The sequence below is a fragment of the Etheostoma spectabile genome, unplaced genomic scaffold, assembly GCF_008692095.1.
Source record: "Etheostoma spectabile isolate EspeVRDwgs_2016 unplaced genomic scaffold, UIUC_Espe_1.0 scaffold00003701, whole genome shotgun sequence".
NCBI classification, from domain to species: Eukaryota; Metazoa; Chordata; class Actinopteri; order Perciformes; family Percidae; genus Etheostoma; species Etheostoma spectabile.
This window is the reverse complement of record NW_022603060.1, coordinates 43,035-184,645: the sequence shown is the minus strand read 5'-3', so window position 1 is coordinate 184,645 and position 141,611 is coordinate 43,035. Positions and strand designations below refer to the sequence as shown.

Below are 141,611 nucleotides of genomic sequence, written 5' to 3'. Positions count from 1 at the left end.
TACGTTTTGAAAGAAGTGTATTAATTATTATGTAAATTTTACTTCATTTCCTTATTCAAACAAATAGCCAGCAGTCTTTCTTTCTTCTGAAAGTTAGAGGAAATACTGGAGAAAAGAAAAATGCCATTAAATGTTATCAGAGCAGACATGAATCACAGGGCAGAGACACAAACTCTATTTCAGTATCCAAAACGTCCGTGGGACAGACTGAGAGCTGGATGGAGGCAACCTGATGAGGAGAGGTTTTTTGAGGACGGCTGTGTTGTTCATTAAGGACCTCCCATCAGGACATGAGGAGAACATTTTTTTAACATTAATATGAGTTCCCCCAGCCTGCCGATGGGCCCCCAGGGGCTAGAAATGGTGATAGGTGTGTCCTGCTCTGCCTTTGAGAAAGTGAAAGCTAATAAACAACAACATTGGCGAGGAAAAAAACTTTCTTTGAACAGACAGAAACCTACTATGGACCTCTTATTTCTTAAACACCAAATTTACTGACAATAAAAACATTCACATGTTTCGTCTTATATCTGTGCGTGTCTTACAATGAATCACTTCTAAAAGATGAAACCTTTAGCATTACAACTATTAAGATAGAAACTAACTACTCTAAATTCCCATGTTGGAGCAGCCTGGGTAATTAATTGCTGTGTGCAAATGATGCACCTGCCACCTTGTTTACATTGATGTATAAAAAACTCAATGTTTAAATCTGATTTATTTTTTTAAATTTGTTGTCAGATTAATTTAGGTTGGACAAATATTCCAGCTAAGTCATCATGTGGGTGCAACAGTCATTCAGACTCAGGGTTGAGTGTTTTAACCTTCCAACAATGAGCCAATTACCTCAGTATCAACCGGTGATGAACAAGGTGGGAATCCTCAGGGAGGCCAGAGAGCCATTTTGGCCTCATGTCTCTCAGCCAGAGGTCAAAATGATCTTTTTCCTCTACCAGCCAAAATGGCTAGTGAATATTTAAAGTTTAGCTGCATTACACATTAGCTGGAAAATGATGCCAATTTTGAACCCTGTTCACATCAGATATGCGTCGTCATAGTAGAAAGATTATAGGTGTTACTAATAACACTAACAACTGCTCTGATCTATTCCAGTGTTCACGTGAACCTGCTTGCAGGATACCACATACCTGCAATGGAATATAATCAGAGCAGACATGAATCACAGGGCAGAGACACAAACTCTATTTCGGTATCAAAAACGTCCGTGGGACAGACTGAGAGCTGGATGGAGACAACCTGAAGGGGAGAGGTTTTTTTGTGGACGGCTGTGTTGTTCATTAAGGGCCTCCCATCAGGACTAGAGGAGAACAGTTTTTAACTTTAATATGAGTTCCTCTAGCCTGCCGATGGGCCCCCAGGGGCTAGAAATGGTGATAGGCGTGTCCTGCTCTGCCTTTGAGAAATGAAAGCTCAGCTGGGCCGATCTGGAATATTGCCCCTTATGAGGGCATAAGGGGAAAGGTTACCTCCCCTTTCTCTGCTTTACCCGCCCAGAGAATTTGGCCCCCCCATGAGCAAAGTGGCAGTTGGTCAAGGCCACAACCCCAGCCTCCACTTTGCCCCCCCCCCCTTTCAATAGTTACAGACTCAGAAATGGTACATACCAATGAAAGCTCATTCTGGGACTGGCTCTAGTGGATGTAATTCTGCACAAAGGCTGAATTATGAGATGACACGCAGCACAGGGCAACAGGTCGGATTTGAACCCAGGCCGCTGCAGGACTCCGCCAACATATTTTCATTTTTTAATACCTTCATTTTTAAGGACTTAAGAGTTTGTGTAAAGGATACAGTATCTGACAGATAGATTACACAAAGCGTGCAGCATTATGAAAACATTTAACCACATGTCAGGCAGGTTAAGTGTCACGCCCTCGCTGCTAATGTGTTTCATGTTGCTCTGCTTCTGTGTCAGCTTTCCCTGCACACTTTATACAACTTTCTGATTGGCTTTTACAAAGTGTTGAATTTTAAAAATGAACCTTGATTCCATTTGTCCTGACAGACCCGGAGGAAGTCTCACGCTGCATGATTGAGACACATTTGTGATTTTGTGGGCTGTACAAATAATATGGACTTGACTTGAAAATGCATTTAAAATAAGAATTCAGGAATAAATGGGCTTAGCCACTGTAGTTAAAAAGAGGTTTGTACATCCAGGTGATCATTTGACTACAAAGAAACTCAATGATTTATACACACACACACACACACACACACACACACACACACACACACACACACAGATATATATATATATATATATATATATATATATATAGATATATAAATATATATATATATACAGTATATGTAAGCATAACATGATGAAAGATGACATCTGATTGTGACAGTAATAGAAAACAGGGACTATAGAAGATAGCGTAATAGTTGGCCATTCTCCAATTAATAATAAAACATAGCCTTCTTCCCCCCAGGACCAAAAGAACGGCAACAAAAATAAGACATAAATCCGTAAGATAACAGAAGAAGTTCTGGCAGCTCGTTACCTGGACTTTGTCCCGTAAATAAAAAATGAAATTTTGTGTGTAGCTACACTTAAAACACAGAACGTGTACTCTTGGGACTGTTACATAAAAAAAAAAAACCCATTTCCAAGAGTTCATGACATGAAAGCACTCTAGAAATGGTAGGTTTATTTTTGTCTTCCTACAAATTCTCTCATACAAAGCTGTTCAGTTAATTAACGTCTGAAAACAAGTGTACAACCACACAATCACGTTCTGTGGACAATTTCTGTCACACATCTGTCAATACACGGGTATATTTTAGCGTGCAAAACCTGATCAATGGGGGGGGGGGTGTTTACAATTTTTTTTAGTTGATGTGATTGCAGTGTTCAGACCATTTTCTCCATTTATCTTCAGTCACGTGTCTTTGGTGTATGTAATCTTATCCACCTGCCTTCATTCCTGTTTAGGACTTGCGTGGTTCACACCAATTAGGCCTAATTGCCAAGTATTTGTCTTGTTCTACTATAATAAGGTCAAAGATACAGATACATGATGTACTTGTACATGACGCGTACTTCCAATATCATCGGAATGTCACGTAGTGATTTTAACACTGCAACACTAGCAACAGGTGATTAACAAGGTGGTAATCCTCAGAGTTGCCAGAAAGGCAGTTAAGCCTCATTTTAAGTCAAGTCAAGTTTATTTCATCTATAAAAATGGAAATTACAGTACTCATACCCGCCGTAATACCCATAAAAACTAGAGCATAAATAGAATACAATAAATACACTAAAGTGCTTGTTTTGCGGTCTTAGCCTACCACTTCGCTCCATAGCCCTGCCAGTCAGATTACCATGAAGAGGGTGACCCGGGTTCCTTTTTACCAGACGATCGTCATATACCTGATCCACTTTATTTAACTCTCCCACCATTTCCCCAGCCCTTTTAGTCACTCTATCTATCCTGGCCTTCTCAGTTACCCCAAATTTAACAACCTGACAGTTTGCCTGCTGTGGACGGTAGTCTGTAAATGGTAAAAGAAAAGGTAATTAAACAGTTCCCTGAGGGTGAACCTGTGTTTGACGTGAGACTGTCTGACTCAATTTTTGAGTTCAGCTTAACAAATTGAGACATGTTTTCTAAAAAGAAAAAACTTAGAACAAAGAGATAAAACACCTGGAACCTTCATCATTGGAAGCTTATTTATAAGGACGTGTGGTTGTATCGTATCGAACGCTGAGCTAAATTCATAGTACAGAATTCTCACACACCGTCGCCCTACATCCAGATGAGCAAAGACACTGTCCAATTTACAGGCAACAGCATCCGGGCCCCCCCTTCCTGTCTGTTAAGCAAATTGGCGGGGGTCAAGATACTGCTCCACATGAGGCTTCAGACACGATTTTCTCCCATACCTTCACAGCTGTGGAGGTTAGAGCCACTGGTCTTGGATTTGGGTTCTGGTATACTTGGATTTTTAGGTACTGGTATGATGCAAGAGTGTTTCCATTAGTCAGACAACACTTTATGAGAGAAACAATGATTAAAAATACTTGCCAACTGAAAAGCACAGCCTTTTAATACTTTTGGAGACAGTCCATCTAGACCTGCTGCTGTGGTAGCTTTCAGCCTCATAAACAGACCATACACCTCCTGACTGTTTGTTTGTAGGGTACAGTCATCATCATCTGTGCTCCCAATCATTTCCTTAAGTCTTTGTCTTTCATCAGAAAAGTCTATTTTGTCAAATCTATTATAAAAAATATTTAGGTCATTAGCATATTCTCTGTGCCATTTAACTGTAAACTATTCACCTTCCCTTTCCCTGCAGATCCACTCATCAACCGCACTCCTTCCCAGACTTTCTTCATATCATTCACTTTAAAATCATTTTCTATTTCGCATTTATACCAATATTTCTCATTATCTGTATCTCCCCTAGCAAAGGATTTCCTTTTGTCATTAATTAACCTTTTAATTTCAGCATTCATCTAGGGTTTACAATTTATACCTTAACCCTCTTTTCCTATACAACCACATCATTGCAAAAATTGATATACCCACATGCGGACTCAGTAAGTTAATTCATGTCCTTGGCACTATTTTCAAAGACTGCCCAGTCCGTATTTTTGAACGCATCTTTTTCTCAATTGCGTCTTTTGTCACCTTTTTCACCGTGATCGTTTCCTGTTTGTCCCTCCTTATAAGTGGGACATATTTGGGACAGAACAGGATCCGATCATGGTCCGCCTTGCCCAAACTTGGTAGACTTATGGACACATACGCATCCTTGAATTATTAAGATTGAAACTAGCCACTCTAAATTCACATGTTGGAGCAGCCTAGGTAATTAAATACTGTGTGCAAATGATGCAGCTACCACCTTGTTTACATTGATGTAAAAAGATCAATGTTTAAATAACTCAATGTTTAAATCTGATTTCTGAAGTCATCGTGTGGGTGCAACAGTCATTCAGACTCAGGGTTGAGTGTTTTAACCTTCCAACAATGAGCCATTACCTAAGTAACAACAGGTGATGAACAAGGTGGAATCCTCAGAGAGGCCAGGCTAGTGGATGTTTGAAGTTTAGCAGCATTACACATGGCTGTAAATTATGCTAATTTTGAAACCTGCTCACATTAGACATGCGTCATAATAGGAAAAGCCTAGGTGTTACTAATAACACTAACCACCGCTCTGATCTATTCCAGTGTTCACGTAAATCTGCCTGCAGGATACCACATACCTGAAATGGAATTTTATACGAGAGCGGATATGAATCACAGGGCAGAGGCACAAACTCTATTTCAGTATCACTACGTTTACATGCATAATATTCCAGTTTTTGGCCTCAGTACTAAAAGAAAATATTCTGACTAAGCTGTTTACATGGCTAATGAAAATAAATATTTCTCTAATATTACCATTTACATGTTGCTGGTCAAAATGTGTTTTTTTTCAAAGATTTCCAGCGGTGGTGGACTTAAATACATTTTTTTGCAACTTTTCTATAGTTAAGATGCAGTAAATATTAACTTGCTGTGCAAAGTACTATCACATTCAGTAAAAGCTTTTACACACGCAGGCACGCACGCACACAAGCAAAGCCATGACAACGACACTGGTATTGTTTGTGTGTGTGTGTGTGTGTGTGTTGTGTGTGTGTGTGTGTGTGTGTGTGTGTGTGGTGTGTGTGTGTGTGTGTGTGTGTGTGTCATCATGGCAAAATATGGTACTGGAAACACCACTGCAGCAGGAATGAAGAGGCTGTTGGGAGTACTTTGGCGTCAATCTGCGGCCAGTTTACGCCACAATAGTGTCCCAGTCGTGCAAACTGCAGTCACAAATATTTACAGGTGTGGAGATCCACATAAAGCTTGAGTTTGAATAGGCTGCAACCCAGTCTCACGGCAGTAATGGTCACGTTATTTTGATCTATTGATTCGTCAGCAGGGACACGATTTTCTCGTGGTGGTGACCATTTGACGAACGGCCATGAGACTAGGCTGCAGCAGCCTGCTCTGGGGGACAACTACGGCCGCCGGGACATGATCTGCGGGCTCTGGAGGACGCGACGATGAGGAAATGAAATGCCACATGCTTGCGACAACTGCCATAACACTGGGCTGCTCTGGGGGACGCAACAATTGGGAAATGAAAGGCCACACACGGTAAACGGTGACAACAACGGCTACCGGGACACTATCCGCAGTCTCTGGGGGACGCAACAATTGGGAAATGAAAGGCTACATGCGCTAGACGGGGACAACAATGGCGATGCCCGTCTATGGGGTGCAAGTCCTCTGTTGTTTGACACATCCACCACCCCAACTACCCTCCTTATGCAGATTTTCTGCAGGCCTTTCAGTACTGTTCGGTACCGTAATGGTGCTGTTATCACAAAAGATGCTTACCATTAACATACATTAGTATAACATTCATTGCTCACCACCACAAAAAAAACCTGAAAATTGTGTCCCTGTACACAAATCAATAGATTATATAACGTCACCATTTTACAAACTGCCGTGAAACTGGGCTGGAATATAGGTGTGATCCAAGCAAGGGTGCTGGAACTAGGGGGGTGGGAGGTAAGGACGGGGCCCATTTTGGTGTCAGCTGGTGTGATCCCATCACAAAATGGTGTCTAATTTGAGTTTAATTTGAATGTTGCTATCTGGTTTGAGGCCGAAGCTGAACTCCAAAAATAAAACAATACATCAACAAGGTTTAAAAATAAATTGTGGTTCAGTCACAAACTCATGTTTGTGCGTGTTTTCAATGATGTACGTCTTTGTTTCTACTCGTTTACATCCATACAAAAAACCTGCAATTAGGACAATCGGACAAAGGAGGAGTCACTTATGTGTTATAATTGTACTTAATTACCATAAAGTTAATTGCAAGCCATCAATGGTGCTTATATTCTCTGTGACTTGTTTTCTTATCAACAGCTCATCATACCTGAACATGTAATGCATGTTACTAACTCGAATGCATGTTACTAACTCGACTTCTTCCCTTTCCCGGAGTCTTGTGCTCACTCGCCCCTCTCCTCTCTCCTCCTATCGCTTCCTGCAGGTGTTTCTGGCTCTGGATCTGTGGTTGGAGTCACCTGCTGCCTCCATGTTCCTGCTCGACACCCTCTGCTACAATTCTCCATGTCTCTCTCTGTCTGTCTGTCTGTCTGTGTCTCTCTCTCTCTCTCTCTCTCTCTCTCTCTGTCTTTTTCTCTCACCCCCAACCGGTCAAGGCAGATGACCTCAGATGGTTCTGCTCGAGCTTTCTGCCTCTTAAAGGAAGTTTTTCCTTGCCTCTGTTGCCTAGTGCAGGCTCTTGGTGGGAACTGTTGGGTTTCTGTAAATAACATCAGAGTACGGTCTAGACCTGCTCTTTTATGAAAAGCGCAATGAGATAACTGTTGTTGTGATTTAGCGCTTTCTAAATAAAATTGAATTGAATTGAACCTGAACTACAAAATATGCCCTTTATTGAATACGGTGTTTAGCAGTTACAAGAATTTTTAGATCTTTATGGTTTTGTTGAGTTTAAACAGCTACTGTGAAATTACTTGGTTGAGGCCCAGGACAAATCATGGAAAACGTTCAGTGGTTCTGTGAAAAGGACAGAGATGTTAAATCCCAAAAGTCAACTAAAACATTTACGGAAGCCTGACTGTAAATTGAGACAGGTAGCTAGAGTATCTGTCCAATCTGAGATTTTTGTTGCACGACTAACCTCTCTGTGGAAAAGACACATGTTCCGCCAAAACAAGTGTTTTGCAGCGGCACAGTAATTGTGATTGGTTTAAAGAAATGCCAATAAACCAAAGCACGCTTTCCCTCCCATCCCAGAATGCTGTGAGGACTAGCCAGAGCAATGCGAAACTATCTACACATCTGTAACAACAGCCAGTAGTCCATTTACTTCGTAATGTACACTACATGCAGGTAAAAACTGTTAAAATGAATAAAAGAAAGTTTGCCAACTTTCATTTTTTATGGAAAGTGTAAATGCAAGTTCACAAATAGTGTGGACTTGTAAGTTTGAGATATACAGTAGATGTTTGGTATACATATTGGAAAATACATGAAAACCTGAGAAAAAAAGTGTAATTAATTCATGCAGTAACTGAAAGCAACCAATCAGACATTAAAAGCTGCAGGTGCATGGAGCGATTAAGCAGTTTGTTGCAGTTTGTCTTCCTTGTATCGCTGAGGCATGGTTACAGATTCTTTGCATGCCGTACAAATAATTTAGTGTGTCAGAGGTAAAAAAAAAACAAAGGACTCAATAATGAGACAGAACTTGAAATACATCTTGAAATGATGGGTGCATAACGTGTTAGTCATCTTTAACAATGAGAATGTACAACGCAAAAATTCTTTGTTCAATTAAGTGAATCATTGAGTTATGTGTGCACACACACCAAAATTGATCCGGCAAGTTAAAGCAGGGTTGTGGCCCATTTGTGGGACTCCCTATTGCGTTCTTTAACCCCCCCACCACCCTTAGACCTGGTCAAATCACACCAACACGTCTGATCTCTGGTTACATGATTGGCCACCGTACCGTGATGTGGTGTTGTGTTTTTCCAAAAGTTGAGTCGGTCTTAACCTTTTGCCGCTAGCCCGCAGCATTTTTTTTGCTTGTCCCCTCTGCGGCGCCCCCTGCCTCAGCCTAAACGCAATACACCCATTCAAAATGTATGGAAAGATCGGCGTTTTTGCAGAAATGTCCCACGGACAACTCAAGATTTCTGAACGCAGCCTACTAGTGTCAGCAATTGAGTGTCCTACCACATGCCTCCCCTTCTGTTCCTCAGTTATGGCGTCAATGGCCAGAAAAGTGTTTTTGCAGAACAATATGATGTCACAGTAAAGTTAACCTTTGACCTTTAGGATATAAAATACAATCACCCTATCAAATGGGCCAGTATTCAGTATTCTGATACTTCCAATGTTTTATTTATCCTTGCCGGTTATTGTATACCGCCACCTCTTAACACTGAGAAAATGTCCTTGTTAATTTGTGATGTCTCCCACGTTCCCCCTGTGTCCGCCACGCCTTTGCCTGTGGCCTTTGCTACAAACCACTTCCAATTAAATTCACACGCCCCTGCACCCCTCATGCATACAGAATCCTACGCCTACTCTTTCTGTCTGTGTCTTAATCATTGTGCAGGAGAATATGTAAATATGGTTCACTAGGCGTGGAAACGAACCACTTCAGGGTGTTGGGTCTTTACATTATTTCAAAGTTCATCTGAGAGTGTGAGAGAAGAGAGATGCAGTGTCCTGGGGCCTCATGTGTAGAAGATTGCGCAGCTTTCATACCAGAAGATGGCGTACGGCCAAAACTTGAAAAGTACCTAGGCACAGAAATAGTCCCATGTATGAAACCGGGCTTACGCCTGGTCCTGCACACCTTTCCTTCAACGTGATGTTGAGCGCACATGAATGAGCACCGACCCCGCCTTGACTCCTCCCATAAATTAATATGGAAATGACTATAAATTCGCCCCCGACGTCATTCTTTGTCCAATCACAAAAAGTTATCCCGCTGCAGATGGAAAAAATAATTCTTGTGACGTTGGAGGTGCTAATCGCAGAGGTTGAGGCGAGAAAAAAAAAATTCTGTTTGAAGGTTTACCATCTCGGATAAGCAATAAAAGAAAATGCCCAGAGTGTCAAATGGTGACCGGGCAGTGAATGCATAGAACCATGGCAGAAATAAAAAATAAAGTCTAGTTTAAGTCAAAGTGGAACTCAAACCAATAGTGGCAGCGCCACACCAGATACAGAACAACATGCGTCTCAGTGTCAGTCCAAATTACGCACAATAAGCAGTTTGATCTCACTGATGTAATGCCATTTTTTTTCATAAATTAGTCGGCTCAGTGGAACTGAGTCCATCGCGAGGGAGACCCGACTCAGAGGAGGAGAGGTCAGTGAGGCCGGCATCTCCACGGCATGTGACAATGCGCACGGATCCGCTGCGCCACGCATGGATGAAATAATGAAATATAACAGATGTGTGCAGAATCAAGACAGTCAAGACGGCCCGGTGTTTGGTGGACCGGGTATACTTTTACTCTCATAGCCTGCAAATCATCCATGGGATCAATTACACATCCAGTTAGTTTGCCCACCCGAAACAGGGTTTGTTCTAGGGGAGAGGGATCCGTGCGTCCCGCCTTCTGCAACTACAGAATCACAGATTGCATTGGTCTGTGCCGATCTTTTTGTTGCACAGTGAGTAAGATATTTCATCCATGGGAAATACAGAGAATGACTGAAAATATTTTCCAATTGGATTTTTCATTCATTTCCCTAACTCACAGAGGTTAAGTAGCGTGCGAATTAAACAGTTATTGATGTGAAAGATGTAAAAAAAATTATCCACATAAATGATCACACTTTAATGGAATACCAGCAGATATAATGAGCTTTTCATGCGCACGCAACTTTTATACAAGAGGCCCCAGGGCTGCGGTTTAGAAGGTGTATGTAAAGAAACAGGCTTGTGTATCTGTGTGTGTGGTTCTGCAACAACAAAGCAAAGCAATGCAGACGGTTTCGAAAGGAAACAGACCAATAGCAAAGGCAAACCTCAGCTAAACATAGCCATCTAAAAATAGCATGCATAGATCAATATTGATGGCTAACAATAATAACTAAAATACAATGAGCTCTCAATGACTCAATTTCAAACACTATGCACACCTACAGTTTTAAATGCAAGTTTTCAATTAAAGATACATAACACATACATATGTGAGCACTCCTGTCCACATACAGTATGTTTGTGTAGTTCAGGTTGGGTCTGTTTTTCACCCAACTAAAATGGTAGAAGTCTCTGTCTGGATTCTGTCCCGCAATTTTCAACAACTGTTTTGCGATCCTGATTTTGTGGTCGGATGAATAACAGGTACATGTGTATCTTTGTGATTACATTGCTATGACAAACAGCAGTTTGTAGTTTTTTGACATTTGATGCGACAGAAGCAGTTTCCCCAGGGCACATCTCAAGGAAACTTTGGCATCAAATCACCCGTTACATCTAAAAGTCTACGGCAACGGAGCACCTAGGTGGCACACCTGCTTCAACATGTGTACTGTGTAGCTCTCTCTCCCACATTCATGTCTTAAGCCGTCCTATCTTACAAAGGCCAACAATACCTGTTCAAATGACACATTACTGTATGTACCTGAGTAAAACAAGTTTCATTTTGACAACATTCATTTTTTAGTCATGTTGATTTTTCTCAACAGATACTCTGTATTCTGCAAGTGGGCGTAGCATTTCTGTACCGTATATCAACCAGTTTCTTGCAAATGTTATACAATCATAATGCAGCAACACGCCATTTCCACGTTTGCAAAAGGAGTTGAATTGTTGAATATGTTGTTGTCTGGTAATGTAAGATGTTCTTATATATTATATATATGTGGCAGTTAATTAACTGATTTCCTCTTGGAAAGGCAGTAAGTGGAATTATTGGAATTGCTCTGTATTTGTAAATTATAGAGTCTGGTCTAGACCTACTCTACCTGTAAAGTGTCTTGCGATACATGACTCTTGTTAGGATTTAATACTATAAATAAAATTGATTGAATCTCTTACTGCTAAAGGAAACTAAAGGAAACAACTGAGTTTCTTTTCACTCCGTAATACAACTTATCTGTTAAAATGTAAAAAAAAGTTTTACATTCTTAGATCTGTTATCAATCATTCATTGAAAAATAAAATACTAAAAATGTTTATAAAGACGTTGTTTTTGTTTTTGAGGATATATATATGGAATCCTCATTCCAGACAGATGATTAGTGCTTTTTATTATTTCTTTTAACTCAAATTCATTTGTCTTGGCTCATTTTCTATAAAGAACATTAAAATAACTTATTTTCAATAACTGCACATGGTACCCCCCCCCCCCCCCCATGACACTATGTTGCATTTCTTCACCCGCTATTCCCACACACGTTTACATTTCAAGCACTTTCACCGGTCCTGATTCAGTTCTGAGAACTAAGCACCAATAATGACCAAAAGTCTTTTTCCTTTTTCCATAATTAAATTTCCTTGTTTTCTCACAAAAATGAAAATGAATATAGGATCATAAATGTGATCTCACAGGGGTAAATGGAAAATATGAACCATAAATGATGTATATATCGTTGGTAATTGAGCTACAGTAAACATCTGTTTAGTGTTTTGACAAAAATTCTTATGTCTGAACTGATTTAAAAGCCTAATAATGTTGTGGGTCCACCAGACCCGGGATCATTGGCTGTGTAACAAAACTATGAACACCACACTAGGGTTAATGAACGACGTTACATTCATTCCGTTGCCAAACGAGTTGCTACAAAGCTAATTAAGACAATCAGCTCCACGTAACTCTCTCTGGATTTCTCGGTATGGCTGCGTTCAGAAGATCGTGGCGTCCGATGACTTTCGCACCCAGAAGCACGAGTAAAGATAATGACCTCTTCTGAAGAGTCCATCATGTTTTTCTTAATCCTCCGTGTCCTCCTTGGCTACTAGCAACTGTGTGGCGGAGGGGTGGGGGTTGGGGGGCACGCACAATCATGTAAGGCTTGTATCAAGTGGACGTGCTGACAGTTTTGTCATTATTACTTGGATTCCAATTTAAATGATTTCTAGAAAATTGGCAAAAAAAACTACTACTCCTACTACTACTACTACTACTACTACTACTAATACTAATAATACATTTTGTTTGTATTGCACTTTAAACAAATCTCAAAGTGCTACAAATTAAATACAAAGTAGATCTGGGGAGAAAAAATGTAGAAAGAAATGAAACAACAATAGGACAAGGTGAGGGGTTAATAATTAGCCAGAGCTCTACTACAAAGCTATACTTTTGCGCTGGTGTGTGCGTCGAGCCAGCTTGTGTGTATGTGTGTGTGTGAGTGTGTGTGGGTTGGAGCCCCTGGGGCAAGGGGAGGGGTTAGACGGAGTCCCAAGGAGATGCTTCTTTCAAATCTTGCTAATGTTTTAACATGACCATCCCTGTCTTTAAGGAAAACAAACTTTCCACAACTGTGTTATTGCTACTTTTACTTGCGTACTAGATCTGTGTACTTCTCCCGTCAGTGCTCCCAACACACAGCAGATACAGAAACATTGGTATCGCACAACAGCAATTGACCTGCAGTCAGTACAATTTGTTTTATTGTAGTCTTTGTGACTAAGGCTCAAATACAAACTGTCCTTCCATTTTGATTGAGGTATTTGTGTTCTGGATTAGGAACAAACAAAAATGGGCTGGCCTGATGACAATGCAACCAAACCCTTTTTGTCATGAGTATATAACTCACCCATTCTACCTTCACAGCATCAGTCACAATACCAATCCCGAAGAAAGGATGGAGAAAGACAGAGGCAACATAAAGTAAGTACTCTGCCGGTCTAAATGTTAACTTTTTATTTACTTCCAGTTTATTGAATTTGTGTCATTCAAAATAATCTAAAAAAGGTTGTTTGAATTGAATTGAAAATAATGACATAACAGCAAGCCATTAACTCAGATTTGATATTTGCTGTAATATTGTCAAGTAAATTTAACAAGGGAAATTATCTATGCACTTTTTTAAACCAGAAAAAGTGAATTGATTTACATCATCAGATTTTTTCTATTTACCAAGCAGTACATATGTTAATAATGCATTACTTATAACACATTATTATGTAAGTATAAAATGAAAGTAGTTCATTATTATTAACTTCTTCTCTGAAGAATTATTTAACAACATTTGAATTATTATTTTTTACCTTACATTGCATTGCATTAGGAGCTGTTTATAAATTATACAAATGTATCAGTCATTTATTTATAATGTACGCTTTTTTATCTACCTACCTACCTACCTACCTACCTATCCATCTATCTAACACCACGTCTTGACGAAAAGGGTTAGGGTTAGGGGTTAGGGTTAGGGGTTAGGGGTTAGGGGTTAGGGTTAGGGGTTAGGGTTAGGGTTAGGGGTTAGGGTTAGGATAGTGGGTAAACACCACGTCTTGACGAAAAAAATTTAATAGACAAAAAACGAAAGGAGATAGAGGGATGAAACCAAGCTCCGCCTCCCCATTTTGGGGGTCTCTGGACACGCTTGAAGTGTCCCCATGTCTCTACGACTTACGGTTCTCGAGATATGCAAAAATGGTCAAAATTTGACAAAAAGAAAGTTCATAAGTCCTCGTAGGAAGGTCGCAGCCAGCTCAAACTTGGTTCTTTGTAATCCTCTCCTCTCCTTTTTTTCATTTTGTCTTACTTTGACTAGGACGATTGTATTGCGTTGGGAGTGTGTTCCCGGTGCTCAGGGCGTCCCCCTGAGTGTTTAGACATGTAATTTGTCATGGTTAGGGTTAGGGTTAGGGTTAGGGTAGGGGGTAAACACCACGTCTTGACGAAAAAAGTTTATGCTGCACTGTAACTTTTATTCTTGTGTTTTATGTATCTATTTTTTAACTGTCTATTCATGTGTTTTATCTGTTTAACTGATTTTGTGTAAAGCACTTTGAATTGCCCTGTTGCTGAAATGTGCTCTACAAATAAAGCTGCCTTGCCTTGCCTATCTATATTGTATCTATTTCAAAAATTGTTCGTACTGTATATTTATTGCATTTCTACTTCCTATTGTATTAGTTTTCCGCGGACCTTCCTACTGCCTGCCTTTAACATTTTGCTGTGTTAATTCAGGAAGCCGTGGGATACCTGCAGGGAGACTCCCATCATTAAGGATGAACAGACGCCATGGAAGATCATCAAACTGCTAAAGATCGCCTCTCTGGCTATCGTCGCAGTGTTTGTCTTTGGATTGGCGCTATGTAGCAAGGTTTGCTATTATTTATACATTTTTTAGAAATGAAGGAATTTATGATTTGCATAAGGTGTCTACTCCAAAGACAGGTCAACTTACTTAGTTGACCCATGGAATATCTGAGTTAATTCTGGCACCCAAATACATGCTGGTTCATTCCACAACTAGGAAATTATAGATTTGTTTCTGTCTAACTCAGAAGGATTACATTAAGTGAGAAACCCAGGCATTGGAACATCTTATATAAGAGTAACAACTGTAATTAAATGCTAATTTTGTTTTGGCTCTGTTCCAGACGACGTTCCTACTGCTCATTACCTTGTCCCACAAAGGCACAAAAGTCCTCCCAGATAACATGAAACCCGTTGCTCTGCTGTGTATCGGCTGCGCCCTCATCATTTCCAGTGTTTTTCTATTGCTCAAAAGCTTTTGGAAGTCATGCTATAAAACGTCAAAGCTGCCAAGAAAATCAACTGTAGCACTGGTAAGACAAAATAATATTTCCAAGCTTTCTTTCACTGGATGCCAAAAAACAGAACCTCACAGGCATCCTGACTCTTTTTTTGTTACTGCATTGTAACCTATTATGATCTTCTGCTTCTTCTTCAGGTCCTTTTCTTTGAGTTCCTAGTGGCTACAGGTGTAGCGATTCTCACCATAGTGGCGATGCCACACTTAGACATCGTGACCAACGTGGCAATTCTGAATGGTGTAGCCGTTCTCTCTGCGCTCCTCCAGGTGATAGCTCAATGCTCCGCCAAAGAAAGAAACCGCTTCCTGCTGCCGTCCATCTTTGCCTTCATCCTCATTTTGCTGGGTTACGCCCTGTTCCTCTATCTATACATCACAAAGAATCCTACTGATGTCAAGATGATCATTTGGGTGGGTCTGGCTGTTGGTGCGTCCTTCTTGGTGTCTTTGAACTGGTGGGAGAGCTATTTGAGACTTATCAGCAAGAACAGCAACTCCGTATTCCTCAACAATTTCTGTAAAGACTTGACAAAGTGCCAGAATGTAGTGCGCATCCTAACCAGCCTGCTGAGGATTGCCGTGACCGCCTGTGTGCTCGGAGCCTACGTCCACTTGGACAACATGGACTGGAAAATCGTGACCCTGATTCCAAGCCGTGAGACAAAAATTATAGCCATCATCATCGGGGTCCAGCTGATCTCATCTGCACTCTGCCACTGGTTTTCTTTGGTAGCCTGCAAGATGCACGCCCTGCGGCGATGCTTCATCATGCCTTTGTACCTGGCCTCTCTGGCCGTCATGGTTCTGTTTGTTGTCCCCGTTATCGTTTACTATCAAAACTACAGAACCAGTTTGAACGGGACTTCAATCAACTTCATAGGCTACTGCAGTCAAGTTGTGGATGGAAGAAACCAAAGCCTAAATGACAATGTGTTCCGAGAGCTGGTTTTGGATGTCACACACACTCTGTGCTTCCTGGACATGTCCAAGATGGCTGACATTGGATTATTGACAGGTATTAATGTAAAGCCTTGTATGAGTAACAATGCATTTTGTCACACATTAAAAAGGAACAGTCCGTCCTCGGGACACCACACCCTTTATGCCTTCATACCTTCATGTCATCCTTCGTATCTACCTTAATACCATATCTTTATACCGGTCAGCCCCAGTGCCGAGGTGTGTGCAAGAGCCATTTCTTTAAAGAAAGAAATTTCCCCATCAAAAAATTTGGATCATGATTTATTTGGATTTAAAAGTACAACCAGTTTACTTTGCTGTTTTGTTGTTTCATGCAGAATTCTTCTGGATACTCAAAAAGCTTCATCATACGATATACATTAAAGTACTTTCCAAAGTTTTCATCTAATGTGTTTGTTAATCCTCCTTCAGGGTCGGCAGTATCCTGGTGGCTCGGCCTTTTGCTGGCCACTCTCCATCTGTGGTACCTAAACGTGGATCGTATCCAGAGGACCCAAGACCTGTTCACCAGGAGGCTGTATGAAGGAGCATTTATTGAACAGTCCCTGCTCCTCAACACCCGATTCGACATCCTGTCCAAAGACAGGAAAAAGAAGTAAGTGTGTAATCTGTTTTTATTGATCCCCAATGGGGAAATTACAGTATATGGGCACTACTCCATTAGACTTACATTATCTCCTTAAAAATATGGTATTTCTCAAATGTGCAAATCTTGTCATCAGGGTATACGAAACGTTGATGGTGTATCTGTGTGCGACAATGTGGCACGAAACCTACAGCGAGATGATGAACATCATTATCTCAATATTCAGGTGAGTTTTTTGTTGCATTGATCATCTTTCCAATTCTCTAACTCTTTCTCTGTTAATTTCCATGGGTAAATTGTTATTACACAGGAATGGTCAAAAAAGCATGGTTACTTTATGTGCTGCTGTCACAGGTTTGTAGTTAAGCTTAGTTTGTGTTCTTGGCCTAGACGGTTTTAGATGTGTACTTTTAACAACTGCAACATTTACTGCATCACAGTGGATTTACTCACATTTTCTCTTTATGTCTCTTTTAACACTGCAGACTGGATAAGTACAGACCAAAGACAGAAGATGAAAAGAACACTGATTTCAAGTTTGAAACCCATATCTACTTTGATGATGCGTTCACTGATGATAAAGATAGTCGGGGGCGTCACCTCAACAAATATGCACTAAACCTTGTGGAGATCTTCACAGAAGTTTATGGGTAAGAACCATGTTTACAGATGGTCTACTACAGTTACCGTGTATTTTAATGTTAGTTTTTTAAGAAATCAGCCTTGTACAAATTACTATAAATGTTTTACTCATTCTCTGTCGTCAGAATCTTCACAAACATCAACAACGAGTTCTTCAATAAGAAGCAGCAAATCCCTGAACAGAATATAATAAGGACGCCGTATGGAGGACGCCTGGAGGTCGCCATGCCTCATGGGAACATCATCACCGTTCACTTTAAGGATAAAGATCTCATCCGCCACAAGAAGAGATGGTCCCAGGTAGGGAAGAAAAAAAGATTTCGACCCCAGAAAAGTCAGTCCCATGGACCTTTTACAGTTCACATTGGGTCACATTGTTACTGTAGTTTCGTTAATTCTTATTTCTTTTTTCCAGGTCATGTATCTTTACTATCTTCTGGGCTGGAAACTCATGACCAAGTATTATGCACGCTATCAGAAGGGAGAGGACGGGCCTGAGTTTAGAGCAGAAGTTGAGGTGAGATAAGAGAAACATCCACAACTTTTGTGAATTAGTTGTGTGAGCTCCAACATGTTTCCACAGTATAATTGAATACAACCTAAATGTAAAGGCAAACAAATTGTGCATGTTCTTCCAGAAAGAAAAGCAAAACACCTACATCCTGGCTTTAGATGGAGACACAGACTTCCAACCGGCTGCTTTGATGCTGCTCATCGATCGTCTGAAAATGTACCCAAGTGTCGGAGCAGCGTGTGGCAGGATTCACCCCACTGGCTCAGGTAAGCACATTGCACAATTAAGACAAAGAAGACAAAGAAGACAAAGTATAATTTATGTGTGTTGTTCAGCTCTATAATCCACCACTGAAGCTGAAAGCCAACAGTGACTAGCACTGGACAAACATTTGTGTTGAGATCTAAAATCCCTCTGCTTTTTCTTTGCAGGTCCCGCAGTGTGGTTCCAGAAGTTTGAGTACGCTATTAGTCATTGGCTGCAAAAGACAGCGGAGCATGTCATTGGCTGTGTGCTTTGCAGCCCCGGCTGCTTCAGTCTATTCAGAGCAAAGGCGCTGATGGACGACAACGTGATGAAGAAATACTCCAGCAAGTCCATGGAGGCGAGCCACTACATCCAGTACGATCAAGGTAACATGTTGTTTGATTTGGACTTCCTGCTTTCAATAAGTCTTGGGGATATCTTTCACAATCAGTCTCCCCTCCTGAATACATTTTCTGTTTCCTGCAGGTGAGGACCGCTGGCTGTGTACTCTGCTGCTGAAACAAGGATGGAGAGTGGAGTACAATGCAGCAGCTGATGCTTTCACCAATGCACCGGAGAACTTCAACGAACTCTACAACCAGGTGAGTGCTGCAGCTGATCAGAACCTTTACACACATATTATAAGGGCCAATAAATACCCACAATGATTGGGCAATTCCTCCAGAATATGAATCTCTTGTCATACAAGTTGTCATGAAGCAAAAAAAAAAAAGAAAATCACACCACATGCTGCTGATTCTATCTTCAGCGTCGGCGTTGGGGGCCGTCCACAATGGCCAATGTGATGGATCTCTTGGGCGCAACCAGCACAGTTTCCAAGAAAAACCGAAGCATATCCAAACTTTTCATGTTCTACCAGCTCTTTGCCATCGCCTCAGCCATCCTGGCCCCTGCCACAATCTGCCTTATGGTTGCAGGTTGGTGTTTTGTGTTTTAGGACATAATCTCTGTACACTTTTGAGATTGGACTATATTTAATTGGTTGTGTGATCATTTCAACAATGTCATAATTAAATTTATGGAAATGCATTTATAAATGTGTATGTGCTTCTTTTTGGCCTTCAGGTAGTTTTACCTTCATCTTTAACATGAATGCCAGCGCTTCCCTGGTCCTGGCTATCATACCGCCTGTCATCTACCTTATTCTTTGCTTTTATCTGAAGTCCGAAACTCAGATTACAATTGCAGGAGTCCTAAGTGTCTTGTACGCATTCCTCATGTTGGTGGTGACGTTATCCATTATCGGTAAGTTCCAGTGACATAGGTATAACTTTATGCAGACGTATGTGCAGTAACTGTATTTGTACTTTGTAAAATACCTTTTAGAAGAACTGCTTTAAGATGATTAAATGCTATAACTATCTGTACCCTTATCTTTCTTCAGGCTCAATGGTGAAAGAAAAGACTATCCTGACACCCAGCGGCATGTTCGTCATTGCCATTTCTGCCATTTACATCATCACAGCGATAATGCATCCTCAGGAAATCCAACTGATCTTCTACGGCGTACTCTACATCCTCTGCATCCAAGCGCCTACCTCCTTCTCTCCATCTACTCCATGGTCAACATGAACAACGTTTCCTGGGGCACCCGGGAGACAAAACCTGTTGCTGGAGATGCCCCACCACAGCCTTCCACCCCACAAACAAGAACCCAGAAAGGTAGATACCATGTTGGCACTAAAAAAGTTTATTGTAATGCAATTCCAAGTGAAATACAAGATCTGTACTATTGTTTTGCTGACTAAACTGAAGTTGATCTTCACCTTTACAGCCAAAAGTGCATGCCAACGGTTCTTCTCGTGGGCCAGATGTTGTAAAAACTCCAACCAGAGTTCTGGAGACGGGCATCACGGTGACGGCCAGCCAGTCCTGATCCCACAGTCCGCACAGCCAGAACTCCGGCCCCAAAACACACGTGTTGATAGCCCAATGTTTACAGTGAATGCTAATTTATCATCTGATTTATCTGTTTGTGCTACAAGGCAACCGAAACCTGATTTTCAAGGTAAGTCCAAACTTTTTAGCATAAATCTAAATGTCTACAAGTTTCTTTGCAAGACAATTCCGGCTCACTTCAAATGTGATGTTATCTAATACCTTCTGTCTTGCTCTTCTCTCTAGATTGGGTCACACAAATGAAGGATGTGTTCAGTGACATGCAGCTGCAGGAGGCCTCACTCAAAAAGGTGTGTAGGTCTCATTTTAGCATGACCAACTGCGTCTGAATCACGTTTTCAAGTTGATGCTCAGTATATTCAGTTTCCCAATGCTTTCAACATGACATTGAAGCATTTGCAGTTATGTGCTGTGTCTAAACATGCACAAATTACAGAATAATTAATTGCAAAGGGGTTGTGTGTTTTTCTGCAGGAGGAGGAGCAGTTCTGGATGGATCTTCAGAAGAAGTACTTGGAGCCTTTGCAGGTTGATAAAGAGAGACAGCAAAAGATTGTGAATGACCTGCGACAGCTGAGAAACAAAGTAGGTGTGGGGAGCTAAACTACAGTACATGTCTAACAGGAAACAAATGTAATTTATCTAAGATTTATCCTATCTTTCTTAATAAACACAGATAAACTTTGCCTACTTCATGATGAATGCCCTGTGGCTGGTGGCGACATTTACCCTCCAGCTCTTCGAGGCCACCGTCGCTATCCCGATCACCTTAGTCGACTTGGACCTCAAGCCCACCGGAACAGTACTACGTGTCGACCCCATTGGCTTTATGTTCATTCTGGGATTTGCGTCAATGGTTGGAATCCAGTTCCTTACAATGTTCTACCACAGGTGAGCACCTACATCAAATTATTTTGTTTCTCATCCACAGGGTTTGGATTTTAATGTAGTTCATAATGTCCATTCATCTTTTTTCAATATAAAATCTAACTTGTTCTGTTTTTGTTCAGAATCTACACTCTGATCCATTATGTGGCCTTTTTGGACACAGAGCCCAAAGAGAAAAACAATGAACCAAAAGAACTATACCTTCCCGGCAAAAAGGTATTACTAACTAACTACTATTGTTGTACATCTACTGTAACTACTAATACTACAGCAGCTACTCACACTGCTAGTTTTGCCTCTTTTAATACACCTGCTGCTGCTGCTGCAAACTTGCAATAATACTACAATTATCCATATTCAATCAATATTTCTTTATTCTTTGTTTATTGGAAATGTACAAAGTAGCCTATTACATGAGACACAACTTTGTTGAGAACACTTGAGGAAACTTTGTGGGGTTGTGCACAGCAACAAATACCGCAAACAGCACTTTAATTATCATGACATGTCCAAATGGCATTGATGAGCAGGATTGCTACGTACAGTATGCTAACAGGAAAGAACACTTATTGCCCCACAATTACATTGCTTTAATTGATGATGCTACTAGATGCTGTTTGTATTGAGACACTAACCACACCCTTCTGCTACTGTTGTTAAGAATAGAATAAATAGTTAATTAACCTGTCAGGAGTGTCCCAGGTGTGGTGGCATTTCAGTTGACTGATGTTCCTATTATCTCCTCCCAGGACGTATCTATCTCCAACAACGACTCCGTCATTGAAACCAACTCCCTGGAGGACTCTGACCTTGATGACAGTGATGAATATGAGGATGATTCTTTCTAAAACAGACGTCATGATGGATGGAGTACAACGTATACATAGTCTCTGTGAACAACACTTTTTAGCACTTTGAAATTTCCAATGTAAGTGAGCTTTTACCGAAAATGCCTTTATAATGTATTTTATTCATGTTTGCATCTAAGTATGCACAATTTATTTATAAAAAGCTGTCACACAGTGCTCTGCTGAAACCAACTATTGCATATTCTAGTTGAAATAGTGTGTGTGAGTATGTGTGATGTGTGCAAATGAAAACACCAGAGAGCATCAGGTCAATTGATGCTATTAATGAAGGAGCCAAAGTAATGTTATACTGTAAATATCTCTTTTTAGTGTGTGTAACCTCAGCATTTAATACACGCTAATGTGAAGAGTAATAATTTGCCGGGAAGTTACACTATGTCTGTTAGAGATGGCCCATTTGCCATTAAAAACTGTAACAATGATAAGGATGTTTATTTATATTTATTAACCAAAGGAAATTGCTGTGTTAAAGCTGTCTTTTTGTGTCTGTTTTTGTTCCTGTTTCTCAATAAAGCACTTTGTAATATACCTTTTGTATGACTGTTGACATGTTTCATGGGCTAGAGTTGGTATTTTTTCACATTGTACTCAGAGTGTGTACACTCTCTAATTCTAACTTTATCTGGCTGTGAAACTTGTAAGACTAAAGTTAATTTTAGTTCATTAGATACAAATGTGTGATGTCACTTCCTCTAGTCTAGCCACTTCCAGGTGCCTATTATCTTTTGCCACTCCATTAAAAAAAACCTGCAAAACCTCTACGAATACAGGTGTAGCTTGTCTATAACTGTGTATGACTACGCCTAGATGTATTTATAATTCAAAAGAACACAAAGTACATAGAATTATAATGTGATTTAGTTTTGTCTCACACACACCCATTTGTACTTGTTTGAACATGTTTGGCCCAACGAACTGTGAATTAAAAAATGATACATTCAAAGCTATTGTGTATAGTTTCTGTTGCACTTGCACCCATGAGGAATTCTAAGTAATGACAACAAAACTGTTGGTGCGTGCAGATGATACAAGTCTACCATGATTGCAAAAAATTGTGTACCAAAATCCCCAAACAACACAATCTTCTGAACATGGCCATACTGAGAAATGCAGAGATAGTTGTGTCGAGCTGATAATCTTAACTAGCTTTGTGGCAACTCACTTGGCGATGGCTTGAATGTAACGGATGTTCATTAATATCCAAAATGTATGCACTAACGCAAGATTGCTGGATTTGTCAGAGATATTTGTTCATATTGACATGAAAAACTGCTGCAAATTTGTCGGCTGCACATCCATGATACAAATCTCCCGTTCCACCACATCCAAAGGTGGATGTATTTTATGCCCAGTAAATGTTCTTTGTAATGTGTTGTATTTTGTCCCTAATGGAGGCATGAAGCATTGTTGGTCTCACAATAAAGTTAAAAGGGCTGGGATAAAAAGGGATAAAAAGTTGTAACTAAAGGCTTTAGTGAAAACTAATAAAAGCACTTCTGATTCTGCTTTTAGATCAGATTCAAGCCTTTAATGAGAATTTTTGGGTAACCAGGTTTGGGCGCTGTGTATCCTCCCCAGAATAACTTGCCTTTAATTCACCACCCATTTATAAAGAAACAAGGCATTTTCAACTTTATGTTGATGTGTTTAGTTGGACTGTTGGTGTGGAGGAACGCTTAATAAATGACCTTTATATCTACGTTCATAAGCAGATGGGCTATTATTAGGAAGATAGAGTAACCAGTGACATTTGGGATTTGGTTGGATAATCAAATACCAGTTTGGTCTGTTTGAGTTTGTGATAAAAGATCAAATCACTAGAAATTAAACTAAAGCAGGGAATGTTTTGGTTAAGAATAATTAGCTGGGGCACTTGGGTTGGTCACCCGGTAGAGCGTGCGCCCTTAAATAGATGTTTACTCCTCAACACAGCGCTCGCGGGTTCAACTCCGACCTGTGGCCCTTTGCTGCATGTCATTCCCCCCCCCCCCCCCCCTCATGTCTTCAGCTATCCTGTGCAATTAAAGGCCTCAAAAACACACAGAAAAAATGAATAGATTTTCATTTAAAGGACTGACCAACACAAAAGATTACCAACAGTTGAAAGATTATATACGGTAAAACTGTCAGACCCGGCTGGCAGAATAACCCAAACGCAGACAAGGAGAAGTTCAATGAGAGTTTATTGATACTAATCCGTGCACCAGATGACCAACCAAGGTGAAACAGAGGGAAATGCTGTGACGGCAGGTGAGTGAAGACAATCCGGGGGTGAAGAGTGTTGACGGTCCGTAGCAGGATAACTGGAGGTGAAGACAGAGAGACAGACGTTACCAAACACGAAGACAGACACGGAACAAAACGACGACAGGCAAAAGTCAGATGAGGCGCCAAACACATACTGAGAAGACTAACGATCCGACAGGGACTGGATGTCAGGTCATGGTATAAGAGCTGGTGGTGATGATGATGAGACACAGGTGGGTGCTGGTGATTAGGCTGAGCAGGAACAGGTGATGGTGATTAGGCTGAACAGGAACAGGTGATGAGTGAAGGAGGCCACACCTCCCCAGGTTGCATAGCAACAGGAACAATGATGCACAGACAGACAACAAACAGGATCAGAGCGGGGGATGCCTGACAGTACCCCCCTCCGACGACCGCCTCCAGGCGGACCACCCGGAGCACCGGGCTGGCGACGGTAAAAGTCCCGTAGCAGACCATCATCCAGAATCTGGCGACGAGGTATCCAGCTCCGCTCCTCCGGTCCGTACCCCTCCCAATCCACCAGGTACTGAAACCCACGACCCCGCCGACGGGAGTCCATGATGCGATTGACGGTGTAAACGGGACCCCCATCGATCACACGCGGAGGTGGAGGACGAGCTGGAGGGGGCAACAGGGGGCTAAGCAGAACAGGTTTCAGCCGAGAAACATGGAAAGCAGGATGTACCTTGAGTGAGCGAGGCAGTGTCAACCTGACCACCGCAGGATTAATCAGGCGTTCCACAGTGAACGGCCCAATGAACCGGGGTGACAACTTCCGAGATTCAGTCCGCAGGGGCAAGTCCCGAGTTGACAGCCACACCCGGTCCCCAACAGAGTACCGTGGGGCCGGAATGCGGTGGCGATTGGCCTGGGTTTGGTATTGACCAGAAACCCTCAGCAACGCAGTCCGAGCACGGTGCCATGTCCTGTGGCAGCGGCGGATATGAGCCTGAACAGACGGCACCGCCAGATCCTTCTCCTGAGACGGAAACAAAGGGGGTTGATAACCATATACGCATTGAAAAGGAGACATACCAGTAGCGGACGTAGGGAGCGTGTTGTGAGCATATTCCACCCAAGGAAGCTGAGATGCCCAGGAGCTGTGGTTCGCGGACACCAGGCAACGCAGTGTGGTCTCCATCTTCTGGTTAGCCCTTTCTGCTTGGCCATTGGTTTGAGGATGAAACCCAGATGACAGGCTGACGGTGGCGCCGATGGCAGAGCAAAATGCCTTCCAGACCGCCGAAGTGAATTGGGGACCACGGTCCGAGACAATGTCGCAAGGCAGACCATGAACACGGAAAACCTCCCTCACCAGAATCATGGCCGTCTCCTTGGCAGAGGGAAGTTTAGGCAGAGGCAGGTAATGGGTGAATTTACTGAATCTGTCAACAACAGTGAGAATCACAGTGTTACCTTCAGAAGGAGGCAAACCGGTAACAAAGTCCAGCGCCAGGTGCGACCAAGGGCGACGAGGAATGGGCAGTGGCCGCAGAAGACCCGCAGCAGGGCGATTGGATCCCTTGTTCTGAGCACAAACAGGACATGCAGAAACAAAAACACGAGCATCCTCACCCATGGCAGGCCACCAGAAACGCCGCCGAAGCATGGCCATAGTGCGCGCCACGCCAGGATGACATGAGGTCTTTGCGGAATGCGCCCACAGAAGTACATTAGAGCGGACATTCTCAGGGACGAAAAGTCGCCCCGGAGGTCCGTTACCTGGGTCTGGTTGGTTGTGCAGAGCGGCCAATACTTCCTCCTCGACCCTCCAAAGGACAGCGCCGATGACCTTGTCCCGAGGCAAGATGACTTCATGCTCCACTCCCTTCTCCTCCAGCACGGAATACATGCGGGACAAGGCATCAGGCTTGCCATTCCGAGAACCGGGCCTGAAAGTGAGGGAAAAGTTAAAACGTCCAAAAAACAGTGCCCATCGGGCCTGCCGGGGATTGAGTCGTCTGGCCGACCTGACATATTCCAGGTTCTTGTGGTCGGTCCAGACCACAAATGGTTGAGAGGCACCCTCCAACCAATGTCGCCACTCCTCCAATGCGAGCTTCACGGCCAGTAACTCGCGATTTCCCACGTCGTAGTTCCTCTCCGCAGGGGACAGACGACGAGACAGAAAGGCGCAGGGATGGAGCTTCCCGTCCTTAGCCAAACGTTGGGACAAGATAGCACCAACCCCGACGTCCGAAGCATCCACCTCGACCACGAACTGACGGGACACGTCCGGTTGAGTGAGAATCGGTGCCGAGGTGAAACGACCCTTCAACTCCAGAAAGGCGTCCTCAGCAGCAATACTCCAGCAGAAGTCCTTGAGACTTGAGGTCAAGGCGGTCAGGGGGGCGGCCACCCGACTGTAATCCCGTATGAAACGTCGGTAGAAGTTAGCAAATCCGAGGAAACGTTGAAGCTGCTTCCTGGTCTCCGGCGTAGGCCACTCCAACACTCCACGTACCTTCTCCGGATCCATCTGGACTTGACCCTCAGACACGATGTACCCCAGGAAGGAGGTGGTGCGAGCGTTGAAGGCACATTTCTCCGCCTTAACAAAGAGTCGATTCTCCAACAGTCTCTGGAGCACCTGGAGAACATGTTGTTTGTGCTCCAAAACATCCTTGGAATAGATAAGGATATCGTCCAAGTAGACAAACACAAACTGCCCCACCATGTCCCTGAGGACATCGTTGATAAGGCACTGAAACACAGCAGGCGCGTTAGTTAGTCCAAACGGCATGACCAGGTATTCAAAGTGACCCATAGGAGTGTTGAATGCAGTCAGCCACTCATCACCCTCCCTGATCCGTACCAGATGATACGCGTTCCGAAGGTCAAGCTTAGTAAAAATCACAGAGCCTTGCAGAGAATCAAAAGCAGAATCCATTAAGGGCAGAGGATACTTATTTTTAACGGTTATGTCATTAAGCCCACGATAGTCAATGCAGGGTCTCAGAGATCCATCCTTCTTACCCACAAAGAAGAATCCGGCTCCCAGAGGCGAGGAAGATGGACGGATTATTCCAGCATCCAAGGAGTCCTTAATGTAGGTTTCCATAGCCTCCCGTTCAGGTCTCGAGATGTTGTACAGTCGTCCCTTTGGGTAAGAGATGTTCTTCAGCAGTTCAATGGCCATATCATAAGGTCGGTGTGGAGGCAAGGATAATGCTCGTTCCTTACTGAAGACATCTCCCACGACATGATATTCCTGTGGTACTTGTGATAGATCAGGCGGCTCAGGCTGCAACCTCTGGGGAGAAACAGACTGAGAAACAGCAGATTTCAGACAATTAGCATGACACCACGTGCTCCAACTAACTATCTTGCTATTACCCCAGTCAATAGCGGGATTATGCTTTATCAGCCACGGAAAACCCAGGACTAAAGGTATGAGAGGAGATGGCATAACGTAGAAGGAGATCTCCTCCGAGTGATTACCAGACAGTAACATCTGAACAGGTTCGGTCCTGGCAGTGATGCGGTTAATCAGTCTTCCATCCAAAGTGGTAGCTTCCATGACTTTGGGTAATGCTACCTTAGAAAGTCCCAGCTGATCCACTAAACCGGAATCCATAAAACAATCATCCGCTCCAGAGTCAATAAGCGCCTGTACCTCAATAGGTTGTCCTTTAAAATCATCGTGGCGTGAAAAGGTGCTCGAAGGTGAGGGTGGGGAGAACTAGAAGTGTGACTCGCCAGAATACTCCCCACATCTAGCGAGCCTGATAGTTTCCCGACCGCAGAGGACAGGATGCCAGGTAATGGTTCGGTTGTCCGCAGTACAGACAGCTATCAGACTCCTTTCTCCGACGCCGCTCCTGCTCAGACAACCGCTGACGACCCATCTGCATAGGTTCGGATTCCGAGAAAACCTCCTCTCTCCTTCGGCGAGGTGTAGGTGACAGATTGGGTATCCTCTGTCGCCTCTCTCTCCCACGCTCCAGACGACGATTATCCACCCGAACAGATAAGGAAATCAAGTCCTCCAATCCTGCTGATTCAGGGTAAGAAAGGAGTTCGTCCTTCATCTGCTCACACAGTCCTTTGTAGTAAGCCGCCTCCAACGATTCATCATTCCAGCGGCTCTCCACTGCCAGCGTACGGAACTCAACAACGTACTCCGCGACACTGCGCGCTCCCTGTTGCAGCGAAGAGAGGCGTCTCGCGGCATCCTTGCCACGAACCGGCAGGTCAAATAATGTCCTTAATGCAGCCGTAAAGTCTGAATAAGAAAATGCCATCCCTTCGCCGCTCTCCCACACAGCTGTAGCCCATTCCAGAGCCTTGCCTCCTAATAATCCCGTCACAAACGCTATCTTAGCTCGGTCGGTAGCGTAGGATCGGGGCTGTTGCTCAAACACAAGTCCACATTGCATTAAAAATGAACGACACTTCCCAAAACTGCCTTCATATCTCTCCGGTGTGGGGACCCACGGCTCACGAACAGAGTCAATAGCAGGTCTTACCGTAACCGGCTCCGGTAGAGACACGGGTGCAGGCGAAGCGGACAAACTGGCGAGCTGGTTCTGGAGACCAGAAATGTTTGTAGTCAGTGACTGGAGCGTGTTCATGATCTCCTGGAGCGCGGCGCCGTGTTGTCCCAACAAAGCGCCCTGGTCTGAAACTGCCAGCTTCACCGTCTCCAAGTCTGCTGGGTTCATTGTATGGTCGGATCGTTCTGTCAGACCCGGCTGGCAGAATAACCCAAACGCAGACAAGGAGAAGTTCAATGAGAGTTTATTGATACTAATCCGTGCACCAGATGACCAACCAAGGTGAAACAGAGGGAAATGCTGTGACGGCAGGTGAGTGAAGACAATCCGGGGGTGAAGAGTGTTGACGGTCCGTAGCAGGATAACTGGAGGTGAAGACAGAGAGACAGACGTTACCAAACACGAAGACAGACACGGAACAAAACGACGACAGGCAAAAGTCAGATGAGGCGCCAAACACATACTGAGAAGACTAACGATCCGACAGGGACTGGATGTCAGGTCATGGTATAAGAGCTGGTGGTGATGATGATGAGACACAGGTGGGTGCTGGTGATTAGGCTGAGCAGGAACAGGTGATGGTGATTAGGCTGAACAGGAACAGGTGATGAGTGAAGGAGGCCACACCTCCCCAGGTTGCATAGCAACAGGAACAATGATGCACAGACAGACAACAAACAGGATCAGAGCGGGGGATGCCTGACAAAAACGCTACATAGAACACTTTAAGATGACGGATGAAAGATGACGTTTGTGTGAAACAGCTAAATTTAAGAGGACATGGACCCTGTTTGGGAGGGCAGGGTGGTTCACTCAGGCTGACCTGTGTTTATGTCCCGTGCATGAAAGTCAGCTTTTTCCACTTTTTTACATTGATTAGTTTCCTTACAGTACGTTTGTAAGTTAATTTACATAAAAAACTTATTTTAACCCAAACCACAATCTTTTCCTGAACTTAACCATGTTGTTTTGTTTAAATTCATAATGCAAACCAAGTAGCAACTCCTGTTCTGATGTACAGTTACAATTTTTGAGAACATTGGTGGTTATATGTAGAGTTAAGGCTATACAAATCCTAATCTGAAATAGGACATAAACAAGACTGTCTGTAATTCTCAAAGTGTGTTTGTTAGTTGGTGCAGAGGGGTCGCACTCTGGATACAAAGGGATACATTTTAAAGCTCAATATAATTTACATTTATCTTATTATGTGGCAGTATAGGTGGTAACCGCTTTCCTGACCTGGTCTCAGTAGTATAGCTGTTTGTTTTTCTATATTTCATAGAGTTTGAAGCTGCATACTACTTCTTAAGATGCCAGATGAAAGATGAGGTTTGGTGACATAAGGTTGAGACTAATGGTGGGAAACACTGCTTGCTATAAACTGTTGTCGGACAAGATAACGCAGATTGATTTTGGATAGGTGACAATGTCTTTACAAACCACACAAAGCTGGCAAACCACACCATGTAAGGACACACTGATGCCTTGTAATCTATTATCTTCGGGAGATACTTTAGCTAATACTTTAGCTTTTGTGTGAGTGAACTTTAAATAATACATCAACAGCGTATCACACAAAGGGAAGATGTATAATGTATGCCCAATGAGCATTTCTAAAAAAGTGGGCTACGTTGCAAATTCCTTAATATGTGTCAAAGTCATTCAAGCGCGTGCCTCTGCAGAGTCCCCCAACCTTATATAGCACGTCTTCTAATCTTAACTAAGACTCTTACATGCACAGGCAATAACTTGATATTTTGGGTGGGCGGCATTCTTAAACTTTATATAACAAATAATTGGCAAATCACTCAACTGAGGGTGTTGTCATGCGTGCATCAAGCTGAGTGTACAGTATACTGAAAACAAATGGAGACGAGTAAAGATGCCACGGTGCCACTAGAGAGCAGCAACAGCACACATGAGAAAGGATGTGTTTCACATTTCTAGAAACACTTTCATTACAGCTCCATGCACAAGACTGACACACACACACACACACACACACACACACACACACACACACACGTCGGTGTCTTAGAGAAACCGACAAGACATTTCTGCTTTTATGCGCTGATACATTAACATACAATCAAACGGAAGGTGCCTCGGATTGTAAGTTTTTCGTCACTATGCCACAACAAATCAAAATGGTGCATTCATACGGACACTGTGTGCCATCAAAAACACTAGAACATCAGCTTTAACCTAATCTGCCTCTCTGCAAAACCTCAGAACAGCTCAGGTCATCTGGGTTAGCGCGCTTATAGAGAACAAGATTCCATTTTCCACGCACCCAAAATCTGAATCAAACTTTGTAAGGGAGTCTACTCTGTAAATCACAGCTAATATCTTTTTATGGATTTTTATATCTGCACGTGACCCCCAATAATGTATGAATCACGCTATCTGATTGGAATAAATGTGCATCTTTTTTATTTTAAACTGATGTGATGTTTCTAACGCTAACACAACATTATGCCCAAATATAACATTCGCAGCAAGCATTTTGTTACCAAGTCAAATATCAAAATGTCAGTTTTAGACTAAAAATATTTCTGTGAGTCAAGCTAAGGCATTTTTTACACAGTATGCAACATGGGTTTTGATGGAATTTAGATAAATCAGAAAGCTATGGATGTAGTAGTATGTAGTAGTATGTTTAGTATGCTGGGGTAATTGAGAAGGCCAGGATTGTTAGAGTGACTAAAAGGGCTGGGAAAATGGTGGGAGAGTTAAATACAGTGGATCAGGTATATGATGATGGTCTGGTAAAAACACAGAAAATAACGAGGGACCCGGGTCAGCCTCTTCATGGTAGTCTGACTGGCAGGGCTATGGAGCGTAGTGGTAGGCTAAGACCTCCTGTAGCATGAACTAAGCAATATGCTCTCTCTTTTATCCCTCAGACTATCAGACAGCACAACAAGCACTTTAAACGTACATTTTTATAAGTTTTTACTTTACTTTACGTATAGTATTGTACTGTATAGTGTATTTATTTCATTGTATTTATGCTCTAGTTTTTATGGGTATTACGGCGGGTATAAGCACTGTAATTTCCATTTCTATGGATGAAATAAACTTGACTGGACTTGATGCGACTGAAACATTCCTTCACACATAACCAACTCTAACCCATGGATCCTGTCAAATCTTGTTACGCCTCTGATGTACTTCAGTTGAATTTTCCTTTTCATGCTCATAAAGGCCTACCACTCAACCATGTCCAGAATATGAACAATGGCCATTTTTGACACAGCTGCTTGTCTAAGTGACGCATTGGCAAAGGACAACCCCCAACCTCACCATATTCAATGTTACTAGAACTAGTTGTCTTGTATTTTTTTACCTGTATTTTGTGGTCTTTTCTTTTATTGTTTTATTCTTTTTTTGTTTGTATGATTTCTTCATCATTTTAGAAATGAAAAGCAACTTAGAGACTGGTCTATTGTTTGTTGAGGATAATGGGTTGAGCTGTCCATGATGCTGAAAGTGCACATAATGTATTTAAAGTTTCTTTTAATGACAATGAGGATGATTGTGACTTAACAGCACAGCAAAAACAACAAGCATGCTTATTGTCTTATATTCTTGTTAACTCTTGTTTTGCCAGAGTATTCATTGTAAAGCAAATTACATAACTAACTCGTGGCTAATTGTCGTTAAGTAAAATTCTATTAAAGAGACATGTCAATTGTTATTTTGCAGGAAAATTACAGGATTAGCAAGGTTACCGCCCTTAAATGTCCTTAACGTGTCAGTCTGGACTCATTTGATCCTGCAGCAACACATACACACTTTTGGGTGTGGCCATTTAATTGTATCCCTGATTGTGATTCCATCATGTTGATGACATCTGGAATGGTGTAGATTGGCATTATGTTCAGTGGATTGTTATGTAGATATTTTGTCATGTGAAGTGCTCATAGTAGTCAGAAACATGGACGAAGACAGGAGCTTGCCTAAGTGAGTACAGACTTTAACTGAAAAAAATCTTATATCTCACATTTATATTATTTGTTATTTAATGGTCATGGTAGGAATCATTTATTTAGTCAAAGCATTCTAACCACCATTTTGTTTCTAATGAAGCATCATGTCTTGATATTTCATTAAATGAACATTTTAACCTCTTAAATTCAACCTTTTGACTTCTTCAAGTTGAAACTTAGAAGACATTTTTGAAGTTGTTGTTCCATTGTGTCGATTAAGTTAAATGCTTCTAAAAAAAAACTGAGAGTATGGAAGAAAAACTATATGAAACAACTGATTTTATTATCTCTTTATCAATTGTTTTTTTCTTTTGAAAGAAAACATATCTTCCAACAGATATATTCATACTCACATTTGTGCATGAAAGATTTTTAGAAAACAATTGCAAACAGAGCTGCTTCAAATGAAAATTACAAAAAAAGTTTACATAAACTTTTTGCTATTAATCCCCTCGTAATGCTGTAATTAATGCTTTAATTAACACTTTGATTTCTTTTAGTATAGTTCTTCTTTTTAACTTCTACTCTCATAATAGTTGTATATAAACCTTTTCTATTTATTCTTATTTTTTATTTTGTGTCTACTTCTCTACCTGTACGTATCTCCGTCTTTGTGCAGCCGCAACATCTGCATTTACCCTTTTTGGATCAACAAGGGCTTATCTTTATATGTGGAAGAAATAATATATGAGCTAGGTAAAAAATTTAAAAAACTAATGTGACTTATTTCGTGTTTAAGCTTCCTTTTTCATTTTGTATCTCTTTTGTCTTGACTCCTAAAATTGGGTTATACATTCTTTAACTCAATCAACATGCAATTACCATACCCACGTTTCTTACCTTCTTACTTATTCAACAAGTTATCCTCCAACAAACATGTGGAAGATTACTTGCTAAAAATAAATTCTACCTACAGTCATCCCAGAGTTTGACATTTGGTGTCTATATTTAGGAGGCCGTGGGATACCTGCCGTGAGGTTCCCATCATTGAAGATGAGCAGACGCCATGGAAGATGATCAAACTGTTGAAGATCTTCACTCTCTGCGTGGTCGCCTTGATTGTTTTTGGCTTGGCCGTTTGTAGCAAGGTTTGTTCTTTATAAATATGTGTATATTGCAGAAACACACATTGTTTTCACTTATTTACCTTTGGTCTTGTATGGGAGGTTATGATCTAAATTTAATCTCAATATTTTTATAGGATTGCGGCCAGCACATTTAAGTAGGACAACTTGGTCCAGGGGTCTTAGTATCTATACTTCCCTAAACAAAGTCTTTCAAATCTAGATTTTTATAATGGAATTCAATATGTATGTAAAACTGAAGTCCATGTGACAACTATTCCCAAAACTATTGATCTACCATTCTCATGAATGAACAGGTGTAAAGTACTGGTAAATGTTAACTGATTATTTTAAATAAAAGTAAGTTATTTCACTTTTCAAATCTTGAAGGAAATGTAAAGCACTATTAACTCACTTCTATTTCTATGAAGCGTTTATACATTTTTGCCTTGCCTCGACTTTCTTCTGCTTCCAGACGTCTTTCCTCCTCCTCATCACCTTGTCCAATGAAGGCACCAAGACCCTCTCAGCTGAGCAGAAACCCGTGGCTCTGCTGTGTATCGGCTGCGCTCTCATCGCCTCCAGTGTGCTCCTCTTACAAAAGAGCCTCTGGAAGGCGTGTTACAAATCCTCTAAGCTGCCGGACAAAAAAACTGTAGCTTTGGTAGGAAACAGTCCCTCCTCTTTAACGTAACATCCAACCTGACAAGCAATCCTTACTTTGATTACACAGCTTATGAATGTCATATCAAATGTCTTCATTGCCTCCTCTCATCTACTGCTCAATGACAAACATGCCAAACTTATCAAACTAACCCTAACCTCCATACTAAAAAGATACTGATGCATTTATACCAATACCGTCCATCAGACTTTGTAACTTGTAGAAACCCTCCTAACTCTTTTAACTGTGAAGCTGAACTGATGCTTAAAGAAAAAAGAATTGCAACTTGAAAATCACCAACAAAACATTCTTCTTAAATGTGTCAATGTTCTACTTCTTCTCTCCAGGTCATGTTCTTTGAGTTCCTGGTGGCTATGGGTGCAGCGATTCTAACCATAGTGGCAATGCCACACTTAGACATCGTGACCAACGTGACAATTCTGAATGGTGTAGCCGTTCTCTCTGCGCTCCTCCAGGTGATCACGCAGTACTCCGCCAAAGAAAGAAACCGCTTCCTGCTGCCATCCATCATCGCCTTCATCCTCATTTTGCTGGGTTACGCCCTGTTCCTCTGTCTATACATCATGAAGGATCCTACTGATAGCAAGATGATCATTTGGGTGGGTCTGGCTGTTGGTGCGTCCTTCTTGGTGTCGTTGAACTGGTGGGAGGGCTACTTGAGACTTATCAGCGTGAACAGCACCTCTGTCTTCATGAGAGAGCTATGTAGAGACACAAGAAGGTGCCAGAACATGCTTAATATCCTCACCAGCCTGCTGAGGATTGCCGTGACCGCCTGTGTGCTCGGAGCCTACGTCCCTCTGGCCAAAATGGACTGGGAAATCGTGACATTGATTCCAAGCCGTGAGACAAAAATTATAGTCATCATCATCGGGGTCCAGCTGATCTCATCTGCACTCTGCCACTGGTTTTCTTTGGTAGCCTGCAAGATGCACGCCCTGCGGCGATGCTTCATCATGCCTTTGTACCTGGCCTCTCTGGCCGTCATGGTTCTGTTTGTTGTCCCCGTTATCATTTACTATGAAGACTACAGAACTAGTTTGAACGGGACTTCAATCAACTTCATAGGCTACTGCAGTCAAGTTGTGGATGGAAGAACCCCAAACCTGAATGGCAGTGTCTTCCCACAGCTGGTTCTGGATGTCACACACACTCTGTGCTTCCTGGACATGTCCAAGATGGCTGACATCGGACTACTGACAGGTAATAAACTGGAGCTACTGTTAGACACCAAACGTGTATTATCAGATATAAAAATTGTGAAGTTTTAATACACTTAAATTGCATGTATGATACCTTGTGGGGGGTTTGATACAGGCCATAACCATTTAGCTCTTTAGCTCACCGGTTCTCTTGTGGCTTTAGTGTAAATTTATGAAAGAAACTAAGGTAAATAGAAGCTGGTGTGGCAAGTTCAAAGAAAAAGGAAATTAAAAAAAAAGTGTCAGCATCTAATTTAGACTGTCACAGATTAAGGATTGCAGTTCAGTTAGAGCATTTCTTTTCCTTTAATCCTTTCAATGATTTTTCCTCAGGCTCGGCAGTGTCCTGGTGGCTCGGTCTTGTGTTGGCTACTGTCCACCTCTGGTACCTCAGTCTGTATCGCATCCAGAGGACTCAGGACCTGTTCATCAGAAGGCTATATGAAGGAGGATTTTTAGAGCAATCACTGCTTCTAAACACTCGATTTGACATCCAGACGACTGCAAAGCGGAAGCAGTGAGTGTGTGTGTGTTTCTGTGTGTTGTGTGATCAGTAATACCTTACAAAGTGAGGTTTGTAAACTTGAATTCTGAGATTGTACGTTTAGTTTAGGTTTCTGTTTCTGGCTTGTTTAAGACAATAAATGGGGTAGAGATGACTGGAATAAAACTTATTTCAAATGTTTAGCAAAATTCCATTAAGCATGATTCTATCTTTCTAATTTTAACTTTAAGAGATTTGTTATACACCTGTGTTGCTCTGAGTCATGCTAACATATTGCGTAACACTTACTGACAACCACTAATTTCACCTAAGTATAGCCTTGGCCTTTAGACAGAACAATGCTGCAAAACTGAACTACATGGCAGCGTGTGTGTATGTGGGACTGTTGCCAGTTTTTCAATGTAAAACGCATTTGTCAAAATTGTGAATCTTGTCTTTTCCAGATTCACATCACTCAACCCAGTGAAGGTGTTCCTATGTGCGACCATGTGGCATGAAACTTACAATGAAATGATGAAGATCCTTATTTCAATATTTCGGTAAGTTTCACAAATGGTTGCCTTCATGGGAAACAGAAACAATCGAGAGACAGGTCATGTGTAGATGGCAACCCACCATTTGCAAAAGTCTTGCAAGATGGGTTGAATGGTAATGGTTAGGATAGGTCCTCGGACGGGCTTATCCTGGATTTCCACCAACTGCAGCACAGCTGCGGATCAGCTCCGCTGCGCTTTGGCCACCAGGTCCGGATATTATGCGGAACAGCCTGACAGCTGTAGTCACGAGAACCCACGAGATCTCGCGAAATTATGTAGAATAGAACTACAAAACCAACAACAGTTTGTTTTTGTCCAGAGGAGTAGAGGGGAAACAACTCTGTGTTTTCAAGGTGAAGTGCAATGAAATATGATCCGCCGAGGACACAGTCTTTTTTGGGGGGAAAATTAACTGGATGCTTTATTTTGTTTCTGTGTTCGACTTCCTGTCCTGCACTATCCGTTGTGTGCTGAATTGCTGCGAAGCTCTCCGGCGTCCGAGTTAGAGAGGACACAGTTTTGCAAGTTTTGTAAGTTTTTGTAAATCTAAGGTTACCATCTAGGCATGGCGGTAATTTACCTGTTTGTATTTTGTTTCCTTTATTTCCCACCTTCTTACTTGCATGTTGGTAGGCAAGGTTTTTAGTCTGAAACCAGCTGACACATAGCATTAGAAGAAGAAGAAGAGTCTAAAATGTCACTGGCAGTCTTTGGCTTTATTGTTATCCCAATGATTTTGATTGTTATGGTCACCTATAGAGCAACAATATAGAGGAAGTATAAATTTGGTTTTATGCACAAGGACACTTAAAAGTGCTGTCTTGGGAGCGCAAAACTTAATACACAGTAGATACAAAAGTTTTATTGCCTCATAACCATATTGTTAAGTTTCATCACTTGAGTCCTCTAAATTCCTGAGATTTGAAATTCTGAAAATTCATGGTAAACAACTTTTTAGCATAATCTCTCTATTGCAGTGTTACAACCTCCAATTTTAATCGTGGTACATTGTACATGTCCATCCCTTTTGATTCTCCTGAATTAAACATCAACATCATTGTCACAGAAGCTTGATGTGATTCTTGTAACTCCCCAGACTGGACAAGTACAGGCCGAAGAAGGAAGGGGAAACAAGTGATGTGAACTTTGAAGCCCATATCTACTTCGACGACGCCTTCAGAGAAGTTCCTGGTAGTCGGGGGCGCCACGTCAACGAATATGCAGAGATGCTCGTGGAAATCATTAGAGAGGTTTATGGGTAAGAACTGTGAACTCAATCTTTATTTATAGTAAAATAAAGGAATGATACATCACAGTTCATACTCACAATGCCAAGGGATCTAGAAAATGATCACTTCAAATGAAGCTGAAGTATCTTTCATCCTCTGTCATCAGCACCTTCATGAACATCGATAAAACCCTCTTCAAAAATCAGGAACAGATCCCTGATCAGAAAATCGTGACCACGCCATACGGAGGACGTCTGGTGGTCACCATGCCCCATGGAAACAGTATCATGGTTCACTTCAAGGACAAAGAACTCATCCGCCACAAGAAAAGATGGTCTCAGGTAATAAAGAATCATGCAACAGAGTTTGATAAGTTTCCAGTTTGAAACCTTTCGTAGCTTTAAAATGTCACGTCACCTACGGTCATTGCCTTTCCTTTACTGCCAGTGAGATGTAGTAGTGTGACATGTAACTTTAAGGAAATAGGGTTGCTAAAATGTTTATGTGACTGTGTCGGAGTGTGTTTGCTGAATAGCTTTTGAATATTTTACAGGTAATGTACTTGTACTATCTGCTGGGCTGGAAAGTTTCAACCAAGTATTTTGAAAGGTGGGGGAAAGGAGGCAGCGAGGGCATGGGTGAGCGGAATAAAGAGTTTGAGGTGAGATTTAAAAAAAAAAAACACATGCTCACACATGATATGACCAAGTGCATACATTACAATATAATGCAAAACTGTGTCTGCTCCTCCAGAAAGAGAAGCACAACACCTACATCCTGGCTTTAGATGGGGACACAGACTTCCAGCCGGCCGCTGTGATGCTGCTCATTGATCGTCTGAAAACGTACCCAAATGTTGGGGCGGCGTGTGGCAGGATTCACCCCACCGGATCAGGTCGGTCAAATGCGATGAAAGGACAGGGACAGGAGGACAACCGGATTAAATGAGTTTGATTGTTGATTAAAGACAAGGCAGAAGTATATTAGACCAATCAGCAAACATCTAAGAAGATAAAATACATAAAAAATGTTGTGAATAGTTTAGTAGATTTTGTAGAAAGTTGCCTCTCAAGACAATCATCACTTTACAAATTGAAGAGCTGTTGCAGACAAATACTACAGTAGCAGATAGTAACAGTGCATTTTGCTGACAGGTCCCATGGTTTGGTACCAGAAGTTTGAATACGCTGTGGGCCACTGGCTTCAGAAGACAGCTGAGCATGTGTTCGGTTGCGTGCTTTGCAGCCCCGGCTGCTTCAGTCTGTTCAGAGCAGCGGCGCTGATGGACAACAATGTGATGAAAAAATACACCATTAAGTCCTCAAAGGCTCAACACTACATCCAATACGACCAAGGTACGTGAAAAATCTGAAAAGTATTTAGCCCATTTAGTTGACTACTACTGCTAAATAAATATAAAAGTCTGACCAAAAAAAACAAAGCTACTTTACCTGACAGAAACTGTAGTAATGTGGATTTTCAAGACAAACTCATTAAAAAAAAGTTAATGGTGTCATGATTAAGGTAGATTTGACACTGACATCTCTAATGGTCCCTGCAGGCGAGGACCGCTGGCTGTGTACTCTGCTGCTGAAGCAGGGATGGAGAGTGGAGTACAGCGCGGCTGCTGACGCCTACACCAATGCCCCAGAGGAGTTTAAAGAGTTTTACAACCAGGTTATTAGAAATGCCACTCAGAACTGTATGTTATTGAGATTTGTGGTGCGCTCAGCCTGCTACTGATCATCCAATACATTCTCACTCCTGACTCGTCTTTAACGGCTGCTTGGTCAGGATCCCTCGGTGTCACTTTTTAAGACACTAGGTACCTCAATAGTGTCACTTTTCAACATGAAGGGTAGTTTGATTAACTTTAACATGTGGTTAAGGTTGTGTAATCACACATTTCTTTAGTTTGGTTTAGAAAAAGATTGTGGTTTGGGTTAAAGTAAATACATTTGTTACATCAAGTTAGGTATGTAATTTAAAATGCATCAGCATTGACTTTTGGTTTCACACAGGACACAAACAGCGGTCTTCTGGGTGAAAGTCCTGTGTTTGTTTACCCGATGCCCCGAAAGCTAGCGTTAGCAAGCTAACTACCGTTTGCGGTAGCTTGTTTAAAGCTAGAGACACATTCGATTAGCATGCCGACATGTCCCAGAGAACGTTCGACTCTGTACACATACCGTATGTTCTTAACCCCTAGGGTCATTTTGTGCCGGAACTGTCCTTTAAGAGGATTCTGCCACGTGTTTGCTCTTTAAGTGAAAATTACAGAAATTTCAATATATCCCATCCATAATTATTACATATATACTTTAAATTAAGAGAAACAATATCAAAGTTTCCATGCTACATTCATTTTCAGGTTCATATTTGTATTTTGAATTTCTACTAGAACATGCTTGCACGCTTAGTTCAAAAAACAATTTTTTCTTATACTGTCTGAAATGCTTTGTTTCTTTTCTTCTCAAAAAAAGCCCAGTCGGCTCTGTTTGTAGGGCCTGTTTCTCTCTGGATTGAGCACTTTGACGCTTTTCCAGTATTTACATAGCACCTCAACCTGCTGTATCAAAAAAGGAGTGGAAACCTCACTTTTACAATAGTGGACCCTGTAATGGTTTGATTAGTATGTAAAATGTAAGAACAGTTAAGAAATTTATTTTGCTAAAATATTGGTTCTCCAAAATGTGATAGTTTAGTGGCTCGAGTCTACTTTTACTTCACCAGAAACATGCTGGTTTAACCAAAACTACAGCAAGCTGCAGAAATACAGAAACAACCATGACTAACATTTTACTGTATAATGTTTACTTGCTATTTTCAGCGTCGGCGATGGGTGCCGTCCACCATGGCCAACATTGTGGACTTGCTGGGCTCTGCCACCCTGATTTCCCAGAAGAACCCGTCCATGTCTAGACCCTACATGGTCTACCAGCTTTTCAACTTGGTCTCGTTCATACTGGTACCTTCCACCGTCATCCTTATGATTGCAGGTCAGGCTTGTTCTTGGTTTTTGTTATTTTTCTGCCAAATACACAAGCTTAGCAGTCGTAATGGAATTAAGATTTTACTGTTTTATCATGTGTCAAATGTCATGCAATTCGCAACTTGATGCAAAAAAATGTTTTATTGTAAAAAAAAAAGCCAGTAGCTTTTCTGTAATCCTGCTGGCCGACAGACACACAGACAAACCGAGAAAACTGAGTTGGACTGATAGCTATCTTGGAATGGATCGCAGTTACAAATATGATTAAGCGAAAAACCAGCACGTATTGAGCAGGTACTTAGAGGTCAATGTTAATGATTGAGGATGTGGCTTGGTAAATGAGTTCATAGTTTCTTACATGGTTACCATGTTTTTATAAAACCATTTTTTTTAAATTTGCTTCCTGTCAATCATTCAGGTAGTTTGACTGTGCTGCTTGACGTTCAACCCAACGGTGCTCTGATCATGGCTTTGATACCTCCTGCTATCTTCCTTGGCATCAGCTTCAAGATCAAGCCAGACACTCAGATTCTTATCGCAGGAATCATGAGCATCCTGTACGCCTTCCTCATGATGACAACAACCATTGTCATAATAGGTACGCAAGCCTGACAACCAATAAAGCCTGTGGAAAACCAAAAGGTCTTTTGCTTTTTAGTCTCATTTTCCATCTGTTTCTCCTTCATCAGGCACCATGGTGAAAGACAAAAGCATCCTGACTCCCTCCAGCTTGTTCCTCATCGCCCTTACCTGCTTTTACATTGTTACGGCACTCATGCATCCTCAGGAGATTGGCCTTGTGTGCTTCAGCTTTCTTTACATCCTCTGCATCCCCAGCTCCTACCTGCTGTTGTCGATTTACGCCATGGTCAACATGAACAACGTGTCCTGGGGCACCAGGGAGAGGGCGCCTGCAGCCGGAGCAGCCACCACCCCACAAACCACAGCCCAGAATGGTAGATAGTAGCTGTAGTAGTGTAGAAACTAGATTAGATTATTATGCATGCAGGCGATAAAACCCCTAAATATTAAAGCCAGTTTTTAAGTGTTGAGTACTGGACCGAATGGGTAATATAGCAACTTTTTATTTATTTCTGGATAAACTATCATGCATCTGTAATACAATTATTCTTGTCATTATCAAATTTACTCACCTCAATTTCAGTGAAAACATCCACGTTCAAATTGACTTCATTTGTTTTGTTTTATTCTGTTTTCTCACATAGTTGATTGCTAGGTTTATATTGAGTATGCATGTACATTTGTGAATGTACTTTATTGCAGATACATTTATTTGTAATCTGACTTTATATAATTTTGTGTAAATACCCCCCAAAAATTGAACGGTTCTTATGAACAAGTTACGTTGTTGTGGGATTGATTAAAGAGCAAAACAATAACCATTACATTTTTTAAATTACACAGTCAGTACTGTTCAACTCAATTAAATTTTATTAATAAGCGCTAAATCACAACAACAGTTATCTCATTGCGCTTTTCATAAAAGTGCAGGTCTAGACCGTACTCTGTCATGTTATTTACAGAAACCCAACAATTCCCACAACTAAAGGTCTTTACTAAGGCCGTTGTTTTTTTAACATGTTGATGCAAACATAGGACCCTTTCGTATTACTGTTTATTACTTCCTCATTTGAACTACTACTAGGCTCACATTGCCAGACCCTCCTCCACAGCACTGCGAAGGAGGGTCTGGCCAGTCCACACAGCATTCCAGGCTGGGACAGAAACGTGCTCTGGTTTATTCACATTTGTTTAAACCATCACAATTGTCAAAGCCCCAGTGCCTCTGCAAAATAGTCTCAGGAAGGAACTTGTTTTGAACGTGTGTACGTTCAAAAGTTGTTTTAGTCGTGCAACAGAAAACTCAGATTAGACCCATGGTCTGGCTAGCTGTCTGGATTTACCCTGCAGAGATCTGAGGAGCAGTTAACCATAGTCCTCAGAAATTGACCAAATTGATTTAACACAAAGAAAGAGGAAGGAAACGGACATCCGGCCGAAAAGAGTGAAATCCGGTGCAATTTCTGGAAGCAACGGAACATCCTGGAAATGTAACGCCGTGGATATGGACAAAACTACTACAAATACCGTTACAATATGCTGTTCCATTGTTTGTTTGAGTGTAATTGAAAACAATGATTTCCTCTTGCAGCCAAAAGCACCTTCACACGGTTCTTCTCGCCGGCAAAATGCTGTGGAAAACTCTGTAGGAGAGGCAGTGCCGAAGAGCTCATCGTCAGCCTAGACATGCAGAATATGGAGGCAACCGAGTCTAACGCTCAACCCCAAAACTCTATTGTGGAGGAAGTGAGGGTGCCTAAGGAGGAGCGGAGGTAAGATCAGATGGTGGTCCTAATTTATTTGCACAATTAAAACCGATTGTATAGTAAAATACCTACTAAAGGCCGTTTTATGCTTCTGCGGAGACTCCATGCAGAGCTTTTGCCGTAGCCTACGTAAGTGGCCTGGTGTTTATACATGTGTGCTGGTGTGTGCATTGAGCCTGCATGTCTATGTGTGGGGGGAGTAGAGGGAGAAGTGAGAGAGTGACGGTGATTAGCTTCGGAGTGAGGACTGACTCTAGAGTCATAGTGAGAGAACCAAAGTGTCTCCTCTGTGTTTTCTGACCACAGTGGGAAATCTGTAGCAGGAAAATGTATCCCTCGCTTTGATTTTATGTTGTTCATGGAGAAGAAGAAGCAGGAAATGAGTCGGGGGAAATGCAACGCTACCAAGCCACGGCTGGGAGACGTGCCTCGCCGTGATGTGTAGTTACATTTTTTGAGAGGTACACGTCAGGCTACGGCGTCGGGTCCAGTATATAGGGGTCTGCGGGGGTGTGCTGTTGATTCAACACAGAAGCATAAAACGGCCTTTATAGAGCATGGATATGCATATGTATATAATGGATATGTGCAAGGGAGAAAAGGAAGAAAAGAAGCCTAAGGGCCCAAAACAATTCAATTAAATCAAGTATAATTATAAACAGTGCACAAGACAAAGCAAAAGTAAAAGAGGGAACATGAGAAAAGAAAAATACAAAAAAAGAACATAATCATTAACTTAATTATGTAAAAATTACAATATAAATACATTCTGTGCAGCATGTTTTAGATGAATTCAAACTGCCAAATAGCAGTGTGAAATATGTATTTCAGAATTAACATTACCATCAAATGGACTGGCAATGGCTCATATATTATGAGTGACTAATCTTGTGAAATGTTTTGTATAATGACTTTTCAATTCTACATTGTTTGCACTGCTTTGTTTCTGACTGTCATTTCTTAATTAGATCCAGGCAAAAGGAGTCTGCTTCCACCTGCCCTAACCACAGTAAGTCCTCATGTGAGGAAATTTAGAAAGAAGAAATCAATTACAAGAAATTATGACTCACACTTGTTCATGTTGTTTAATATTTTGTAATCTTTTGTCCAGGTTGGATCACACAACTGCAGAGTTTGTCTGATGACATACGCCTGCGGGAGGATACGCTCGACGAGGTACGAATTTATCTTTTCATCGCTTGCCATAATTGTCTAATTTTAACTGTCCTCTGTCTCTGTATTACCACTGCCAAATATTATGTGTGATCGTTTCTGTCCGTCCCTTTGCAATATTGCCAGACAACTAACAGCGGCACTTCAAAGGGGGGCAAAGGGTGCCCCCTTAATATTATAATATATCCTTTTTTAGTCCCACAAGGGGAAATTACAATTTACACTGTGTTGTAATTACACACATTACACACAGGCCTGAATTACACACACATGCTCAGTACCTTTGTAGTATTTAATGACTCATCCATTTGAACCAGGTTCTGGTATGCAGCATTGTCATGCACTAATGCAGTAGGTCAATGGTTTACATCTTAGTGGAGTGGTCTTTGAAAGGGATGCGCTGTGTGGAGAGCTGTGATTGGTGGCTGTGTGGAGAGCTGTGATTGGTGGCGCTTTGTGGAGAGCTGTGATTGGTGGCTGTGTGGAGAGCTGTGATTGGTGGCTGTGTGTGTTCAAGGAATTTTTTGTTAACTTTGGGGCCCCCTTCTATCAACTCTGACTTTTTCCCCCCATAACTTTCTAGGTTACCTAACTTGTCATCTAAACATGCTACCCTATAAAGACAATGCTTGGTGTATGAGGACAGTGTTCATTGGGTTAAGTCGCTCTCCCAGCTTCTGCAGAGCTTGTAAATTGATGCGGAAAATTCTTTGATATAATAAACCTTTAAAATCAAAGACAGTGTCAAGTGGATTCCTCATCAACACACCATCCAGCATACCACATCTATACATGCACTAAATGGAGAGATGTCAGAGTGAGGCATTTGTCAATGCCTCACTCCAAGCAGTTGGGGGTTTGGTGCCTTGCTCAAAAGCACCTTGGCAGTGGCCAGGATGTGAACTGGTATCTCCAGTCCTCCTCCATACTTTGGTCCGTATAGGAACCCTCCGGTTCCCAACCAACTCCCCACAGACTGAGCTAATGCCACAACACATACATTTTTAACCCCACCTTCATCCCAAAGAGGGAATATTACTTATGTGCAGTGATTACTAAAACGTAATGATAAACACTTAACACTATGAAAATACTTTATTATTAGGTAGTTTTTTTTCTTCAAAAACCGTGAATGTCACGTTAACATTTGTACAGCTATTGTCCTTTTTTTAACTTTGGCAAACACCATAAAATACAACAAGGGTATACGATACAATGGAATATATTTTTCCAAACCTACTTTGAAACACATGGAACACTTTATTGAAAGATGTTCTATATTTTTCTGCAGGATGAGGAGCAGTTCTTCAGAGAGCTGACAGCCAAATACCTACAGCCTCTTCCTGAGAACAAAAAGGAACAGAAACAAATGGCTAACAATCTCAATGAGTTGAGAAACAAGGTAACTATGTGTGTGTTTAAGTGGAGAATTGAAGTACATGTTGGCAAAACGCTTTGATGATGCTGTGTTTGAATGTAAATTACACCATAAAATAAAATGAATCCTTTTTTTTTTACAGATTAACTTTATCTACTTCATATTGAATGCCTTCTGGCTCATATCAACGTTCACTCTCCAGCTCTTGAATTCGACTCCCTTCATCCAGGTGCCAAAGCTTGACATCAACCTGAACTACACTGGAGAGTACGTCGCCATCGAGCCTTTGGGCTTCATGTTCATCCTGACCTTTATCTTCCTGGTTTTCATCCAGTTCTTAGCCATGCTGTACCACAGGTAACCAATCACCTTGTGTCAGCTCAAAGCACAGAAGTATATTTTAAATAACAGCGTTTGATTTTCACAGATTTAAAAAGATCAGTCATTAGTGTTCCTGTTGTGTTCTTTTCTTTTCAGAATACAAACCCTGATCCATTATGTGGCCTTCCTGGATACAGAGTCCATGTCTAAAAACCAAAAAGAGCAACAGCCACTCAAAGAGGTATATACCACTGCTTTAATACTGTTAATACTAGGGTTGGGAATCACCAGAGGCCCCGCAATGCAATGTTATCCCAATACTTATGTCACAATGCGATCTTATTATGGTTTTAAACATTATGCGATTTTCTGCCATATGTTGCAATTGATTACCGTTTTCAAACTTTAAAAATGATGTCCCCAAAGGAAAACTTTGTCAACATTTTTCATCATTTCACTTCAGTGTTCCATTGAGTGGACTGAAAAGCAATTGATTTATTATACTAGTAGCAAAGAGAGAATTCTTATGTGCAATTTAGATCGCTACTTGGCGTCCGTGTATCAATACAGTATTGCCATGGAAAATATCTTGATACCAAGCTAGATTAATTTTCAATTTTTCCCCCCACCCTCTGTTACTACCACAGTTACTAGTGCTACTACTAGTGCAACTACTTGGCCGTGGTTAAAATTGTGAAATGCAGTAAAATTGCACTATTGAACCAAACCATTATCTTTTCCTAAAAAGACAATGGTTTGGTTCAAATAGTGCCTTTGTTACTACCTAATTGAAGTTGCATTCATAAGTTAAGTACATTTTGTACTGAATGTGACATCGGTGAAGTATATTATGTATCCTAACTTAGGAACGTAAGTTAAAATAACTCAACGTTGACCATTGGTTTTACACGGGACACAAGCAGGGGTCTCCGGGGTGAAAGTCCTGGGTTTGTTTGACTTACGAAGACAGTTAATGCGGACATTGATTAGAAATGTATTTGTGATACATCAAAAGTAATGAAATACGTTTCTAATTGAGAAGGCAGTTTAGTTGCAAGTGACTATACGTTTTGAGACAGGGCTGAGGTGTCTCATGTTACATTACATGCAGGGCCTTCAGTAACCAGTGAAGTAAAGGGTTTTCAAAATACAGTACAAAGCAATCTAAGATATGAAACCCTCATGTTTGGGCCACAGCCATATAACCATTATAACCACACAGATACTGTGTAACGCGTACCTTTCTCAAAGCACAATACTGTCGAAAAATCAATTTATGTGACACTATAGTGCAGATTTTACTTCATAACAGATTAAAAAGCAGCAATGATGTTACTTGAAATGAACGTTCTCATCTGTAAATCAAATGAAACACGCCAGCTCTCAGCTAGCGTACGTGCTGTGATCTAGTTTCATTGTTCTTGTTCTGAACTCGTATAACAACATAACTATTGAGTGACGAAGTCAAGTTGTTGTTTTCCAAAGGTTTGTTAAGCTTCTGGTTTCTGAGAGCATGTAAGCAAGCAAGTGCACAATGACTGGGAGCAGCTCCATTTAGAAAGGGCGAGTTAACGTGTCAGATGCAGACACATAAAAACGGAGGCAACAGCATTAAACCTCACCCTTTTCAATACCACGGAAATATGATCTAGGTGTGGTAGCACTGCTGGGAACTCATCGTCTGAATTCCTTGCAGGTCGAAGACGAGGAAAGCGATGAGGAAAGCGATGACGACGAGGACTTGGTGTTTTCAAGGGTCCTCAACAGCTACGGCGGTGGAATTCTGGTGTAAAATACGAGGAACCGCAACTGTATTATTTATAAAATTCTTCTATTTGACTTTATGATATTTATAGAAACTTTTTAACGTCTCATGAAACTGACGACAGAGATTCCACTGAAACGGGAAAACAAGCAACTTTAGTTTGTTTCGGTGAGTGTGTGTGTGTGTGTGTGTGTGTGTGTGTGTGTGTGTCCCCTATCTTTGTCAGGACCAATAGAGTTTTAGACCTTTAAAATCGAGGACATTAGTCACATCTTCAATAGGCTCACTGCTAGGTGTGTGTGTGTGTGCATGTGTGTGATTTGAATGTAAAAAATTAGATGTGGATACATAATAAAAGAAAGTTTTTCATTTTATCTGAAAGATCTGAACTTACATTTAACTTTAAATTTATTTTACTATGAAGCTTTTGCATTGACACCTCACTGTCAATCAATCAATAGAAAGATTAAACTGAAGGTTATCATTAAAAATGTAAGTGGGGAATATTTTATGTTTCACCTGGCTTTGTGTCCATTTGAACTTTAATCACTTTAATCCTGATTTTGTCATTTCCTTTTATTTAACTTTTGTCATTCGGAGTGTGTTAGACGGTTGCCTGTTAAAAAAATCCAGGAGTTCTTAAAGGAGAATTTTGCAAGAGGCTTTGTGAAAGGTTATATTATATTTACAGATTTTACATATATATTTACCGCTACATTTTAAAATATGTGTTGTGTCTGTTTCTCATCATTGTCTTGAATATATTTAGAAATTCCCATTAATAAAGTCTTTAAAGTTTGATGTAAACATCAAACCGTGTGAAAGCAAAAGTTAGTGTTGGACATTTTTTCATTCATGTATGTAAGTTATGTAACACACACACACACACACACACACACACACAGACACACACCTTCTGACTTTTGTAGAGTGGTCTTGGAGGGCCGACTGTATGTCTAAGTGCGAGGCAGCCCAGTGGCTCAGTGGTTAGCACTGCTGTCTCACATTAAGTTAGCACTGCAGAGTTTGATCCCCGGTCCGGGCAGGGCCTGTGTGTGTGTGTGTGTGTGTGTGTTTGTGTGTGTTTTCCCCCCCTTGTGTTTGTGTGGGTTTCCTCCTGATGCTCCGGATTCCTCCCACCAGAAAGACATGCATGCTGGGTAACTCTGACTACTGCTGAAAATTAGCCGACGGGCATATTTACAGAAATGTTGATTAATGTGCATTGTCCTAATCAAATAAATCAATCTTAATGTCCTGAAGAACTTTAAATCCGTTTTTTGGAAAGAAGGTTAAAAATTGACAAATTTGAAAAAAAACTTGAAATGGGGTATGTTCTTTAAATCTTCAATTACCATACAAATTACGATGGCCAAAGACAGCGTACTGACAACATTACAACAGTTCACACTCTTTTATTAATAAAGTACCACAAACACTTGTGGCCGCTGTCGACAACTTTTGCACAGTTAACCCTTGTGTTGTCTTCCCGTCAAAATTGAAAATCAACACTTTAGTTGACACATTTTATCAATGGTTTTAAATTTTTCTTACATTTTTGTCATTTTTTCAACACTTTTAATGTTTCTCACTTTTGTTTACGTTTAACACTGCGTAACACAAACTTATTAACTTTAGTTTTACAGTTACTTTTGGAATTTATGGTCAGTAATCCTCATTTATAGGAAATTATACCTAATGTTTGAATTAGAAAAGCAGAAATTAGGAATTATTTAGACTAAAATTAAAGGAAAGTATGTTGATGGATAATCACACACTGGACTATGTCAACTTTTACTCAATACTATTTCAAAACCACTTCAAGCTCTTTTCTGCAAATGCTATAAAATTGTGCCGGATGTCCAAAATTAATGAAAGTAGAGATTTGTACTTGACAAAGAGCGTTGAATCAGTCATGTTATTTTGGGGAGTTAAAAAGAACATTGATGTAGGAAAACGGGTCAATTTGACCCGAGGACAACATGAGGGTTAAACAGTTTAAACATGTTTCCCACAACTTATTTTCATACAACAAACAGTCCCTCAATAATTTTATATTATTTACAAAGTAATATGGGCTACCGAAACGTTACAGAAATGTACAACAAACAAAGAAGGGTTCATTGCAATGACATTTAAATCAAAGTGTAACACAGTGAGATTCAGGACGTTCAACATGATACTGCTACTCCAGAAATACCTTTTTTTTATTATTATCCAGATGTATTTGTCCCATAAAAGTCATAAGTTCTCCGTCCCCTTTTGAACTGAGCGTACTGTTACACTCATAAAACCCTTTGGAGCACCTCTGATTATAGAAAACAAAAAATATACAGAGAAACCATGTGACAGATTATTTTGCTGTACAGTTTCAATTCAACTACCCTTCAATGTGACCCCTGACCACAAGACAGTGTCAAGTTATAACTGGCTTTCCTTTTAATAGTCTCACTTCCCTCTGCCTTCTTTCCTATTCCTCCACACTCACCACACTTCCACTTTCCATCTGTGAATTTAATCACATGCATCAAAACACAACTTTACAGGAAAATATGATTCTGACCTCAATATATCAGCAAAGGAAGTGAAATGAAAAAAAAAAAATGTTCTTTTGAATGGCAGATGTAGAATGCGGTTTCAAAAGCCATTCCAGATGATTCTCTCCTCAAGACTAAAGTTATTTTCATGCACTGTCAATGTGCACTGAGTTACCACCGGAGTGCTTCATGTTCCTAAAATCAATACTTGAGCTAAAAAGTTATGCAAGTCACTAAACCATTATAATTAATAAAAGTATTGAAATTGTGTCATAAATAATACAAACAAAATCGAACATGTGTTTTCATTAACTTTAACTCAACAATTACACAAAACACATTGATCAAACGATTTCTGATTGTAGAAACTAAACTAAATATTTATGTTACAAAAACTCTAAATGTTCTCATTCTTGAGATTTGCTTATTTTAATGAGCATTTTCATAAAGGCACTTTGATGGTTTAAGAAGGGTGTCACGCGGATTTGCACCGGACGTCACGAAATGTGATGACGTCATCACAAGTGTGCGTCATAATATCACAAATGACAGAAGGTTAGTTTTCTGCTATAAAACAAATGAACTCTCTAGCTTTTATGGTTTTTATAAATGCTCAAAGAAACTCAGACTTTAGCTACGGCCATTACTGTCTGACTCCTTTCTGCCACCATGGCCGTGCTGTGTTTCGACCCGCTGCTGTCCTCCAAGGAGCGATCGTTGGACAGGGACGTCTGTCCATCCACGTCGTCTGCCAGAGCTCTCTTGTACACCCCCGCCAGACTCTGCCCGAAGCGCCCCCTCACGTCCAGCCCCACGCAGAAGTACAACAGTGGGTTCACACAGCTGTTGAAGTAGGCGACGCCCTTCGCCAACGGGTGCCAGATCTTCACCACGGCGTTCTTACTGTCCACCATTTTCACCAACAGGAGGCAGTGGTACGGCGCCCAGCACAGAAAGAAGGCTACAACTAATGATGCCAATATGCGCAGGGGGCGGGACTTCCCGGACAGGCGGGTGCGTCGGATGCCAATTCCGGCCAGGATGTAACAGATGAGGATGACCATGAAAGGCAACATGAAGCCGCACAGGAAGCGGATCGAGTAGAGAGCCAGTTTAGTGCTGCTGCGCCCCTCCTTCAACTCCTTCACTTCCAAAGAGCACTTACTCAGGTTGTTCTTCCCCAGGTAGACTTGGCGGTGGACGAAGTACGGAGCGCTGAAGAGGATCGAGGTGCTCCAGACGCAGACGGCCACCACCCTCGCCACCCACAGGGTGCGCCGTCGCTTGGTGAAGACGGGCTGCCAGACGCAGAGCGCTCGGTCCAGACTGATCACAGCCAACAGGAAGACGGAGCAGAACATGTTGGCGTATTTGAAGAAGCCGTTGAACTTGCAGATGAAGATACCGAAGGGCCAGTGGTCGAAGAAGAGCTTCTTAGTGAGGGAGAAGACCCGCGTGAAGCTGAAGATTAGGTCAGCAATCGCCAAATTCACCAGCCACACGTTTGTGACTTTTGGCTGAGGAGAAAGGAGAAGAGAAGAAATTAAAAGTAAAAACTAGGAAGGGGAATCGAGACAGAAAGGAGAATTTCTTGTATTGTTAGCACAAAGAAGTCCTGAGTGGGACCCAACCAACATTGTGCAGCGTACACAAGCTGAACGCTTTAATAACACAGCAGTATTAAGTTGGTTTTCGGAATGCAGAAATTAGCTATTTTATATTTAAATATCACACTAATTTTTTTCAACACAAGCTGATTATCACCCAGCAAACTACCTCCTCCGTGTATCACACATCAGTTACCCATGCACGGAGACGGGAAAAGTACTCACTTCCCGTACTCAAGCAGAAGTACAGATAATTGTGTTAAAACATACTCTGGTAAAAGTAGAAGTACTGATTTAACTTATTTACTCAAGAAAAGTAACAAAGCAGACAGTTGGACAGCGCTGCGTGTACAAAGTGATTTAGTGAGACACAAATAAGACAGAAGTGCTAATAATTGTATGTTACTACAGCTTTCACAACTGTTGATGCAAGGAGCAGCCCTGTTGGATTTTTTAGCACGGGGTACTTGGCGTTTGCCTGGGTTCTGAGCTCAAAAATCTGAGGTCAGGGGGAATGTTTCAGACTTTGATCTCGGCAAATCAGACATCCGAGTGCAAATGGAACGCACTAATAATATCTCTTCATGGAAATCAGCAACACATTAACGGGAAAATCAGCTTCAGGAAAACATTTATTTTTCCTATTTGTAACTTTATTGTATATCCACCTTGAGCTTGAAGCCGGCCACCCAGATCACCATGAAGTTCCCTGGGATGCCGAGCACGACAGTCAGAGTGTAGAGGACGATGGAGAGGTTGTCCATGATGGCGTCAATGTCCACAGTTGTCGCCTGGTCTTTCTTGGAAAGACTACGAATGGGAAGGGAGTCATTGAGAGACATTGTGTGGCTGTAAAACAGAGAATACACGGAAATCAAAATGTAACCCAGCATATAACTCCGGCTCTAACAGACAACGAGGGATAAAATGTAACAAGGGGATACGGGGGTCACAGTGGATTAGTTAAAGGCTGTATGAAAATACAGTTTGTTTCGTTTCTGCAGAGCCTGAAAAGGGGCAAAAAACCTTTGATCAATTGTAGGCAGTCTAGTCAAAATGTTGGTATTTGACAAGTTGGGAATTGGTCTGAGAGAGCCACGTGGAGGCCATCCCAGCCCACTTTTTTCAATTATCCTTTCAATCAGGAGATACATGTTTGGAGCCATGCAAATGAGGTTTATTGTACAGCTCAATAAAATGTACAACGTCTTTGGCGATTAGACTCCTTTGCCATACGAATATTTTGCATATCTATTTAGAAGTAGAGAACCATCAGACCCCCCCAATGGAATCTAGACACCGGTGGTAGCGGCGAAGTAGCCCGAAGACTCCGGACCGGTCAGCTGGAGGTGGAGGGTGGGGGGAGGGGGGGGTGGGGGGGGTGGAGGGTTGCACTCTTTGCCTGAAACGACAGCTGATAGCAAAGGGATAAACAGATTTAAACCGGGGTTGTGACTCTGTTTTTGGCCCTTGCAATTTGTGTACGATTCTGATTGGTTTAGCAGGAAGGTGAACGCCTCCACCAGCTGATTCCATTTAGGAAGGGAGCTTTGATTAAATTAGCTCTTCCTGAGAGAATTTACGCTGAGCTATGTTTAAATCAGGAGAGACTAGTTGCAGCAAAAAAGTACATTTATTAGGATAACAGCTGAATTGATTTAGGAGTGCATCGATAAGTGGATTTAGGACACACATTATTAATCTGACTGGAGAAGTTATTTGTAAATTACGTTACATTTTTATGCCAAAGCAGAATCCACAGTACTTACAATAAATTCATTTAAACATGGGTACTACCCAAAAAGTGCAAGAATCATGCATCAACTTCATGAAATATACCGATCATCTTCAAATTCCACAATGAGTTTATTTTGGGCGTATCGTTCAATTCGTGTGAACGTCTGGGAACTGGTTGGTCAGCACTTCAAGTCTCCGAACGCACAAAGTGCGGACTGGTATGTGACGAGTTGGAGAACGGTCTGTTCACATCTTTTATAATCTACACACTCTTTATCAACTCAACACACTGTGTTTTAACACCAGCTACCCGTAGAATGCTGGTCTGTCAGAAAGGTCAAACAGAATATCACATTTGTGTGGTAAATATTCAAATTGTTTATTGCAAAGACAACTCTGTTTCCTTCCGGTTTTCTCTTATGTTGCAGCAGTGAGAAGACTGAACTCAGGTTCCTGGTCAAACAAAGGTTATAATTTCGAAGCCGGTTTTAGGGTTACTTCTTCTTTTACTGACATGCTAAAAACCCTCTACCCAAGAGGTCTTAGTGAAACATGAGGGGCAAGAAACACCTTCGTCAAACGAATTATCTTTTCTGATCACAAGCTTTTATCTGTATTTAATGCTGTGAAAACGGAGGGAATTATGTGTTTGTGGATAAACTCTGTGTGTGTGTGTGTGTGTGTGTGTGTGTGTGTGTGTGTATGTGTGTGTATGTGTATGTGTATGAGAGAGACAAGTCAGATAAGTCATTGTCCTTGTGTCTGAGAAGGCGTCAAGGTGTCTGTATAATTACACATGTCAGAGTGTGTGTGTGTGCGCACGTGTGTGTGTGTGTATTGGCTAAAAATACAATTATGGGTGTGAAACTTCAACTGTTACACTCTTTGTTTCCTGTTAAATGGTATGTGTGTCTGACGTGGCTTTATGTGCTTTCTTTTGTATTAAGCTAATGTTTTAATGTATTTAAGTCTAATATAAAGTATTAAATGTTCAAACTTTGTCTGAGATTACCTAACAAACTTTTGTACAGCATATTAGCATATTAGCAGTCCTATACTCTCATGGCGAAATGGCTCCTCACACACTTTCCCAACAAACCCAGCTGATTCGTGCATGTACAACAGGGATTAGCTTGCGAGCTAGCAAGAGTTGCAAGAAGGTGTATTTATGTACTTTTGTACTTATGTACTAAAAGCCTTTGACTGAGCTTTTTGACTTTGAACCGGAGCTGTACTTCTGAGAATTCAGAGATGAAAGTGATGATCTTATATTAACTGAGATAAGACAATCCTCTCATTTTGTATCAGGTAAAAAAAAAAACGAATGAGTTATTTTTTGAGACTGTCCACCCCCCTGAAAAGTGGCTGTAGTAATTATGATGAGAACTAAGCAGAAAGTAAGGTGACAAAGTATTGGAGCGCCAAATTCCGCGTAAGGAGCAAATTTGGGGTGGTTGATGAGTCAGGACCTTCACCCAGGAGACAAGAGTTTATGTCCTACTTAAAATAAAAGTAAACAGCAAAATCAATCGTAAGATTTCGCACACGAGTGGTTTATGTGAAAAGTATTAAATTCCTTAGATAACATTACACAGGTCACTTCTGTTGTGTATCATTTGCGGGTGCTCTCTGACATTTTCCTGAGTAGTCTTATCTTTCGTCCATGTATGAGCAAGAGATACTCATCAGTTTCATTTCTCATGCTAATCTAATAAAACTACTGCACAACATCAGCTGCCGGTCTAACACTTAAAAAATACTTTTGTAATTGAAGCAAAACACATGACTCATGCAGGCAATGAAAAATAGTTGATTTTTTTTTAATCAAACTCTTTTCTTTCATTCTTCACACGCACATGTGATGTCGTGTACCAGCGATAAAACAAGCTTGACTTCTCAGGACATGACATGAAAAGAAGCTCTGTGAGGCTCGTTGGGACATGTCGTGCACCTTTGATTAGCCACAGGTGTCTACCATCTCAGTACCAACCCCCTTCGTTCCTGAGACAGGTTCTGTCTAAAGTGAAACAAGGGAAACACCCAAAATGTCAGTGATGATAGAGTGAGTATCCAATTCAAAACAGGATGTTGCTCTGTAAAATCCAACTAACATTTAAAGAAAGTTTCTCAGTTGTCAGCTCTCTGAAGCCGCCGCTGCAGCTCAGACATGGAACACATAACATCGCTGATGTAATCTATCTGTTTGAGGAAGTTCAATGATCTGGGCCGAGGGACGAGACTGAGTCACTGTGGTTGTTGGCATTAGATTGTGGAAAAGTGAAAAGATGTTAGTATTAAAAAGATGTTTAAAAATAGGGATTAACAGGAAGTGCATTAACCCTCCTGATGTCATCAGGTCAAATTTGACCCCTTTCCAAAAAGTTTCCATATCAGAAATGGGGGTTTCTTTCAAACAAATTATCCAAAAAAGTAACGTGGATGGTTCCCAACAACACTCCTCACAAGGTAAATAAATAATCACTTGACCACCTTTCATTGAATTTGTGTTTTTTGTCAATTTAATAGCATGTGGAGAAAAAACAATTGGTAAAAGAACTTAAAAAAAAAGAGAAAAATGTCAAGAGTGACTAAAATGTGAACAAATGTCAAAGTGACAAATGTGACGAGATGTCGGAAAAAGTAACAAAACTGTCAAAAAAGTGACAAATGTAAAAATTTCCAAAGGCTCAGAAAAAGTTGACAAACCTTGGAAAAGTGACAAAATCACTGGGGAAAGCAACTAAAGGGTATAGCCAACCATGACCTTGATAAAAGGTTTTTCATTTTAAATTTCAAGGTCGGCAGGAAGACAACCCAAGGGTTAAATTACCAATGAAAAAGACCATTTATAAGCCTAATCTTGCTTGTGAAACAGCAGCACCACAAACAACCACAAACCTCCAACTGCTGTGAGAGCTACACACCCCTCGTTGCACTGCGGTGGGAACCAATCTGATTAAACATTGCAATAACTATCCCACTATCTGCCTGCATTGCAAGACTATTGTGTAAAAGTTGACATATCAACAGTAAAAAGTATCACGAGAAGATAATTAATTGTTTGTGTCAAAGAATTAGCAAAATAAAAAAAAGGAAATTATATCAGACAGACTCTCTCACACACACACACACACACACACACACACACACACACGCACACACACACACACACACACACACACACACACAAAGGGTTTAATTTACAATAAGTGTTTTTGGCTTCCAAATATTAGTGATTTGCAGGTAGGCATCCAAGTGAAAACTGCTAGATTTGGTTGAAAAGTGAAAGTCATAAAAGTAGTCTAAGTTTATAACTGTTCTTGTTAAGCAGCTCCTCACATGTTGAAAATATAGCCATCTAAATGCTGTTCTAACAGTTTTAATATGACATCTTTTACAAAGTACGAAGCTCCAGCAACGTGAGCGCCATGTGCAACATGTGCAAGCCCCTGCAGTGTAAAAACCAACAACCATTAAATGCTTTTCACATTGCCCTCTTTTAGCCCTGGCCTAAGATTTGACACAAACATTGTTATAACTCTGAGTTAACCTAATCCCAGGCCATTAAGATTAATACTGCACGTTTACTAACCCGAGGTTAAATGTCAGTCGGAACACGAAACACATTTACTTTTCCCCGTTTCACACTGTCAACGTTTTGCCTAACCCTGCACCAGAACAGGGCCAGCGAGCCCCGGGTTAAAGTTGGTGTTAGCCCACTTGGCCAGGATCAGGCCAGTGCCAACGCTTTCTTAGCCAGGGGCCAACAGCTTCCTTAGGCCTTTGGTTAAATTTGAAAAAAGATTGTGGTTTGGGTCATTGGGTTTTGGGTGCATTTGTGACACAGCATAAGTAACTTTGCAGTTTTCTTTCACATGGGACACAAATAGTGGCCTCCTGGGTCAAAGTTGTGTTTGTTTGACCCATTCTTCCCCGATGGCCTCATCCCTACGTGAACTTTGTACACTGCATCGCCTGACTTCCTCCTTAGAGGCAGCCCTGCCCTGTATGGGCCGCTTAAGGGGTCGGCTACCCAGTGCATTAAAAAGTGACAGCGAGGGGATCCTGACCAAGCGTGCGTGTATGATGGGTTGGATCAGCATGTGTTGCCTACATGTGAAAGATGTTATAAAACACTATGTGGTCCAGATCCAAGTCCCTAACCAGTTCTGGGTTCTTAGCTCTAATGTGTAAAATTATCTCTATCACAAAGGAGATAATTACCATGTACGCAGAATGTCAATATGAGGTGCATTTAGCTTAGTCAAAATAATCCTAGTGTTGTCTACGTCGTCTGACTTCCTCCTTGACACAGCCCTGGACGCCTAATTACGTTTCTTATATACAAATGAAGTGATGCATAACTTTTTTGGAGGTATGAGTGTGAATGAGAACAGCCTGAACAGCTACCTGTAAACTAGATGTTTTTTGACCTCCGAATCACCAGATTAGTGATTAGATTAGTGATTAGACAATTATCTTTCAATTTATATTTAATCTAACTGACGCTTTCTGTTTGCCGTTATCCGGCTATTTCACTACACACAATAAATCAGGGGTTCCCAGCATGGGGGTATGGACCTTCTAAAGGCCAATATGAGATAGATAATATAAGAAAGACACAAAAGCATCACCGCTACACAGTTTGGGTTTATTTTGTAAGACTTCTTTGTTTTGTTTTTCTTTTCTGAAATGCAGACGAGACAACTGAAAATTTCCAAAATTGCACCATTTGAGAAGATGACAATTTCCTTAGAAAACCTTTAATGAAGTAAAACACAACATCAAACTCAGACACCATAAATAGTTTGTCCTTCCCTTAGTACTTGTTTTTCCAGGATCTGCCTGACCTGGCCGTAACCTTTTAGCTAAGTCCGCCAGGTTTGCTGTGGATCATTGGATTATGATTTAACATGCAGTGCATGGTTCCTTTTAAGTGATTAGATGAAGAGTGCACTGTCTGCGCAAACACAGAGACGGGCTCAGTCTAAATACACTTTAGCTGCAGACAAAGGTGCTGATTCATGTTTCCCTCCGTGGGTGCTCACGGGCGCACGCCTGTTAACCCTCATGGTGTCCCCGGGTCCAATAGACCCGTTTTCCTATATCAATGGTCCCAATTGTAATTCCCCAAAATAACATGATTCCACACAACGCTCTTTGGCAAGTACAAATCTCTACTTTCATTAATTTTGGGGCGTCTTATTCAATTTTATAGCATTTGAAAAAAAAATGGAAGTGGTTTTGAAATAGTATTGAGTAAAAGTTGACATATTCCAGTCTGTGATTATCCATCAATATACACTCCTTTCATTTTAGTCTAAATAATTCCTAACTTCTGCTTCTCTAACTCAAACATTAGGAATAATTTCCTATAAATGAGGTTTATTGAGCATAAATTGCAAAAATAACTGTAAAACTAAAGTTAATAAGTTTGTGTTACGTAGTGTTAAATGTCAAAAAAAGTGACAGACATTGAAAAACGGCGTCAAAAGTGTTGAAAAAAAAGGGACAAAAAGGTTAAAAACATTGATAAAGTGTCAACAAAAGTGTTGATTTTCACGAGGGTAAAAGCAGCTACACAGACAAGTTTTGGAGTTACATAGAACTGTCTGTCTGTCTGTCTGACTCTCTGTCTCTCTGTCTGTCTGTATGTCTGTCTCTCTGTTTCTCTGTCTGTCTCTGTCTGTCTGCCTGTCTCTGTCTGACTCTCTGTCTGTCTGTCTCTGTCTGTCTGTATGTATGTCTGTCTGTCTCTGTCTGACTATACAGATCGGATAAGAGATGAAAAGTTTAACTGACACGTAACCACGAACAGCTTCGTGGGAAATTAAGAATCAACGGAGCATTGGACTGACAGCGACATAACCAATCACGCTATGACTATGCTGCAATGTTTTATTTTAAATGAATGTAGCCTACTGGTAACCTGGCACCCATGGGTGCTCAGTATTCTCGAACAACCACGGTATCAGCGCATGTGGCTACAGATACTAATCAAAATCATTGCACCAGTTTTCTGCTGCGTGCAGGAGCATGCATATTTATCAGTTCCTGGCTACATCACCACTACCAGGATGGAGAGTGAACCATGTCTGATGGTTGGTGCTCAAGTCAGGAGTCATGACATACAATGTCAATATCAATTTTATTTCTATAGCACATTTAAAAACATCAACAGTTGACCAAAGTGCTGAACAGGGTCGATGTCAAACACATCAATAACAAGTGTAAAAATGACTACAACCAAAGGGAGACGAACAACAACACTTTAAAACATCAGAATCCAGGTTAACGAGGGCTAAAAGCCACAGCAAACAGGTGCGTCTTAAACAGCGATTTAAACGTTTGTAGGGTCTGTGCAGCTTCAATATGCATGGGGAGGTTGTTCCATAGGGTGGGGACGCCCACTGCAAAGGCTCTGTCGCCCTTATTTTTAAGCTTACAGGATCCGTACGGTAGACTGACCTCCGGTTGTGCAGTTGATGCCACACAAAAACATGACCCGTCCTTCCTCAGATTTTTTTTATTATCAAAGTTTATCAGCATAATATGGAAACGTTGCCGTGAGATAACTGACTCCAAAAATATCGGGATTTCTTACCTGCAGATGTTTAACTGCTATTGCAGCGATGAGGTCAGCTGCTTCAGTGTCAGTGTTCAGAGGCAGAATGAGGATGCATATTTGTGAGCTGTCTCTGTGTGTGTTCCTGCACAGTGAAGTTCCCCTGTGTCACCGTTCCTTCAAGTGGTTTTATTGCCCAAAGCTGGACCTGTGTGTCGCATGCACGCACGCACGCACGCGCGCACACACAAACCCCCTTCCTCTTTCTCTCTCTCGCTTTGTATCATGTGTGTCTTTTTGCGTCTTCCGGTGGGACTGCATCTGTTTTTCTCAGAGTCACACTCACTTTGTCTCCCTGTCTCACACAAACACACGCGCACACACACACACACACACACACACACACACGCACACGCAAAGTGGATGTCTTCTCGACCAGTCACATTCCTCTAAGCAGGGCCGATGACCTTGTGTTATTATTTCAGAGGAAAAAGTAAACAATCCATTTTGGTGTTGTTGGACATTAAGTTATACAAACTTTTTATTTATCTTTTTACAAACAACTCCAAAGTTGTTGGGGGTTTCCACACTGATTTCAAAGTGATGAAAAACGGACTTCCACACAAAAAACACTTTTTATAAAAAGTAGAAGTATTTCAACTTGATTGCATCATTTTATGTTCCCACTAATCCTGAACTGTTCATAGCCGTGTATGTTAAACAGGGTTACAGTTGGATCCCTTAGAAAAACTGCGCAAGTGCTGCTGAGCTGGGGAATAAAAATAAAACTGGATGGTTGTCAAACTGGTTTTCGGTTATTTTTCACCAATATTCAGCTGATGAACATGTTAAAAAAGTTAAATAACATAATAAAGCCCTGCAGAACACAATGACAAGCCCAAAGTCCAGCCAGTTTATATGTGTAGCCTCAGGGACCAGAATCTGTAGCTGCACCCGGTGCATTAAGTAATTAATTAATCACACTCAGATTAAATTAACCACTTATTCCCTTCTTACTTTCTACTGCTCCTTCTTTCGTTGACACCGTCGACCAATCAGGTCACTCTAAACAGGGCTCATGACCTCCTGAAAGGGCACGACAGACACTACATCAGCACACACCGAGTTCAACGTTTCAGATTTCCTTTAAGTAAAGACCAATTCTGTGTGTGTGTGTGTGTGTGTGTGTTCTCATCCTAATACCTTTGTTAGGACTAATAGAGTTTTAGACCTTTAGAATGAGGACATCAGTCACTTCTTCAATAGGTTGAAGGTTAAGGTTAAAGTTCATATTAAGATTACAGTAAAGGTTGATGTTATGTTAACGATAGCCCTCACAACATTTAATCACGGACATTTGGTATGGGTTGGGAATGTGCACGCTCAACAGCTGCCTGCTAACATCTGATTCTGCTGCTCTGCTGCCCTCTGGTGGCAGAAAGTGAAATTTAATTTTAATTCCCTAGTTTTAGACAACCTTCTTTGTGAATGTGTTGTAAATAAATAAATTTTATTCCCATAAAATACAGGGGGCTTAAGTACACACAACCCTATTTGTATACTCTAACCTAGAGATCGGCATGGGGAACTTTCCATAAGATCATCTGTCAATGCAAATCAAACCAGCTATTAAGCAAACTGCAATAACACCATGCCGAACACTAGGTATGGTGAAGGGTATGTGATGATGTGGGGTTATTTTAATTCCAAAGGCCAAGGGAACTTTACGTGAAATAACTGGCCTTTAAAAGTAAAAACGCGCCTGCCTCTATGGGAACTTAACATAGGGGTGTGTATACGTATTCCCCCTGTATTTTAAGGAAGGATATTCACTCATTCACAGAAAGTTGTTGTCCTTAAAAGGTTGGATTTTCCTAAATTTTTTGAATTAAGGCATTAAGATCAATTTCCAAAAGATGTTTATTATTCCTCTTTTTAGTCAACTTTAGTGTGGGTGTGTAAACTTGCGCAAGCCACTGTAATTCTTCACTCACATTCAGTCCTGTAAAGAGATTTGTTTCGGTCTCTATGATTTTAGCATCGCCACCAAAACAATTGTAGTTAATGGAATTTAGTTTTTGGTCAATTTGGTAAAAAAACCCCGCTATGGCTGCAGACTCTTGTTTAACACTGTAATTTCCCATTTTTTTGGGATCAATAAATATCTATCTATCTATCTATCTATCTATCTATCTATCTATCTATCTATCTATCTATCTATCTATCTATCTATCTATCTATCTATCTATCTTATAGAAGAGAAATTATAACAAATAAGTATAGTGTTTAAAATAAAGAAAAAAAAACATTAAGGACAAGACACACACACACACACACACACACACACACACACACACACACACACACACACAGAATCAAGATTTTACCACACACAAAAAAAACAGAAGCTCACTACTTACTTTCTTCTTCCTCATTCACTACACAACAGATTAAACTCTGCTGATCATCATTTCACAGGTAAGAAAGTATATCAATGTGTGTCGTCTAAAATTACAGTGATGTTTTTGTATGAGGAAAAAGTTAAAATGAGCTTTTTCTAAATTGCTTGTTTAACTTTAATATTTTCTGTCACCTAAACTTAAACGTCAGTTGATTAAGTCAAAATTTTGGGTTAGGAAATCAGTATAAAACGATCTCCCTCGTGGGAAATTAGTGATTTATCTCAGTTTGATTTATTTTACACACAAGGCAAGGCAGAGTTAGAGCTTAGATTCCGTATTTTAAGCGCTATTATTAGTTACATTAAACAACAGCATCCACAAAATGCTACTTAAAATTTTAATTACTTTCCTGAAGGAGATTCTCTTCGATCTATTGTCTGAGTAAATCAATTGTAATTTTTTTTGCATCATTAGCAGAAATACTTTTTTGAAAGATTTAGTTTCAGCCTTTTCTCTCTCTTTATTTTTGTTTAAATGTCCAATGGTACATCTTTGTTTAATCACTTTATCTCCTCCAGCTGAGATGGTTCTTGCAGTCATTTTGCCCTTTGCTCTGATGCAAGGTCGGTAGTTCCTGATTTCACATGTAACGGGTATTTCAAGAGGTGGAAGTGTCGTTTTTCTTGTTGTTTTTTTCAGTAAAAGGAGAAGGATTGTGGTTAAGAGAGGATTGCATGTGCCATTGATTCGTCATGTCTACATTTTAAATACTTCAACGTTCCCCTATTCAGGTGTCTTTTTTTAAAATTTGGGGTGTGACGCTGCCCAAAAGCATCATGGGCCTCAATGACTCCTGTGTCAGTCCCATGTCGTCATCCCCAACAATGAGGAAGCAAACATCCAAAACTGCTCAGATGGTGAAATCTGCAGAAAAGGAAGCCTGACCGGTCAATGCACACACTCCTCACTATGACACCATACAAGTAGGTGGTCCTTTGTGACACAAATCTCACAAGTCATCATTTAACTGAACTGCCACCTCTGAAGCAACACTCAAGCAATCTAAATGCGTGTAGCGTTGACAATGTCTTACTTTGGTGACTTCTGAAAAAACTGTGACTGTGTATGGATTAAGCAAAATAAGACTTCTCATGTTAATCAGTGAGCTTTAGAGGTGTTGGTAGGTGTGTTTTTTCACTTTGGACAAAGCCAGGGTATCGGTTTACCCCTGCGTCTAATCTTTATGCTAAGCTAACCATGTCCTGACTCTGTACTGTACTTCACACACAGACATTAAAATGTGATGTTAATCTTCTCATCTAACTCTTAGTAAGAAAGTAAATGAGCATATTTCCCAAATTGTTAAACTATTCCTTTAAAGCTGACCTGGGCAAATAGCAGCTTGCAGGCTGGATCCATGTGACCTACAAGGCCATCATGAGAACTTATAAAAGGTGACAATTAAAATGTAAATTTTTGCTTACATTTAATGCACTATTTCTTTTGCCATATTTACTTAAACTTTTACATCATATTATAGTTTTTCAAGTGTCATTTTTTGTTATTTCCTTGGTAGCTTTTTGATTAATACTGTGCTTTATTTCATCAACTGTTAAGTAATTCATTTGTTTTCCTATCTCTTTTTGCAAAAGCAGAGTCTGGAGGATGGACAGACAATCATGGCGTCCACACTGAGCTTCACCCCCTCAGCCGAGTTGTTCTATTCTGTCTCCGACCCGCTGACAAAAGAGGGCAGCAGCCAGCCGTCTTCAGCGACTCAGAGTCTCGACGTCTTGTGTGGAGAGAGTGAAAGTAAAAAAAAGACCTCTCTGAAAAGTTCTCTCTTCAAGGCTGACAATTCATTAGTAAGAAAGTGTACTTAAAGTACCAAAAGTAAAAGCACTCATTACACAGAATGGCTACTTTCAACAAAATAGAAAAACATGGCGCTTCTACTTCATATACTGCAGTGTAGCTCAACCTATAAAACATGACTGTATTTGTTGAATATATTTTGTATTATTTATTGGAATCTGTAAGGTAGCTAGTAACTAAAGTTATCAAAATAAATACAGTGGTGTAAACAGTACATATTATCTTCTAAATTGTAGTAGAGTATAAGTAAAAACAGTAAAAGGACAGTACTTGATTAAATGTAATTCATTACTTTCCACAAGTGAGGGGACTTGGGACACAAGTCAAAAAAGTGTGGAGACCACTCCTTAGACCAAATGATCACAGAAAGCTTTATTGAGGAAACAATGTAAGTCTAAAATGTCCCTCATTTAGCAACACATGGTTGTTTTCTCTTTGAACTTCAGAGTAATACCCAGATACTGATTAATTTATTCATTTTTTGTGTAATTTGACAAGTTCTTCATCCCTTACTTCACCTGTCCTCATTGTGAAGATGACAATGATGCAGATGTATTGCCCATTAGGTTGACAAGTGTGTTAGATACAGAACAACGTTGGCTTGTTTCATCATGACTGCGTCACACTTGACCTAAAGGGGATTTTTCTTCTTTTTTTTGAACAGACGGAAGTTTTTCTTAAACCAGTCAGTGTTTGAAGAGCTGAACTTGTCTTAACTTGGTGTTGACGAAAGCAATTAACCACTCAGGTATATGGCTGCATGACACAAGGGGCCTTTGTTACTGCATGGCAGACAGTGGTACTGTGTACTGTGTGATAGTGGTGGAAGAAAAACTCTTTTACTTTTACTTAAGAAATACTCGTTGACAAGTAAAAGTCATGCATTCAAAATTTACAAATGTGTTAACAGCAAAAGTAAAAGTACTTATCATGCAAAATGGACTATTTGAAAACAATTCAATAATTGCACTTATAATAGTTATAATTATAATTGTCAATGTATTAATGTTTACATCACTCACTTAAGATGGATGCAAAATTGCACTTACTTTAAACACAGCTGGGTAGTTTGTGATCAATAAAGTCTTATCTTGATGTAACAATAGGTCATCATTTATTTGTGTTTGTTATTTTATTTATGGTGTTTTGTATTATTAATCAACAGTTTAAAAGAGAGAGACTCACATGCACTCAGGGCCGGCCCGGCTACCAAAACAAAGAACCGAGAAGACACACAACAGACACAAAAGAGGAAATGTGACTTAGTTATCTGCTCAGGACACCTTTACTCCATTATATCTTTACATTGCAATTTTTTTTTTGCTGCAATGTTATTAATGTTCTGAACGTTTTCTGGTTTTCCCACAGATACTCTTAGAGTCCCCGTGGCAACGCTGGTTACGCCTGGTCCTGTTTCTGAGGGCGGTACTGTGACATTTACATGTTGGAGTGATGCTAACCCTCCCGTGAGCTTTTACACCTGGTACAGAGCCGTCAGTGGAAAGGTAAGAGACAATCTTTCGGTTTCCTTTTTTACACCTGCTCTATGTGGACAAAAGTATGTGGACACTGCTCTTGTGATGTTTTCATGGATTTTTACTCTGCAGCTGATTGTTGGTTTGAGCTAAACTCTTTAGCTCCAACAGCAAGGGGGTCTTAATGCTGCAGCATACAATGATATTTAACACAAAGTGCACAGAGCCAGCTCCATAAAGAGATGATTTTCACACTTTTGTGTGGAAGAACTTGACTTGCACAGAGCCCTGACCGCAAACCCATTCAACACCTTCGGGATGAACTGGAACACAAACTGCAAGCCAGACCTCATTAATAGACCGTTTCCAATGTTCTTGTTACTAAATGGGAAGAAATTCCTGCAGGCACGTTCAAAAGTCCGGTGCAACGCCAGGACTCAGAAGAATGGAAGCTTCTATAGCAGCAGATTAGTGTTTTTGAAGAAGATGTTTAGAGCTGCCTCCGCTTATAGTTGATTAGTCAAATAATTGGTTGTTTTGGTCTTAGTCAACTAAGATTTCTTAAGTAGATAAGTCCTTTTTCATGCTTTGTTCATGTATGAACATAGAGGCAGATGAGCGCCCACCCTGAGCCATGGTTCTGCTCGAGGTTTCTGCCTCTTAAAGGAAGTTTTTCCCTGCCTCTGTTGCCTAGTGCTTGCTCTTGATGGGAACTGTTGGGTTCTGTAAATAAGATCACAGAGTACGGTCTAGACCGGCTCTTTGATGAAAAGCGCAGTGAGATAACTGTTGTGATTGGCGCTATGTACTGTAAAAAAAATTGAATTGAAATTAAATGAACTAAAACAGCACAGAGGGTTATTGGGTTCACATTAACTGGAACATGTATCACCTCTCCTCATCTCAGCTGACTAAGAAGGGGGAAGAAGAAATGCAGGTCCTGCGGGGGGGGGGGTGTCTGTGTGACGCTCAAAGCACGAGGGGCTCTAAGAGGGTGTGAAGGGTGTCTCTGGAGGCGCCACGACAGGTGGGAGTCACAACATGAAGCAACACTATAACTGCTTCATCATGCCAGTGCTCTCACTCTGGTCATCGGCACATGCGCTGCCTTGGAATCTTCAGTTAGGGAATATCTTGTGATTAATGATTCATGAGTGAGAGTAATCCACTTCACTAGTTAAGGATTCACCCCCTACTGATGTGGACGTGATTCACATTCACGAGAGATGATCTACCTAACGATCTACAGTAAAATACACACAAACTGGACACAGAGCTTGTTTTTTTTGTAGTATTTGTTGTGAAACATAATCCGTGCATCTGCCCCATGATTTGGATCTGCTCCATAATTAAATGGGCTCTTCCTTGGCCCATGCTACACCCTTCCACCTCATTTCCACTGATAAAAGCTGCTTCTTTTTTCCCCCCGACTCTTAATAACCTGTTTTCTTGTTCTTCAGTTGTGTTTCAATTCTGTTGTTCAGGCCGCGGCGAGAGTTTTGTTCCCCACAACATATGTGGAGTGTCGCTGGTCCTACGTCATAACTGTTGCTGTGGATGTGTACAAGTATCAATAAGAATGGAGTGATTGCAATTTCTACCTTCTCATTTCCTTCCTACACATTTCCCATTGTTTTAGAGCAGTGGTTCTCAAACCTTTTCAATAATGCACGTAACAAAAGACCTTGTGACTGAAAAACACTTAAACGCTACTTCAAAAGTTTAGAAACCATAACTTAATGTATTATTATTATTATTATTATTTCAGGGAAGTATGCATGAGTCATTTTTTCTAAAAACATCTCACTACAGTACTCCAAAAAAAACCTACCTGAGAAACCCACTTGAGAAACATTGTTTTAGAGGGTTAGAGGTTTCTTAGTGTAATATTATATCAAGATGTTGTAATTGAATTATAAGACACTCCCAGACATGCTGGTGTAATAATTTATGTTCATCTTGGTGCTCTCCGAAAAAAAACATCTGTCTTAGGAATTTTTGCAACATTCCTTCTCCGTTTGTTTTTCTTCTCATCCCAAGTATTTCCAGGAGGCTGAAGGAGGCTGAAGGTAAGCACCCACCTCAGTCAGAGAAAGTGGCCGGCAGCCAGACAAGAGACAGTGAGAAATGATCCCCCGCACAGCGCTAGTTTTGACATTGTCTGCAAAACAGGGTCTAGTCACTGTCTCGTCTATCTGACATCCTTCGCCCTCTGTTTGACTGAAGCAGGAAGTCGGGGTGACTAATCTTCAAATATGTAACACGTTTCATTCTGTCCTTTGAAAAAGTGAGTCTCTTCCCTGCAGCATTCACAAAATAAACAAATCTAATTCATTTTCAAAATATACAAGTACATGAGTACATCGTCTTAAACATACAATCTTTACAACATACATAGCCTACAATTTATGCTTTTAGGGGTCTCTCAAGCAAAACAATAACACAAGACGCAATTTGGTGGCGTTGTGAAGTATCGCGGGATCATACTTCACAAGCCGTTGCGGTCATTGCACTTAGCTTCCTTCAGTCGGGAGTTGTTTTATTTAATTTAGTATCTTTTCTTTCATTGTGCATATTATTCATGTGGATTTGTAATTTTATCATCTTGTTTATGATATATGCGTATGTTGTTTGTAATGTCGTTAAGCTACTGGGACATGAATTTCCCCTTGGGAATCCATATATATATATATATATATATATATATATATATATATATATATATATATATATATATAAGGGGAAATCGGCTGGTTTGGCATGTAGTTGCATCATGTGGTCATGTGACCTGTTGCCAATTAGAAAGTGGCTAGTTTACCAGTTTCAATCAGTAGTTCCTTACCTCTTGCTGAGCCTTGTGTGGATTCCCCTGTCGTGCAGGGTGATGGCCACATGCTTGTGGAGACACACTGCCTCCTAGTGGTGAGACTGCACCGGGTGACACTTGCATGTACGTAGCCTTAACATTGTATTTTGTTGTGACTTGCATGATATTTTATAGTGATTTTCATGATATTTTGTAGTTCCTTTTGCATGACATGCCATAGTGAATTGTGTAAACAGGTGTGTAGTGCGTGTCCTTGTTGGTGTTGGGCCTGCTGTCTTGAGGAGAGTAAGACCAAGTTCTCTGCCATCTAATTTATTATTTTAACTAATCTATCTTTGCTATTTTATTGGGATTCTTTTAAACTTTGTAATAAAACCAAACCTGTTTTTTGTTCAATATTTGCCTCCTGTTATTTCTTCCTGTCTTGGGAGAGGCAGAGTAACCTATTAAGGGTTAAAAGGGTTCCTCCTGACCCTCAACAGGAGGTGGTGTTGACAAGTTTAAGGGTTCTATGTGCTCCGGCACTACATATACTGTATATAAATACATGACAAATAAAACAATTACTGGGAACATTTTCAGTGCCTAACACGTGCAAAAAGTAAATGCTATTTTGAGCGTGAACGTTTATACGTGACCTCTGAGAACTGTTTACTTAACCCGGAGGTCACTTTTACTATTTGCTCCACTGCCAAAGTAATGACACAACATGATCCCAGTTTACATTCCTTTTACTTCCTCTTTTTATAGCCCCTCTAACGACGTATCACAGAGTAGTGAAATGCAGTCGTAGTATTGCTCTCTCATCCTGAAATACTAAAAAACATGCTCAATGTAAGCACCCAAGGCTGCGGTTAGAGTTGTTCAAAGCACCTTTTTTAACTTTCACAAAGTCAAGGTCAACATTTATGTAACTCTAAATACATTTCACTGTATCTGGGTGTGGTTGATGTCAAATCAGCTTTGGCTTCCATGCAAGTTGAAATGTGTGTATGAATATGAAGGAAGATGTTTATTGGATTAATAGGATTTCTTTTATTTTCTCAGCATATTGAGCGTAAGGGAGAACAACCCTACTGTAACCTGAGGACCTGCAGTGTCACCACTGACTAGGACCAACTCCTACATACATTCATGGTGATAAATCATCTTATTTTCTGTCAGACACACTATGTTTCGACACAGGATATCTCACTAACTGTTGGACATGTGCACATGTGTCAGTTGTGAAAAGTAGGATTAATATTAATAATAAATTGAGAGGAAGTAGGAAGAAAAGGGCAAAGTAGCATTTATATGTCTATCTCCAGACATGTTGGAACATGTTCTGACATGTTTGAGCATGCTCCATTTACCAAAATCTCTTGAAGTGGATATAATTGGTTAAAAATGTCTTGTTGTCACCTTGGGATAGAGGGAAACGTAATTTCGATCTCTTTGTATGTTTTAACATGTGAAGAAATTGACAATAAAGCAGACTTTGACTTTGAAAAGAGACACTAAAGGCTCAGTAAAAACAGGTTTGAAGCCAAAAGCACGACTCTGTGACCAGGCTGGTAAAATAAGAAGTTCAAGTTTACCCAAGGTCAAAAATGCACAAAAGTCAAAAGCAGGTAGGGAAGTTTACAGTCACTACGTTTACATGAACACCAATAGTTCACTATTATTCCAAATATGACAATATTCCATATTTGATACAGATCATGTAAACAGCATATTCCAAATAAGGCCTTTTTCAGAATATATCATTTTCAGATTAAGACGTGGGCTATTCCGGTATTTTTCAGATTTTAGAGGACTTGTTTGGACATGTACACATTGGGAATATGCATCTCATTCGGGGTTTTCACCGCAGGTTTATGGTCAGCTCTGTGTGTGCTATGGTTTCTGTACACAAATCAACCAGCCAACAGTTTGCGAGGCTGCAGACTTAAGACTTGGGCATATCCTGGTGAAGTCAATGAGAGATGCATCACACCTACTGTTTGATCACAATACTTGTACTAGATCTTAAACATTTTTTTTTTTGTTCAGTTTTATTGACTTCTCTGACATACAGATCAATGTATTAATTATGGCAATTATGGCATTATTAATGAGTGTCATCAAATAAACTGGAAAACACTTTTTTTTTTTTTTTTTACCAACTAGCCTCGAAAGCCAAAAACGAGGCCCTCTCCTGACGTTTCCGACTAGGAGAACTCCATCGCCGTGGAAGCAAATTTCAAACATCAACCGCCACCTAAATTGACCTGAGCAATTTGGTTGAAATTGTCCTTGAAGAAGTCTAACTAAGTATGTTAAAGCTTCATTTTTAAAGTTTTAGCATTCTTTGAAGCTGTTTGATGCCAAGCTGTTGCTTTTTCAGCCACCTTGGTAACAAGCAGCTCACGGTGACAACATAAACTTCTGTCTTGGTTGGAAAATGTAACAACTGCATAACATAACTGTCCATATACAGTATGATGATCAAATCCTCCTCGCGCAGAACCCAGAATGAGATCAGAGTCATGTCCGGGTCTCCGACAGCATACCAAACTCCCCCATCCTCCAAAAATGTGACAGGAAGCACTGCAATGGGGGTTACTTCAATCTTTGCTTTGAATTCACGCTTTGTTTATTTTCTATGGTGCCGATCTGACTGTTGTCTGGCTGTGATGCTGAATGCCTGCCTAATGTGATTAAATTGGTGGCAGTTTAGTCTGTCTGTGTGTCTGTGTGTGTTTGAGTCCTAAAAATAGACAATCTGTGTCTAAGCGTCTGTGGGCCAAATGCCAAAGCGTGTCTTTTCCTGCCTTCTCTAAAGGTTGTACTGCAAGTGCCAATTTCCATCATTTAATGTTTGGAAGACGTTTTTTTTGCTCCGTTATTGCCAGTAATAAATGTAATAAGAAACAGCATCAGGTACATTTCTTGTAACTTTCTGTGTGCTCATAACATATTCACAGAGCAAAAAGAATAAAGGAAAACTTGCATCTGCCAGTTATTTGCATGCAGCCTCCCCCACTCGCCCATTCACTGCTGCATTCCTCGCATTCCTCCATTCAACAGAGGTCAGGAAAGAGAGAGAGAAAAAAATACAGATAAAAAGGGGATGATATCCGGAACGTGGGCGGTTAGGGAAATGGTTAGTGGGCCTGTGAAAACCTCTATTGAAGACAAGCCCCCCCAACATACACACACACACACACACACACACAGCTGCTCCACTACCCCATATGGCATTATCTTTGATGACAAAAGAAGGGCGAGCGAGTCATCTCTGCAACCGTTATGACGTATGTTTCCGTGCATCACTTTCACTGGCCCGGAGTTCAGCAGTTCAGCATTTGATGCTAAACACCATCTGTGAGCTGATATAAGTAACATATACATATAAAAAAAAAGGATGGGAGATGGGTTTTGGGGACGCTTGAGGAATTCAAAATGCAGCTCTCAAGTTTCTGCATCCTGGTGGGTGGTGAATGAATTATCACAAACATTTCATTAGAAGCAGGAAACCAGTAGCTTCTTGGAAACTCTGCAACGTCATTCCTCAGATGCAATTTGAACTCACTGACAGTGCAGAAGCCACACACAATTTGGCACAAGCCAAATTAAGTGAGTAACATAATGACGCTACAATTTAGATTTTCAGCTGACACTTTCACCCAGAGATACTTAAACTGGGTGAGTAAATGGGACTTATTCAACAGATGCTTCTGCTTATATTCTACCCTGTCTCCAAAAAAAATGACCATTCCTACAACTAATTTGCAGTAGTAAACATAACAGTAGGAAAACACCACCTGGATTATGGATTTTGTTCAACATAGGACACAAATGACTGCCACTGCAAAATGTAGCCTACATGTGGAATAAATCTGCAAAATACCACAGTCAACACATTTTTTTGTAGTTTTCCTGCAATAAATACACCTAGTACAAGCACTTGAGTTAGAGTTAACCCTCCTGTTGTCCTCTGGTTAAATTTGACCCCTTTAGAAAATGTCTATATCTGAAATATGGGTTTCTTTTTAACCAAATTACCACAAATAAAATGGATTGGATTCCTTTCAAAAGTCTTTGCAAATACAATTTGTTTACTTTCATTCCTCTGATCTTAACTATTCAAAAAAATTCATAATGTTTTTTTTTTAACTCTAATATTAGGTGTAATTCTATATAAAAAAGAGGGTTCTTGACCATGAATTCCAAAAAGTAGTGTAAAACTAGTGGTGGTAAGGTGGTGTTAGTAAAAACTAAAAAAAAACATCTGAAAAAGGGACGAAAATGTCAAATTTTAGTCAGTTTTTGACCCGTGAGGACAACACAACGGTTAAGGAAAGATTGTGACGGGAGATGAAGGAGGACCCAAAAGCAGAGGACAGCAGGTGGGTAGCAGAGGTTTAAAAAAAAGATTTTAAGCAAAAAAACCAAAATGAAGGAACCAGGAAAACCAAAAAACGGTGCACTGGGGCCGGCAAAGCCGCGCGGTGGGGAACTGGGCACGACCACATGACACGCCAACAAGGATCTGACACAAGACAAAGACAGCACAAAGACTAAATACAGGGGGTAACGAGAGGCAGGTGACAAGAGGGCTGGGAAACAGGTGCAAACATCAAGTAATCACAAGAGCGGGAAGACACAGGAAGTAAAACTAAAGGCCGGACAAAACAAAAACCCAACTTCAAAATAAAACAGGAAACAGAACAGACAGACACTCAGGGGAACACCAGACCAGAGGGGAACAAGACACACAAGACCAGGGAGGGAACTCGAAGAGGGAAGGAAAAACAGGATAAAAAAAATGGAACCATAACAGTAATCTTGGTTAATTATTGAAAAAGTCTACGCTGACTTGAAGCATGAGACAATAAGACTTGTAAAATATTTAACCAAAATTTTCCTTTGTGTAAATAGCCTAAAACTTGTGCTGCATCCAACCATCCACCCCAATCTCCTCCCAATAATAGCGTTTTTCCGTTACACGGTACCTGCTCGGCTCGGCTCGACCGCGGTGCCTCGTCCTCCTTTTTCCATTGCAGGTTAGTACGGCCTCAGGCGAGCGTGGCTGGTCATCCTAGCAGGAAACTGCCGTAACCTAACGCGACACACACACACACAGAACGGCGAAGGTGTGTTTGTTTCAAAAGAAGCAGGAGGCAGCAAAGCCGGCTAAACTGCTTAACCCTTGTGTTTTCTTCCCGTCAAAATTGAAAATCAACACTTTTGTTGATGCTTTTTATCAATTTTTTGTAACTTTTTCTTACGTTTTTGTCCCTTTTCTCAACACTTTAGACGCTTTTTTCCCAATGTTTGTCACTTTTTTTGACGTTTTCAACACTACTTAACACTAACTTATTAACTTTGGAATTTATGGTCAATAAACCTCATTTATAGGAAATTATACCTAATGTTTGAGTTAGAAAAGCAGATATTAGGAATGATTTTGACTTAAATTAAAGGAATGTATGTTGATGGATAATCACAAACTGGAATATGTCAACTTTTTCTCAATTCTGTTTCGAAACCACTTCAATTTTCTTTCTCAAATGCTATAAAATTGAACGAGACACCCCAAAATGAATGAAAATAGAGATGCGCACTTGCCAAAGAGCGTTGTGTGAATCAATCATGTTAATTGGGTAATGCATAGGTAGTGCACGCTTGATGTGACTCTGCATTTTCCTCAAAACTTTGAACAATGTCTCTCTCATCTGTTTTAATTGGTGTTTGAATTTGTATTAATAATTATAACACTGTTACCCTTTCTGGATATTTATCTGTGTGAAAGAGGCTCCTTTTCTATGGAGCCTCTTTCTTATCAATCTACTCTCATGTCATCAAAGTGAATGTAGCGATTGTAAGAACCCGTATGTATTTTTGTAAACCTTTAGAACATTGTGAACTGAACCCTGCTACGTGTCGCTTTGTTTTGCCATTGCATCATCTTCAACACAACACTCATTGGATCCCTTCATTGGCAACCAAACAAAGGAAGTCTGCACTTGTGCACCACAGTGTACGTAGTGTACGGCATAGTGCGCCATAGTTTTACCGTCAGCTATTTTTGTTCAAATCTGGATTAATAAAGTTATTGACAGTAGCTTGGCTATTTAAAAATTGCAGGATTTTGCTGGATTGCCTGTGTCACGCTGGTTCCAGTTCTCTCCAACCAATCAGTGGTCTGCAGTGTTTTATTAACTCCACCTTCTTGTATCGGCTCAGCTCCATTGGGACCTCAAGAGAGGGGAGGGGGTGTATGTGCACCTCACACTGTAGGAAAGCACATCGCTATTGCAGATGATTTTTGCTAACCAGTATACGATGAAGGCATGTTGGGTGGGTGAAATTAGAAAGGTAACGTTAGCTAGCAAGCAGCAGTCAGCTGTTTGCTCACTCCGCTCCCACTGTGTTTGCCGAGTAAACAGCTGAAAGCTCGGAGAGGCTGGGTGGTTAACACAAGTTTTTAGCGGTGACTGTCCTTTTGCCTTACCTGAGGTTGCTACGTTTTGGCTGCTGTAGATTCCTTTATGCTTGGCTCGTATTCTTTTTGATGTTTCATGCCCAGCTGTTTTGGCAGCGGCCATGTTGAATGTTCTTTGGGGTCCTTGCCGCAGCGGGACAGATCAGCATTGCGGGTTTGGCGAGTGGCTCGGTTTGGGTCGCCTTCTTTTGGCTGGGTGTGTTGCCAGGCGTCTTCTTTTCTGGTTGCGTGTTCCGTTTTCACTTTCTCACATCCTACTGCAGTGAACGGTCCACCTAAGTAAACACCTTCCTGTAATCAACAGCGGCGTCATTGTTTGATCAGCGTAGCGTGCATAGAGCAAGCGTAGGGTTTGGTTCAGTGGAAAAAACGTTCTAAGGTTTGGCATAAGTTTAACCCCATCAAAGCCCAATATTCAGCCAAATCCGAACCCAAATCTTGGATTTGGTGCATCCCTACTAAATATCAATGATTTATTTAGGGGATTGCTTCAATGCTGCCAGAAGATCTGCCGGATGTCCCACATTTTTAGCTGGATGTCCACCTTCCTTCCTCTTTCTTTGTGTTGGTATTCTAAACTCCGGTGGATTCATGAGGACTATGGTTAACTGCTCCTTGGATCTCTGCAGGGTAATTTGAGACAGCTAGCTAGACTATCTGTCCAATCTGAGTTTTCTGCTGGACGACTTAAACAACTTTTGAACGTACACACCAAAACAAGTTCCTTCCCGAGGCTAATTTGCAGAGGCATCGTTATTGCGCCCTGTACTGCCTATCCCAGAAAGCTTTGTGGAATAGCCAGACCTTCCTCCGCAGCGCTGTGGAAGTAGGTCTGACAAAGTGAGACTGACACTAACTCCCGCCCGTCCGTGGGCTTTTGGAGAATAGTGCAGGGGAAAATCGTGTTGAGCAGGAACACCTTTGTGGAGGCCCGCAGCACGGTGTCTTATAAATAAGGCTTAAAGTTATGGAAGGACAGCTTAAGAAGCTGAAACTCACTATTGCGGTCTGTAATGCCAAGGTGATCGGATAACTCTCTGATGGATTCATAAGACTGATATCTTTCACATTGTGATGTTTTTACATTGTCATTTCTGTGTTAATAATATTGATTATAGCCACTTTAATCAGGCTTCATCCACAAGAACCAGATACATGACTGGAACAGAAAATTTCCCTCATCTACAGAGATGACTTTCACTGGGGGAACTGACGCCATCCTAAAGAAGATGCATGACGCAAAAACACTTTTAATGAGTGAAATGTCAACTGCAGAATTTCACAAGTTTAACCTGAATTTCCGGAAAAAAATGATTCATAATTTATGCTGTTTCTTGTATGTTTTCTCTCTATTTGGAAAGGATATTGTGAAGCTATGAAGTTATAAAATGGAAAAACATTTTTCAAAAATCCTTGTTCTTCGAAACTCCAAAAATTCCACATGAGCAAATATGCACTAAAGGTGCCAAAAAAGTACATGAGTGATGTTATTAAGACACAAAATTCTTAGTCATATTGAGTTTTATTTCCTGTCATCATTTTTATTAATGTTATAACGTAGCAGTAAGCCACACTGGAGCAGCTGGGGTTCAAGAGCACATTCATACGTTTTTCTCATGCCTGTGGAGGAGGCAAGGGGGTCTTTGTTTACTTTATTTCATCATCTATCCTTCATTTCATATTAATGAAATATGCTGCTGTGATATCATCACTTCCTCTGCAGACTGGACTTTTCCATTGCATGCTTTTCTATTTCCTTTTAGCAGAGTAATACATACTTGACAAGATAGTTCAGAATTGACTAAAGTGCGATTTTAAGTTTCCAAAACTCATATTCATACTCATCATATTAATAAATTATCTTTTATTCTTCTTTCTGCCATGTTAAGCTTTCATTTTTATTCACTTTCTGGCATCTATTCCAATGTTATTCCCAATGTGTGAATAAGAGACACAGGAAGTGAAACAAAAGAACAAAGTAAGGTGATGACATCAGACTACAGAGGGAGGAGGAGAGGAAATTGCTCAATTTGGTATTTTCTTATTATTAAATTGTATTTTATGTCTGATTGATTTCTTTCAGATTCACAACTCATCAAACAAAGACATTTGAAGCTTTTTTTGAGATGGAGAGGGTTAGTGGAATTGGGTGGGGGGGGGGTGGGGTGGGCAGGGTGTGTGTGTGTGTGTGTGTGTGTGTGTGAGGGGGGGGGGGGGGGGGGCTTGGCCGTCCAGCGTGGGCGTTAAAGCTTGAATGGCGACGATGGCTGATGACTCAGGTGATGTGTCATGCTGCTATGCTATAAAAGGGAACTTTTACATTTTGTCCACACACACACAAACACACACGTACAGTACACACACTGGACTCAGAAGGAGGTTTGTTTACTACAGCGGGAGCAGAAAAATGAAATGTAAGTTTGTTTATGATACTTTTTAGAGAGTGAGTGATAGTGGGTGTGTGTGTTTAGAAATGTGTGTGTTTGTGTGTGTGTGTGGAGAAGGGGGGGGCTTTACTGCACGTGGTCTTTATTCTCATTGTAAGCCTCAGAGTTTGAGAGTTAGAGAATCAATGAGTGAATGAATGAATGAATGAATGAAAACACAATGTTAATTGCAATTTAAAGTGTTCAAATGTGATTGAGTTTTGTTTCAACTTCACTAACTGTTTGGTGTCAGGTGTGTGTGTGTGTGTGCGTGTGTGTGTGTGGGGTGTGTGTGTGTGTGTGTGTTGGGGCTTTCCCTGAGTAGTTTGAACTTGCAAACAACTTGATTGTGTCCAGCAGCATCAGACTTTTATTGTACTCTTAAAACTTAAAACATTCAGCCTAATTGTTGCAATCTTCTTATATTTAAACTTTATAAGTATGTGAACATGCGAGGTGTGTCATGCCGGTATCACACACACATTATTTGTGATGCTCGTTGTGTCAGATTAGGAGCTCATAGAGTCAGATGTTCTTGCAGTGACCAGGTCGAGTCCCCGACCAATGAGTGCTTTTACTATTTGGTGAGATATGCAGTACAAGGTGATTGGTCGGTCCCACAGAGCGACTTCCTTCTTCCAGCTGATCGCACCAGTAAGGAATGGATGTGTATGTAAACACAGTTTTTAGAAATGAAAGTGAAGCTGGAATCACATGTGGGCAGTAAAGGTGTTCTTCTGTCATTTTGGGTTAGCCTTTGACATTACATAACAATAGTCGATTACCAAATGATTACAAGAACCTGCAGACTCGTAACACCAACATAAGCAATTAGGTGCATGTGCCTGTGTCTGAGAGAAAAACCTATGAATCAGGTAGGCAGACGGTGATGTCAACATTGCACATCATCAGGGCATTTACTGTAATGTAATTTGCACACTCACTGTTCGAGGATAAATCATATCAAGAGATGGAGTCTAGGTTTATGACAGTTGGCCCCACTTCCGGGTTGAATGATGTCACACTGTTTGTGTCAAGCCTGATGATGTATAAGAAAACTGCAACATGTGAAATTGCACACAGCAGTGTGCATACTCATAGCTTGAAAAATGAGCCGGCTTAATTTAGTATGTATTATGTATATTTTAATGTATTAGTTAAATTTGAACAAAGTTGCAAGAGTTAGCACTACTGTATGAAACTTAACAATTAGCCGTGATAGTTGGTGAACATTTGGATTTAAAGCATCACTGAACACATCAACAGCGAGTTGTCAAGACAGTGCATGCAGCCTACTGCGTTTCTATGTGATGGTTATGGAATTTAAAACTTAGTGTCATATCAAATTATGTATAATCACTGTATTTGCCCACATGTCAAAACATGACCCCAATCATCTAATATGACGATGCACAGACGTCTAATGTCTTGCTGTTGCCAGTTGGAAAAAAACAACCCACCTGGCGAACTTCAGATTTTCAGATCTTATAAAGTTCTGATGGTACAGAGAGTACGTTCTCATGAACAGGTTTGTATGGTATCGTACGAATTTAGGCGGACATTCAAAATATGAAATTTGGCTGGTGTTGTGACTGGTCGCATGACGAAAGATGTCTGTGCTGAAGCATTAAGTTTAGAACAATAAGTTTAGACATCCAAACAACTTGTTAACATTGGAAGAAAAAAAATTGTGGTTTTTGATTATAACACTGGCTAAGAAGCACTCCCGGGACACAAACACATTTCCAGGGGGGAAAGTCTTGTGTTTTCCCGAGGAAACAAAATCAGCTTGAAAAAAAAACGTGTCCAGCTCCCGCCACAATCTCCTCCCTGTGCGGACCAAGGTGCTTTTATACATTGTGTTGCATGCAGTAATAACTACGTGGAATACATATGAATTACAGTGATTTACTTGTTATAGCTTTATGTACGAATGGCTAGTAAGAACAACCTGAAAGAGAGAGATTAAGAGTCATGTTTCTGTACAATTGGCAATTTTAACTCCATTGTTCACTCTTCTTTTAACTCTGTTTTTGGTCACCACCAACTACTTTTGAGATATCGGGTTGTTTAGCTGCCAAATGATCCACTAAGTCTACCGGATAGTTTCTAAATGTGTCAATCTGCTGTTGTGTACAGTGTTTGTTTTTGTTTTTTGTTACCTGCGGATGCTGAAAAAAATGTGGATGAGAGCAGCAAGAGTGAACCAAAACCATAAAGTCGCAAGCCGTAAAACCAAAAGATAACAGAGTTTGGTGATTATTCACACTATGCATAATCATTTCGTCCACTGTTTGGATAAAATAGAAATATATTGTAATGATTCCCGTATTTTTTAAGGTTTGTAGAGCTTTCTTAACACATAGAAGAAGCATGGAAAAAATCATTTAAAAAAAACTTTAACTAGTGTTTTGCCAGTTCCTTGAAAGTGAACAGTTTGTTGGTATGTTGGTTTGTGTTGGAGGAAGTTGATTGGGTATGTGGGGCACACTTCCTGCCAGACGCCGTTAACATCCGTTCAGAAGTTCATCAGAGGTTATTCAGAGAGAAAACATAGTAAACTCCAGTGTTACAGCATCTGACTGACACAGTGTATAACGGAAACTGAGGAAGCGTGTGAGACTGTATGCGTGTGTTGATGTTTCGTGTGTGAGTGAGCGGGTGCTGACGAAATGACCTGCAAAATACATTAAAATATGACCCACTCATTCTGCTTCTTTAAGCAGTTCTGCTGTGAGCTGTAATGCTGTCACAGCTGCTTACTGTGCCAAATACATGACTGTACACTACACTGCCTGGGGATGTTTTCTTCGTAGGAAAGAGGCTTTTTGCTGATGTCTTCTTTAGTAATTTCCCAATTGCCCTCTGAAGCTGTTCCAAATTTCTTGTTCGTGCTGGCTGACATTGACCTGACCCGTTATTGGATGTCGAGAAATTGTACAATAGCTGACATTTAATGGGGTATTTTTGGCAGGATTGCTTTACAGGCATTGATTGATAGGCCACTTTTGCATGCTTGAGCTGTAAGTAAACATCTCTGTGTTGTTATTCAGGACTGTAATGGGATTGTATGTGTTTCATCTTTTTACATTGAAACCATTTCAATTTGTTCTCAAATACTATTAAGTTGAATAAAACCCCCACATCTCACTGAGAGTAATGAGCCAATCCTGTACTTTACTTGCAAAACGTGTATGGAACCACCCATGTTGTTTTTGAGGAGATTTGGTTTTAAACCTATGTCTCTGATATAGGAACTTATAAAACGGGTCAAATTTGGTTAACCACTGCAACTGTCTGCCGTGGAAATGCGGTCAAACACACCAATCCTGCTTCCAGAGAGAAGCTTCCTACTGGACCACAGCTGATTCGAATCAAGAAGCTGAAGCCTGTCAAGGGCTTGATAACGTGAAGGATTCGAATCAGATGTGTTAGGGTAAGGCGATACCTAAACATGCAAGGCAGGCAAAGGATATAAAAGGATTTTTTTTGTATAGTTAGAAGCATAACCAGGAACTTTTTCTTTTACTAAACAAATCAAACTACACGAAAACTTTGAAAGTTGACTTTATCTTTTGTTTCAGAAACTGTGTATGTGGAACAAAAGTGGACTGGATCTTGTGCTCCCATTGACCTTTGGTCTTAACTACTGCCGTTAGTGTTTAAATGACAGTAAAAGTGTTAAAAGTGCACAGTGTCAGACACTCATTACAAAGAAAAGAGTGTAGCCTGAGGCGTCACTATGGTGACGTCACCGCATAGATTAATCTGAGTCAGACCGCGGCACCAGCTCCCCTCTCCTTTTTCAACAGGAGGCCCAGAGCACACGGGTGGGGGGGGAAGAACCCACGGCATACCTCTCGTTCCTTCACCCTCATCTAACACTAATGCACAGTTAATTTCTTTGTTGCCCCGGGTTATGGGATTTCTGAAGTTGCATTAACCAGCGGATAGATTTACAGACATGAGCTACCTTGGTTAAAGTGTTCAAGTTTTCCTTGAATAGAGATCATTGATGATTAAGACAGTTTAAGAGACAAAGACTAAACAAACAGCTTTGTAATTTGTGGGATTTGTTTATTCTCAGATTTAGTGTCCCTGGTTCAAAAGCAATAGGAGCAAAAACTCTTTTGTTCCATGTGCAACTCGGCTGCAATTTAGACATTTTTAGAAATCGCCGCTGTATTTTTTTGTAAAATTGTGTTCAGTACATATTGTATTGTGTACATTTTTTACTTTATGTATTTATATTGCTGTCTTTTTGTCTACTTGCACTGCAAATCAGTTTCCCATCTGGGATGATAAGGTGACTGAAACAGTGATTGAAAGAGATGGAAGCTTGATTATTCTTATTCATGCATTTTATTAATTTATTTATTTATTTATTATTAGGCCCAGTCCTTCATGAGGGATTACACAGAAAACATGAGCCAAAAATGATCACAAATCCTCATACCTAATGGTGTCAGTGACCTAGAAATGAGCCACACAGACGTGTTTGATTGGTTTCACGCCTCGGTTGGTTGACTGGTCAAGGCAGAAAACTAAAACTATGTGATTAAAGCTGCACTTGTCAAAATGTTTAGATCATCACTGGGTCTAATGACGATATAACTACTAACTGCTGAACATGGTGGAGACAGATATTTTCCCAGGAGTTGGTGGAGACCATAAACAGAGCTAAAAACTTAAATAAAAGATTACATATTGGACTTATATGCATCACGTGGTAAGAAACACAACTATATTCCCATCCATCAATTCTGAGATGTAAGAATATTACTCTACTTCCGCAGATCATTTAAACAAGCAACTAATGCTGACGTTTATCTTGCTAAGATGATTATTTGCAGGATTGCGCGATGTTCTCATGTTTCCCAGAAATATAAATTATCAGTCTGCAGAAATCTGTCTGTTTCCTCCTCTCACGCTGACACACAATCAGCCACTAAATAGGCAGTAACCGTAAGTCAGCGTCTGACCTACATCGGTCTCGAAAACCTTTATTCCCACCGCAGAACTTTCATCTCAAATCTGAACTGCTCTGTAAATGTCTGGGAACACAAAATGTAACTTATCTGAATATCTGATGCAATCTTATAAGCAAAATTAACTGGCACTGATGCTGAAATAAAACACATTTTATTTAGGGTTTATAGGGCCTGTCTCTTTATGCAAATTAGGTTTGTTGTTTTGGTTTGACCTCATTGTTTTGCTTGTTCTTCAAATCATTTCCCTACTGTTGTGACAGATACAGACTGAAGCATTCACAAAAGCAGAATACTAATACTATACCTTCGGATTAGTCATGTTTTTCAAAATTAAACAAAAATGTTTCGATGCATATTTGTGGTTTTATGTTTCTAAACTCTGCGCTGCTGCCCAGTGGCCACCTGTTGTGACTGTTCATGTGCAGCTGTAAGTACAGTGAGCACCCACTGCTGAATGATATTCTGCTGTGTCATTCTATGAAACGATGTGTTGCTACATGTTGAGGGGCCGGCATCACTTTACAGACCAGCCAAGACACTGCAGCTTAAGAAAACTTCAGTCAATGTTTTCACCACAAGAAACGGTCCAATTACAGAGGCATGTCACTAATCATCTCTTTTAATTCTGTTTTTGTCTTTTTAGTAATTTATGACTCAACGCCCTGTCTCCTCCACCTGATGCTATTGGCTGAGCTGTTTGTCCATTCATCATCTCGTCCCACCCACAGTTCTCCTCTCTGTGGCATGTTAAGATCAATGATCCATCAAGTGGACAGGTTGACAGTCTCATCCAAAAAACTGCATGACTTGGTAAGATTTCATAGGATTGCTTGTCCTTGTTTTCTGTCATATCTATAATGTGACAGTGTTGGATGTCATGCATGTTTTAGGGTACAACATTTGTTGTCACATACAGCAACCATCTCCTCACCATCCGCAAGCTGCCTGTCCCCAGAACACGGTCTCAGTAGACAGCCCAGGGTCTACTAATGGCCACAAAAATGAACTGCAAGAAGGATTTGATACGCGGATGCACAGAAAGGGGGGGGGGGGGGGGGGGAATGAGGAGGAGGGAGGGGCAAGTTGGTCTTGTTTTGTATGAAAATACTTTGAACGTCAACAAGAAGTAACGTCACCCGACATCGCTTAGAGCACCTTAAATTTGGCCAAGTTCCAAACAATGAGTTACCCATATATGTAAAAGTAATCCCCCTTGCGCAAATACCTCAGAATTCGGACGGTCCTGAACGCTACGCTTCCAACTGTTTCCTCTACTCTCAGCTGACGTTAATGTGTAGCAAATTTCTTTGGTCATCTGCTCCAGAACGTCCCTGCAGTGTTAACATTACATGACTTGCTACGTGCAGCTAAATGCTAACGATAGGAAAAGCTTTAATCTTGGCTGCAGAAGTTTTTTTTAATTTCTCCCCAATCTTGGATCACATTCCCGCTGGAGCATGTTCAATTTTGTGGCTTTTGATTTAGAAGCAGTAGTAGAAACCCAAAATACAGGTATGACATGACCTGAAAATGAGCATATAACAATATAATAGTAGAATGTAGCTGTATTTATATTTTCTCTTTCTGTTCCCTTCTATAGTTATGAATCTGTGCTGTATATAGCTATTGCATCAATCTGTGGGGGTTCAAGAACTAAATTTTGTTTCTGTCATCATGTCAGAACATATTATAATAGATGTATCATGATGTGGAGTACACTACTTAAACTCTGATAATGAAACAAAGCAGCAAACAAAAAAATCATTACTATGGGTTGTATAGTATATAGTCATTTAATATGTGATTGTCTGAACAGCCATTTTATTAGAAATGATTGTTCCTCCATGTAACACAAGGCAGCTAGGGGACAGGCTGCTCTCTCAGAAATGTTCCCATATTTAAAGTAAACTTTTTTTCAACAGACAGACGAGGAGCTCATAAACTTTGAGGGTGTGGAAAATAGACTGGACGGTCTTCCTCATATGCAACACACTGCGGCCCATTTTAATTCATTGAAGGTAAAGATTCTGGAATTAAGGAATTAATTTTTCTGCAACACTTTCCTGCAGAATGGCTGCGTGTAGTAGCTGTATTTATATTTACTCTCTCTGTCTATTTTGTGTCTCCACAGGTGAACAAGTCCCTCCCCCAGCTGTTTGTGTTCATTCAGTCCTTCAGGCTGCATGTTGACTGGTTGAAAACAGCCAAAGAAAACGTCAGTTTATCCTCCGAGTCAGCAGAGGACGTCAGCTCGCACCTCCTGCAGCTCTCCAACCTCATTCACAAATCTCTTCTCCTGGTGAGAAGACCATTACGGTTCAGTTCGTTAACATAGATAATTTAGACCTAAATAAAAATGGCAAGAAAAATGGTAATAAGTCACTAATAAGAGTTCAAGTTATATTCAGTGATAACAGTCTTTTTTAAATGGAAAGTTGCATTAGAAAGTGCTTTCTTCAGAATCAAAAAGGAGTTTATTGCCACAGTAGTTACCTTAGGTGGAATTTGCCTTGGTAATGGGTGTACAGAAAAAAACATACAGAAAAAAAATACATTTCTTCATCAGAGAGATAAGAAAAACACAAGAAATGACAGGTGGAATAACTAAAGAACTGCTCGTAGCCAAGTTTAACACTATTGTTGTCTTAGGGTCAAATTGACCCGTTTTCATGTGTAAAAAAAGCCGTCAAAATAAGCGCTGGAAATGTCAACATTAAAAATATCCCAAAACTTTGAAAAAAACACCAAAGACATTAAAAAAAGCAATCACAATGTTGAAAAAGTAAGAAAAATGTGTAAAAAGTGCGTTGACGGGAGGACAGCACAAGGGTTAAGATGAAAATTAAATGCAAAGTGAAAATTCATTACAGTTACAAACGGGGCCTCAAACCAAAGCAACAAATTCAGCCAGCATTAACTCGATTATTTACACCTGTAGTTTTCCAACTGAAAAAAAATGTCTTCCGTGAAAAAGGCCTGTTGGTAGGACAACATTGTTTCTCAGGGCCTTCCAAAAACTGTTCAAAATACTTAATACAAACATTGAAGGTTTGATCTGCCGATGGTTTTAACAATTGTTGAGATTTGTTAAGATTTGGACAACCAGGAGTACTTGCTGTAGTGCATAGTTTCTGTTGCCCCCATGAGGAATTCTAAGTAACTACAACAACATTGAGTTTTGTGGAGCTTAATGAGCATTTTTATCAAGTCATTTGGCAATGGATTGAACGGAACAGACATTCATTAATATAACTTAGTCACACACTATACCTTTAAGGTTAGGAAAAGATAAAACCAACTTTTAAGTTTGATCGGGAACAGTGTGCAAAGTCAGATGTCCAACCATCCAACCCAACCTTTTTCGGTTTTGTGGGGTAAAGCATCACACTACTTAGGCTTTTGCCTCTCACTTGTCAGTCAATAAACATTGACATAAACATAACAACACAAACAAATATTGCTGAAAATGATATAATATGTTTAAACGCTTAAAGTATGGGGTTAAACTCCAGTATCTTTGAAGTGTTCTAACTGATTTTATGTTGCCCTGGTGTGGAGTTCCCATTGGACTCTTGAGGGGTAAATTGTGCAGTTAAAAAGAAATTATTCAGATTTGATTTCCAAGCTGCTGTCTAAACTTTAATCATTGTTTCTGTCTTCAGATCAGTGAAGAGGTTCCTCAGTCCCCGTCTGCCTCCCTCCCGGTCGTCTCCACAGCCTTCGATGTGCTCCGGTTCTCCATTGAGATCTCTGAACGTTTGGAAGTCTTCTGTAACTGGTCCAAAAGAGTTTTGGTGCATCTCCAGAGACTATCCCACTGCCCTCGACATTAGTGAGCCTCTGTCTTCAGCATTTAAGCAACTCCTGATGTCGTCCCACAAAACTATCGGTAACTTACAAGATCTTTATCCAGGGAGGAATCTTAGACGGGGTCCAGACTCAAATATATCAACAAATTTTGGATATGTTGCCATGAAGATTGGTACATATATTCATGGTGCCAGGAGGATGCATTTCAATGACTTTGGTGATTTCTTTTTTGTAACGCGACCCACAAGTGAAAGTGTCCATTTATCAGGTGAAATATTCCAACGTCTACTGAATGGATTGGCCTAAAATGTGTTACAAACACGCTCAGCGTCTGCATGTTAACATTGTCACCGCAAGCAAGCTGATGTCATCATAGACCCAATTGTGAGGTTTGTTTACAAAAACTTCCTGGTAAAAAACTGTACATAAAAAGTATTTACATGCAATTTAACAGCGCTGAGCAAACAGGGACAAGGAAAAACTGGACGTACTCTCATCTCATTCATCTTAAATGCATGTTTGATACTTTCATATGTCATCACTATTGCCAAAATAAGGTTGGAGACCTAATTTACCTATTGAGCCACGGACAAAAAAAAAATGGAACCACCCAACTTTGCAATCAGACTGACCAGCGGTGAGATGTTGCTGTTCGTTACACTAGATTTGGATAATCAAAGACGCTAGCAAAGCAACACATGAGAAAATGAGTACAGCAGAGACAAAAGATATACAGTATACCTCTTTGTTTAACTATATCTTTAAAGCTATGGTGCATAGTAATGACATCAAAACTGTCGGTACGTCCACATGATAAAAGCGTTTCATGATTGCGCACCACCCCCACCCCTTCAGACATGCAGTTGCTAGTAGCCAAGGATGACACAAGGAGGACTAAAAAACATTATGGACTCTTCTGAAGAGCTAATTATCTTCAATTGAGTTTCTGCGCTCCGAACGACACAATCTTCTGAACATGGTCACACTAAGAAATGCAGAGAGAGTTGTGTGGAGATGATAGTCCTAATTAGCTTTGTAGCATTTGGCAACGGCTTGAGTGTAACGGACGTTCATGAAAAAAAGCTACGCACTGAAGCTTTAAACATTAGTTACGGCTGAAAACGACAACGGAAAACACGTTTGCCTATTTCACGTATCTCCGCACTTCAGTTGTCTATCACAAAAAGGGATTTTTGTGTTCTGTGATTTGGTTTATTGACGCACAACAAACTGCAAGATGTTGAGTTCTAGAAACATCAATTCAGCAGCAAAAGAGAATGTAAGATTATTGCATGTTCTAAAGAAAATATGTTTTGTTTTGTAAGTGTTGTCTTACATGAGGCCTTTACATGTGCAGTACTAATGCCCTGTGCAGAGGCACTCCCACCTGTCACTCCCTTTGTTTACATTCACAGCGCCTGAGTGTTGATCTACTCAGTGAGCTATGTGACAAGAAAACGTTGTGGTACAATTAATATTTTTCTACTGTTGTTTTTTTTTTTACCCTGTTTAGGATGCTATTTATGAACTTTTTATATTATATAGTGTGGGATGCAGGCATCTCGTGTTTTTCTATGGGTTATCTATTGTGTAATATTTAATAATAATAAATATCATAATGTATTGTCACACTGTAGTGCCTTTTACAGTATTATTTATACCTTTTGAATGTTTTGTTTTTGTATGTTTTACATGAAGTCATTAATAAAGCCTTACACTTGAAACTGCTCCATGGAGATCTTCTGTACTGCTTAACATAATCACACTTTACACCACTTTGGTTGAACTGAGCTTTACATTATAATTTTGGATGGTGAGAGGGTTTTCTTGATTTTTCCTTCCTCTTGAAGTCCTTCAATCGACACAAATTGTTTATAAATGCTACCAAAATGTTGTTTTCTAAAGGCCTTTTTTTTTACCACAGACTGCCTGCCTTCTCATGGTAGGAAAAGCACAGGTGTTGGTAATCACGTTAACAATGACGCTGTTCCACTGAAGTGTCCCTGTAAGCTGAAAGTGAGTGCATGCACAATCCAAGGACCCTCAAACCAAAGCAACAAATTCAGTCATCATTAACTTGATTTTTTACATCTGTAGTTTTCCAACTGAAAAACAAATGTCTTCTGTGAAAAAGGCCTGTTGGTAGGACAATATTGTTTTTCAAGGCCTTCCAAAAACATTTAATACAAACACTGAAGGTTTATTCTGCCACAACGATTTGTTAAGATTCAGACAACTAGAACTATTTGCTATAGTGCATAGTTTCTGTCACACAGAGAGTTTCATGGAGATTAATTAACTTTGTATGAAGTCATTTGGCAATGGCTTGAATGTAATGTTCACTGCTGTTCAGCTGTGCACTGCACATGAGACCTGAAGTTACAAACAGTGACTTGCATAATGTCAGCGTGTTGACGAGTGGCCACAGACAGATGATCTCACACATGGACAGACTTTCGCTGTAACTAACACCGGCCTCAAGGGAAAGTCTGAGTGATCCCGCAGTTGTACGGACTGCGGTCACTGGTAGCAGCTGAGAGCTCTACAACCCACAGGGTGTGAGAAAAAAAATTCTTTGACTGGAAATAGAGAGAGAGAGGACGGGGGGGGACAGAAAGAAAGAAATGTTTTGCATGCAGTGAGAGAATTCAGTTGATAATTTGTTGACTGACAGATCAACAGTTGCATATTTTCTCTGTCACAACAGGACGTAGATGAAACACCGCACACATTTTCCTCGTGCTTTTGATAAAACATTTTGTTCTTTCTGCTGCGAGAGGACGCTGTTCACTGCAGTATACAGTCAAAAAGCAGCTCAGTGGGTGAAGATAACAAATAAAAATAACTCTATAAATTTAACTTTATTGGTTCTGACTAGAGTTCCTCCAAATAACTATCCAACTTGCACACAGATTTTTTTTCACCTCAATTTGTGCCGCATGACTGTCTGTTACGTGCAATGAAACTACTTTTACTAATTAACCTTGTAAAACGTTTTTCACTTCCTTCAGTTTTTTTTTTTGGTCCAAAGGAGTAATTATGTTGGGAGCAGAGAAGGAAGTCAGGGGATGTTGGAGAGCAACCAGGTCCATGTAGGGGAAGGGTTAGGTTTGATGAGGTGGTAAACAAAATATTAGACTTTAGCACGGAACAACGCTCTTCTTTTCCTGTTTCTAACCGACAGTCAACTGTGGTTTCTTTTAACCACAACCATTCACCTAACTCCAACATTGTAGGCTAATCCTAAACAATGTTTCCTTAACAAAGAACCCACACCACCATATTTCCCAAATCCAAACTGAGTTGTTTTGGTGTCTAAACTTGACCACACCTTAACCACAGTGTGGATTTATGGTTTTGGAAGACATTTTTAGATTTGTCGTCCCACAGGGCACAGAAAAATCACGTATTTTGTTGTTTAATTTGGAGGACTTGTCCCTGCAATTAAGCTTCTTAAAACACTATTATTGTGGCTGAAGACTGGTTCTATTCATAGTGTGTTTTGTATTCATTTAACTACATTTGTGTCTAGAGGGTTTCACAAGTTAAAATGAGATTTAATGCAGAAGGATTTTTATCATACTGCACTTACCAAGATTATGTCTGAAACATAATCATATTGAAAAATGTGGATATCAGCACATGCCTGGCCTGAATACTGCACGAATTGCCTGTTATCACCACCACACATCAGTCCTAAATACTTTGTCTGTGTTTTGACACATGGTGAGACTGTGCAGTCCATACAAACACACACAAACACACTTTTTATTTTACGTCACAAAAATGTCCTCAAACTTATACTGGTGCTCACAAAGATAGAAGTACAAGAGCACACACACACGCACGTACACATGCATGCCACCAGCCAGAATCCACAGGGAGGACAGGGGGGGAGGAGAAGAGGTGAGGACAGCTCACTTTGAGATAAAAGTTGCAGCGGTAGCAGACACGAAATCCTCCAACACGCTCATCAGGCAGCTTTCAGAGTTCCTCCGCTGACTGCAGACAACAACCAGACGCTCTCAGACTCCCGCGGTTTTGAGCCAAAGCTGGAAAGAAGCGCAGCAGAGGAGGTTCTGAGGAGGATTTCCTGACAGGCGCACCTGCTCAATGAAGAAGATTTATGTTGGACAGATTTCTTACTGAAGATCCACAGCGCCTACACCGGCAAAAATGACAGTAAGTCAGAAACTGGTGATGCGCTCACTCTTCCGAAACCAACATGAGGAACGTGTTCATAGATTAAAGGGTCAGTTCACTCCATTTTTAGAAAGACATTTTCTCATTTACCTTTTAGTTGTATAACCATGCTGGTAGTTCATGTGATTTGGATTTGTGATCCGAATTTGTGGTACTCACGCATTGAGCCCTGTAATTTCATAGTTTTCACAGTTTCATTCATACTTTTTCATAAAAATACTGCTTGCAAAGCAGAAGAGAGAAAGCGAGAGAGAGATGCCATGATCTGGACAAATAAAAAATCAACTATCTGCATGGAGAGATACTACTATGAGGTACATAAAAAAGAAAAACATGTTGTAATTTGGGTGAATTGACCCTTTAAATCGTTATTAGACGTAACATTTTTTGTATCTGGATTATAATTTTCATAATTTACAGGTACAATACACAAAGATGAGTGCAAATTTAATATATTTCATTTGCTAATTAACATCTCAGAGGAATCTTTGGTAATGTAATTATGTCTGATGCAGTAATATTTTACTTAAAGTGCATTGTGAATTATATATTTTTGTGTTTATTTCATTACAACTATTAACTATTATCTTTGTCATGATTATCGTCATTGCAGTCCATAATGGGCTTTTGTTGCCCTGTAATGTCATAATCTTATAGAAGTTAAAGTTGTCAAAATATACATTTTAACACTTTTAAAGAAAATCTTAAGACTAACAAGAATTATTTCAGGTTGCAATCAGTTTCTAGCTCTAATACTATCGGTGGTTCATAAAGTCGTTCATCTGGAAACTGGAAAATGGTTGCAAGCAGCTCTAACTCAGTGTACGTTAAATGCCTAATTTGAAAAAGATACAGTAATTCCTTCAAAAAATATTCATTAAGTGTTGCAGTAAGATGCTACAGTAAATCAGTGACATGTTGCTTCTTTGATGTCTAAGTTAACGCACCCTTCTCAACTATAAGCTTGTTCTTTTGCACAAACACTAATTTATATGTTGGATTATGAAAGGCAGTAATCACTTGCATTTACATGATTTACAGAGATGATGTTTAATAATACCGAAACCTGTGGACAATGGATAGTAAAGTATTAGAGTGCAGGAGGAGTGAAAGGAAGTACTTGTTTAAACACAAGAAGAAAATGCATGTCATTAATCATGCTGTGATCTTGTCGTTCATCACTCTGGTGTTTGTGGGCAATTTCCATGTAGAGGACCGTTACGTAACTGCTAAATTATGCTCCTTTTTGGTCCAAAGCAGTTATTGCTGACATGTTTGAATCGTGCCTAGCACTAAAAACACTCCCTACTTGTAGTCTATATTTTACATCTTAAAATGTACAAGTGTTACATGTTTTGCTGTAAAAATCTGCACATTTGATCCCAAAATGAGGCCACATTAATAAGTGTAGACGACGCCTGGGCCAGGATTCGCAGTATGTGTGTACGGCATATTCACGGCTCAGTTGTTCTCCAGTGAGCTGTAATGAGCTGTCGCGATGTACGCTGACACCAAAACCTAGCCAGGGCCCAAGGGTGCCAGCTGTGGTGGAAACATCAACGTTCCACCAGACAAAACAAAGATCTGTGTGTCTGTGTGTGACAGGATTTCATGAGGCTATTAACAGACATGTTTATACCAGTGGATCAGTGTTGCTGCCCGCATTGCCATGACGACCATCATCACTGCAATGGTTGTGTAACAATCCGAAGAGCTGCAAGAGCCTTAGCACTCTTGAAAAAAAAAGAAGCATTTTTAACCTCTTAAATGTTGTTTTATGCAGACTAGGGGTTTACTGATTGGTCTACGTTATTTTATCAAACCATCACATTTATTTTGACATGTCATACCAGGTGTGGATAATAACAAAGATTTTAGCAGTTATGGTGTCGGTAGTCTTGCATTGCCAGACCTATGCCCACAGTGCGGTGTCAGTGCTGCAGTATGGTCTGGTCCACCACCTATCTATTCTGGGATAAAGGGAAAAAAAATCTCTCCAGCTTGTTGTTATTTCTTTAAACCAATCACAACCATCCTATCCGGTGCTAAGTCCCTATAGCGGAGACAGCAAAAGAAGAGGAACATCCGGTGCGTAGTGTCAAGCTTTATCCCAGAAATGTACATCTGTTGAGCCGGACTTTGTTCTCAGGGTCCTGGTTTTGGGAATGCTGGTTCCACAACGTGCCTTTTGATGCCGTCCAGACTGAAATATGCCTGGTGAAATTTACTCAAGGGATAAAAGACAACAAGTTACCAACAGCAGTCTGCAGAGTTGTGAAAGATAGACTGTCTAGTTCGACCAATCCAAAAACCTTTTATGTTTTTATTTACATAAAGACATTTGCACCAAACATTTATTTAGAAAAGGCACAAATTGTTGCAGAAAATGAAGTGTTTGATGCTCAAAATTCCAAGACTTCTCAACCTCCCAAAACACTAGCTACGCTTTGAGACACTTGCAGTTAATATTCAGTGATACAGCAATAGAAAAGTATTTTTTTTTAGATCATTTGTGCTTTTTCAAGGTTCAATGTTCATTTTTGGCCAATACCCTTCTATAAGACAGGGTTGCACGGTAAAATACAAGTTGTAGTCCCTTTATGCTACACCCAAAAAATAAAAAACCTACACTTTATTATGCAGTATGACAGATACGGTGAAGAATCTCCCAGCCTGAGGAAAGAAGCTGCTCTATGGTCTGGTGGAACGACAGCCAATACTGTGTCCCTTGTCCAATGGGCAAAAACAAGGAAACCTTAATTACAGGTCTGAAGTGTAAAAAAAATTAAAAAGAAATGTTCTGGGCGCTTTAAATCACGCGCTGCAGAGCTCTCCTGTCTTGGGCCGTGATCAAATCGTGCCAATTTGTAATGTTTCCAGTGAAGATGCTTACTATTGCAACTCTGTGAGAGTTGACTATGAGTGTACACCCTCATGTCAAATAGGCAACGATCTTTAGTGTCTTCCTCACATTTCAGGTTTGAGGGAAATCTGACTTCTGCTCCAAACAAACAAATCTAAGGTTGCTTTTTTTGTCCCTTGTTTTTGTATATGTCTGTCCAGGCTGCCACGAAGCTTCTGGATGAGATGTGCCATCTGACGGCTCAGTCTCTGACCGCCATGGACACTTCGGAGCACTTCAAGGTCCTAAAGCTCCTGGGTGAAGGCTCGTATGGCAAGGTCATGCTGGCTGTACACAGGATGAGAGGTGAGGGGGAGGGGGGAACTAACGTTCATCAAAGCCTTGTCACACCAAAAAGACGACGACGTCGATATCTATCCTGTGTGTCCTCCAGGTACTCCGATGGCTCTGAAGTTCTTCCCTCGGGAGTCCACGTCTCTTTTCTCTTTTCTGAGGGAGTACAACCTCTCGCTGTCGTTCTGCACCCACCCGTCCCTGACCAGAGCCCTGGGAATCGCCTACTCAACACCTTCCCACTACATCTTTGCTCAGCAAGCAAGCCTCTTTGGCGATCTCTACGATGTCATCCTGCCGGAGGTACACGGTTATTTCAACAGAGCTATTAGGAGTTGTGTAAAAAGTACAACACATTTTTATTTATCATGGTTTTCGTGTTTAGATTGCCACGATTTGTTGAAATGGTTAAATCAGATTTCAGTATAACTCACATCATCTTTTCTTCGCATCACCACCCCACCCTTCTTCCTCCCCAGGTCGGTATGGAGGAAGACTGTTGTCAGCGGGTGGTGTCCCAGCTGTGTGGCGCTCTGTCCCATCTGCACTCTCTGGGTTTTGTCCACAGAGACCTCAAACCAGAGAATGTCTTCCTGTCCGACTCTGCCTGCCGCTGGGTCAAACTTGGAGACTTTGGCATGGTCGGTATAAAACAAATAGCGCTCATACTATACACTCATCTGTCAAATGAGGACATGACAGATAACTGAATATCATCCAACAGGTGAAGGCAAGGGGCACCAGGGTCCCGGAGGTCTGGTACAGCTCTCCGTACTGCACCCCTGAGTCTGAGATCGCTCGCGACAACGAGGACAGCTGGAGGAGCATTGGTGACGGGAATGTTGGTGTTAATAAGCAGGATGAAGAGAAGAAAAAGAGAGTTTGGGTGTCTGTGGAGCCCAGCACAGACAGCTGGGCGCTGGGGATCCTGACCTACGCCATGCTCACCGGCAGTCATCCCTGGGCTGAAACAGCCGGCGACTGCCGCTCATACCAGAAGTATCTGGAGTGGTTTGACAGAGCAGAGGACCCTGATGGTGAACTGGACTTGTGGGCAGGGAGGCAGGGCCAGAGCACACAGGATGTCATCCATTTAACTGGGGCAGAACTTTTCCCTCCGGTAGCACCGCAGTTTGCATGTTTCACCTCGCTCGCCCGCTGCTTCTTCAAGTCGCTCCTCGACCCGAGGCCGCGGCTCCGTGGGCAACCCGAGGTTGCGCTGAATTACCTCGGAGGGGACTGGGTGATGGAGAAGGAGAGGGTGAGGCTGGAGGAGGAGAGGAAGAAGAGCAGAGGGAAAGTAGCAATCAAGAAGATGAAAGAGATGGAGGGGAGAGGAGAAAGATGAGGAGTCAAAATCACTGAGAACACTGAATAATGTAGCAACTTTTTTTATAACTTTTATGAAGGATATCTGATGTTTAGGTTCAATTTATTAAAAGGTCCCACGGCCAATATGACTTGCCCCAGTCTGCCTATGGTCTCCGAGTGGCTAGAAATGTCAAGGGAGCTTCAGGGAATGTAAAACCCAAGTGCAGAGACCTCAAGCAAAATAGAATTTTAATATTTAATAATGAAAAGACTCCTATGAACAAAATGTGTCCAGCAAAACAGCAGGCAAAGAAATCCAAAATGAGGCAAGAGGCAAATAGGAATCACAGGAACACCGAGACTAAAGGTAACGAGATAACAAGAGACAGGTGACAAGGGCTGGGAAACAGGTGGAAGACATCAGGTAATCACAAGAGCGGGAAAACACAGGAAGTAAAACTAAAGACAAGACAGCATAGAGAACCAGACTATCAAAATAAAACAGGAAAAAGAACATGCAGACACTCACGGGGGACCAAAAGACAGAAACCACAAGTAGACAAGACAAGGGAGCAACCAAGGACTAAAACATATACAAGACCAAAACACACAATCACAAGGATGAAATATGTAATAAAATACCAAACCATAACAAGAAATGGTGCCAGGTATAAACCGAGCTTAGAGTATTCTGCTCTGCCTTTGAGAAAATTAAAGCTCAGATGTCCCGATCTGGAATCTGCCCCTTATGACATCATAAGATAAAGGTTACCTCCCCTTTTTCTGCTTTTGCCACAATTTGGTCCGCCCATGACAAAGGGGGAGACATTAGGCTCGTTTGAGATGAGCCAGGTCTGCGCAGAATCGATCACCGGCAATCGGCGCCCGTTGCATGCCGGTTAGATTTGTGTCCGACTTGATCCCGACTTGCTCTGACGTCATGCACACGTGGGCAACGGAAATCTCACGAGAGCAAGGCGGCCGCAGTTCTGAGACGCAGGTGGCGCAGTTGCTTTTCACCGACTGCAAGAGCCAGGCGGACCCAGAGCATGCTGGGAAACGCCGGCTTCTCAGCTGATTTAACAGCTGATTGGTTTACAACATGATGACGTTTTATATAAACTTTTTTTTATCGTTTTTGAATCGGAGGGATTTTAATTACTATTTGTCTGATTTAAAGACTTATTCTGTCCAGAACACATGTTGTGTGGCTGATAGAGACGTTTAGAAGTCAGAGAGACTAATCTGATCAGATCACTGATCATCTACAGTGTGTTGTTAATTAAAATCAGCAACAGATTGCATGTAGAGCACTTTGCCAGCTACTCTGTCATAATTAAAACAACTGGAGACTGTGTACCAGCTGATATGTGGGTCTGATTATATTTTATTAAATCAGAATCGCACCACAGTGTTTTTGTCACTTCCTGTCCAGCCTGAAGGTGGCTGGAATCGGCTGGACACTGTCCGTCTTTACCGCAGCTTTTTGTCACCGCCCCCCGCTGCTGCCGCCTGCTCTCGTCCACTTTACAGGCGAGGCGCAGTTCATCTCGAACGAGCCTATTATGGCTTCCAAACAAGCAAAGCATGGCAGTTGGACAAAGCCACACCCCCAACCTCCAATCCAACCTGCCTCCTTATGCAGAAGTTGGCGCTCTTATACTTCCTGCTTTGCTCCTGTCGTGATTACTACGGCGGCTAGAAAGTGAAGCCGCCAAACAATAAAATGTAAATATGCCTCGTATTTGCAGCTTGTGCAAGCAACTTATGGAGTTCTTTTGTAGGGAGGACAAGCTCAGACGAAAAGTAAAAAATACAAAAATAAATGTCTAATATTATAATATTTTAGCGTTAATACAAACGAGATGCTGTTGTTAAAATGCATCTGAAGGTTTGAGAGCTACTGGTGATGGAACTAGTTTTTGGCAGTTAATGAACTTATTTAAAATTAAAACACTAACTGTAGCTAAACAATCACATTCAAATAACTAGGAAAACTGTAGCAGCTGCAGCTCTGGGAATCACTAGTTTTTATTTGTGGAGTAATGCTACCGTGTCCTTGTAGCTTTAGCTCACTGCATCTATATTTGTGTTTAGACTATTGAGAGGATTCATCATGTTCTGCATATAGACAGCCATAAACACGTCTGAGAGGTGCAGTGCAAAAACCACAATACTTTGACCTGGCTTCATAGCAGCAGTAAGAGTTTCAAAGGGCCAACGTATTAAGTAAATATCCACCAAAGGCACTTTCTGTAAGTAAATATTCATCTACTACATGTATTTAAGTAGCACTTGTGTAGCACTAGTCAAACTGTTTTGTATTTTAACATGGTAGCACTTGTCCTGCTCTGTTCTAGCCCTTTGTACATAACTGCAGAACTGTCTTCTTTTATTCTGTACGGTAAGGGCCCTATTTTAACTATCTAAGCACACGGCGTGAAGCGCCTGGCGCAGGTGTGTTTAGGGCATGTCCAAATCCAATTTTGCCAGTTTGAGGGTGGAATAGGGGTCCGTGCGCCGGGCGCATGGTTCAAAAGGGTTGTACTTAGTGACTTAATTAATTCATAGATGTGTTTTGGGCGTAACATGCCATGAACCAACCAGGGTCATCTCCCATTCCCTTTAAAAGCCAGGAGTGTTTGTACCTTGGCGCATTGCTTTTATGATGGCGGACTTGAACCGTAATATTTTTATTCGTAATCTTTTTAATGTTTTGCATGTGTGTGTGCTGCTGTGCTTCCCTGTGTGTGTATAAGCATAGTGTGCATAAGTCTAAGCACATTTTACTAATTTGCTGTTAAAACAACAATGAAATGCTGCGTTATTGATTTTAGACCAGGTTTTTGTTGGTCAATGGCGTGATCATTTTCTGTTGCCTCAAGATAGCAACACACTAAGAATGCACCTGAACACACCTCCCTGTAAGACCAGCACGCCCATGGGCGCACCGATGGGCTCTGGTGCATTTGTTATTTAAACGACGTGGGCGCAGGACGGGAAATTAACAACTGCGTTGGTCTTAAACTAGCAAATACACTTGTGTTGGGCTTTGGGCTGTGCTGCGCCGGGTGCAAGATAGCCAGTAAATGTATTAAATCAAAGGTTTTAAGTCAGAATTTAATGACTTGATATATATTGCACAACAAAAATGCAGCAATACAAAGTGTTGCCAACTCAATGTAAATGTACAATTCAAAATACTTGTTTATTTACTACAGATTTGCATTTTCTAAACTATAATTGAAATGCATTAAAGTGATTGTTTTGGTAAAAGGCTCTTTTGTGAACAGTTGGATAACACAATGAATCATCCCATGATTTTACTGTACACTTTAAAGACTCATAGCTGTCTTCTGCAAACAAATTGATTATTTACCATGATTTTAAGTAGGTTGACCTTAAAAATCATGACTGGCATGCTCGTAAGATCATACACCAATGCAAAGCATCACACACACGCACACATACACACGCACACATACATACATATGTACACGCATACAAACATACATTGAAGACCATCTAGAGAGCTTCCCCAGATGTTTTCAAAAATAGATCCACTGTCGTAAATCTAACTCTACAACCTTTCAGCAGCACGTACAGTATGTGCACATACAGCTCCGAGCCCTCAGCCTGTTGGTTAGCCAAGTCACACACTGTCACACGGGGAATCCAGTTTGAGCAATAGGTCACGGTTTATCAATGCAAAACACACAACAACAACTTTAAGGGGCTGCTGTGGCTCTGAGTTGTCTTCTCTTAATCAGAAGGTCGCTGGTTCAAGTCCTTGGCCCTGCAGTAAGATGTCAAAGTGTCTTTGGGCAAGACCCTGCACCACGAATTTCTCCCGATGCTGCGGGCCAATGTTTATCTGATGGAAGTCACTCATGATTAAAGAGTCAGCTAAATGAAATTAAAAAAACATATCTGCAGATTTAAGCTGTTGATGTGGAAAATAATCCACCTGGCTAAACTCTGCATATTGTACATTTCAGGGTCCTAATGAACGGAAAACTCAATTCTGTTAATTTCTTTTATAGTTTCTTTGAAAATCTGAGGTCCTCTCGCTCCACTTTGATCAGTAAATGACACCATCGCTGGCTTGTTGTTGGTTTTTACATCCATACGCTGCAGCTTCCCAGGCTGCGGCAGTGGCAGGAGCTGGCTACTGTGCAAGTATTTTTCCAGAAAACATTTGATCTTTTACTCCTTCGTGGAATAGAGAGCGTCGACAACATTTAAAAAATGGACGACTGAGGTCAGAGGGAGAGAAGGAGCAGCGACAGAGCAGCAGAATGCTGAACCGCTGCCCAGTCTAATAAAAGCCGGAGGAGATGTAAATAAGCCAAGGTGACAAAAAAAAAAAAAAACTGATGCAGAATATATTCAGCCTATAAGGATGTCAATACTGCACTCATTCCCCATATCACTTTCAAAATTAAGGGCAGAACCCTAGTTTTATTTCCAGTAATTTTCTTCAAATCCTCTGAACTTTGTTTTAAGCTTTGTTAGTTTTGATGATTTTAATTATCTTGGCAGCACTAAGAAAGGAAAGCTGTGATCTGAGACTCAGGAGTGATCAGGGAAGATGAGACTTTGGCTGTGTCTCATTCCGCATACTTCTGTCAGTGCACTGCTAATGTGCACTGACTACTGGCTGCCGTAGTGCCCGCTTTCAATGGTTAGGGTCCCAAAGTCCCAAAAGGAAGACTTATGTTAAAACACCTACTGGAAATGAAGAGTGGTCGGCTCAGCTCTCTCAAAATCTGACAAATCTATTAAACTGAACTTTGTCGATCAAAAAAACAGACAGATTCAGCAACTGCATGGCCTATTTCTTGCTTAAAAGGTTTTCAGAAACACGTTTTGTTGAGCTAATTTCGCAAAATTTGAGATTGTATTCTGAACGAGCCTGGTCTCTCCCCTTTCCACTTTGTGGTCAAGATGGCGCCCGTTAAATGTGAGTAGGGTCCATCATTCCACACTGAACGTTTTGACCTTTTTTTTAGTCATCTGGGTACTTTCAGTGCACTGACATTTTGCGTTATCTACAATATATACTTAAAACTAAGAGTTTGAAGTGTGCGAGTAGGCAGTGACAACCCCACATCATGTTTTACAAAATGCAACCTTCTAACTCCATTTGTGAGCATACCATCATATCTTAGACTACGTTTACACGCTATTTTCATAAACGGACAATTCAACCTTACCGCTTTCAAAAATGACATTGTGCATAGCATAGTTTTTTAGAAAAGTATGGCATCAAAACAATATTTGTCTGTCCCTGTTCACCACCGTCATTTTCTTTCCAAAATAAGTTCTGAAAGGATTCACTGGAGGGAAGGAACCTCTCCTCTCAGAGACACATATTGCGAATAAGTATTCAAACACACAGACCCACTGTCTATGAGTACCTACTGTCCATGAGCACCACACCCCACCCCCCGACACACTCCACCTAAATCAACCTGTCGACATGTTGGTTCAGGTTTCCCTGAACACAAAAGCAAAAAGTGACTTTAGCTTCTGACATTTGAACCCTCTGTACCCACTCCGCTCCTTGCAGCATCCAGTGCCAAATAATGCAGCACTGCTGGTGTGAGCTAATAACTAATTCTTTATGACATTAAAGTGGAGTTGAAAGAAAGAGATCCCCCATGTAGAGGAAAAAACACCAAGTTACTTCCCAGATCGTCCTGAGCCAAAACTCATGAATTAGCGAGCTTGTTGAAAGGAGACAGTTTGATCACTGTATCGCACTTAAAGGGGCAGGTCGGGGCCCAAAGGGGGGGGCGCGCTGGCCGGTGGCCCGTAAACTATTCCCCTCCTGACATTTCACCTGATATGTTGCATTAACGCTATGTGTAGCCAAGTATGCCAGGGTTGTGTATCGGCCAGTATGGCTGTGTGCTGTGAGTGTGTGTTTGTCCTGCCAAAGTATGAGAAAGAGATAAATGAAAGGCTAGAAGCTGACAAGAGGACAGATCATGAATATATAATTTTAACACTGCAATGAATAAATGCATAGACTTGCAGACTAATATGACATATGGTGATATTGTGTTGCCACAGTGGAATTTACAAGTTTCTGCTATTAAAAGTATGTATACTGTTATCACATACCTGAAGGTCTAAGGAGTCAGAGTCTAGTTTTATTGGAGACAGGGACAAAATCCCAAGCACGTTAGTACTATTAATAATATTTTAATGACTTTTTACAGGTCCTGTTGCCAGGTTTGTTTTAAACTAATGCCTATTTACTAGCAGCATATCTCTGACGAAATGTCTTATGCCTACCATGCTCAAAAGACTGAAAAGTTTTAGAAAAGACTAAAGTCTGACACAATCTCAGATCTAAAGACAACCTGTCATAATGGCATTGATTTTTCTAGTCACAGACATTAAGGTTTTGCAAAGACTGGGGATCTTGCAAAGTCACAATTTGCAAGATTACAACCGGGCTATTTTGAAAAATTCCACAAAACTAGATAGCTAGCGCTAGCGTTCGCGGAAATAGCAGGAAAAGTTTGCTGATTTTCTGTTGCGACTACTGTTTTCTACTACTACTGTGGCTAAAAAGCACATCATCACGCCAATTAGTTTTGCAGACTGGCCCCTAATTTGGACTTGAAGGCGAGCAGAGCTCTTGTAATGTTGTTTTCTGACTGCGACACCTTCTCTGGGCACCTGCTCTAAATTCCTAACTTTAAAACCTTAAGCCAAATAAAAACATGTAAGTGTGTCGTTTTTTTCTAAATTAATTGCTGAAGTAGGTAGCTTTAAAAGTGATGCTAAACTAAAATGAGACGTTAGCGATTTATAAGTCCTACAGGAGTGTGTTGGCCATCTGTCTGTCCTTCTGTTTGACCCCTACCAGACAGACTGACCCCATGTTGGTGTGTAATGAATAATCCCATGTTACACTTGAGTATTGTACAGTTTGCATGTGAGTTACAGGTTTAACCTTTTAATCTGATCCCTCATCACACTGATGATGATAAGTCCTCTGGAAGGGGAAACTTAATCTTCAGCGAGTATGCAGGGATATCAAGTGTATTGTGTCCTAAAATTCTATGTAATGTATGTTTGGCTGAGACAAGGATCCAAATGAATCCATCAAACGGTCGCGTGGGATGACGTTTCAGAGAGATGGGCTACTCGGTTTCAGAGGAGGTGACCCAGATAAAAACAGGAGTGGGACTCACACACACACACACACGCGTGTAAGCCTACACACCATGGATCAGACATGTTCAGTGCTGTGAGTGCTGTCACTTTACACCAGAATGCTAAAAAGGCCTCGGAGTTGAAGGAAGGTGAAAGGAGATCGAGAGGAAGATGAATTGAGTTCCTGATGACACTCAGCAGAGGCCACTGGTTTCTTCTTGTCACCCTCAGTCTGTCCGTCCAGCTGTCTGCCGCTCTCTTTTTCAGTCTGTCAGCAAAGCTAAAAGCTACTGCTCAATGAGGTCATTGCAATATATCTCACTTCCACTAAAGGCCCTGACACACCAACCTGCTGTATACTATCATTAAATAGCCCTGGGCATTTTTACCGTCTCTAAGTTCTTAGGTCTTGATTTGTACACTCCCTGTAGGTGATGTGGGGTCACATCCTGTTTAAATAATTTGTAATTGGTTTTATAAATGGTTTACTACGCCAGAGTTTTGGCACCACCCTCAGGATTGTTGCCAATGCTATCTCAAATCTAGCAGGAGAGAAATAATATAATTATACATGAAAAGAAATACATTTTCTCTCATAGGAGTGCAATCTGAAGGAATCTGAATTTGAGGTCATCCCTGCGTAACAGCTCTAAGGATTCACAATAAAAACAAGACATCACATGTCCTTTGAAAGGATTTATTGCCTCTTTCAATAAATTGGTCATGAATGAAACATGTTAGTCCAGTGATTTTACAGCCAGAGGGGAATGAGTGAGAAATGGGAGACGTTTTTTTGTTATATTTCAGCCAGCAATACAAGCAATGCAAACACAACATACCATCTCAATCAGCCCCGTATCTTAATGCTAATTTAATTTCAGTTCATGCGATTTAATCACAACAAACTAACATTTATATTAATATAACAAAATAATTTCATAGTCGAGAAGTGTTTGACAATTCATATGTCAAAGTCCTGTAAACACTGTCTGAATTCACATTCAACCATAAGCCTGTTCAGCACAAATTAACATATCATTTGCTGCCATTAAGACATTCATCACATGAAGCAAGACATTCATTTTGTTTTCCCCGCCACCAGTCCTGAGACTGGTGTGTTCAAACCTCCAACAGTGGACGTGTGTTCAGAAAAAGAACGTTGTTAATTTGACTTTACAGTGTGAAATGGGGCATAACTGCATCAGGTCCTTCAGGTGAAGTCACTCAGTATTAAATAGAAAATAAAATAAAAGGAATAGTTGGAAAACATAAACAAACCAGATACATTTTAATTAGTGAGACTTTTTTTGTTCCTTTTGAACAGAGCCATGCTAACTCTCCCCCCTCCACCCCTCCCCATTTCCAGTCTTCATGCTAAGCTATCAGCTACGTTACCCAGCTGGCTTCAGCTTCATATTAAATGCACAGACATGAGAGTGATATCGATCATTTCATTGAACTTTCAGCAAGAAAGCGATTAAGAGCATTTCCCAAAATGTTAAATAGGATTGGGCATCGAGAACCGATTCATGCTTGGGATTGTTTAAAAAAACAAAAAAAAACATGATTCTTTATTGGAATCGTTTGGATGATTTAATTTCAAATCCGATCATTGGTTCCATCTTTAACATGTGTTAAGTTATGGTTGCCGTAGCAGCCAGGGGCTTGTGTTGCAGCCAATGGAGCACAGTAAGCAGCGCTCCAGTGTGGCTTTATTTCATATTGAAGAAGCCCTGTACAAAAAAAACTTTTACTCTTATTTGCCAAATAAGCATGTGACTCGTATCAACTCCAACCTCAAATAATCAGAATCAAAAGGAAGAATCAGAATTGTTAAAATCCAAACGATGCCCAACCCTAATGTCAAATTACTTACAATATTTTTACTTCCTGTTCTGTTTATAAAGATATATTCTTACTTCTATTTCACATTCAGCACTGAAGGAATGAACATGGCAGTTTCTTCTGTTTCAACTACAGCTCCCTATAACTAGTTGCCATTACAAAAGCCTCACTGTCATTTCACAAACATGAAAAGCAAATACACAGACTGCATGTGCATTTCTGTAGCGATCACACTCCACTTCCACTGTAACGCTCAAAACAGGTTTTCATTTAAACAGAGGAGCGGTTGTTAGAGAAAAGGAGCATTTCATCTGGGAGGGGCAGTTAAATGTAAATCTGGTGGACATTAACAGTTTACTATATGTTACGATATGCATGTTCTATTGGTAGTATTGGGCCTTAAGGAAATGAACATAGTTCGAGGCCAAATAACTTTCTGATAACTAGTCTGACATTCCCACTCCCGTTTTACCTCGTTTATTCAATTCATCTGGATTTTGTAAATAGCCATGTTAATTGGGATGAGGTGAGAAAAAAAAAAGCAAGAAAGCCTCTAAGTATTTAAGTAGTTTTCATTTGCTGCCAGTAGACGAACACCCATCGCCAGATATGTTCCATTCTTGGCTTATGTATTTATTAAAATAAATGCAGCAAAAGTATGTAAACTGTAAATAATTGACACAAATGAATATATGTCTGGATCTGGCTACTGATTTCAGTGTTACAAATAAAATAAGCCACCCAGTAGTAAACACAGATGTTATTTCACATTGTAAACATAAATTTATAGATTTAATACGGCAGACAGGAATGGTTTTTCTACACCTACAGTATGTCATCTCACTGTAAGTGAGCTCTGTGATTCTATGAACACACTAAATACTGTGCAATGGATAATTCCTGGAGTCTGCGGCCATGAATACCGGTCAAAGGGAAAGGTTTTCAGATTCATTCATGGAAATAATCATGGCTTACACTTTACTTGAAGGTATCTACATGAGAGTGACATGACACTGTAATGAACGAGTCTTAAAAAATTATTAACAAGTCATAAACATTTTACAAAACACTTGTTTTAGGAAGTGTCATTTGGTTTTGTCATGGCAAGTTCTGGTTAGGGTTCATGTGTTATGACAGTGTCATGACACTTATGTAGATACCTTCAAGTAAAGTGTTACCGGATTGGAAAATTTAATCTTTTTTTGTTTTGTTTTTGTTTTACAAAAGGCTTCCCAGTTAAACAAATACTATTTTAATTTTTAAATCTGAAATAGTTCACAGATCATGTTCTAATCTAACAAACTGTATATTATTTTATAACCATAATCCAAAGTTTCATTTAAATCTATGTGTGCATGAAGTGTGAAATACTTCTTTTTTGATGTGTGTGTGTGTGTGTGTGTCTTTGTGTTCTTAAGTTTGCCCTTTTCTCTTTGCCTTTGATATTTTGTTGAGGTACAGTGTTACTTGCAGCTAATTGAATTAATGTCCATCGGTGGGTATTCTGTGTTGAAATGGCGCAAATAATCTTTAACACATGTCAAATAGCTTTCTAATACATGCCTCTTGTGTTGTTATTTCACATAACAAAGGATATAGAAGTATAAAAAAATAGGCTACGTCAAATTATTTCAAAAGGGACATACATGAGGGGGTCCCTGCTATGTTATCTATCCTGAATCGTGGGTCCTTGGCTGAAAAACAACTGAGGAACTCTGTCACGATTTCAAATGAATGCAGAGGCAACCCTCTGCTTGGACCAATTTCCCTTTCATATCCCATAAAGCAAAACTAATCTGAACATTTCAAAGTTGCACCCTTAAATCCACTTGCATTACTATAGAATGAAACCACGCTTTAGATAGACAGTCGTATTAAATACATACATTTTCGGACGCGTGGGCGAGGCAGCACCGCTCCCTGAATCAGTGGGGGGATGGGGACGAGTCCTTTAATCCCCTGATTGGTCTAAACATCCAAGTATTATGTGTCTTCAACTGTTCTTTCAGGACTTAACACTTATTTTAAATAAGTTAGACAGACTGATCCTGTCATTTCTAAATAATTTCAAGAAAAAAAAAAAAGGATGAAATCACAGTTTCATTAGAAAAGAAAACTGTCTTACAGTTAAAAGTAGCCTTCGCTTAAAAAAAAGGTGCTCTAAGCGATGTCACGTGTTTTAGGCTACAACATTTTTTGTCACATACAGAAAATATCTCACTATCGGCGAGCTGCCTGTCCCCAGAACACACTGTAAAAAAAAAACAAAAAAAAAAAACACATGTTCTCCATAGACAGCCCAGGCTCCACAAACACCAACAAAAACAAACTGTGTCAACCTGCTCCACCGAACAAAGTCTCCCAGCATTCCAGCCAATAACAGACAAGAAGGATTGGGGGTGGTGGTTTGGGGGGGGGGGGGGGGGGGGGGGTTAGTTCGTGGAAGCACGGGAGTGAGGAAGAGGGGCGAGATGAGGAGGCGGGAGGGGCGAGCAAGCAAGCCTTGCTTTGTTTGAAAATACTTTGAACGTCAACGAGTAACGTCAGCCAACATCGCCCAGAGCACCTTTAAGCGGAGCTCTGCAGCTCAGTACTCACAGCCGGTTGCTGAGGTGCAGCACTCTGCAGAGCCTGCAGAGGGAGCCGCTGCACTGGGAAAAACATTCCTGATCACAAGATAAAGCACTGCTCAGACAGCCATCGGCCTGGGAGGTGACACAGACAAGACAGGACGTCACACATAGCCCTTAAATATTTTTGGAAATGGCTCATATCATTGAATGGCTTTAAACAGATTAGTGCTTCATTCCCTGTCAAGAAAATTTGAAAAGACTCTGATTCTTCCTGAATGAAAGGATGTCGCGAGTTGCTTTTACAGCTCTGTGAAGTTTCACGTCTCTGCTTTGGGATCAGTGTGCGGGAGTTACTCTCAGTGGGATGCACAGGAAGCTACAGACACAGATGCAGGTGAGATGGGGGAATCACAAGTGACGGGACAGCCGGCGACGACTCAAAACTGGATCCAGTTTCCGGAGTCCTGTGGTTGGGATTGTTGTGGAACGGAGCTGGAAACACACAAACTGATGTTGGGTTTTATCTTTGTATTCTGATAACGTATCACTTATTAAAAAGGACAATACCAACGTTTTGTATGCTATGACCGCTTTTTTTTTTTTTTTTTTTACAAATAAAAAAAAACATACTAAACTAAATGAACTAAAAATATGTCATATCAAACTCAAATGTGTATAATATGCACAAAATGTACACATCACCCAGCAAACACGTTTACATTCCTTTCCAAAAGTATATGTACACTCATTTGTTTGACATGTTGCTGCTCCCAGACTAGGGAACAGTTTACCGCTCACTGTCACATCTTTTTACAATAATGAGTATTACTAATGTAACTATTGACAGATTAGTTTTGCCCGTTAGTTATTTACCCATTTTATTTTTATTTAACTATTTTGAAAGAACTTTTTTTTGGTGTGGAAAAAAAATTTAAGTGGCCTGCACTGATATACTGAACACCAGAGCTTACCACCCAACCTCAGTGTTGGACCCAGTGGTTGATTCATAGATTAATGGCGTTTTTCCATTGCATGGTACCTGGTCGACTCGCCTCTACTCGCCTTTGATTTTCCATTATGAAAAAGTCCCTGGTACCTACCAACAGGTACTTTTTTTTTTTTTTTTTTTTTTTTTTTTAGTATCACCTCCGTCGAGGTTCCAAACCAGCTGAGGCGATACCAAAGGTGACGTGAAAACCTGCAGACTGCTGATTGGTCGGAGAGAATCGTCACTTATCACTGCCTCATCATTGCTAGCGACATCATTGCTAGGTGTCCTGCCCAACCCAGTCATTTTTAAATAAAAATTAAAAATCATTTGAATAGTTTAGCCAGCTGTGGTTTTTTTTGCTCTCTCCAGTTTCTTTTGAAACAAAAATTGTGTTCTGGCTGTGGCAAACAGACACATGCCAAGAATCAAAAACAACACACATCTGACGGTCTGTGTGTGTGTGTGTGTGTGTGTGTATATACACCCCGGTACTAAATCTGCAGTGGAAAATGAATGGCGGAGCATCGTAGCCAAACCGAGCTGGTACTAGCAGTGGGTAAGCGCCATATGTAAAGCCAAAACATCTGGATCACCTCCTGGTGGCTGGCTGCAGTATAGGTTCGTTCAAGTGTTCATTTGACTACTGGGCAGACTCTGGTTTCAAAATGACAAGATGACATTTCTGGGATGTCTTGGCTTCACTTTTGTAAAGTGGGAGGAAGGGGGGATGTGTTGTCCATCTTTATATACAGTCTAAGGTTGGACCTCACTAATGCTCTTGTGGCTGAATGGGAAGAAATCCCTCAGTAAAGTCTTTGAGTCATTTATACTGTATGTAATGTTATGTCCACATACTTTTGGCACACAGGGTATTTTACAAAAAAAGAAGTTGTCTACCTTGCCGGAGCGGAGAAGTCTCCCCAAAGATCTGAACTAGCGTTTGACTGAACCACGGTGTTAGAGTTACTACTGTCCAGCTCCAACAGGCAGTCTGACGGAGATACAGGGAGAAACACAGAGCTCATTAAAACGCAGATTAAAAACTGACACACATTTCACTTCATTTTCTGCAGCCTGAAGCTCTAAAAAGTAAGACTCATTTAACAAGCGACCAATTTCCACAGCGATTAAGAAAATAGGTCACTCCTGGTGGTTAAAGCTGCACAAAGACGCAATGTGAAAATACAGCTGTACCCCACACACTGCCAAGAGGTTAAGTTGCTCAATCACCCAAATTAAAAGTGCACGTTTACTGACAAACGCTACTACTGACGCACAGCACAAGTGCATCTTTAGTACGACTAAGGGGGTCATCTACCTGTTTCTATGTTGTGATTGGACGAGACTGAAGAAGGAGGAGGGGCTATCTTTCCTCCAGGTGGTGGTGGGAGCAGTCCAAACCCACCTGAGCCTTGTGGGCGGGGCTTATCCCTCTTTTTACCTTGCTAGAGACAGAGAAAAGAAAAATGACTCACATTCAGAAGTATGAGTTTAAACCAGCAGTTTTGTTACAACATTTAGATTAATTGTTTTTTTGGTTGTTTTTTTTAAAACACAAACTTTTTATTTCCTTGGGTTTAATCATGAGTTTTTGTTTCCCTACTGCAAAACCAAATTGCCTTTTGAGGACAAATTAATTAAGTGATTGATGGAGCGTTGACTGTAGAACAGCAAGAAAACGTCAATTTTTAAGAGCCCTGAGGTACGACATTATGACTTGATAGATGTGTGAATTACAGACCTAAATGCATTGCCATTCACACTTGAGCTCTATTTTCTGTTTTATAGGCAGCATGAACGTATTTATAAAAAGCCTATTAAATGAATGTGTCATTTTGGATTCATTTGATTACTTGCAGTCTAATTCCTTATTGAACCACGGACCAGAAGACCATTACTTTCTCCACTCAATGGTTTAAATTTTATTTAAAATGTTTTAAAAATGTAGTAAAAGCTGGACGTTTTGAGGTTCTTACCCCTATGTTGAGTGTGATGGTTTGTCCCTCTTTAAAGCCCAAGTCCAGTTTTGGTCCTGAATCCCCGAGCTGGGCGCTTTTACTGAATTCAGTGTCCTGTTTCACCCATCTGCGGGGAGGCAGAGAGACAAACAAAACATCTCAGCACATATACCCATATAAACAACACATCTCAGCAGTTTCCAGGAAAACTACAGCACGCAGCTTTCCACAATTACAGTACTGCATATCTCAAAGACAGCCTCCTGTTCTGGCATGGACTGCTTATGCTGCAGATCGTTGTGGGACAGAGGGAGACATTAACACGGTCAGTACTTTGGATGGACAACCAATAATAGCCTGTATGTGAAATGTGACATTTTCAGCCCTGCATTCATTGGCAGGTGTCAAAAGTTTCATATCATTCATTCATTACTCAAGTAGAAATATAAATACTAGGGTTTAAAAAGACTTCTTTAGAAGTTGAAGTATCAACTAAAGCTTGTCATATATGCTTTTTCAAATTAGACGGCAAGTTTTAGAAATAATCTCTTGGTACTTGGGTGCGCAGAGCTTTCAGTGCATTTGAAGAGGAGTTGTTTTTACATCCAATCGTTTCGAGAACTTCTTCCAGGTACGGCCAGGGATGTGCAGTACAAGGGTTGGCTGGTCTTGTTAATACTTCTCATCCAACCACAACCAAATTCACTCTATCCGGATGGTGCGATTTATCTGGATACGTTTTTTTAGTTGTTGTTTTTTTAACGATGACAAGCCGGAATAAAAACAAGCCGAACTGAAATAGGAGTAACGAGGCTATTTCTAAAATGGAAGGAGTAGAACGTACGGATAATTGTGTGAAAATGTAAGGAGTAGTCCGCTGTAAAATAATTACTCCAGTAAAGTGTAGATACCCAAAATGTCTACTTAAGTAAGGTAACAAAGTATTTGAACACAACTGTTCATTGACTGTGAATGTTCAAGCTTGTAACCAAGCGCCAAGTTCTTAAAAGTGACGTTACATTGATTTCAAGAAGACAGTAACCATCATTTTACACTGATACCACTGGGTCACTGCTTACTTGAAATGGTCCTGCAAAGCCACGTTGAAATCAAACGCGTCCCCTCGGTCCCCGAAGCCAACTCCTATGAAAGCACTGCGACCTGCGGACAAGACGCGATGTTACAGTAACTGACATGCAAAAACGCAAACATAAAGTTCTTCTAAACCAAATCCTTAGAGGGAAATTTATCACCATCAAACAGGCTAGATCCATAGTCATTTTCACAACATGCACATCCTCACCGTTGTCATCCTGTATCCGCAGGACAAAGTACCGGCTGGAGTCGCTGACCGTTTCCAGTGCAGCACCGGGATACTCCCTCAGTGGTGCCTGGGCAAACAGCTCCCCTGCAGGACATGAGGGGAAACGACAAGAGACACATGCTAAATAGTGAACCATCTATTCATTTATCCATCTATCCATTTTCTATACTGTTTATCCTGGTTAGATGCTGCATTCATGTGGTGTCGGAATAATCGGAAAGATAAATTACTGAGTGGGAATTCCTTAAGTTGGAAAACAACAACAACAACGCGGGAAGTTGGCGAACATTTTGGTACGCGACTTGCCGGGTTGATGTCATATCACGCAGAACCATGGCAGACGAAAGTAAATGTTGGATTTGAGATTTAGAAACAACTCACGTATTCCATATTCATCTTTTGCTCACATGTCATTTTTATAGTTTGGAATTAGGTTGTAAACATTAGTTGCTTACCACGTAGAGTGACCTAGACTAGTTACAAAAATCTGCCTACTCGTGGCTTCTCTATTACTTATAAAATTATTTAGATGGAGTCTAATTGCCAAAGACTCATTTAAATCTTGTGCATCATGTGATGAATAAACCCATTTGCTCCCGTCAACGAAGTCTCTCCTGATTGAAATGAGACCATCCGACATGGATTTCCCATGAATGCACCAGCAGTCCCTGAGGGCTGGACAGGTAGCCAGCATACCACAGGACTTCTGATGATTTGTACCGTGTAAGTCATGTACAGTTACTAATGCTTAAATGTGAATGAGCTGAGTACAGTACACAATGAGGTCTTACCTGAGGTCTTGTCCTCCAGTTTGATGTATGCCACTTGGCCCTTGGCGGTGACCCTCATTCGACCAGACCAGTCTGGAGTATCCAGCTTCCAGTCCGCTGCCCTGTACACAAACAGGGTATCAGCATACAATTGTCCTCATTAAATGTATACAGTGCTGCTGCTAATAAGTTTAGGAACCCATGCTAAAGTTGATTTAAATGAGGAATACATGAGACATCTTTTGGAAATTGATCTTAATGCCTTAATTCAAAAGAATTAGGAAAAATCCAACCTTTAAAAGGATCGAAAAGAGATTGGCATGGGGTACTTTCCATAAAAATCATCTCTCAGTGTGAATCAAACCAGCTATTAGTCTAACTGAAATAAAACCATGCAAATCTCAGTATGGTGAAGAGTACGTAATGATGTGAGGCTATTTTAATTCCAAAAGGTCAAGGGAACTTTATCAGAACATACATAAACATATTACAAAGGCAATAAACAGTAAAGCAAAGTACTGTCACAAACAAGGACACATAATATAAATATTACAAGAATATGTGAGGTTGCTGGTGGTCATTTGGCTGTATGTAATGTGACTGTTTGGTATTATCTCCCTGCACGCCCACCCAGAAAGTGTTACTGTCTCAAATGTGCTTGCATATCGAGCATAAAGTTCAAATCTATATTAACGAACTCGAGCCAAATTCGCAGAAAAAACTTGAACAGCGGTTTTTCCACAAATCAATAGTGTCCCTGTGTAAAGGGGGACATCCAAGTTGTCATCAAAGAGTGGGATTGTCCTGGCACATCGCCAGCATCGACCCGGCGAAATGAGAAATAGCCCCGTCACATCTGTGACAGCTCTACCGGTCTGAACAACAAAGCGGCAAAGAACCAGCCACGATTCAAACCGTGACCATATTTACAACTAGAAACACATTTCATTTCATCTCCGCTCTTCATAAATTACAGCATAAAGCCCCTATTCATGATGTGGAAGCATGTTGTGGCAGCGAGCGGTGAAAGTGAAATGTCCGCAGCGAGCGACACCAAAACACCGTTAAACCATAGATTTACAGCGCCGTAGACGCCCGGAGGTTATTTCTTTACCTGTATGCGCGGTTAGAAGCTCGCGGTGGGATGCGATAAACGTTGACATCGGGTTTCATGCACAGGATCGACTCGTACTCGCCCTCGGCCGCCATCTTGACTCAACTGTTATTGATGTGGGAGTTGTGGTTGTGACTCATTTATTCGGTTCTGGGGGGGTCGTATGTGTGTGTGAGTGTGTGTGCGTGTGTGTGTGTGTGTGTCTGTGTGTGTGTGTGTGTGTGTGTGTGTGTATGTGTGTGTTTGTATGTTTTTAAATTTTAATTAAATATTTAATAGAACGTTAAATAGGCCTATGTGAAAGCCAGTCTATGGTTGAAATGCCTCACAAATAGCACTTTACGCTCGTGAAACTGCTGAACATTTTTATTTTATAGTAAAATTCGAATTTCCGCAATTTTAAAAAAAAAAATTCAGGTCAAAAGATGCAGAGCAGGTTAACAAAATTGTGTATTTTACTGAGAAAAAATAATAACAAATATCGTGAGGGGGCGTGGACTTGCAGGTGCTGAAAACTGCGGAAGCGGAAGCCGTCGTAGCGTCGTATCCTCGAAGATTCCTGAAGAACTACTCAGGGTTAGTCTTTTTATTTTTGCTGCAAATATTTATAATTAATGTACAAAAGGACGCGCGGCCAGTTGGTGAGGTATTGAACTCAAAGCAGTGGCAGTTTCTCGAAATAAGACCCTTCATTTTTATCGCTGCAGTCTAATATTTAAGCTCAATTCAGCTGGCTTGACAACATCGTATGACCGTTAGCCATATTGACGGCAGCTGTCCGTCCTCAGTCGCTCTCCGAGGTCCTGAAAACACGAAGTGTGAATCCTCACTTGCAAGCACGTCGACTCACAGTTAATAGGGCTTAGACTGCTCACCCATGTGCACTATAAAGGAGGTTTTAGCTCATATTTTCTCACACCAGGATGCTGGAAGCTAACTAGCTTGTAGCTTAGCCACATTGCTAGCTAACTTCGATGAGGATCTGTGTTTGTGGCAGTGATTATGATGAACTGTCACGAGCTGTCACATACAGCGGGTGTAACCACTCCTTTAGTGTAGCTTCGCAGTCACACATTCATAAAGGAAAGCTTGCCGTTGTCACTCAGTGCCAACCCATTCGTCAGCTTGTATTTATGTTGACTGGTTCCTCCCTGCAGCTGTAGGATCTGGTTTCGGACAGCCTGAGACAGTCAATGCAGTCAGGGGGAAGACAGAGCAGCAGGATGTACGCTCACTAGACCAGCACTCAAGCAACATAAAATACATCTTTGACACACAGACTTTAAAGTGTATGTGTGTTTGTGTGTGTGTTTTTTTTTTTATTTGATTGTGTGTCAGAATATCTCTATGTTTGTGTGCTGTTCTCTGTGCTGCTGACTCTGTATGCACGCAATGTTGTTCACAAGTTTATTTCTGAACCAGATCCCGGTGGTTTGATTCCCCACCTCCCCCCCCCAGACACCATGACGTCCTCTATGCTCCGCAGACAGCTGAAGAACCTGGTCCAGAACTACTCCGAGGCTGAGGTCAAGGTAAAATAAACTGGATTCAAGGGCATGGAAAAACTAAGTGAACTGCCTTATTTTCGGTTATAAATGAGCTACATTTTCCCTACAGCAGGAAAAACATTTTTCTCATTTTGTTCTTTAGTTCTAGTCCAAGATGCAATTTTAGAACGTTTTTGCTTTATTTGATAAGAGAAAGTTAAAGAGCCGAGAGAGATAGGGATGACATGTTTTAAACTTAAGCTCCTAGCACCAGAGGGCAGTTGTTAATATCCATTTTAGATGTATTGTGCATCATTTTATGCTCTTATTCAACATTATATGTGATATTTAATACAGCTCTGGGGTTTTAAACCATTTGTTGTCTTTACAATATGAGTTTGAAAGGATGTACCTACCCAAGGGACAGTTGAGTTAAAGAGGTCCAAAGTCAATAGAGCAAGCCATTAATTTAAAGTATGTACAGCAGTAAACCCATACAGTTCTCTTTCAGTCACAGTGAGCCATTATCTTGAATCCTGACCGTCTTAAATAACCTAAACGATTTTTATAATCAGGAACATATGGGAATATGTTTCTGGCGAATATGCTGATCTGATGAAACATTATCTGTAATAGCCTGGCCGAACAGATTATTTATCATTTTGTTAAAATGAGATGACTGCAAGGATGGGTTGCTACACCGTAAGCGGTCCCACAATTTGTAATTTTGAGCCTTTATTGTTACAAGCTTGTATCTGACCTTTGGGATGGTCGCAACCTTACACTTTTGAAATTTCTTGCTTTATTTAATTTTTAATTTATACTTATTTGTGCTCCTTATTGAGCCCCTTTGGGGAAATTACAATTTACACTGTGTTATTGCTTTGCTTCTTTTGTAGGTGAGAGAGGCGACGTCTAATGACCCGTGGGGCCCATCCAGCACTCAGATGGCAGACCTGTCTGATCTGACCTACAATGTGGTGGCCTGCAACGAGATCATGACAATGCTCTGGAAGCGCCTTAAAGACGACAAGAACTGGAGACACATTCACAAGGTAATAACAAGGCACAATAAATGTATTATGTACCAAGACTGAAGTTAAAAAGCCATTTATGCAGTCAATATTAAAGCTGTTAGGTCAACCTTAATTTCACTGTATTTATAGAAACAGGACATTTTAAAATACAGCCATTATTTGTAAATGCTGATGGGTCTGTAGCACCAGGCCCCTGTGTGGTCTCTCAGATGGATGTTTTATCACATATATTTAATTCAGGCAGATAAGGTCACACAAAGAATCATCATTAGCTTTCTTTTTTAAAAACAATAGCCATGACCAACATGATCAACATTTCCCTTTGAACTACAAGACAAAATAAGAATTTACTCGCAAAACATAATGTGCAAAATAATCAGTCTTCTCGATCACTATGTTTTTATGATCTTTAGGAGCCAAAATCATAATCACAATTAAAATTAGATTAACTTCATAGCCCTACTACATGGACAGGGATACCCATAGTTTAAAAGATTCAAATCTTAACCTTGCATTGTTGTTGTTTTAACAGTTCTACCTCAACTAAAATGCATTGCCATTAAGTGAAAGCACTCTCTATTCCATTACATTCAATGATATGATTTATTTATCTGATCTGTAATAAGAACATAAACTGCAGCACATATGTGCCTTTGTATTTTCACATCAGCTACACTAGTGTCGACAACTAGCATTGCATTTTTTTTAAAGCTTTTGCATATTGTTTATCATTTCCTACCAAATCTGTGATTTTACACAGATTTTAGTTTGTGTGTTGTTTTATCCTTTGTTATCCTTCCACACCTATATGGAAGCTGTTGCAATCAGCTTATTTACATTCAGTGATATTCATTTTTGTTACATGTTTGTTTATTGTCATGCTTTTTTTTGTAAATCCCAGTCCCTGACACTGCTGGAGTACCTGTTAAAGACCGGGGACGATCGTGTGCTCCTGAAAATGAAAGACAACATCTACATCGTCAAAGCCCTCACAGAGTATCGCTTTGTAGAAAAAGATGGCAAAGATCAGGTGACTCTTTAAGTATCTATTTAAAGGTTGCATGCAATGCATTAAGGTTATCCATTATTGGTACTGTAATATTCATATCATCATACACCTTTTAACCCCTAGACTAAGTTTACACTTAAAGAATGAAAACAGATTGAGATTCAAGTTTGGTGTCTCAAACAAATGTAAGACTCCCTTTGTTTCAAAAGCTTTCCAGAATAACCATGTTTGTCACTTTTAAGCTTAGACTTGTACCATTTGGGGTTTTTTTAAGCCTTAGATATAATTCTGCACAAAGTCCCATAGTCAAATCAAAGTCTAATCTAAGCATATCTGTTCCAGGGTGGAAATGTGAGAGAGAAGGCCAAAGTTGTCCTTGTTCTTATGGAGGATGATGAGAAACTAAAGGAGGAGAGAGACTTTGCCCTCAAGACCAGAGAGAAGACTTCCAAAGGTTCTGCTGGTGAGCCCTTCTGCTAAATGCCCATTGTTTGAACTGTTTTAGTATAATTCTCTTTACTTGTCTGTCTCTCACACAAATCTCATTCAGTCTGTTTTCCACCCCTTCTAACCAGCCTCATCCACGGATGCCGTCACGGATCCTAACTACAAGCCAGTCTACGTTCCCGGGACCTCAGGGCTTCCATCCTTAGACAACATACCCTCAGTGGCTGACTTGGCTGCTTCCTTCGCTGCCCGCAAAGAGGAGCGTCTTAAACAGGAAGCGGAGAAGAAAGACGCAGAGAGGAGGGTAAGTAAAATAGCAAATACAGTACAGTGGTCAGCTTTTAGCAAGGGAACACAACAGTCTGAACACAGTGTAATATAATGCATTCGAGAACAACACCACAAACCATAGCCTCAACAGTTATATTAACAGCCCTTTGACAAAGTACCTACAAACTCAACACTCTACACAAAGTTGAAGGAAAAAGTTTCAGTCAAAATATGGAGCATTCGAAATGAGATTACGGAGTTGTTGGCAAACTAATTCTAAATGTCACAAATCAGTTTGATCAGTACAACAGTACATGTTTAGTTACACCGCTAATGATGCCCTTAATAAGTCTTTATGTTAACCTCTCTTATATTGCAATTGTAATATCCTAGGCTAAAATGAGTGAAGAGGAGCTGAAATGGGAGGATGCCGGGAAAGGCAATGACGCAAAAGGGGGTGCCTGGGGAGGTGAAAAAGCAGAGAAGAAGGAGGAGGAGGAGGTGAAAGAACCTAAAGAGGCCACAGATCCATGGGGCACATCAGCAAAACCTGACACAAAGGCTAGCACTGATCCTTGGGGTGCTCCAGCTAAAACTGAGGAAGATCCATTTTCAGCAGCAAAAACGGTTGAAAATTCATTTGCTGCTCCAAAGAATGAAGAAGATCCTTTTGCAGCCCCAAAAGATGACCCGTTCAACACCCCAAAAGATAGTTCAGACCCCTTTAATGCACCCAAAGACAAGGAGGATCCATTTGCTGCACCACAAGATAAACCAGATCCCTTCAATTCGTCTAACAATGATCCCTTCAACGCCCCAAAGGATGATCCGTTCAACGCCCCAAAGGATGATCCGTTCAACGCCCCAAAGGATGATCCGTTCAACGCCCCAAAGGATGATCCCTTCAACGCCGCAAAGGATGATCCCTTCAACGCCGCAAAGGATGATCCCTTCAACGCCGCAAAGGATGATCCCTTCAATGCCGCAAAGGATGATCCCTTCAAGGCCCCAAAGGAAGATCCCTTCAAGGCCCCAAAGGAAGATCCCTTTAACGCCCCAAAGGAAGATCCCTTTAAAGCCCCAAAGGAAGATCCCTTCAACGCCCCAAAGGAAGATCCCTTCAACGCCCCAAAGGAAGATCCCTTCAACGCCCCAAAGGATGATCCCTTCAACGCCCCAAAGGATGATCCATTTAATGCGCCAAAGAGTGACAAATGTAATGCTCCAAAAGAGGATCCTTTTAACACCCTAAATGATGATCCTTTTAATGCTCCAAAGCGCGATCCTTTTAATGCCCCAAATGATGACCCATTCAGTACCCCAAGAGATGATCCATTCACTGCACCAGCTTCAACACCCACTAAGGAAGACCCATTTTCAGCCCCAGCCTCGTCTAAAGATGACCCCTTTATTGCTTCCACAACACCACCTAAACCTGAACCTTTCTCTACACCCATTAAACCTTCCCAAGACGACCCTTTTACTGATGCAACAACACCCCCCAAAGAGGATCCTTTTGCTGCACCATCCAAACCTACAAAAGACGACCATTTTACTGCAGCAACAACACCACCCAAAGACGACCCTTTTACTGCAGCAACAACACCACCCAAAGAGGACCCATTCACAGTGCCATCCAGTCCACCAGAAGGTGATGCCTCGGATCCCTTCAATGCCCCTCCGGTGACCTCGCCCCAAGGCAGTGCAGATTTGTGGGGAGCCCCTGCTAGTTCTCCACCCGCCATCGGGTCAGATCCCTGGGGGCCACCATCTGCTCCAAAGGAAACAAAGAGCGGAGATCCCTGGGGGGATGGAACGAACCTCTCCTCACCCATTGATCATTCTGATGCATTTGGAGATTCATCCAACCTGGACAATGACCCATGGGGATCCCCAGGTAAGAAACTAACACTTTGCATTTTCTCCCAGTTTTTCCCTCCATATCCCATTGCCTTCTTTAGCTTTATCAGGTATCATCACAACTTGATCAATTGATAACAAAATGGTCATATATTGTGTACAAAGCAACCACTCTGTCACCAGAATCATCTATCACTGAACTCTTTACTGAGCGGATTGACTGGCTTTACAAAGTGTAATGATTGAATGCCAGAGAGCAGCGTCAAAGCAAGGAGCACTCACTCTCACTGACACAAAAACGACAGCTCAACATAAAGAATCTGAAACGACTGAGAGAATACGACGTATGACTCAAATATTTATTTTCAGGTAGTAGCCCTCCCGTTAAGTATTATTCAAAACAGCTGTGTTTAACACTTTATTGGTGAAATAGCAAGGACCCTGAGTAAGCCTTTAAAGAGCACCAGAAGCAGACATCTGCTATCTGTAAATGTTCAACATGACATCATAAATTTGTTTAAACATACACTCCGACTTTCTTAAGCCAAGTGGCATGTTACCTGTTACCTGCATTTTGAGCTGTCCGCTTGTATGTCTACGCTGAATACAGCAGATGTTAACATACACGCCACTTGGCATGTTATCGCAAGAAGGTTATGATCTCCCCCCGTATACTAGTACTTATATTACATGGTGAAGGCTGTGTGAAATGGTTTAAAACTCTTTTGAAAATCTAATAAGTGAACGTAATGTTTAGTGTTTTATCACTACACTATATAATAAAGCCCTTATACTGAAGAATATGTCTCATCTGTATAGTATTGGTCTGTCCTGTTTGAGTTTTTTTGCTTTATTTCCCTGTTTAGCTGCAGCTCTAGTTAGCACAGGTGATGCGTGGGGTTCACCTGCTCCACCCTTAGACTCCTCCCCATCCAGTGACCCCTTTGGAGATGGTGCCTCTAAAAAGAGTGATCCTTGGGGTGCTCCAAGTAACGCATCTAGCAATGACACAGGTACATTTCACTTTACACTCTGTCTGAATGCTTATTTCTGTGATCCATCCATTATTGACGAGAGTAAAACCTCATTGCCTCTTTTTTATATTCAGCAATAAAATGCTCCGCTCTGATTAAATCATCTAAATCTTCTGCTTAGTCTGCCAAAATGTACGCTTGTTCTGAATCAATAGAAGTCTCTGCCAGCTTGCTTGGTGAACGGCTGAGAACAATGACTCTAAAACTTAACTGTTTGTGTGCCTGCATCTGTGCTGGTTTATGTGTGAAATATAAATGCTTTTCTTTCATACACTTAACCCTTGTGTTGTCTTCTCGTCGACCATGAATGTTTTCCGTTGACATTTGTCACGTTTATCAATGTGTTGTTGTTTTTTTAGTCATGGTCCTTAAACCTAATTTATATATAATAACTTTTTTTTTTTAATTTAAAAAAGAATTAGAATTATTTTGATTAATAGTTAAGATCTTAGGATGTTGAGTGAATTACAGACTGGTCAGAGTTTAGTCAGGATACTGTTTTGAAACCAAATGATATCAAATTGAATAAAACACCCACAATTCAATTGAAGTAATCTTTAAATTAAGTATATTTTACCCACAAAGAATGTTGAATGGGTCAAATTTGAACCAACGACCACACAAGGGTTAATGGTCATTTGCATGTGTGACCGTTTTCTTCCATTTTCTCCATTTCACCCCCATCTTCCCATCAGTCAGCAGTTGGCTAACAATCCTAATCAATTAAACTTCTCTTCCGTTTTGCTCTCTCTTCCTCCCTGACCTGTCCCCAAAAGAAAACACCTTTTAGAGTAGAATTGGACCTTTTTATTGTATTGCAGGAAAGCAAACGGCGCAGGAAGAGAAGTTTCATAAAAAGACTGCGTCGTTTCTGGGCTCTGCGGGGGCGTCGCTTGTTGACCTGGATGATCTATTTTCTTCTAACCCCAAACCCAAACAGCGCCCCCTCGCCAACAAGCTCGTTGCCCAGACTCAAGCCATCGGTAAGGACAGAAAAAATGCTCTACTCTGCGTGACCAATACCATTTATGAAAAAGTGAGAAGCTTCATGTGGATTTATTTGTGGTGCGCTTGATTCAAACGGATGCATGGTCAACTTCAATGACTGGAAAATCACTGAAATATTATAAATCAGCAGTTCCTTGGTGAAATGTTTGCCACTACGTTTCAGCTGTAGTCCAGAGAGAAAGACTGTGAGAATGACAGAGAAAGTATGAGTGACAAATTAATATTTATCAATAGGTTTGTATGGAAAAGTGTATTGTGATTATGTGTTTTGCCCCATGGCTGTAAAGTGTATAGATGTTGTTGTGTGTGTGTGTGTGAGTATTAGTGACCTATTGAAGTTCAGTATAGAGACTAGTGTATGTTAGCCAGCAGACATTTTAACTCTTTCCACCCTTCTCTACTTTGGTGAATTTTCTCTTTGCTGGAATACTTGTACATCCCTCCCTCCTTCCCCTCATCCCTCCATCTTCCTATTCCTCCTAATTTCCCAGGCGCTTTCAAAGCCAGGGGCATGGCATCTGGCCCTGTGGTCAGATCAGGGACTGTTGCAGGGGGGTTCCTTCCTGAAACATCATACAGCAGTCATTTTGGTTCCACCCTTGCTCCCTCCTTCGGTGCACCTTCTCCCTCTTCTGGAGCTGCTAATCCTTCCAGTGAAACTCCCCTATTTCAGCTACCGTCTCACACCATGAGCTCAAATATGGCTCAGGTGGCTCCTCCGTTCACAGGAACAGGAATGGTACAATCCGTTTCTGTGGGAGGGAGTCCACAAATGGGCCTTAACGTGAACCCCCCCTTTGGAGGAGTGGAAATGGTGCATTCTGGACTCCCGGTGGGGAATCCTTTGGCAGACCCCCTGTCATTGGGAACAGGAATGGGTCAGTCCAGTTTCTATGGAGGATATCGCCAAGCAGGAGTGGCTCAATTGGGAGGATCCACTCCACTGGGCGGCGGGGGAGTCCCCTTCCAGCCACAGTTTCTCTCAGGCAGCGGGTCGGGTGAGAACTTGAACAAAAATAACAATCCATTCCTGTTCTGATACCTTGCCCTGTATTCCTTCCTGTTAGATGCATGCATTATATAAAGGGATCACACTGGGTAGTTTGACATGTTTTAGCCTTTTAAATGTATATGTTGTAAACATTTTCCATCGCAAACATAGCATGGGTTGAAATTGCTTTATTACGTACCTCCAGGCAGCCATTGGTTCTCAGTTACCCTCATCTTAATTTTCCGTCAACCTTGCAATAGATAATTAAAATTGATTTCAGTTTTGTAGGCAGGGACTTTTAAAAGATCTCGTATTGAAAGGCACGTGAAAAAGATGGTGGGAATTTGGCCATTTCTCGGGTTAAAAAGGTTGCTTTTCAGCAGCCGTCTCTCAAAGCTCAGATGTCCTGAATGCATCAAGAAAGAAGACCAAATAAGGAGACAACAGTTCAGTCGTAAGAGTGCCTGCTCCTAACTGATTCAGCTTATAATAATAACATTAAATTGACAAATGTGGTGGGCTGAAATCAATGACCTCCTGGAAGGTAGGAAACAGTATAAACCCTTTTATGGTAATCTTTTGGAAAATGAGCAGTAGTTACATGTATATAACTTGTCAGGCTAAAACATGCAAAACAACTTGAAAGATCCTTTAATTGAACTCCTCCCCTTCTGATCTACACATGTCCAATCAATATAATAGCCATGGTTTAAATGTATGCAATACAACACAATGCACACAAATCTATTGGCAAGGCCAGCAGTCGTATTCTTTTTCATGCACAAGTCTGAGAAACGATCTGAATGACTCTGAAGAATTAGTGTAGATGTGAGTGTTGAGCTGTAAAACATTGACAGAACTGATCCAGGAAAGACGTCACTGTGGGTTATCAGTAATTGTGTGTGTGTTTGCACAAGGCAGAGTGTGTGTGCATGCGTGTGTGTGTTTGTTCTATACTGTATATTGTGCTGATGTAAATACTAGAAGTAATCACAGATAAACCTTGAAATATGCTGTATATTAGAGTGTTACAATCATGAGTAACTATTTATGGATCTATTTATTGATTTATTGCTTGATTATTTATTGATGCAGCAATCCAACAAAGTTCAGGTTAACTTTCATTACAGTGTCACTATCACGCGGGTTGACCTGACAGTATTTATTACAAGGGATTTCAAGCATGATCGGCTTCAATCTGATACGGCTGTTCAAGAACTGCACTATCAATCAACTCTGTAACCAATGGTGGCTTTCTCTTCCCGGTTTTAGATTTGTAGTCGTTCAGGATTTGTTGTGTTATTGAACATGTCTTCTCTGTATGTCTAGGCATTATACGTGAGTGAGTGAGTGAGTGAGTGAGTGTGTGTGTGTGTTTGTGTGTGTGGACATATTTCAACACACACCTTAATTGCTGTATGTAGTTCTACAAACAGCTGCTTCCTTGTGTCTGGAAATACATTTTTGACATGTTTTGACTGAAAAAGTAGCAGGAATAATCATAGTTTATGAGATGTGAAGGCAGAAATGACTTCTAAGAGGTCACTCAGTTTTGAAATGTTAGCGGTCTTTGCGTTTCCTGAGCCTGTATGTGTCTTTCATGTATTTTTGGACTTCTTTAAATGTAAAATTTGGTGGAAAACTTGACTGAAAGACAGTTTAGCGTCGAGGAGTTAAAGTTAGTAGAGAAAGATGAGGATGGGCAACAAGTCCATAACACTATTATTATTATTTCTCAAATTTAATTTTGTATCAAATTTATTTATTTTGCTGTGTATTCAAATTTAAAACTGTCTTGTAAACTGTGACGGTATACAGTACATTTGAGAAATAAAATGACACAATAAGTGACGCAATTAGTGTTCTTTATTTATTTATTGAGGCATTTATGTCTACATATTGTATTTTCTGTAGCATACTTTCTCAAATCTCCATTTTAAACTGAATTTCTTATTTTTTGGGGGGGATTTCTTTGAGCTCAACTTTGTCTTTACACCCATAAAAACTGGCCTACTCTCACCACAAGAGGGCAGTAAATACTTATATACAGACTTAACATTCTAGACCAGTGGTTCCCAAACTTTTTCAGCTCAAGACCCAAAAGAGAAATTTGGGGGGACTCCCCAGGACTCAAATTTACAAAAATACACCATGAATCATTGTAACATCTACATTTTTAAACTGTGGACAAAAGACGGAACAAACCATGAATTTATATGCATATGAAGTATATTTATTCCATTATAAAAGTAAACAAAAACAGAAAAGGTCTCTTTTCTCCTTTCTGTGTCTCACCCCTTTCTCAACTCATTTTCTTATCCCCTCCCATCATCCCTCAGTACCGACACCAACATTCTTTTTAAATAATGCTGACTTGAATTTAATGAGATGTGTGTGGCTGGTTGGAGATATCAACCAGCTGATCAATTCTTGGTTCGGTGTTTGAAAATGCCCCATTCTGAGGTCATGCTGAGCATTTAGTCTGCTTCTGTATTTGTTTTTCAGGTATGCTAGAGTCGAAAAGCCAGAGATTGATATGCATTTTACTCTGCCAATTGGCGACCCAATAAAAACGGGTCTGCGACCCATTTTGGGTCCCGACCCTAAGTTTGGGAAACATTGTTCTAGACAATGAAACATTTCATATACAGCCAGTTGATGCCATTTGCCAAATGTCATTTGCATATCACTTCCTTAATATACAGTATAAATAAACAATGCAGCAGTTCTAAAGAAGATCCTGCTGAAGAAATTTCTTTTGCTTTAAGTGCTTTAAAAATAAATGACTAAAGTGATTAATTCACTACCTTCAGCACACACACTGAGAATGGAGTTATGGAGACATTTTGTATATTTACACCTAAAAGATTGTACTTACACTGAACAAAATTATATAAGCGACAATTTTTTCATGAGATGAACTCAAAGATCTAAGACTTTTTTTCTTTCTACACAAAAGGCTTATTTCTCTCAAATATTGTTCACAAATCTGTCTAAATCTGTGTTAATGAGCACTTCTCCTTTGCCGAGACAATCCATCCACCTCACAGGTGTGGCATATGAAGATGCTGATTAGACAGCTTGATATTATTGCACAGGTGTGCCTTAGGCTGGCCACAATAAAGGCCACTCTAACAGGTGCAGCTTTACTGTATGGGGGGGGGGGGGGGGTTGAAAACCATCAGTATGATGATGATGAAGAATAAGAGCAGCTAAACTCCATGTAGGAGTGGATGAGTAAAACAAAGACAAGATTTTCACCCACAAGACCAGGGTTTTGTGTCCAGTTTGAAAATAAAAGTAAACAGCGAGATTTATTTAACTTTATGGAACAAAGAACTACGTCACATTCTCTGTAACATGCTGGAAGTTAAAGGTCCCATGGCATGAAAATGTCACTTTATGATTTTTTTTTTACATTAATATGCTTTCTCCCATTCTGCCTGCGATCCCCCAGTGGCTAGAAAGGGTGATAGGTGTAAACCGAGCTCTGGGTATCCTGCTCTGCCTTGAAAATGAAAGCTCAGATAGGCCGATCTGGAATCTTGCTCCTAATGAGGTCATAAGGGGAAAGGTTACCTCCCTTTTCTCTGCTTTGACCGCCCAGAGAATTTGACCCACCCATGAGAGAGAGACATCATGGCTTTCAAATGAGAAAAGTGGCAGTTGGTCAAGGCCGAGGATTACTACCGTTGAAGTGTGGGCGTTTTGTTTTATATCATTATCCTGACTAAACGTTTGACATATCTGTTCATTCCGCTGATCTTAACTTTTAGTCAAAATCATTCATAATTTATGTTTTTTTACGCCAAAAATTAGGTAATGTCATATAAATGAGATTTATTGACCAGGAATTCCAAAAAACAAGTGAAAAAGTAGTGTTAATAAGTATGTATCCTGCTGGTAGTAATGGGAAACCATTTTGAAATAAGCGCCAAAAGTAACTGTGTATTTTGACCCAGGAGGACAACACAAGGGTTAACTCAAGCAAGAAAACCTACAAAGTTTGAATAAACTGTTCCAAACATGCTGTGTTTTCCAGTCAGAGATTCAAACCAACCACTTTCAAGTAATGGGATTGCCTAAAGCCAGCTGCTGCTGTATACTGTACAGCTGTATACTGGTTTGTGTTATTAAGAAGGGTTGAAGTGTAGAGAGCAGCCCGGACCATGACACCATCACACTTATCTCAATCCAAGCTGTTCCACCGCCGTACCAGATTAATCACCATAGGAGCGAAGGTCACGAGGGTTATGAGTGAGAGGGGGGAAAGATGAAGAAAACTAGGAAGAGAAAGAGAAAGCTGTGGTTGAACTGACACTATGTAGAGCAAAGGGGAGGGAAAGTAACAGATGGACGGGAGGATTAGAGAAATCTGGGTGTGTTTCCGATGGAAACTCACCCAAGACGGAGGAGGGAGTGATGAGTGTGCGCAGAGGGAAAGGTGAAGGAAAACCGAATTCCTGTTCGAGGAAAGGTGAAGGAAACACAAAGCGTCTCAAACAAGGTGAGTCAAGATTTTTTTTTATTTTTTTTTTATTTCTATTTTGTTGCACGAGTGTAAGCTGATCAAAAGTTGAGCGTGAACAACAGCTGGAGATTTCCAATGAAGGCAAAGATTTCAGCCTTGTCATGCTGCGAGGAATACCGAAACATGGAAAGCAATAGGGTGTGTATTCTACTTGTAACAACTGTGAATCTCCCCTTGTTTAAGTGTGGATATATATTTATGGCTTTAGTGTCTCTGCTGTCAAATTTAGATCATTCAAAACACGCATGTACCCAACAAAACATCAAACTAAAATCGAAAAAAAATGATTGTTCAGTTAGCTGGGATAGTACACGGAGTTTGTGTCTCTAAACTGTTGGCCTGCATTAGTTAATCCGTCAACTGTTGTTAACATGGACCGGTGTGAGGAGACATTACGTCTTTAAATGTACAGTAGTTAAAACTGCTTTAGTGTACTGTACGGATTATAGTTCCATAAATCAGATGAGGGCTGTATGGGGGGCAAATAGCAGAAGATGAAAGGGGAATGACATCCTTCTGACATTATAAACTATAACTATATGTTTTTTAGATATTCTGGCTGTTTAGACTCTGCTCAGGTTGGTTGGAGTTTGATGGGAACTCAGACTACGTTTACACATGGGCGGCTATTTTCATAAACGGGTATTTCAACCTCGCCGTTTTCCAAAATAACATTGTGCACAGCTGTTAGTTTTCAGAAAAGTGTTCATTTACACATACCTGTGTATTCATGCCGTCAATAGCATGCCAAACCGGTAGGTGACAGCGTAACGAGAAGCTCAAGCCCATGTTAGCCAATCAGAATCCCGAAAATACAGCAACCAATCACTTCCTCTCGGTTCTCTTCCTCACTTCCTCGGCTGCTTAAACCTCCGTTTGTCTCAGTTTACAAGCAAACGCTGATTTCTAAAATCTCCTCTCTTGTTTCCTGAGGGGAATTCTCCGTTTGCGTGGAAATGAAGAGCACAAACAAAGGGAAATGTCTTAGTTTTTCAAAATAACCATGTGTGTGGAAACAGGGCCTCATTAGCCCTCCTGTTGTCCTCGGGTCAAATTTGACCCCTTTAAAAAATGTCTATATCTGAAATATGGGATTCCATACAACGCTCTTTGCAAATACAATTGATCACTTTCATTCCTGACTAAACTCATATGTTCGTTCCTCTGATCTTTTTAACTCAAATATTAGGTATAATTCTATATAAATGAGGGTTATCGACCATGAATTCCAAAAAGTAGTGTAAAACTAGTGGTAGTGAGGTGGAGTTAGTGAAAACTGAAAAAGTCTAAAAAAGGGACAAAAATTAACATTTTTGTTGGTTTTTGACTCAGGAGAACAACACAAGGGTTTAGGCAAAAATTCTTTCTACCAATAAGAATGATAAAGCTGTAATTTGTCCCGCCCTAACAAGTGCAACAACACTAACAGGGGACTCAGCAGGATGCCACTCAATCAGTCTAACCACACCCACACAGTCCTGTGAAGAGGTCCAATCAGCCGCGTTGATTGAAAACACCTGTTCAGGGTCTCTAAACTTTGAACACCTGCCGTAGTTTGCACTGATGCAGAAAAACAAAAAAGACAACGTTTTCGGGTTTAATGGATGTGAAAGTACTCCTCATGTATTAAAACTCTTTGACATATTTTCACTCAGCCTTAACCTGTTACTTAAATCCAAAATAAGCCCACAGTATGAAACATAACTGAGACTGGTATTTAAAAATCAAAACACTTCCTTCCTAAACACCTGTCTTAAACATCCTTTGAAAACCCCAAAATCAATTGTTTAAGATCAAGGTTAGTAAGGGAGATTTTGTCTCAGATGTTCCCCCTCCATTGATCTCAAGACATATTTGGATTCAATGCCCTTTGATTGCTCTTAGAGGTTTTATAGCATTTTAATAATTTTTTTTTAATCATTTTCAGAATCTTTTTTATACTTACATGTACTGTATTTTCTTGATATATTGCTGTTTTTACTTTGTGACCACATCCATATGATGACTTTGTACAGCACTTTGGTCAACTCTGGTTGTTTTTAGAGACATTTGACTTGACTTGACAAAACAAAGAATTCAGATTCAAGTTTTTTGACTAGCGACCATGTTAACACGATTTTGAAGTAACAGCATACAAGAATGACAAAGTAATGTGAAACATCCATAACTTGAACAAAGACTTCCATCAAAGACACCTTGGGCCCTGTTGTAATGATCAACGTGCACGGGGAAGGTGCGTTTAGGGCGTGTCCACATCCACTTTTGCTAGTTTGACGGTGGGAAAAAGGGTCCATGCGCCAGGCGCATGCTTCAAAAGGGTTGTAACCAATCAGAGTGTCTTCTACCATTCTCTTTAACAGCCAGGTGTGTTTGTACTTTGGCACATTGCTGTTATGATGGAGGATTAGCATCTTTTTGCATGTGTGTGTACTGCTGTGCTTCCCTGTGTGTGTGTAACAAGCACAGCGTGCGCGCCATGCATAAGTCTAGGTGCATTTGACTAATTTGCTGTTAAAACAACAATGATTGTTTTTTAAATGCTATTGACTCTAAACCAGGTTTTTGTTGGTCAATGGCATGATCACTTCCTGCTGCCTCAAGACAGCAACATGCCAATAATTCACCTGAACACACCTCCTTGTAAGACCAGCACACCCATGGGTGCAGGTGCATTTGCTATTAAAACAATGTGGGCGCTGGACGGGAAATTAACAACTGCGTTGATCTTAAAATAGCAAAGACATTTGCGTCGGGTTTTGGGCTGCGTCAGATGCAAGAAAGGGCCCGATGACTAAACCTTTGATCTCTTAATCCAGATACCTGTCTCTGTCTCCCTTCTTTACCTTTAGGTGGTCGTGCAGACAAAGAAAGCGTAAGAGCCACTTGGCAACAATCTCATTCACCTAACCCTGCAAGATTACCAGGCTCAAAGGTAGGCCTCAGAAACCAGACTAATCTCCTTGGGAGCTAGATCCTTCCTGGAAAGGTGGAGGAGCAGGTTGAAGAACATGTCTGAGACGTGATGGCAGTGGAAACATGGGGTAGAGTCGCAGCTCAGTGAGAAGAAATGTGTGGAGTCAAACGAGTGGCCTGGCTCGTGCCGTAACCTCAAGAAGAAAGGAACTTAAATCTGATGAACTACTTTGCTGAAACTGGAAGAGGAAGAGAGTTGGAGTTCCTCCTGCAACCTCTTGCCTTCACATCTGTCTCTTTCTTACTCGCTGGCGGGGATTAAGTCCCAGCACTTCATCTTTCTCCACTCCACTGTCCTCTGACCTCCGCTCATCGACTGTTCTCCTTCCTCGAGCCCCCGCCCTCCCTCCATCTCTCCACCTCTGACCGTTGTTCCACTTTAATCCCCTCTCCTCGCTTCCTCTCTCTGTTCTCCATTTCATCCTCCATGAATCAATCTCAGTCGCCACCCGCTCCTCTCATCCTCATCCTGATTGGTCAACAGGACCTGCCGGCCATCTTTGAACCGGGACCGACCCCCTCAAAGTGAAGCACAATCCCACTCCCTGGTCCCATCTCATTTCTCTGTGCTCCTTCGAGTCCAGAAGCAACAATGCTGGAGAACATGTCCAGACGTAACCGCTCCCTGCTGTCACTTACCCTCACCTCATTGGCCCTCACCCTGTCCGTCTGGGCCTTCTGCACCTCCTATTGGTGCGAGGGAACACACAAGGTGGTGAAGCCTCTCTGCCTGTCACCTGTCAAGTTGAAGAACTGCGGGCAGAACAACAGCCAGCCGTACACCACAGGTGAGGCCGGGAAATAAATTCCGGTAAAATTTTGGTAAGGCTGCCCTCTGGTGTTGAGTGTCGATGCACCAGATACTGACAAATGCCCAATAGGCATTGATTCTGGGTTACATTTAATATAAAAGTAAAGTATTTTTACACATCTGGATTGCACGCAACAATTGTTTCAACAGCATCTCAATGTTCATATTTCAACCTATTGCTTCACATCAAAATTGATCATAAAAATGGTCATTCATACCACCAGTAACCAACTGCAGACAAGTTGGACGTGAGACATATACATGTATTTTTGGCTGGCAAATCACCAAAACAAGGTTTTGGCCAAGAAAAGTCCAACACCACATGTATTCATTTGTACTTCCATCATGTTTTTAGTGCTGTTTATCCATTGGTGTGGGGGGGGGGGGGGGGCATGTCATAACAGGGGGCCAGGGTGTCCTCCCACAGGGAAGTTTTGAGTATCAAAAACTTATTTTCCTGTATTCGGATACATTTTTATGCACTGATTTACGGGGGAAATACCTTTTTTTTTAGCCTATGTGAAGAAGAAAAACACAGATGACAATTCAAAATATATCAAAAATGTAATGAAAGTATGCCGTTTGTGGGCATTTTTTTGTGATCAAATATTTATTTTTATATTTTATTACAAAAAAATGTAAACATGACGTTCACGAACAGTTACAAACAACCCACTGGGACATTTTGAAGTGCTTTCGTAGTGGGTACTGCGCATACCTGCGTATCAAGTAGACTACACTGATGTGTTTATCTAAATTATTTGCAGGAAACGTCAACAACCGTCAATTAGATTTGGTGGAAAGTTTGGACGTGGGTGTAAGCACAGTGTAAATGTAAATGTAAATGTGCTGTATTTATATAGCGCTTTTCCAGTCTTAACAACTGCTCAAAGCGCTTTTACATCTACAGGAAACATTCACCACTCACACACATTCATACACTGTGGCCAGGGCTGCCGTACAAGGTGCCACCTGCTCATCAGATAAACACTCACACACATTCACACTCCGATGCACAGCACCGGGGGCAACTCGGGGTTCAGTGTCTTGCCCAAGGACACTTCGACAATGACTGCAGGGGCAGGGATCGAACCACCAACCTTCCGATTGGCAGGCAACCGCTCTACCACTGAGCCACAGCCGCCCGTGTGGATCCAGTAACTTTTTACTCCTGCACTGGCAGATGTATCCTATAGGCTACTTGTGTTTATCCCGATGCTGGTTGATTTCTGAGTATTCACCAAAACTCATAACAAAACAACTCAAAAACCTACTGCTAATTAACTAGGAGGACATACACAACTCCTCTCCATCCACTTTCAATTGGCACATAAAATGAACTAAACAGGGGAAATAGGCAAAAAGACATGCAGGAAAAAAAGACATGCAGGCGGATTTGGAACATCAAGGATATATATATATAGACTACTTAGTTAATGACTTTAGTGCACTGAATTCCCAACTTTCACAACAGCTTATTTGTATTATTTGTGTCACAGTTACAACAGCCATATCAAATAAGTCTGATCATGTTTTCCCCAGGAAATAAGCAAGAACAATCCAAACAAATGCCACTTTACATTACCTGTTGCACATTAAAACCACATTATTACCATATTCATTTTTACTTTTCCCTTATGTATCTGTCTTTATTGAGTTTATTATATAAAGTGCTATATGAATAATAGTATTATTATTATTATTATTGTTTATCCATTTTTTAAATGAAGCCCAAAATCTAAAATGAAAAATCCACAAACATCATGTTTTACACAAAGGAACATGTATTTTAGACATGTAGAGTATATACAGTATATGTATAGTTACTGTCTGACCTGTATGTGTCTGCCTGTTTACACAAAATTATATTTGATATTTCACTTCTAAGAACATCTCACAGGGAACATACATCATTTTGATAATGTAGGAAAATATTTCCAGAAAGAGTAAAAACTAATCTACTGCAGTGTTTTTATGGCATCCATGCAATATTTTTTTTTGCACCTCATATTTAAGTATTTTACACTTGACTTGACTGGCAGAGATTCCCTTAATCCCAGCTTTGTTTGCTAATCTCAGAACTTTGTATCTGCAACTGCATGTTATCTGGATTCCCTGACCCGCTGTCTTATCTCTCGGCACTAAGCCTATTTGTTTCCATGTAGTATTCAATTTTCCCTCTGTAGAAAATGACAGATTACCTCAAGAACAGTGTTTCAAGGCAGGATTGTGTTACACTCCGTGATCCACTAGAAACCCCTTGTAGGATTGATGTCAGGGTTTCTTGGCATGTTGGCATTACAACCGATCCCAAACTGCATACAGGAAAATATTTCATTTTTAAACATCTTTTTTTCTCCTCTTTTTGCTCTCTCTAACTTTTTAATGCTTGTTTTTAAGATTTTGAGTGGGTTAGCGCCTTCTTGTTTAATACAGCTTCTGCATGTTCACATTCCTGTTGAAGCACTGAGGTCAGCCAATCAGATGCTCCTCAATGTTTTCCGGATCCAGGTTCAAAATTAAAAGGTGGACAAGCCTTTTCCATAGCTGCTGAAAATTTGGAATGGTTTACCTATTCAAATAAGAACTGAAGCGTCTGCTTGAAATGTCCAGTCCTTGCTTAAGAACCACTTCTCTTCCAGTTCAGTTTTGACACCTCGACCTTTTCTATTGTTGATGTAGGCTAGGTTTGGGTTGAAACATAGCACAAATGGACCATTGATTAAAATAACACTTAAAAACTTGAAAAGCAATTAAAAAAGGCATAAAGGTTTTATAAAAAAAAAAAGAGATTAAAGGAGCCACTGGACAGGGCAGTCAGCAGGAGTTATGTTCCTTTAAAAAAAAAAATAATGAAAATAAATGACATTTGAAAGATGATAAGTGCATATTAAATAGAATAAGGGCTGGGGTTATATCTATATGTTGGCAAAGGGTTAGGGTGTATATATATAGATGTGTGTATGTAGGCCTAGAGTTAGGGTTATATATAAATGTAGGCCTGGGGCTAGTGTTTGTTTATTTTATTAATTTTGGCTTTTTGAGCTTGTTAAGCACTTTGGTCAACCATGGTTGTTTTTAAAAGTAATATATATAAATAAATTGGAACTTGAACTCTACTTTCTGCACCTTTGGATACATTTCCCTCCTGTTTCCATTCCTTCATTTTTTCTTTACTCCAACCAGAGGCGCCCACCCCGGACCCGAGGCAACCTCCCACCAACGTGACGCTCTCTCCGCTGCAGAAGGAGGAGCTGGCCCGGACAAAGAGAAAGCAGCTGGCCAACGCCGTCCACTACATCTGGGAGACGGGCGAGGATAAGTACATGCTGCGCTACTTCCACACCGGCTTCTGGCTCTCCTGTGAGAAGCACAATGAAGGTTTGTGATGAACAGGACACGAGCCCTGTGGTTAAACCACTGAGTTTCTGATCAAAGGTGCATACTTTCATTACAAGTAAAAGTCCTGCATTCAAAATGGGCAAAGCATATGCAAATGTACTTGAAGTATCCAAAGTAAAAGTACTAGTTTTGTTAATATATATATTATACAATTAGATTGTTAATTCTTATCAGGCATCAATCTGTAAGCAGCGTTTTACTGTTGCTCTGGATAGAGCTAGTTTGATATCCAGTTTGCTAGTGTTGGCCAGTGGTTCCCAACATAGCGGTCCCCTCATGGGGTCACAAGATTTTTGGGTGTCATGGGATGGTTGATGGAGTAGAGAACGGGAAAATGCAAAGTTCTACAAGTGTGTTACAATAACAATTACTTTACTTGAATTACATCTAACCCTAACCCTTTCATATATTTATGTAACCAGTAACCATTTGGTGGAGTAAAAAGTAAAATTCTAAGTATAAAGTACAAGTATCTTGAATTTGTACTCAACTCCAGTGCTTGATAATGTAATTAGTTAATTTCCACCACTGAATTTTATGATGAACCCTTCCCCGCTATGTCCTTATTGTTTATTCAAAAACATCCACACTAACTTTGCACAAAAGGGGCACAGTAAACCGGTTATCCCAAGACTAAACAGCAGGTATTTTAATGTGACATTAACACTTTGTGTTTTATTATTTTCACCTGTCATATGGATTGAATGAACGGTCTACTTTGGCAACAGAGACAGGATCCGAAATCAGCAGAATTATTGTGGCTGCCAATAAGAATGTGTTTTAGTCAAAATAGATTATTTACAGTTAAGCCTCTCATCAGTAATCACTAAGGAGGATAATTTGTACATGCCTGGGTTATTGTATCTACAGAAATACAGTAAATACAGTAACTGTGTGGTACTGGTCTAGACTGCAGGTTTGCACTGCATGGATGTCTCTTTATAGGAATACAGGCTTTTTGTCATTCCCTTCTTTATTTTAAATGCTCTTTCTGCTATTCCAAATATCAGGTTTTTATTGTTTGATGCTACGACATCATCTCCTACCCAGAGAACTCCAAGAATCAAACCTCATCAAACCTTCTTCAGTCAATGCTGCTCGTTGGTTTACAGCTGTTCTTTAATTCGGATCACAATATCTTATGACCGTGGGTATTAAAGGGCAGGTGATCCATGATTCAGACCCTCCTCCAAACTAGCACACAGTATGTGAGAAAGCATGCACAGAGCAAGCTTAGGTACCTTGAAAATAAAATGCAATCACTGGCCTGTGTTGTTCCACCAGAGGACACTGTGATTGCTAGATATTTCAGCAGTTTGACCTTTTTATTCTTCCTCCCCTGGGAATGTGAACTACTGAGCTTAAATCAACTATATTTATTAGATTTTAAGGATTTATAATGAGTATACAATAGAAGTACAGTTTCAGCATTTGCAAGAGATTACTTATGTCGCCCTGCCCCCAACAAACTGCAGTTGCACAACTCTAATCCTTGTGCTTTTATTATGGCCGAGGCTTTAAAGACAGACATATGCTTTGCCTTGATGATGGTTGATACTTAATTCTAATAAGATTCAACAAAACCTTTTGATAATAATTAGCGTCCGTTATATTCAAGCCGTCGCCAAATGAGTTGCTGCAACGCTAATTAAGACTATCAGCTCCTCACAGCGCTCTCTGGATTTCTCAGTATGACTATGTTCAGAAGATTGTGTTGTCCGGTGACTTTCCCGCGCAGAAACTCAAGTGAAGATAGTGACTCTTCTGAAGAGTTCGTGTTTTTTTAATCCTCCGTGTCCTCCTTGGCTACTAGCGACTATGTGGAGGAAGGGTGGGGGTGGTGCGTGGTCCCGGAAGGCTTGTGTCATGTGGACGCACCAACAGTTTTGTTGTCATTACTTAGAATTCCTCATGGGGGCGACAGAAACTACGCACTATAGCTTTAAAGTGCTTACATTACTGTATGCTTTTTGGCTTTTTCCCTTACCTTTATTGTGTTATATATCTTTTTTGTGCATATTATGGGATTTCAAAGTGAAAAAGCCTTAAGTCCCCCCCCCCCCCCAAAGGGACTTGTCTCAAACAGAAAACACTTCACAACCTGTTCCAAACAGCTCCATGTAGTCCAGCCTTTACTTCCGTGACGAACGCACGTTACTTGGTAACACACGTTATAATGCTCGCCTAGCTGCTCATACTCTGCTTCTGACTGGCTAGCAGTCCCTACCTAGCTGCATATGTGTGACTCCAAACAACGATGGAACAGAAGTGGGATGCCACTCTGTAGCAAAAACAGAGAGCTCAAAACACAGGGTGAAAAGAAGAGCTGCAGCAATGTGCAGAACAACAAAAACATTAATATATTATATTATAATATTGAAAATGAAACTGTGTAAACCTATTCTGATATAACATCTAAATACATTTATGAACCTGAAAATGAGCAGAATATGAGCACTTTAAAGACCGAAATCTAGCATTTTAGTACAATAACTACGGGATGTCGATACATGAACTCTGTTGTGATTGTTCTTCCAGGTAAGGATCAGGAGGAAAAGTGTCGCAGCTTCATTGAGCTGACGCCAGGAGAAACACAAGGTCGGTGACAGAAAACATAAAAAAAGTATAACTTGTTTAACATTTCCATCCCGACAGCCAGACATCTAATCAACAGCAAAGATTAAATTACTCAGTGTCAAATCCTCGCTTTTTTTTGGCTTGAATTAAGTTTCTAAGTAGGTTCATTTAAAGTTTTCTTTTCCCATAGGTGTCCCTTTTAATCAGTTTCCATCCTCACAGCCAGACATCTCATCAGCCGCAATTATAATTTTTTTTTTTTTTTTAATTACTCAGGGTCAAATCCTTGCTTTTATTGGCCTAAACAAAGTTTTTGAGAACTCATAAAAGGTTTTTTTTTTTCCTACAGGTGTCCTCTGGCTTTCAGTCATCAGTGAGTTTATGTACATCAGTCTTCTGGCCTTAGGCTTCCTGCTCATGTGTGTGGAAGTGATTTGCCTCTGTGCCAAGAGGGAGATGAACGCCCTCAAGATCAATGCCTACGCCGCCATGTGCACTGTCCTCTCAGGTGAGGAGGGGGGGGGGGATGACGACACTTTGTGCTGAGTTGTTATAAAGAGGAGGAGAGGAGTCCCTCCCCTTCCGGTGGACCGCAATGGGACAGTTAATTAAAGTATGTACTGTAGTGAACGAGGAGCTTAGTTATTTTTGATCCCGTTGATATCCCATGATGTGATGTTAGTCAATTTTCCAAGTCCAGAAAAGTTTCAGTTTGTCTTAAAACAGTACAGTATAAGAATGTGAAAGTACAGTACGTAATTAGAAAGACGACTCACTTCAAAGTTGCATCGGTTATGTCTTGCTGAAGCTACGGTGTTTGTGTGTTTTGTACCAGGATTTAGAGTTACTCACATTACCCACAGATTTTCCTCTTTCTTTTGCAAAATTATCTTTTAAAATGGACAAACATGTGTGATTCATTGCTCAATTCAAACGGGATCCAAAAATAAAGTGTCTCTCACCATTCACTACTGTACACATTTATTCAGAATTAACGTCTCATGAGGTCTATCAGAAGGGGAAGGGACTTCCTCTCTCTACAAAATGTCACTCTTTAACTTGTGATTGTACACAGCCCCAAAAACCATTGATGGTAGTTGTTTAAATTATGAGTACTAAAGTGATCACTTAACTGCGCCCAGGTATTCATCATTCTTGTCTTTGAGTAAAGTGATGATAAATGCTAAATAGTTCCTTAATTTCCTCTTATGTAAATACTTTCAAATGTTCTTTATTCCTGCCCCTGTCTTTCATCGCTTATTGTTTTCTCCAAAATGATCAGACTTATCCTCTCTTCTTTTTCTCTTTTTAACTTTCTCTCTGTCTTTTCTTCTTCTACCAGGTTTGATGGGGATGGTAGCACACATGATGTACACCACAGTGTTTCAGATGACCGTGAGCATCGGGCCCAAAGACTGGAGGCCACAGACCTGGGACTACGGATGGTCTTTTGCGTGAGTTTGTTTCAAGTTAACCATTCTGGTTAACAATCTGATTTACGGCTTGGTCACAAACTTTTAATTTAGCAGCAAAAGCAATTCATTCATTCAAAAGGTTTTGCTCTCAGGGTGAAATTGTTCACATTAATTTGAGCCGTTTTGAGAGCCGTAAAGTCCAAACTTCATTATCAAAAATCATTATCTGTGTTGCACCATCGTTTTAATTAATTTGCCTGAGTATCAACTGCATCCCAACTTCAAGCACAGTTTTGAGACAACAACAAGACTGGATTTCACTACGTCACCAAACTTCTAGCACCTAATACATCAATGACTCGTGGATGCACTTTGCTGTGCCACTCCGGGGGTCGTGACCGGCCTGACCTGTTCTCCCAACTCTTTCCTCCCTCCCCAGCATGGCGTGGCTATCGTTCAGCTGCTGCATGGCGGCCGCCGTGGCCACGCTCAACTCCTACACCAAGACCCTCATCGAGATGAAGCACCGCGCCCGGCTGAGGCTGGAGGAGGTGCGCGCCGCTTCCTGCGCCCCCTCCTACGAGGAGGTCGTTCGAGCCGGCAGTGGAGGCGTCTACTCGGTCAGTCAGCTGATTCAGCTCGGCCAGCAGGGGGCGTTCATGGACCCGCTGTGGCCCCGAGGAATGGGACCAGCGGTCGGCCCTCTGGCGTGCGGCGCTGGGGGAGCGCTGCTTATTAGTGGAGGGGGAATCGGAGTGGGAGGAATGGGAGCCGTTGGGATGGGAATGGGAGGAGTTGGAGTGGGAGGGAATGTTGTTGGAATGGGAGGACTGGGAATGGGAGCAGTAGGAGGAGTTGGAGTTGGGGGAATGGAGGACTGGAAATAGGAGCAGTAGGAGGAGCTGGGGGAATGGGAGGACTTGGAATGGGAGCAGTAGGAGGAGTTGGGGGAATGGGGGTAGGAGTAGTTGGTGTTGGGGGAAATGGAGTTGGAATGGGAGCAGTAGGAGGAGTTAGGGGAATGGGTTTGGAAACGATGGGGGGAGTGGGAGGATGTGGAATGGGAGGTGGGCGGCTGGTGGACCCTCATGGTATGGTGGTGGTGGAGGGATGTGGCGCTGAAGGATGCGAAGACTGTGAGCGGGAGATGGACGAGATAGATTACGCTCTGCAGGAGGAGAGAGAGGACTCGCTCTGCTGAGACTTTAGGGGGCCAGGGACTGTGACGATATCTGATCGGGATTGGCTCCCCACATTGCACATGAAACTGCATTCCGAGATTACGAGATTTGAACAAATACCTCCAGAAATATTCTTTTTTTTTTTTGTATATGTGCAGTTTCAAATGATAATTATAGCATTTTTTTAGTCACACACAGTGGTCATTTCAAGCTGGGATTCAAATTGGGGACAAAAAGACATACGCACAGACTCACAGCTCCAATGGACTGTTGGTTCATCACATTGTTACAGCTAACGAGTTAGCAGAGATTGTCCAGCAGACTCGGGGCAACACTATCGTCCCATTGCAAACCTCTGCTTTTATGAGGAAGGTTGGAGCGGTGAGACTCGGACATCTATGTGCAGCAGAAGAACCAAAACAACTGGCTGAAAGAGGCCAAATGCTGCATTGAGTCTTGAGTCTCATTAACTTAAACAATTATGCAACTTATTTTGGACAATGACTTTGCTGCTGATGTGGACTTCTGGTCAACATGCAGTAGCACCCGTGCACCCCTGTAAATGTTCTGAAACTCCTTTCCTATCATTTTAAGTTTGTATTTATTACAGACTTTTGCCGGTGGAATGACAATTAGACCAGAAGACAAAAAGTATATGATATGTTTAAAATATTGCCACTTTTTTTTAACAAAAAAATATAGTTTCATGTAAATATTTAAAACATGTTAAAAGGACCAAAAGTCAATAATGTGTTCTTTGTCTATATCTGTGTCTGCTGTGATTTAATAATCTTTTAAAAATCCGGTTGATGCTTAATTAGACTCAGAATTTTTAATAATGTCTAGGAGTGGTTGTTCTTTATGTTAAAAGTAAATCAAAAAAATCTGCTTTTTCAGGCTGGATGTAAACAGAACACAGAGAACAAAACAACGGAAATTTGTTTTGTGATGCTATGAAATGACGATTATCCTCCAGGAAAATGTTGCTAAAGTCGGATCAGAAAAACTTGTGTTTTCTCTACTCGTGTAAATACAGCCTTAGAGTGACTTCTTCAGGGATTGCATGTCGTTTTATGACTTACAAGATGTGTAAGAGGATGTGAGATTGTTTGAGTGTCAACGCAAAAGGTTTGATAAGTCTATGGCATTAATGGAGGAATGGATGAAAATCCCCCTCACCCCCAGTATAAGGTGATGTAATAAAAACAAACCATATTGTCTCATGATGTCTTATCAATACACAGATTCCATAATCATGTAATCATCACCTTTATGTTGAGACAATAATGATGAATCACATCAAAATGTGTCAAAATAAAATTGTAATAGAACATGATATTCAGGTGATTTCGAAAAGCATGTCAACCAGTTTTAGCTTTTTCAAAACGTTAAAATGGGGTTAGCTTGTTTTGGGAATCCAAGGTTTTACAAGTAAAACTCCTGTTCATTTCTCTCATAGAAAATATCTAGACTCAGATGCCCATGAAACTCTCACAGTTAAATCATCAGTTTGAACATTGATAAACTGCTTTGATTAGTTCAAAATTGAAAAGGCGCAAGACGTGTGCACAAGATTGTAGGGAATACTCTGAAGGAGCAATGTGGAAACAACTGATGTGTTATCATATGTCTGGTACTTTGCCAGGTATGTCAATCTGTAGCAAGATGTGTGTAGTTGAGATCAAAATAAAGGCAGTGTTCAAAGATGGGTTTGATCCGACAAAGGGTGCCGCAAGTAGGGGGGGAAGAATTAAAGGCCCCTTCACTTCCCGCCCCTGGCCTGATTTGGCGTTGTGACTAGTGTGATCCCATCGCAAGATGGTCTGTGGTTTGCATCTATTTAATTCAATTTTATTTATAGTATCAAATCAAGACCCAACCATTCCAAAAATTGTATTACTTAGACTTAAGACTCTTTACAACCCAGACAAATACCAAGAACAAAACATTATCCGGATTTGTTTTACCTGCATCCTTGTGTGCATGTGACCTAAATTTGTATATCCAGTAATTCTGTGTTTATCTACAAAGGAAAAGCCAGAATTAAAGATTACAGCAACAGAGAGATTTGGACATTAAGACAGATGCTTTCAAGTACTGGACAGAAGATTATGTCAATAATCTCCCCAGTCAGGGAAATCTGAGATAAAGACTGAGATGGAGAGCAAGAGATTGACATTATATAGGCAGCGAGGCAGAGATAAACGGGGATGTCAGGTCAACGAGCAGTATGCTGAAAGTAATTAAAAATATAAACTAAGTTGAATTATACAACAGTTTATGTAAGATTCAAAACAACCCCATGAACATGCAGCGGTTAGTTCATTTATCCATTCAGTATTGGTCACCTTGTTAGTTAAACTGCGTGCATTCTGCCGTTTTACATTTTTTATTTTGAAAATTCTAAGGCTGTTGCAGCTTCCATTTGACATAAAATGTTTGTGATTCTCAATTATAAGTTTATTTGCAT

The 141,611-nt window shown here is 40.7% G+C and overlaps 11 protein-coding genes and 1 long non-coding RNA gene across 16 annotated transcripts; 9 read left to right on the top strand and 3 right to left on the bottom strand.

Moving 5' to 3' along the window:
* The first annotated feature begins 13,386 nt into the window (after nucleotides 1-13,386).
* Nucleotides 13,387-22,118, top strand: LOC116676717 (chitin synthase chs-2-like). Its single transcript, XM_032507623.1, is given in 22 exon segments — nucleotides 13,387-13,423; nucleotides 14,732-14,867; nucleotides 15,148-15,336; nucleotides 15,462-16,338; nucleotides 16,716-16,899; nucleotides 17,027-17,116; nucleotides 17,376-17,540; nucleotides 17,658-17,832; nucleotides 17,948-18,049; nucleotides 18,171-18,312; nucleotides 18,478-18,678; nucleotides 18,779-18,894; nucleotides 19,062-19,230; nucleotides 19,379-19,558; nucleotides 19,698-19,835; nucleotides 19,838-19,975; nucleotides 20,088-20,321; nucleotides 20,438-20,502; nucleotides 20,687-20,797; nucleotides 20,889-21,103; nucleotides 21,223-21,316; nucleotides 21,850-22,118. Coding segments are annotated over 22 exon segments (3,846 nt in total). The 5' UTR covers nucleotides 13,387-13,397; the 3' UTR covers nucleotides 21,949-22,118.
* A 15,962-nt stretch (nucleotides 22,119-38,080) lies between these two features.
* On the top strand, nucleotides 38,081-38,677 carry LOC116676715 (chitin synthase chs-2-like). Its single transcript, XM_032507622.1, has 3 exons — nucleotides 38,081-38,290; nucleotides 38,503-38,603; nucleotides 38,659-38,677. The coding sequence occupies exons 1-3, from the start codon at nucleotides 38,081-38,083 to the stop codon at nucleotides 38,675-38,677; spliced, it is 330 nt and encodes a 109-aa protein (XP_032363513.1).
* A 29-nt stretch (nucleotides 38,678-38,706) lies between these two features.
* On the top strand, nucleotides 38,707-41,905 carry LOC116676714 (chitin synthase chs-2). The gene is made up of 6 exons (XM_032507621.1): nucleotides 38,707-38,844; nucleotides 39,104-39,304; nucleotides 39,511-39,626; nucleotides 40,780-40,948; nucleotides 41,360-41,539; nucleotides 41,631-41,905. The coding sequence occupies exons 1-6, from the start codon at nucleotides 38,769-38,771 to the stop codon at nucleotides 41,903-41,905; spliced, it is 1,017 nt and encodes a 338-aa protein (XP_032363512.1). The 5' UTR covers nucleotides 38,707-38,768.
* A 100-nt stretch (nucleotides 41,906-42,005) lies between these two features.
* Nucleotides 42,006-47,953, top strand: LOC116676713 (chitin synthase). The gene is made up of 8 exons (XM_032507620.1): nucleotides 42,006-42,009; nucleotides 43,115-43,295; nucleotides 44,258-44,298; nucleotides 44,401-44,465; nucleotides 45,754-45,864; nucleotides 45,983-46,197; nucleotides 46,318-46,402; nucleotides 47,858-47,953. The coding sequence occupies exons 1-8, from the start codon at nucleotides 42,006-42,008 to the stop codon at nucleotides 47,951-47,953; spliced, it is 798 nt and encodes a 265-aa protein (XP_032363511.1).
* On the bottom strand, nucleotides 42,571-60,620 carry LOC116676738 (C3a anaphylatoxin chemotactic receptor). 3 transcript variants are annotated; one of them, XR_004328819.1, is made up of 4 exons: nucleotides 60,412-60,620; nucleotides 52,739-52,919; nucleotides 50,204-51,980; nucleotides 42,571-42,583 (listed from the first exon to the last, which is right to left on the bottom strand). XR_004328819.1 is itself a non-coding variant. In XM_032507645.1 (3 exons), exons 2-3 carry the CDS (start codon nucleotides 52,910-52,912, stop codon nucleotides 51,087-51,089), a joined length of 1,068 nt encoding a protein of 355 aa, XP_032363536.1. In that variant the 5' UTR covers nucleotides 52,913-52,919; nucleotides 60,412-60,620; the 3' UTR covers nucleotides 49,490-51,086. The 3 variants fall into 3 exon arrangements, 1 of the variants encoding a protein (XP_032363536.1); XR_004328818.1 differs by lacking the exon at nucleotides 42,571-42,583 and adding an exon at nucleotides 49,283-49,401 and having other exon boundaries at nucleotides 49,922-51,980; XM_032507645.1 differs by lacking the exon at nucleotides 42,571-42,583 and having other exon boundaries at nucleotides 49,490-51,980.
* Nucleotides 60,621-64,424: 3,804 nt separating this feature from the next.
* On the top strand, nucleotides 64,425-68,255 carry LOC116676744 (B-cell receptor CD22-like). Its single transcript, XM_032507651.1, has 5 exons — nucleotides 64,425-64,571; nucleotides 66,018-66,154; nucleotides 67,032-67,118; nucleotides 67,609-67,691; nucleotides 68,165-68,255. Exons 1-5 carry the CDS (start codon nucleotides 64,454-64,456, stop codon nucleotides 68,253-68,255), a joined length of 516 nt encoding a protein of 171 aa, XP_032363542.1. The 5' UTR covers nucleotides 64,425-64,453.
* Nucleotides 68,256-75,483: 7,228 nt separating this feature from the next.
* Nucleotides 75,484-89,744, bottom strand: LOC116676743 (uncharacterized). Its single transcript, XR_004328820.1, has 3 exons — nucleotides 89,734-89,744; nucleotides 81,722-81,727; nucleotides 75,484-75,714 (listed from the first exon to the last, which is right to left on the bottom strand). It is a non-coding gene; the product is annotated as an uncharacterized LOC116676743 (long non-coding RNA).
* On the top strand, nucleotides 77,772-88,340 carry il11b (interleukin 11b). The gene is made up of 5 exons (XM_032507649.1): nucleotides 77,772-77,837; nucleotides 83,484-83,650; nucleotides 84,763-84,858; nucleotides 84,972-85,139; nucleotides 86,503-88,340. Exons 1-5 carry the CDS (start codon nucleotides 77,831-77,833, stop codon nucleotides 86,671-86,673), a joined length of 609 nt encoding a protein of 202 aa, XP_032363540.1. The 5' UTR covers nucleotides 77,772-77,830; the 3' UTR covers nucleotides 86,674-88,340.
* Nucleotides 89,745-90,563: 819 nt separating the features above from the next.
* On the top strand, nucleotides 90,564-96,344 carry si:ch211-171h4.3 (serine/threonine-protein kinase SBK1). Its single transcript, XM_032507644.1, has 5 exons — nucleotides 90,564-90,832; nucleotides 93,917-94,061; nucleotides 94,150-94,352; nucleotides 94,529-94,690; nucleotides 94,774-96,344. The coding sequence occupies exons 1-5, from the start codon at nucleotides 90,827-90,829 to the stop codon at nucleotides 95,395-95,397; spliced, it is 1,140 nt and encodes a 379-aa protein (XP_032363535.1). The 5' UTR covers nucleotides 90,564-90,826; the 3' UTR covers nucleotides 95,398-96,344.
* Nucleotides 96,345-103,216: 6,872 nt separating this feature from the next.
* On the bottom strand, nucleotides 103,217-113,315 carry necap1 (NECAP endocytosis associated 1). Its single transcript, XM_032507646.1, has 8 exons — nucleotides 113,109-113,315; nucleotides 112,016-112,116; nucleotides 111,204-111,308; nucleotides 110,980-111,061; nucleotides 109,919-110,027; nucleotides 109,261-109,387; nucleotides 108,840-108,933; nucleotides 103,217-107,443 (listed from the first exon to the last, which is right to left on the bottom strand). Exons 1-8 carry the CDS (start codon nucleotides 113,201-113,203, stop codon nucleotides 107,389-107,391), a joined length of 768 nt encoding a protein of 255 aa, XP_032363537.1. The 5' UTR covers nucleotides 113,204-113,315; the 3' UTR covers nucleotides 103,217-107,388.
* Nucleotides 113,316-113,458: 143 nt separating this feature from the next.
* Nucleotides 113,459-123,731, top strand: LOC116676734 (epsin-1). Of its 2 annotated transcripts, XM_032507641.1 has the most exons (11): nucleotides 113,587-113,684; nucleotides 114,266-114,393; nucleotides 114,524-114,640; nucleotides 115,495-115,650; nucleotides 116,534-116,662; nucleotides 116,984-117,104; nucleotides 117,217-117,392; nucleotides 117,752-119,255; nucleotides 120,085-120,231; nucleotides 121,074-121,235; nucleotides 121,752-123,731. In XM_032507641.1, exons 3-11 carry the CDS (start codon nucleotides 114,572-114,574, stop codon nucleotides 122,297-122,299), a joined length of 3,012 nt encoding a protein of 1,003 aa, XP_032363532.1. In that variant the 5' UTR covers nucleotides 113,587-113,684; nucleotides 114,266-114,393; nucleotides 114,524-114,571; the 3' UTR covers nucleotides 122,300-123,731. The 2 variants fall into 2 exon arrangements, with proteins under 2 accessions (XP_032363531.1, XP_032363532.1); XM_032507640.1 differs by lacking the exon at nucleotides 114,266-114,393 and having other exon boundaries at nucleotides 113,459-113,684; nucleotides 114,531-114,640.
* A 2,834-nt stretch (nucleotides 123,732-126,565) lies between these two features.
* Nucleotides 126,566-140,361, top strand: LOC116676736 (germ cell-specific gene 1-like protein). 2 transcript variants are annotated; one of them, XM_032507643.1, is made up of 8 exons: nucleotides 126,566-126,758; nucleotides 129,632-130,543; nucleotides 133,753-133,947; nucleotides 136,507-136,566; nucleotides 136,895-137,053; nucleotides 137,888-137,999; nucleotides 138,400-138,656; nucleotides 139,016-140,361. In XM_032507643.1, exons 2-8 carry the CDS (start codon nucleotides 130,348-130,350, stop codon nucleotides 139,159-139,161), a joined length of 1,125 nt encoding a protein of 374 aa, XP_032363534.1. In that variant the 5' UTR covers nucleotides 126,566-126,758; nucleotides 129,632-130,347; the 3' UTR covers nucleotides 139,162-140,361. The 2 variants fall into 2 exon arrangements, with proteins under 2 accessions (XP_032363534.1, XP_032363533.1); XM_032507642.1 differs by having other exon boundaries at nucleotides 138,400-140,361.
* The last annotated feature ends 1,250 nt before the right edge of the window (nucleotides 140,362-141,611 follow it).

What these genes read in the sequence shown, in the direction of transcription:
- LOC116676715 (XM_032507622.1), top strand. Translation starts at nt 38,081, where the DNA reads ATGAAGCTGAAGTATCTTTCATCCTCTGTCATCAGCACCTTCATGAAC. An exon ending in ACAAGAAAAGATGGTCTCAG is followed by an intron (nt 38,291 to 38,502) that starts GTAATAAAGAAT and finishes AATATTTTACAG; the next exon opens with GTAATGTACTTGTACTATCT.
- LOC116676714 (XM_032507621.1), top strand. Translation starts at nt 38,769, where the DNA reads ATGCTGCTCATTGATCGTCTGAAAACGTACCCAAATGTTGGGGCGGCG. An exon ending in GATTCACCCCACCGGATCAG is followed by an intron (nt 38,845 to 39,103) that starts GTCGGTCAAATG and finishes TTTTGCTGACAG; the next exon opens with GTCCCATGGTTTGGTACCAG. An exon ending in CTACATCCAATACGACCAAG is followed by an intron (nt 39,305 to 39,510) that starts GTACGTGAAAAA and finishes TGGTCCCTGCAG; the next exon opens with GCGAGGACCGCTGGCTGTGT.
- LOC116676713 (XM_032507620.1), top strand. An exon ending in TTCCACCTGCCCTAACCACA is followed by an intron (nt 44,299 to 44,400) that starts GTAAGTCCTCAT and finishes TCTTTTGTCCAG; the next exon opens with GTTGGATCACACAACTGCAG. An exon ending in TCAATGAGTTGAGAAACAAG is followed by an intron (nt 45,865 to 45,982) that starts GTAACTATGTGT and finishes TTTTTTTTACAG; the next exon opens with ATTAACTTTATCTACTTCAT.
- LOC116676738 (XM_032507645.1), bottom strand. Translation starts at nt 52,912, where the DNA reads ATGTCTCTCAATGACTCCCTTCCCATTCGTAGTCTTTCCAAGAAAGAC. An exon ending in TGGCCGGCTTCAAGCTCAAG is followed by an intron (nt 51,981 to 52,738) that starts GTGGATATACAA and finishes CTTTCTCCTCAG; the next exon opens with CCAAAAGTCACAAACGTGTG.
- LOC116676744 (XM_032507651.1), top strand. Translation starts at nt 64,454, where the DNA reads ATGGCGTCCACACTGAGCTTCACCCCCTCAGCCGAGTTGTTCTATTCT. An exon ending in TCAGAGTCTCGACGTCTTGT is followed by an intron (nt 64,572 to 66,017) that starts GTGGAGAGAGTG and finishes GTTTTCCCACAG; the next exon opens with ATACTCTTAGAGTCCCCGTG. An exon ending in ACAGAGCCGTCAGTGGAAAG is followed by an intron (nt 66,155 to 67,031) that starts GTAAGAGACAAT and finishes TCCTCATCTCAG; the next exon opens with CTGACTAAGAAGGGGGAAGA.
- il11b (XM_032507649.1), top strand. An exon ending in CCAAAAAACTGCATGACTTG is followed by an intron (nt 83,651 to 84,762) that starts GTAAGATTTCAT and finishes TTTTTTCAACAG; the next exon opens with ACAGACGAGGAGCTCATAAA. An exon ending in TTCACAAATCTCTTCTCCTG is followed by an intron (nt 85,140 to 86,502) that starts GTGAGAAGACCA and finishes TTCTGTCTTCAG; the next exon opens with ATCAGTGAAGAGGTTCCTCA.
- si:ch211-171h4.3 (XM_032507644.1), top strand. An exon ending in GGCTGTACACAGGATGAGAG is followed by an intron (nt 94,062 to 94,149) that starts GTGAGGGGGAGG and finishes TGTGTCCTCCAG; the next exon opens with GTACTCCGATGGCTCTGAAG. An exon ending in AACTTGGAGACTTTGGCATG is followed by an intron (nt 94,691 to 94,773) that starts GTCGGTATAAAA and finishes ATCATCCAACAG; the next exon opens with GTGAAGGCAAGGGGCACCAG.
- necap1 (XM_032507646.1), bottom strand. Translation starts at nt 113,203, where the DNA reads ATGGCGGCCGAGGGCGAGTACGAGTCGATCCTGTGCATGAAACCCGAT. An exon ending in CAATCACAACATAGAAACAG is followed by an intron (nt 108,934 to 109,260) that starts GTAGATGACCCC and finishes TATCTCCGTCAG; the next exon opens with ACTGCCTGTTGGAGCTGGAC. An exon ending in GACTTCTCCGCTCCGGCAAG is followed by an intron (nt 107,444 to 108,839) that starts GTAGACAACTTC and finishes GTGTGTTTCCAG; the next exon opens with CTCCGTTCCACAACAATCCC.
- LOC116676734 (XM_032507640.1), top strand. Translation starts at nt 114,572, where the DNA reads ATGACGTCCTCTATGCTCCGCAGACAGCTGAAGAACCTGGTCCAGAAC. An exon ending in AAAAAGATGGCAAAGATCAG is followed by an intron (nt 116,663 to 116,983) that starts GTGACTCTTTAA and finishes TATCTGTTCCAG; the next exon opens with GGTGGAAATGTGAGAGAGAA. An exon ending in TGACCCATGGGGATCCCCAG is followed by an intron (nt 119,256 to 120,084) that starts GTAAGAAACTAA and finishes TTCCCTGTTTAG; the next exon opens with CTGCAGCTCTAGTTAGCACA.
- LOC116676736 (XM_032507642.1), top strand. Translation starts at nt 130,348, where the DNA reads ATGCTGGAGAACATGTCCAGACGTAACCGCTCCCTGCTGTCACTTACC. An exon ending in CAGCCAGCCGTACACCACAG is followed by an intron (nt 130,544 to 133,752) that starts GTGAGGCCGGGA and finishes TACTCCAACCAG; the next exon opens with AGGCGCCCACCCCGGACCCG. An exon ending in GACTACGGATGGTCTTTTGC is followed by an intron (nt 138,000 to 138,399) that starts GTGAGTTTGTTT and finishes CTCCCTCCCCAG; the next exon opens with CATGGCGTGGCTATCGTTCA.